The sequence below is a fragment of the Aotus nancymaae genome, unplaced genomic scaffold (genome assembly GCF_030222135.1).
Source record: "Aotus nancymaae isolate 86718 unplaced genomic scaffold, 86718_ANA_hifiasm-v0.15.2.pri h1tg000094l, whole genome shotgun sequence".
In the NCBI taxonomy this organism is placed as follows: domain Eukaryota; kingdom Metazoa; phylum Chordata; class Mammalia; order Primates; family Aotidae; genus Aotus; species Aotus nancymaae.
Genome location: NW_026988509.1, coordinates 6,172 through 150,350, shown reverse-complemented (window position 1 = coordinate 150,350; position 144,179 = coordinate 6,172). Strand labels below are relative to the sequence as shown.

The window sequence follows — 144,179 nt, the reverse complement described above, 5'->3', positions numbered from 1 at the left end:
AGCTTGAGCAACAGAGGGAGACTCCGTCTGATAAAAATATTTATGTTTTAATCAAGTTTAATTCATTCTCAATGGTTTGCTTTTGAACCTTTGCCCTTTCAGAGAAGCATACAGAAATAATTTCTTACCATTGTATTCCTAATGATGTCTGGGAATAGACATCATTATATAATGCACTTACCACTCTTGACTATTTTTTATTACTCAGTTTGGAAATTTATGTCATTTTCTACTGTGTATACTACAGTGCAGTCAGTCCCATGGGTGTTTTAGACAAACCATTAGTGCCTAAGCCGAGAGACCTGCACTTAGACTGTTTGAGGTGTGCGTGTCTGAAGTATTGTATGCAGGAAGTACATGATATTTTACTGGAAATGATAACTTCTATAACTTTCATGGGACTAAGTAATATTTATGGTTTGTGACTTTTGGTAATTACACAGTAAAATTACAGCTGACAAGGTTGAACATTTAAAATAGGCATGCTCTGTAGTACCCTGGAAGTATTTTAAAATAATACTTTTTTACCATAATTAATGTGCAAGTGAAGTAGTGCCTTTTGATGCTTTAGTCATTAGACTTCATTGACATTCCAATACAATCCAGCACATGCCTGCCTCATTAAAATTTGCTTTGAGTATATAATTACTACAAATTGGGTAGAATTTGAATAGATTAATAAACTAACTTTTTGCAAAAGTGTGTGTTCATTACATTTAAGGAGTAAGTGCACAGGTAACAGATGATACTGCTGTTAGAAGCCTGTCACAATACTGTGACATCTTTGGGAACCTAATTTTTAAGTAACTTAATAAAACAAGACCCCTTTTCTCCAACAATCTAATTCTAGCCCTGAGATTACCTTAGTGAGTTGACAGAAGTTGGCAGTGTAAACCTCAGCCTAAGTAGCTGTAACTGAACTACCTAAAGAAGTCTGCATGTGTGCCTTATTATCAGTGGTGACTGTTAAAAAGTTGGAACCCTTTTTAAAATTGTACCTCTTTTCTGTTTGACATTCTTAGGCTTTTTCAAGGATGGGAAAAGACGGAGACGTAGATAGTGCTGCCAAGGACAGGTCTTTGAGTCCTGATGATTTAACTAATCTTGAGTGCGCTTAAGCCGTCCTCTCCTAAAGGAAGAAATGAGGGGTAATGTAACATCTGAACCCCTCATCAAAAAAGACAGGGAAATACCACCTCTCCTGCTACAGAACTAGAAAACTTCATATTTTCAAAAGAAGAAACACCTCAATTCAAGTTAACTCAAGGACAACTAAGACCTTGTCAGGGCAACAACACACTCTTACACTCTTCTGTCTGTTTTAATGTAAACACAGTTACAGGTGCCACTCCAAAGTGATGGCTCCTTCTGCCTATGCACAGAGACTTCCTTAGTGTGTGGGCTGATAGCTGTGAATTATGTAAGGCTTTTAAAACAATAAAAGCTTTTTAAATGTTAAAGTTAACTTTTCTGTTTCTTTCATATTTTTTTCTCCCAATATTGCTGCACATGCATTTGGAATCAATGCAGTATTCCTATTAAAACATGGGACTCAGCTGGACATCGTGGCTCAAGCCTGTAATCCCAGCACTTTGGGAGGCTGAGATGGGTAGATCACGAGGTCAAGAGATGAAGACTATCCTGGCCAGCATGGTAAAACCCTGTCTCTACTAAAAATACAAAAATAAGCTGGGTGTGGTGGCAGGTGCCTGTAGTCCTAGCTACTCAGGAGGCTGAGGCAGGAGAATCGCTTAAATCAGGAAGGCAGAGGTTGCAGTGATTCAAGATCATGCCACTTCATTCCAGCCTGGACAGAGGGAGACTTTCTCTGAAAAAAAACAACATGGGACTCTAACAACTCCCAAAGCCAGTAGGAGCAAATGCAGCATTGTCAGGGATTGAAGGGCTCTTCCTTCCTACTCTCACTTAATATGTCTTAAAGCGTTTTTGTAAGTTGCCTTAACCATTCAGAAGTTGGTTTAATTCATGCCAGTGTTTAAGATATAATACTTGTTTTTGTTTTTGCTTAAGCTCTTTTCAATTTTAAGATAATTTATTACACTTAAAATCACTCTCTGGCCACAATACTTAGTAACATAGTGCATTAGATGGCATCTTTGAATAGTTGATTATTGTGTCTGAAAGGGAAAACACATTAGAACATAAAATTGTGCCAAAGAGAAAGATTTCCAGGAATACCGTAGAATTAGAATGAGGATGTTGGAGGTTTTCAAACAGTTACACAGAAAAAAAAAGTAAGTACAGAAAGTAGAATTAAAGTTTCTTTACAGAGGGTGACTTAAGCTTACATTTTAGTTAAAAATAAATCACTGGTTTTTTTTGGAACTAATCTAGCCACTCATTTTCAGTGATTCTCACTAAATCCTGGTAATATTGGTATACTTTTATCCATTTTAATTTTTCATTTTTAAAAATTTCCTTAGAACTTAAGGTAAAATCTTCAACTTAACATCTTATCTTGATAAACTGCAGACTAGAATCAATGATCTGATGTAACTTAGAAGAAAAAGTCAATGATGAATCCTTATTTATAAGGTGGTTTGCACCTTATTAATATGACATTAACTAGAAGTTGTGACATATATGAGTGGTCAAATATTTAAAAACCAGTTTGGCAAAGGGACATTGGACATAAATCCTTGACTTCAAGAGTCAGAGTAAGACTTCAGAGGGCTGGGTGCAGTGGCTCATGCCTGTAATCCCAGCACTTTGTGAGGCTGAAGCGGACAGATCACTTGAACCCAGCGGTTCAAGACCAGCCTGGCCAACATGGCAAAACCTCTTCTCTACTAAAAACACAAAAATTAGCTGAGCATGGTGGCAGTTGCCTATGGTCCTAGCTCCTTAGGAGACTGAGGCACGAGAATCACTCCAGCCTGGGAAGCAGAGGTTGCAGTGAGGCGTGATCATGCCTGCACTTCAGCCTAGGTGTCAAAAATAGAGTAAATCAATAGAATAGGGACCAGTAATATCGTTCTTTCCTTTGGCTTGAATTCCAGAAGGCAATATAGTCATTTTGATAAATGAAAAATGAGGTCAAGTTAGAATAAGAATATAAATGTCACTGAAAGTGGGTAGGTTCTCTGACAACTGTTATGGGGCATAGAAACTAATTTGGTAGTAGGTGGTAACTATGGCAGATTTCATAGAGTTTGATGCCTGGGAAAGATTAGTTCTCTGACATAAGACTATGAAAAAGATTGACTATCAAAACTCAAATTTACTTTCATTTTTAGGATTATTTTAACATTTGTAATACAGACACCAGTGAAATTTTAACTCTGGTATAGTGTGAACTAAAACGTTTACATCTTCATTACGAAGAAAAGACAAAGATCTGAAATAGGATTTGAAGCAAGTGAAATGACCATTTTTGTAGCATAAAAGCGGTTGCCTATTGGCGGTTCTATATAGTTTATTCTGAGGTGAACTATGTAATGTTAAAGTTCAACATTTCTAGAGAAAATTTATCCTGGTATTTTATTCATATGTTCTCTTTATGTAACCTAGATGCCCATACATTACTGAAATCCAGCAACAGTGTCTGATTTTATTGCAACTCAAAGTTCATTTTTTTGATATAGTTTTCCTACATTTCTAAATACACTATTCCTTGGTTTTAAAAAAACATGCCAAAGCCAATCTTAACCAAAAGCCAAATTATTCTTGATTCTGTATTTAGGTTATGCAGTGTTTCTGGAAACACTTTGCTGTGGTGTGCAGATTCACTAGAATCTTTCATCACCCAGCCCTTTTCCTAACACATTTAAGATTTCTGTGGCTTCATTTTTCCATCGCACAGCGTCCTTGAGTATGGAACTACTTGGAAAATCCTTTGACAGCTGGCAGAGAAATCTCCCAGGTAAGTGCTAGTTTCTATGCAGATTTGTAGAAAACACCCAGAATGTATCAAGTTAAGGATTAAATGACCTTAAGTTTAATGGCCAGACACTTATTTACCTGGTTGGGCCCAACGTTGTGCCAGCGAGCAATGCAAAAGATCTAGGAGGCCTTGAGTAAAGCCTGCCTCCTAGGACACGGGTTGCTAAGGCAATTTCCTTCTTTCTTTCTTTTTTTTCTTTCTTTCTTTTTCTTTCTTTTGTTTTCTTTTTTCTTTCTTTTCTTTTTCTTTCTTCTTTCTTTCTTGCTTTCTTTTTTCTTTCTTTCCTCTCTATTTTTTTTTATTGTACTTTAAGTTCTGGGGTACATGTGCAGAACTTGCAGGATTGTTACATAGGTATACACATGCCACGGTGGTTTGCTGAATCCATCACCCCCGTCACTACATTAGGTATTTCTCCTAATGTTATCCCTCCCCAAACTCCCCACCCCCTGCTATTCTTCCTCTAATTCCCGACCCCACAACAGACCCCAGTGTGTGATGTTCCCCTCCCTGTGTCCATGTGGTCTCATTGTTCAATACCCATTTACGAGTGGGAATATGTGGTGTTTGGTTTTCTGTTATTGTGCCAGTTTGCTGAGAATGATGTTTTCCAGCTTCATCCATGTCGCTGCAAAGGACACAACTCCCCTTTTGTTATGGCTCCATAGTATTCCATAGTGTATATGTGCCATATTTTCTTTATCCAGTCCATCACTGATGGGCATTTGGGTTGGTTCCAAGTCTTTGCTATTGTAAACAGTGCCACAATGAACATACATGTGCATGTGTGTTTATAACAGAATGATTTATAATCCTTTGGGTATATACCCAGTAATGGGATTGATGGATCAAATGGAATTTCTATTTCTAGATCCTTGAGAAATTGCCACACTGCCTTCCACAATGGTTGAACTAATTTACACTCCCACCAACAGTGTAACAGCATTCCTATTTCTCCACATCCTCTCCAGCAATTCCTGTTGAACTTTTTCAAATGCATTTGACAAGTGACAGAACATGTACTTAATGTGAAATTTAAAGAATATCAGCTTGTGGTTTAGGATTTCTAGGGTAAAGAGCAACTTAGTGGGAAAGAAAAGTGGTATAGACATTATAAGAATCTTGAGTCCAGTGAAAAATGGTTAATGTTCTTTGAGAAGGAACAGGTTAGGTGACTCTTACAACTGCTGTAAGGAAGTTGAGCAATTGGACTGTGATTAGGAAAACTCAGTGATAGGCCTAGAACCTAAGGTCTTTAGTAAAATATGGGTGGTATCTCCTTCAAAAAACCTCCATGGATTCCACAAAGAGGCTGCTGGCTTCTTAAAAATATATATTGCTTTATTCTCACCTTCTCAAGTCTACGAACCTTTACCTGTCACCTGAGCTAGGGCCTCCTGTGTCTCCTCAGTGTGACAACTGATCACAGTCAGAGCTTCAAGTGCTTTATCCGCCTCCCCTTCCAGCCCCTGCTTCACCCAAGACCCTTAGAACTCTCCTTAAACAAAATCTTCCCAGCCTCGCCCTTACCCGTTCTGCTACTTTGCACTGTGGCAGTGGTTGATGTTTTCCATTGTGACCCACTGCCGAAGCATTAGCACCAGGTTCCAGAACACGCAGGTTGCATGTATCTTGCAGGCTAATTGACCCCTTGTAATTCCCTTTATGTGAGTCCTCTGTGTGTGTTCTCTGAAACACCTGTTCCCAATTTGCTGCACTTGCTGATTCTGACCTACTCACAGCCTTACTTATGTACTCTCAATCTAGCCTGAGGATGAGGTTGTACCCCTTCCTTCCAAAACCTCTTTTCCCCGGCATTAATGCCTTGTTCTGAAGGTAACTCCCTCTCATGTAGTGGAGAGGATTCCACCTTTAATTCTAAAATCAGTCTGCTATATTCATCTCCTCCACCAATTCTGCTCTTCGAAATTGCATTTCACCTCCCCAACTTGGGAATGCAGCAATTTTGGTTCGGGCCTCTAAATGTCCCAGTGTTTTTGAAGATGAGCTCCCGATCCACCTCCCTCTCAGCAGCTAGAAGAGCTTGTGAAAAATGCAGCTTCTCTAAATGCAGTGTGGTATCCTGGATTTGATCCTGGGACAGATAAAGAGCGTGAGTGGAAAATCTGATGAAGTCTGAAGTTAGGAGTAACGTGCCAACACTGACTTTTTAGTTTTTACAAATGTACGATGTCGATACAAGATGTTCACATTAGTGGGGAAATGGTAAGGGCATACAGAAACGCTGCATAATTTTTGTGACTTTTTGTAAGTTTCTTTTTATAAAACAGCATCTTGGGTCCCAGAACTAATGAATCTCCGTTCCTCGGGCCAAGGCGTAGGAATCTAAAGTTGTAGCAGACACCCTGAATGATTCAAATAGAAATTCTAGTCCTGTCAATTTCCTTTTATTCCTTGTCGGAACAGTTGCCTCTCCCTCGTTTCACTTACCTTAACGTGAGTTAATCCTTTAACGCTTCTGAATCCTAAGATTTAAATCCTGGTATCTACTTTTCCCAGATGAGAAAACTGAATAGTAAGAGGTGGAGTGTCCAGGATCCCAGAGCTCATAAAAGGTGAAGTTGGGACTTAAATTCCCAATCAGGCTCGCTCCCAAGTCTATGCTTATAGCCACGAGCTCAAGAGCTCTGTAACTGAAGGAACAAAAAGCAGCATTCTCACCAATATTATCCTGGGCCCACCTATTTATCCACCTTTCTAAGTCCACCAGCCCCTCTGCTTCAGCATGTGGACTTTGCCCTTTCCCTCCTTTCCACTGGAGGAAAATGAGCAACGAGAAAGCATGGAGAAGATGTGCTGAGGAGAGCCCTGCACGCAGAAGGTAGAAGGTGCAGTTGCTCTTCTCTCAGGACTTAGCTTAACAGCTATATTTTCCAGTCTGCCTCTCCCAGCTGCCTTAACTTACATACTAATGTAACAAAGTTCATAGCGCCTGCTTTGACATGAAATGACATGCTCTCATATATTGCTAATTCACTTCTCACTAGATTTATGTGGTCTCCCTGAAACACTTTAAGCTCCTAATTTCAGAGTCATGTCTCCCACATACTCATGTCTCAGAGTATGATGGAGAATGCTGACATACCAGGCGTTTGGTAGACTGGTGGCTAACCTTTATTTTGCCAAAGCAGCAATCAGCAGAAGGTGGTGTGAAAATGCATCTGAGGCTCACTAAGCATCTGTTTAGATTACTAGGGAGAAGCCAACTCTCAGTTTGTGCCTGAGCTTCCTGATGTGGATTTGGAGCTCAACAGCAAGTTGTGGGTCCAACAGGTGTATAGGGAAGTTTTGGGAGTTTCTGTCCTCCAACCAGACACATAAAAAAGCACTGTTTCTATTCAGATTGTTTCAGCATAAATCGAGCATTTATAAAATGGAAGGCTCTCTTGGGCAATGACTATTTTCCCATGTATCTTCATTTCTTCAAGTGGGTCATGAAACAATAACAGGTTTGCCAGGAGAAACCTAGGAAGCATATTCAATTAAAACATGCTTTAATTCATTCTGCTTCTGTGATTGGAATTTGCTTGACTTTAATGATTAATAAAATTTTTGCTGCTTAAATTTTAGGTACATCCGAAAACTATGATTTTAGAATTAAAATCCACATCTTTCCTTATCGATCCTTAGGAAGCAGCGTATCTCTACATGTAAACATGAAAAGAGACTTCTATGGCATTTCTTTATTTTCTTTGCTATTGCTTTAATGTATTTTAAAATTGATGTACATTAATTGGGAACAAAGAAACAAAAACATTTCATTTTATCATAAATAATATGCATATTTAACAAAAATGTTATATCATTATTTTTCTATAAATAGAATACACACAAAACATTTTTGCAAATAATAAAATTAACAAAAATAGATAGGACTAACATAACCAAATACAACTGCCTTTCTACTGACTGTCAGGAACAAAATAGAAACAAGACATAGCAAGATGACCTGGGTTTCTTTTTGTTAGTGTTAAAACTTCGGTTTTATAATCTCATCAATATTACATAGATTTTAGTCAGGACATAGGCATGGGCAAAGGCTTCATGACAAACACTGAAAGCAATGGCAACAAAAGCCAAAATTGACAAATGGAATCTAATTAAACTAAACTTCTGCACAGCAAAAGAAACATCATCAGAGTGAACAGGCAGCCTACAGAATGGGAGAACATTTTTGCAATCTATCCATCTGACAAAGGGCTAATATCCAGAATCTACAAAGAACTTAAACAAGTTTACAAGAAAAAGACAAGCCCATCAAAATGTGGGCGAACGATATGAATGGACAATTCTCAAAAGAAAACATTTATGCAGCCAACTAACATATGAAAAGAAGCTCATCATCACTGGTCATTAGAGAAATGCAAATCAAAACCATAATGAGATACCACCTCACGCCAGTTAGCATGGCGATCATTAAAAAGTCATGAAACAACAGATCCTGGAGAGGATGCGGAGAAATAAGAATGCTTTTACACTGTTGGTGGGAGTGTAAATTAGTTCAACCTTTGTGGAAGACAGTGTGGTGTTTCCTCAAGGATCTAGAACTGGAAATATCATTGGACCCAGGAATCCCATTGTTGGGTATATACCCAAAGGATTATAAATCATTCTACTATAAAGACACATGCACGTGTATGGTTATTGTGGTACTGTTCACAATAGTGAAGACTTGGAACCACCCCAAATGCCCATCAGTGACAGATTCGGTAAAGAAAATGTGGCACATATACACCATACGCCATGGAATACTATGCAGCATAAAAAAGGATAAGTTCATGTCCTTTTCAGGGACATGGATGAAGCTGGACACCATCATTCTCAGCAAACTAACACAAGAACAGGAAGCCAAACACCATGTGTTCTCTCACTCATAAGTGGGAGTTGAACAATGAGAATACATGGTCACAGGACACACTGGGACCTGTTGGATGGTGGGGGACTAGGGGAGGGCTAGCATTAGGAGAAATACCTAATGTGGATGATAGGTTGATGGGTGCAGCAAACCACTATGGCATGTGCATACCCATGTGCAAACCTGCATGTTCTGCACGTGTACCCCAGAACTTAAAGGGTAAAAAAAAACAAAACTACTCCAACTGCATATTAGGCATGAAGAACTAACCTTTAGGACCACCAAACCATAAAACTGCTGCCAATAGGAAGTGGTAGGATCCTATTGCTTGAATCATTGAAAACCAAATAAATTATAAGGAGTATGTGGGTGAGAAAGCAGGCCAAAGAATTATTAGCTCTGTTGTTTTGTATGTCATACGATGTCATGAACTTCAGTTACAAAAACAAAACCGTTTACAAAGACTATGAAAAGTGTCCAAATTATTAGTCTCTTAAAATAGGAGCAGAGATGTCCTAGAAGTGTTAGGTAAGTCTTCCTCTTCAGTTGACACTCTCAGTAATTACCTATGTAGTATACTACATTGAAAGAAGAGAGACTGATAATTTTTATTACTGATTTCATCATTTCTCTCTTGTTTTCTTCACTTGGAATTTGAAGCAAGGTCCATAAGTCACTTTGTGTCTGTGTTTATGGCAGGCACTACACAGGCCACGTGGGACAGGGCAGGGGGCCAGAGCTTCAGTGCGTAGTGCTCAACTATGATGCAGGAAGAAATGCTTCACTTTTGGTGTATAGAATGAGTGTGCTTTAGTCAATGCGGTGAGAGAAAAAGGATCCTCAGTTGTATGATGTACTTTCACTGCCGGTTGCATTGACACCATGATAGAGTCACGTCTCCCAAGAGACGTGAAAAGGTGGACCTACAAAAACTTGTATGCAAATATTTACAGCAACATTATTTGTAATAGCCAAAAGTGAAAACAACTCAAACGCCTATCAAATAAGAAACCAATGTTACTGTATGTATATTCATATTCAACGTAAAAATAAATTGCTTGTGTACTGATGCATGCTTCCACACTGATTCACCTAAGTGAAAGGAAAAATGCTAAGTGAATAATGCCCTAGCCCCTGGCAGACAGAGCTGCTTCAGTGCCCCCTTTCTCTCTGCTAGATGGATGGTGATGCACTGGAAGCCTTTGAGCTCGCGCTTGCGTGGCACCTGCTGGAGGAGGACAGAGCTTTGCTGGCCTGAGCCACAGCTTCTTGACAGGAGGCCACCAACCCTCTTGGGACCTTGTTCTGACTGAGCTCTGACATGTGCTTGGGCACTGGTGGGCCTGGGCTTCTGAGGTGTCCTCCTGCCCTGATCAGGGACCCTCTCCCTTTCCTGGACCTCTCAGCTATACAAAGCAGCAAAACAAAGGCAGTTTTAACTGAAAGATTAGAAGCCCAGAATGATTAGGCTTTTTCAATAATGTAATTCCCACTGTAATAGCACAAGGATTCTGGCAGCAGCTGCTGGTGGCTCGGGACATCAGTGGGGCCAAGGGTTCTCTGTCCCTGGGTCAACCATGATTTGGCTTTCCCGTATCTTTCCTGGTGATGCCTTGCTCGGGGTTCTGTGGGTTTGGGTGGGAAGGGGGCCATCTGCCTGAATGTGACCTGCTAGCTCTCGGAAGGCCCCGTGGGCCTGGCTTGTGTGAGTGTGTGGACAGTGGTGGCTGCGCTGTGCCTGCTTGTGTTGCCTGCATGTCCCTGGCTGCTGAGGGGCTGCTTCAGTCTGTACCCCACCTCCCGTCTCATAGATGCTCCTTTTGACCTTTCTTTTCAAATTAATGTGGGTGGTGAGCTCCTAGGCCTCTGGCTTCCTGGCAGAGGGCGGCATGCCAAGGGGTCTGCCGGGTGTGGGGTGGGTGCTGCCTTCAGGCCACTTGGGCACCCACGCTTCTGTCCACTTCCGGTTGCCAGGAGACAGCAAGCAAAGCCGGTAGGACATGCAGTTACTAGTAAACAGATTTTGTGATTTTTGTTTTGCACTAAAGTTTCTGTGATTTAATGATAAAATTCTGTTAGCTAGATCTGGTCCTAAGTGTTTCTGTCACTCTTCAGCCAGAAGAGTTTGTCCAACTCTGATTAACTCTGAGCCCACGACACCTTTGGTGCCCAGCACTCCCGTGACCCCTCTTGGCCGAAGAACAAAAGCAAAGTGGATAAAGGAAAATCCCACCTGTTCCTCCCCAAGACTCAGGGCCAGCAGCAGGTCATGTGCACCTGAAGTTTGGCCCTGCCCTTCGCCTGCCCCTGTCCCCACTCCCCAGAGGCCAGAGTCAGGGAGCATTGCCAGTTCCTTGAGAGCTGCCTTGCTTTGTAAACAGACCATTCCAGAAACTCATAGTGAGTACCAGTTAAACAAAACCAAGGGGAAACTACTGAAGGAATAACTTAATTTTAAAAAAGGAATACACATGAACACTCCACATTCAAAACCCCAGGGAACATCAGTCATTTCTCTTGATAAGCTGGGCACATTTGGGAACCAGTGAAATGGAGAGAATGCTTGTTCACTGACATTGACCTTCTTGTCCTCGTGGGGATGCTGCCTCCACCTGGACCTCCAGCAGGGATATGGTGGAAACGCAGGAGGACTTGGACTGAAGTCGGGGGTGTCCAGCCAGCAGGGGATGCCCACGCTGGGCCTCCCTTGTGCCTGGTCAACTGGAGGGGATGATGCTTGCTGGGTGGAGCCGGGAGGGAGGAGGGCCTGCTCGGCCTCTTTCAGCTCAGCCTGAGCCTAGCTGGTCCCCAGACTCCTGGGCCCCAGTGACCCTCCTTACCTTGTCCCTAGATACTTAGCATTTTTGTTTGTTTGTTTTTATAAAAGTAACAGATTGTATGAAGGTAGAGGTCAGATGCTGAGTGAGCGTCTGACAAAAGTGGGATCTGAGCAGCTGATGCGGGCCACCAGGGCCAAGCCAAGGTTGTCCCCGCTGACTGGTGAGAGGGACCCCCTGACCAGCTCTGTCCTTGCCCTTGCTCATACCCTGGGAGGGGGCAGTGGGCAGGCACTGCTCACACTCACAATGCTTCCCTGTCTAGTCACAGCTCCTTGATCTCCAGGGGGACTCTCCATGATCACATCACGAAGTTTGTGCAGGGATATGGATTTGGCGGACTCTGTGCGGGTGTTGCGCTCCAAGGCAGTGGCCTCAGCAGCAGTCAGCATCTCCAGCGAGCGGCCCAGGCCCTTCTGGTCATCCTCGGACAGGCTGTTGAGGTTGGTGGCCAGCAGTGTGCCCGCGTGGCCATGCACCACGTGGATCCCATCGCACCCCTTGAGCTCCTTGGCGGCTTGTGGCAGAAGCACAGGCACCCCTTCCCTGGGCTGTGGTCCCCTGGCTCCTAGTCCAGCTCAGTGTGGATCAGCTGCAGGAAGAGGCTGGTACCCCACATGCTCAGGGCTGTGCCCAAGGGATTAGCATGTGGATAGCCCCAGAGACTGGCGGAACTGTGGGCTCCTACCGCAGCAGGCCTGTCAGACTGTTTCTCAAACTGCGTGCAAAGGGGAACCATGAATGCTTAAGGTGCTGCAAATGGGTTCTCAGGAGGATAGACTTCTTGGGAAAATCCTGTGTGAGTGTGTGTTGTATTTTTTCGAGACAGAGTCTGCCTCTGCCACCTAGGCTGGGGTGCAGTAGCGTGATTTCAGTTCACTACAACCTCTGTCTCCTGAGTTCAAGCCATTCTACTGCCTCAGCCTCCCAAGTAGCTAGGAATACAGGCACACCATGTTGGCCAGGTCTAGCTTAATTAATTACTAGAAGAGGAACACTCCTATAACCATTAACTAGGTTAAGAAATAGAATTGTGCCAGCCACTCTAGAAGCTCTTTCATACATCACTTCCTCCTTCCTCACTCTCAAAGTAGCTGCCATCCTATGTTTTATCAAAATCTTTTTTTTTTTTTTTTTTGAGACAGGCTCTTGCCCCGTCGCCCAGGATGGAGTGCAGTTGAACAATCGTATTTCACTGCAGCCTCAATCTTCTGGGCACAAGTGATCCTTCTGTCTCAGCCTCCTAAGAAGCTGGGACCACAGGTGTGTGCCATTATGGCCAGCTAATTTATTTTATTCTAATTTATTTATCTATTTTATTTTATTTTTTGAGACAGAGTCTCGCTGTCACCCAGGCTGGAGTGCAATAGCGAGATCTCACTGCAACCTCCGCCTCCTGGTTCAAGCCATTATCCTGCCTCAGCCTTTTGAGTAGCTGCGATTACAGGCCTGTCACCACGCCCGACTAATTTTTGTATTTTTCGTAGAAACAGGGTTTCACCATGTTAGTCAGGCTGGTCTCGAACTCCTGGCCTCACAAAGTGTTGCGATTACAGGCATGAGCCATCATGCCAGGCCAATTTTTTTTTTATTTTAGTAGAGATTGAGGTCTTTAACTCCTGAGCTCAAGTGGTCCTCACACCTTGGCCTCCCCAAAGTGTTGGGATTACTGTCATGAACCACTGCCCTGGCTTATAATTTCTTGCTTGCAAATGCCATAATTACTTGCTGTTCATTCTCTTTTTAAATTTTTTTCTCTAATAATTTTTCTTTCTTACAAGTACCCATTATGCCCTAGAAAGTGTTCACTTTCATATGTTTAAAAAAATAGAACATGCTCTTCAATGGCCAGAATATTTGTAGTGTTCCTTGTTCTTTTCGAAGTTGTATTTCTATCCTACTTCCCCTTCAGAATTTTATCCTATTGATTATAGAATTTATGTTTAGACTTTTAGTGGTCACCCTTTTCATAATTCTTGGTACAAAAGTATGTGTATGCATTTAAATTCAAACTTCTAAGAGCTGTGGCTGGGTGAAGTGGCTCATGCTTGTAATCGCGCCATTGCACTCCAGCCTGGGTAACAAGAGCGAAACTCCGTCTCAAAAATAAAAATAAAAATGATTCTGTACTACATCGTGATCACAGTTATCAGTGCAAACTTATATTTTGTTAATCAAATGCTCTCTCTCAGCAGAATATTTGATCAAGCTTGAATGCTATAATCAAACTTGAATTATATATAAATATATGTATATTTATTTTGGAGATGGAATCTCACTCTGTTGCTTAGGCTGGAGTGCAATGGTGTAATCTCACCTCATTGCAGCCTCTCTGCCTCCTGTCTTCAAGCGATTTTCCTGCCTCAGCCTCCTGAGTAACTGGGATTACAGGTGCCCACCACCATGCCTGGCTAAGTTTTGTATTTTTAGTAGAGACAGGGTTTTGCCATGTTGGCCAGGCTGGCCTTGAACTCCTGACTTCAGGTGATTGGCCTGCCTCAGCCTCCCAAAGTGCTGGGATTACAGGCATGAGCCACCGTGCCTGGCCAAATGCTATATATAAAGACAAAATTAGGCTGGGCACGGTGGCTCACGCCTGTAATCCCAGCACTTTGGGAGGCCACGGCGGGTGGATCACGAGGTCAGGAGTTTGATACCATCCTGGCCAACTAGTGAAACCCCATCTTTGTAATCCCAGCTACTCGGGAGACTGAGGCAGGAAACTCACTTGAACCTGGGAGATGGAGGTTGCAGTGACTTGAGTTCACACCACTGAAATCCAGCCTGGTGACAGAGCGAGACTGTTTCAAAAAAAAAAGATAAAATTTATTGGAAATTTACCTTTTAAGAGATGAGTGGGCCTTTTTCAATTAGTTTATATATATCTGAATCCGAATGAATATTGTTGCTAGCATATATAAAGGTTTTGGAAAAAATATTTTTGGCATCAATTTTATTCCTATTTTTTGTTTATTGTTGTTGAGATGGAGCCTCGCTGTTGCTCAGGCTGGTGTGCTACTCACAAGTGTGATCACAACACTGCAGCCTCAGACTCCTGGCCTCAAATGAACTGTTGGCCACAGTGCCCTGGGTAGCTCTGGGTGGGACTACAAGTGTGTACTACTATGTCCCTATTATTCCTATTTCAACTTTTTAATATGTGTGAATGTTGAGAAGCCATAAATTAACAAAATAAAGATAAGAATGGCAAGAGTTTCGTTATAGCGGTTTCTATTATTTGAATTCTGTTTTTTTTTTTTTTTTTTTTTTTTTTGAGATGGAGTTTTGCTCTTTTCACCAAGGCTGGAGTGCAGTGGAACGATCTCAGCTCACTGCAACCTCCACCTTCTGGGTTCAAGCAATTTTCCTACCTCAACCTCCCGAGTAGTTGGGATTATTGATGCCTGCCACCATATTTTTGGTAGAGATGGGATTTCACCATGTTGTCCAGGATGGTCTCGAATTCCTGACCTCAGGTGATCTACCTGCCTTGGCCTCCCGAAGTGCTGGGGTTACAGGATGAACCACCTTGCCCGGCCTATTAGTTGAATTCCTGTGTGCCACAAAGCATGTGGTAATCATAAAAATTCATTGGAATAATGAATCAATTTGTTAGGTCTTTTTGATTTTGTGAGATGCAATTAATTGGAAACCACCTGACATCCAAGGGATTTGTTACCCACACAGGAAAGTTTTACTTATTTATGAAGTACAGAAACCAACAATCTATCACATTATTTCTTTATAGGTCATGTGAAGGGTTGGAGGAATGTACCACATAAGATTAGGGACAGGAGAGCAATATGCTGTTACTGATACTTGTAATAGCATATTGGGAGAAGAGTGATTGGTTAATCCCAGGTGGGTTGGCACATCAGTTTTTGGAATAATATACACCTGGAGGTTGGGGATTTAGAAGTGAATTTCCTTAAAACGCAGTTGTACCTATATTTGGAAGGCCTTTGTATACCTCCGGGGGTATGTGTCTCTAGTTTGAAGAGTTAATTGCCATCCCTAAGGGAGGCCCAAGGTTGAGGAGTGGCTGGGGTGTGTGGTGTCTTTCCTATTGTGCTGCAAGGGTGGGGCAGAGATGGGTAGCTTCAGCAAGAGGCCAGGGAGTAAGCAAACAAGTTCCTTGATGTGCAGATAAGCTGTGGCAGTTGGCTGGGAAGCTCCCCACAGGCTGTGTTGGTGGGGGTTAGGGGAAGGTTGGGATAACATGGATGGTTCTGTGTAGTGGGCCAAACTGCGTAGTACTTTTGAAATTGTTTTTAGTGTTTTATCTTTAAAATTGCATCAAAATTTTATATATTTTTTTATTTTTTATTTTAGAGATGGGGTTTCACCATGTTGGTCAGACTGGTCTTGAACTCCTGACTTCAGGTGATCTGCCCACCTCGGCCTCCCAAGTGCTGGGATTATAGGCGTGAGCCACCACGCCATGCCAAATTTTGAATTTTATAGGTATGCTTTATAAAGTATAAGATGTTTTGGGTTACATTTAACTGTTTTTTGGTTTCCTACCCCCGCCCCCCAGACGGAGTCTCACTCTGTCGCCCAGGCTGAGTGCAGTGGTGTGTTCTTGGCTTACTGCAGCCTCTTCCAGCCGGGTTCAAGTGATTCTCTTGCCACAGCCTCCTGAGTAGCTGGGATAACAGGTGTGTATCATCACTCATGGCTAATTTTTGTATTGTTAGTAGAGAAGGGGTTTCACCATTTTGGCCAGGCTGGTCTCAAATTATTGACCTCAAGTAATCTGCTCGCCCCAGCCTCCCAAAGTGCTGGGATTACAGGCGTGAGCCATAGCACCTGACCTTAACTGTTTTAAAAAAATAATTTTTACCTTTAAATCTTTGAGTAAAGATTTGCTCATTTAAGAAGATGTGCCGTGTTTTTTCTGTGACTTTTTAGGTGCCTCTGATGACTAGCCAATGCCCCTATTAACAGTGAAAAGTAAATTCCCTTACACTGAAACAAACGTTAACAGTTTGTTACACAGTTTTTCTTTTTTTTTTTTTTTTGATGGTCTGTGTTGCAAAAGAAGCCCAGAGCTGAAGTTACACAGTTTTTAATAGGCACAGCATGTATGTCTATGTTTGTATTTTTGTTTTGTTTTGTTTTGTTTTGTTTTGTTTTGTTTTGTTTTGGAGACAAAGTCTTGCTTTTGTCCAGGATCACTACAACCTCTGCCTCCTGGGTTCAAGTGATTCTCCTGCCTCAGCCTCCTGAGTAGCTGGGATTACAGGCACCTGCCACCATGCCTGGCTAATTTTTGTATTTTTAGTAGAGATGTGTTTCACCATGTTGGCCAGGCTGGACTTGAACTCCTGATCTCAGGTGACCCGCCTGCCTCAACCTCCCAAAGTGCTGGGATTACAGGCATGAGCTACCCAGCATTTCAGTTTTTAGCAGCCACCACTAGAGGTAGTGTAATACAGCTTGGTATGGGTCTTTTTATGGAGTCTCTTTTGGCTATTGGTTTAATTGGCCACCTCTGCAGTCATTAGCTTCTCTGGGTCTCTTTTTCTCATCTGTGTAATGATGGGTTTGGTAAGTAGTCAAAGGAAATATCTTCATTTTTTCTTTCTTTCTTTCTTTCGTTCTTTTTTTTTTTTTGTGCATGAGCCACCAGACCTGGTCAGGAGTCTTTAAACTGTTTGGCATGACTTCTTCCCCTGGAATTAAGGATCTAAAAAACATCTTAAGCAATTCTTTTTTTTTTGAGGAAAGAAAGAAAGAAAAAAAAAAGAATTAAGAAGAGGAAGAGAAAGAGAGAGAGAGAATGGGAGTATTGCTTTCTTGCCCAGGCTAGAATGCAGTTTAGTAATGGGCATTGAAAATCTCTTTTATACCAATAATTATACTTAATGATGTAGACAGGAAGGAATAAGGGAAGAAAATAACAAACAAGCAACCAACCAATATTTCATTTAAACCTATGAAATGCTATGCAATTATTGAGGAGTGATTTACTTCCAATTATGTAGTCACTTTTGGAATAGGTGTGATATGGTACTGATAAGAATGTGTGTTTTGTGTATTGGAGAGTTCTATAAATGTTTATTAAGTTTACTTGTTCCAGGTCTGAGTTCAAGTCCTGGATGTCCTTGTTAATTTTCTGTCTCGTTGATCTGTAGAATCGTTAGCTCTTCTTGTTACATTGATCCTTTTGCCATTATGTAATGTCCTTCTTTGCCTCTTTTGATCTTTGTTGCTTTAAAGTCTATTTTATCAGAGGTGAGAATTGCATCTCCTACTTTTTATTTATTTGTTTATTTTTGCTCTCTGTTTGGTTGGTAAATCTTCCTCCATCCCTTTGTTTTGAGTCTTTGTGTATCGTTGCATGTGAGATGGGTCTGGATGCAGCATACCGATGGGTTTTGGCTTTTTATCCAATTTGAATATATATGAGTTTAATACTGCCATTTGATGCTAGCTGGCTGTTTTGCCCATTAGTTAGTGTAAATTTTTCATTGTGTTGATGCTCTTTGCTTTCTGATATATTTTTGGAAAGGCTGATATTGGTTGTTCCTTTATATGTATAGTGTTTCTTTCAGAAGCTCTTGTAAAGCAGGCCTGGTGGTGGTGAAGTCTCTAAGTACTTGCTTGTTCGCAAAAGATTTAATTTTTCCTTCACTTGTAAAGCTTAGTTTGGCTGGATATGAAATTCTGCATTGAAAGTTCTTTTCTTTAAGGATGTTAAATATTGGTCCCCACTCTTTTCTGGCTTGTAGGGTTTCTGCTGAGAGATCTGCTAAAAGTCTGACAGGTTTCCCTTTGTGGGTAACCTGACCTTTCTCTCTGGCTGCCCTTAGTATTTTCTCCTTCATTTCAACCCTAATAAATCTGGCAATTATGCGCCTTGGGGTTGGTCTTCTTGAAGAATATCTTTGTGGTGTTCTCTGTATTTCCTGGACTTGAATGTTACCCTGCCTTGCTAGGTTGGGAAAGTTTTCCTGAATGATATCCTGAAGAGTATTTTCCAACTTGGATTCATTCTCTTCGTCACATTCAGGTACACCTATCAAATGTAAATTAGGTCTTTTCACATAGTCCCATATTTCCTGGAGACTTTGCTCATTCCTTTTTATCCTTTTTTCTCCAATCTTGTCTTCTCGTTTCATTTCACTAAGCTGATCCTCGACATCTGATATCCTTTCTTCTGCTTGATCAATTCGACTGTTTAAACTTGTGCATACTTCGTGACGTTCTCGTGTTGTGTTTTTCAGCTCCATCAATTCACTTATATTCCTCTCTAAATTGTCCATTCTTGTTAGCATTTTGTCAAGCCTTTTTTCAAGGTTCTTAGTTTCTTTGCATTGGGTTTGAACAAGTTCTTTTAATTCACAAAAGTTTCTTATCACCCACCTTTTGAAACCTGCTTCTGATAATGGAACACACTCGTTCTCCATTAAGCCTTGTTCCGTTGCTGATGAGGAACTGCGATCCCCTGTAGAGGGAGAGGCATTCTGATTTTGAGTATTCTCTGCCTTTTTAGGCTGGTTTCTTCCCTTCATTATATATTTATCCCTCTGTCATCTTTGTAATTACCAACTTTCTAACTAGGTCTCTGAGCGGATGTCCAACTTGTTGATTCCCAGTGCTGAAATCTGAGCAATCCACTGTGCCGGCCAAAACAGCGGTGTGAAGATTGATGGTGCTTTTCTGCCCGGGAATCTCTAGACTCTGCACCAAGAACTGCCACGCTGAGGTGCCAGCAAAACTGCCGCACCAGCCACAAGAGTCACCCTGGTGACCTGTGGGGCTCCTCTGCTGGGAATCTCCTGGTCTGTGAGCAACAAAAATTCGTCTGAAAGTGTGGCATCCTCTCATTCTCTGCGCTTTCATTGGGAGCTACGATCCTGAGCTGCTAGTGATCAGCCATCTTGGATCTCTCTCTGGAGAAAGCCACATTTCAAAGCACCTGCTGCCCGGTGCCTAGTGTGGTAGATCTCCTGTGGACACTCACACCCTGGGAGGTGGCGAAACCCGGCTCAGAGAGGCTAGGGACAGTGTCCAGGGTCATAGAGGACGAGGATTGCAGCCAGCAGACTGCTCTGCCTGGGCTTCCTCTCCCGTGTGGGATTCTGGGGGAGGGGAGTGAGGGATGGCTTTGCCAGGGGGATGCTGGCAGAGGATGCCCAGCAGCAGGTTCATCAAGAGGAGAGGCAGCCTCTGCCAGTTTTGCCTGCAGTGGCAGAGCCAGTGCTCTGTGAAGAGCATGGGCTGGGACCTCGAGGAACCCACACGAAGGCTGGGTTCCAGAGAGCTGACAAACCTACTAGAACTAGTTCTTGGCAAGGCTCCCCTCCGAGTGTGCCAGGAGGGCTGAGGGAGTTCACCCAGGAGGGGGCAGGCCCTGCCAGCCTCCCCTGGAGAGACTCTGGTTGGGGGGAGGGGTGGTGGGGCCCTTGATGTGGAGGCCAGGCCCAGAAGCCCCAGGACCTGGTGCCTTCCGCAGGAGGGCTGCAGGGAAGGAAGCCTCTTGGGAGGCCGAGCTGGAATGAGGCCTTTCCCACAGCTCCTGACAGCTCCTTTCCATGGGTTCCCAGTGGCCAGCTGGGAATGTGGGGCCAGTCTGCGGCCTGGTGGTGCCTGAGGGCTGGGCCTCAGGGAAGTCTCACCTTCAAAGCACCCCCTAAAGACAGGTGTGATCATCCCATTTTATAGATTTCATAGATGCAGAGACTGAGCCCCAGGAGAGGGAGGCAACTCCTCAGTGGGTTAGCCAGGATATGCAGCAGACCAATACTGGTGCAGATCCAGAATCTTTGTCTCTGTGACCTTTGGCCTTGAACATCATCTACTTGCCTGTGTCCCTACCCAAGCCCCACCATGCCCGGGGAGGGTGCTGCCAACCATGCCCCCTCACCCCTGCCCTCCCACCCCCATGATCCTCTGTCATGTGCCCTGCAACCCCGCCTGCCTGCCTGCCTCCTGCTCATCTTTAAGACGTTGATTTCAGACATCACCTCCTCCTGAACCTGTTCTCTCTAGAAGTGCCCAGGACCTTGTGGATGCCCCTTTCCTGGCTCTTCCAGCCCTGTTTTGGGAAAGTGGTCAGGAAGGCGCCATGGGGCAGCAGAGAGTTAGTGGTTGTGTTGGGGCTGGGAGCTGCCTGGATGTGCTGGCACTGTGTGAACAGCAGGCTGGCCCAGGCTCTGCACCCCTAGAGGCTGGAGGAGGGAGTGGGGCAGGGCCTTGCCTGCCTGCCAAGTTTAGGCTTTATCCTGAGAATGGTGTTAAAGGCAGCAGGGGAGGCCCCAGGGGGATTTATATGTTTATGGCCCTCGGGGCAGCTCTCTAATTCCTAAAGCAGGGCCAGGCACAAAGTACAGGGTTGATGGAAAGGTGGATAAACAGACCAACAGCAGGGGTCCTAGGGGCAGGAGATGGGACAGCAGGCAGGGCTGGAGTCAAGAGATGGCTAGGTGGAATTACCCATGCTCCACAGGCCTCCAGAGAGAATTTTGGAATTTTTCCCTGGAGTATCTTCCTTGACTGTGGCCTTCAGTCAGCTGTGAGCTGAGGGTGGAGCTGAAAGCTGTGAGTCGGGATGGGAGGCGGCCCTGGAGAGTGTGGTCCCCTCCTTCACTGGTTCTCTTTGGCCTCTGCTGCAAGCCCAGCATGTGACCCTGGGCAGGCCAGCAACCCGGCAGGGGGGAGTGTCCTCATGCTGTCTGGAGTAGCGGCAGTCAGGGCTGTGACAGTGGAGGGAAAGGTGAAGGGAGGGTCTGGGGCAGCTCACATAGGAGGACTTCTGAGTTTTCTTCTGAGGGCTAGTAAGAAATTTGCCCAGACTAAAGAGGAAAGCGGTACTAGGGAGAAGGCCCCGCCCACTCCAGCCCCACGAAGGCAGACGGATTCATGCCACTCAAGCAGTGGGCAGAGCTGGAGAAAAGGTGACGTGTGTGTGTGTGCGGATGGAGGCAGGAGGCAGGCAGCAGGCACCAGGTGCACTGTCAGGCCAGCCCCTCCCTTCACGGGACTGTATGCCTGTGGGCATTTCCTCCCGGGTGCCCTCTGCCTGCCCATTTGAGGTCCCAGCAGAGGCCTCTGGTCCCAAAAGGTGTGACTTCCCATTGCTACCTTTCCTACTTATCCTGGCCCCAGTGTCCTTGGGGCAAGTCTGTGCCCTAGAGGTCAAAGCAGAAGAGCTGAACGAATACCTGGCAAGACCACATGAGTGGAGCATGGGCTAGGTTGGAAGTGATAGGGGATGGTGGGGACTGCGGAGAACTGGCCGTGTGTGCGCTATCACAGATGCCACTGCGCTCTGCAACTGTTGCTTTTATGGAACTCAGGCCTGGTGTCACCACGTCCGGATTTTTTAAGAGAAGCTGGGAATCCAGATTTATGTATAAAATCTCTTGATTGTAAATAACTAATTTAAAAATGGTTCAAACATCATACGAGCTACACAGGCACATCTGTGGACCTATGTGGCCCATTGTTGGGCATCAGTTGTTGAGCCCTGACTGAGGTGAGGGAGAGCAGGGGCTCAGTGTCCCTGGACCAGCCCAGGCCACACTTGGGCTGGTGGAAAGGCCAGGACACTGTCAGTGGTGAGCCCCAGAGCCTCCTCAGACTGGCTTCTCAGAGGTGCCCCAGGCAGCTAGCAGGCCAAGCTTGCAGCAGGGTCACCCCCTGTGCTCAAGGCTCATGAATGGCCCCTTGGGCCCCACTTATGGTCAGGGGCGACTGGTCTCGCCCACCGGGTCCCAGGCGGCAGCAGCTTTCCCTTCGTGTTAGTATTGTGACCTCTGCCTGTTGTCCCTCCACAGGACCCACATTCTCAGGAACGGCTGGTGCTGAGTTGGGGGATGCCTCACATAGGTATCTCCGGACCAGCATGGGTGCCAAGCAGTCACGTGACCAAGTGCATTCTCTGTACCTGGAGCCAGACTGCCTGGGTTGGAACCTTGTCCCTGTCGTGTATGCTGAGTGAACTTGTGTACATTCTTAAGCCCCCATGCCTCTCAGTTCAAACACCCCACAAGCTGAACAGGCAAAAGTCAAGATAATGATGACGATGGTTACAGTGGTAGTGACAGTCCCTGAGTTAGCAAGATGGGAAGGATTAAATGTGCTGATGGGTGTAAAATGCTCGGAACAGCACCTGGCAGCACAGCACCGTGTGTAGCTACATTGGCACTCTCCTCACTCTCACACGCCCCCCACCTGTGCATGCTCGTGCACACACAAGCCCACATGCATACATATGCACATACATTTGCAAGCCCACACCCAGCGCATATGCACACATGTGCACATACAAACCCACACTACATGCACACATGCGCACACACACTTCTCGCTAAAGCATTGCTGGCATCCAGCAGGTGCAGCCCACGTGGGCATGTTTTCTCAAAGGAAGAGTCTTTACCTTTCAGGTTTTATACACTTAGTTTTTGGGTCAAGCAGGGTGAGGAGGAGCATTTACTGTGTCCTGCTCTGTGCCAGGCACTGTATCAGGGACTGATGTATCTTATTCCAAAATAGCCCCTGTGTTGGGGAGCTAAGTAGGACAAATAGAGCCCCACTTTTAGCTGGCTCAGTGCCCACGTCCCTGGGAAGTCCCATGCCTGGACATGGAGCTTTGGCATCTTGCCCCTGGAACAGCCCACAAGCCGCCCTGTTGGGAAGGTCTCTGCACAGGGGGTGTGAATAATGTCAGGCACTCCAAAGAGTCAAGAACTCAGCTTGAAAGCTTAGAGGCTGGCAGAAGTCTGTTTCTCCTGTTACTGTACCATGGTATAGACAGCTTTATGGCTCTCAACTCCTTCCTTTCTTTGCCTGGGCTGCCAGGAACCTCTTAGGCTAGTGACAAATTTAGCTTTCATAGATTTTCTCTGAAGTTCTCTGCCTCCTTCCCCTCTCCCTCTATTCCTCATCTGGTGTCTTGTCATGTATCATTTTAGATCATTCTCTCTCTGATTTCTTTTCTTTCTTTTTGCTAATGTTATTTAAGAGTAGCATGCAGAAAAGTATACAAGTCATAAGTATACAGTTCAGTGAATTTTCTCAAGTGGGACATAACTGGGTAAACCGTGCCGGGGGAGACACAGCGTTACCACAACCCCAGAAGCCTTTGAGCCCCTTCCAGTCACTGACCCACCAAGGTAACCGTGTCCTGGCCTAATAGCACAGATGAGTCTGGCCTATCTTTAACTTTACATAAATGGAGTCATGCAGTGTGCACTCTGGGGTTTGGCTTCTTTTGTTTCTGATGATGTTTTTTGTTTTCTAATTTTTTTAAATTTTCATAAAATACACCTAACATAAAACATCCTAACTTCATCATTTTTAAAACTCACAGTTCAGCAGCATTATGTTCATTCAAATTATTGTGCAGCCACCAGCACTCTCCATCTCCAGAACACTTTCCATCTTGCAAAGCTGAGACTCTGCCCATTCAATTCTAACTTCCATCTCCCCTGCCCCCAGCCCCTTTAGCCGCCATTCTACTTTCTGTCTCTGTGAATTTGACTACTCCAGGCTCCACATGTAAGAGAAATCACACAGTATTTGTCCTTTTGTGAATGATTTACACATGATGTTCTCCAGGTCCACCCATGTCGTAGCATGTGTCTGAATTTCCCTCCTTTTTAAGGCCGAATCAGTTTCCACTGTATGCAAATACCATGTCTTGCTTCTCCATGTATTCACTGACAGACACATGGCTTGCTTCTGTGTTTCAGCTACTGTGAATAATGCCGCTGTGAACCTGAGTGTGCAAGTATCTCTTTGAGACCTTACTTTTAATTATTTTAGGTATATACCCAGGGGAGGGATTACTGGTGATTCTAGTTTTAATTTTTTGAGGAACTGCCATACTGTTTTCCACAGCAACTGCCATCTCATCATCCTTCCAGCAGTGCACAAGGAAGGGTTTCTCCACCTCCTCGCCAACACTTGTGACTATCTGTTCTTTTGACAGTAGCCGTCCTAGTGAGGTGGGAACAGATAGTGGTTTGGATTTGTGTTTTTCTGATGATGATTGATGCTGAGTGATGACTGTGGTTTTCGTATTACTGTGTCTGTCTTGTCCGGTGAGCTGTGCCTCATTTATTCTCATTGCTGCACAGTGTTCCATGGTAAGAACAGAATACAGGAGATATACTGGTTCTGCTGTTGATGGACATTGGATGGCTTCTCATTTGGAATGGTGCAAAACCAATCAATGACATGCATAATGCAGCTCCCTGAGGGCCATTTGCTCCTGGCTTGCGCAAGCTCCAGGGGCCAGGTCATGCCACCAGCCCACTGCTCCCTCCTGCTGTCTGTCCACAGGCAGCCCAGGGCCCAGCCTTCTGGTGTGCGTCCTCCCAGTGTCTAATTTGTTTCCTGGGGAGGAGCCACTTTTAGCCCTAACAGTGCACCTGCCCTCCATCGTCCCAAGCACGAACCACTGAGCTGGGTGGTGGAGGGTGTGACTAGCTCCTCTCTGTGCTCAGGGATCTTTGGGCAGCGCCTGGAGGACACAGTCCACCACGAGCGGAAGTATGGCCCCCGCCTGGCACCCCTGCTGGTGGAGCAGTGTGTGGACTTCATCCGGGAGCGTGGGCTCACTGAGGAGGGGCTGTTCTGCATGCCGGGCCAGGCCAACCTGGTGAGGGACCTGCAGGATTCCTTCGACTGTGGGGAGAAGCCACTGTTTGACAGGTGAGCTCATGATCAGGGGTGATGTAGAGCCACTTGTTCATTCCTCCTGCAGGGGCTCCTGCCCAGGACACCAGCTCTAGTGGCAGGGGTGGGCTGGTGACTGGATGGTGGGCCAGCCCTCCCAGTGGCAGAGTGTAGGGCACACCCTCACTCTGCCAGCCAGGGGTCCCCTCTCAGGATCTGTCTCTTGGCCATGCTTCCTCCGTTGACCTACCGCCAGGCTCCGTTGGTGGCAAGATGGCGTAGCAGCTCGGCTTCCTTCCTCTTGGGTTCCAGGGACAGGGGAGCAAGTCTTCTGCACCTGCCCTGGGACCATGTCCATCCTACCCATCATGGGGGCTTACCCAGGCCCTGGATCACCCTGGGTGGAGTCAACTATCCCCCAGCTCAGGACTGTTTGGGGACTCTGTTTCCCCTGACAGTGCGCCCACCCATCATGGGGCAGTTTTTCATAGAGTTCTTCCTGCATCAAGAAAACCTACCCTCCACGGGCTTCCACCGTGTCTTCTTGGATCTGCCCCAGGACCCACAGGCAGCCCTGGCCTCCCAGGGCTTCTCCTCTGGGGACAGAACACTCAGCCCCTCATCTTCTTCCCAGGCCCGTCACTGCGACCAGGGGAGGTGTCAGCTCCTCTCCTTAGATGGAGAGGACTGACCACTGTTCCCCAGAGATGCTCTGCCCAGGGAGGTACGGGGGATCCTTCATCCAGAGCTTTATGAAGCTCCATCCCAATGCTGAGTTCAGTGAGCTTGTGGTCCATTCTGAACCTCTGCCAGCCAGGCCTCTTCCATCCTGTCTTATGTGGCCTAGTATTAGGGTTGGAGATTGCTTCAAATAATGTCACCTGGGTAGAGCCTGGGAACCGGGACTTTTGGAAGCTCTCCAGGATCAGATGCTCTGCTGCCCTAGTGCCTGATGCTACCTGAGGGGCTTCTGCAGACCTCGACACTCCCCTACTCAAACTCTGCTGGGGCTCCCTGGAGTGGCGTAGGCCATCCGAGCCTCACCCACCCTGCCGGGTTTCCATCTGGGCACACCTGCTCTCCCAAGGTGTGATTCCTGGCGTGCTCAGCCTCCTTTCCCCACTTGGCCTGTCTGCTGAATTCCCCTGGAAAGGTAGCTGGTGCCCGCAGGGTGTGTTCCACGCAGACCTGACTCTCAGCCTCCCAGCAGCCTGGGGCAGCCTTCCCTGTGTCTTGGAGGTCCTCTCTGTCTGCCTTCTCCCTCTCTGTCTGCTTCTATGCTGTTTCTGGAATTGTCTCTGGAGGGCCATCTCCATGGTGGACATGTTAGCCTTGTTCCTCCACCCCCATCTCTGCGTGACCCCATACTGCCATGGTGGCCCTGGGCTTTGGGTCCCTCTCCCTTTAGAGACTCCTCCTTGGGTATCTGAGGCCATCCTTCCTGCTTTCTGCCATTACCATGGCAGCTCCTCTGGCTCTGCATCTGTACCCACGGAGGGCCCCTCCCCACCACGTCCCCCAGCTGGAGGACCCCCTCCCTGCCCCCACCTCTCTGGCAGAGGGCCCCCTTCCCACCCACCCCCAACAGAGGAGCCCCTCCTCACCCACTTCCGACAGAGGCTCTTGGGAGGGAGCTCCCTCCCCCAGGCCATAGCCTGCCTGCTTACTGGGGTGTTGGCTTCTATCCTGCACCTTCTCCACAAAGCCCCCTCCTCACTTTCCTGCTCATCTCTATAAGAAGGTACCCTTTAGCCCCAGGTCCTGGGCTTGTCTCCCGTTAAAGCTTTACCAGGCCTGGAAGCCTCAGTGCCTGGAGCTGCCCCATATCTGTCCCTTCCCTGCCCCATACCTGTCCCTTCCTGCACACTGGGCTGTCCGTCTCGCAGGCTGCCACCTGCTGCTGAGTGCTGAGGACAGCCTCCTCTGTGCCGGAGCCTGGGGCTGCATGGACTCCTGGCTGCCAGGCTCTTCTAACACCCTCAGCTGCTATCCTTTCTGGATGGATGCTGGTGTTAAATGTGGGCAGGAGGGGGTCCCTGAGAAGGGAGAGGTGATAAGGAACCTGCAGATGGAGGGTTGCCTCAGTGCGGACTGCCCTGACCACCAGGACCAGTTTGCCCCCAGGGCACGCACTTCATCTGCTGACCAACTGCTGCCCTCTCTGCCTCACAACCCCCACCTCTGCCTGCAGTAGTGTCAATGTGTGCTGGGAGGGCCGCAGGCTGTGCGGGGGCACCCACAGGGCCACAGGCTGTGCAGAGTTCTCCTTGGGTGCTTGTTAGAGGAGGGAAGGGGACAGCAGTTTACGGAAAAGTCTCAAGAAAAGGCCTGGAAACAGCTGTTAAAAGTACTGCAATGGGGAAGGAGGAAGAGGGGAGGGAGGGAGGGGCATGGAAAGGAAGTAAGAGTGGTGATGATCGGATGGGAGGCTGGACAGGGCTGAACAGCAAGACCTTGCGGGGCAGGGATGCAACTCGGGAGGTCTGCAGAGGAGGGGCAGCCTCTCCACTTGCCCAGGGCAGAAGCTCTCCCATCCCTCCAGTTGCAGAAAAGGGGAAGACGTGGGCTGGCTCCCAGCCACACTTCCCTGCCTCCTGACCCTCTCCCAATCTCTCTTGCTCTACTCAGGCTGCCATTGAAGGCATGGGTCCCCAGTGGAGAAGGGGCTGCTGGGCTCAAGCCTGGGTACCCAGGGCAGTTGGCCAGGAACGTGGCCCGGGAGAAGGCCACCGAGCGTGTGGCAGCAGCAAGCCTGGCTGGAGAGGGAAGCAGGGGTGAAGTGGGGGCTGCCCGGACCCAGCCAGACCAAGAGCCACTGAGCCTCAGGCAACGAGGGGCCCCAGGTGTATTTGGGATGCATATGGACACATGGAACACCAGAATTCCAAATATGAGGGCCAGAAGGCACTTATCTGAGTGAGCCCAGCCTGGGATTCAGCCAGGGCCAGGTGATAGCATAAAGGCACAGCCACAGTCTCCTGGCCCTGGGCTCATCTTTCCTGCTGGAAATACAGTCCAGGGCTTAAGTCCAGGGCCCTAGGCAAGTAGATGAACTACCTGGGGCCTGTATACTGCTTGGAATGCAAGCTCTGAGGAGATACCAAGGCTCTTGTATAGGACCTCGACTGCAGACCCCACATGGGACCCAGGAAAGGACTGTGCCAGGCCTAGTGCCACCACCACCCACAGCTGGTCTACTTCAGCCTTGGCACCTCCGAGCCAGAGCAGGAGACTGAGGCCTGGAGTGGACTCTTGGGGCACTGGAGAGGGGGTAATGAGCTTAGAAGGCTAGGTGTCCCCATTGTGGACAGGAAGAGAGGAAAGGGCCTGACCTCTGACCTGCTCCTGCTGTTGGTCCCTGGATAACTGCTCCCTGACAAGAAGCCAGCAGCCCTGCTTGGTGGGAGCTTTGATGCAGCTCTGCCCACTCCAGCCAAGGTCAAGTACAGCAGGGTGGGCAAGCTTGGGCTGGGGCTGGCAGCACCTACAGAGGGCCTGCAAGACAGCTATTCCTACTGGAGAGCTGGCGGCTCCCAGGCTCCCACATCGTCCTGCAGGAGACCTTGGGATGGCCACCAGGCCTGTAGAAGGGGCCCCCAGCCTGTGTCCCAAGGCCCTCCCCTGTGCAACCTGACCTACATCACACTTGATTCCTCTGGTCCAGGGCAGCTGCTAGGGTGGAGCAGCTGTGCTTTGCAGGGCCCTGTGGCTTTGCAGCCCCTGGAGTCCCATGCAGTCTATGCAGGACAGGAGCAGGTCCTGGACGGACTGACACAGACATGAAACTCAGGGGTTCTGAATGGGTGTCTGGGCATGGTGGGTTGTCCCTGAGCTGGAACTCCTGGCCATGGATCCTTAGTTGCCCCTCCCCCAGCTCTATCTACTGCTCCCAGAAGGAGCATGGGCCTTTCCTTCACCAGGGCAGCTGACCGCAGATGCAGCCTCAGTGTGCCTAAGCATGCACCTGAGACTGAGGCTGCCCCTTGGCAACGAGGGGGTGCCAGTCACTCCTGAGATTTCCTGCCATCTCAGGCCTCACACACCTGTCCTCTTCTTCCCCCCAACTCCCCAGCACAACAGACGTGCACACGGTGGCCTCCCTGCTGAAGCTGTACCTGCGGGAGCTCCCCGAGCCCGTGGTCCCCTTCGCCAGGTACAAGGACTTCCTCAGCTGCGCCCAGCTGCTCACCAAGGACGAGGGGGAGGTCAGTGGCTCCTAGGGATAGGTCCTGGGAGATGGGCTGGCTGGGTGGCAGCCTGTAGAGTCAGGACACAGACTCTAATTTTCATGAATTTTCATGGTCCATGGATCCTGTGGAGGCCTGCTTTGTGTGGGGGGTGTGGTGGGGGCCTGGAGCATCCTGCTTGGGTTGGGGAGGGGCCAGGGCATCCTGCTGTCTGTCTGGAGCCATACCTGTATGCTGCCCAGGTCCCGGGGTGCCCAGCTCTGGCCGCTCACACTCCCCACACTCAGGCCCCTCAGGCCTGTCATGGGCTCAGAAACAGGGAGATCTTTTATTTATGTCTCGTTTCCTTCCCAAAAGAATTTGAACTAGCTCCCAAGACAGATGGGCCAGCCCCCCTGTCCCCGCCCCTGCAGGTGCTAGTCTGCAGCCCCAGGTGGCTCAGGGCCAGCTAAGGACTGTTCACCTCCCCGAGGCCATGTGGGAGATGAGGGCTCATTATCTGGCAAATATTTGTGTCTTGATAAGTGAGCTGAGTGCTGGCCCTGACATTCCTCCACAGCGGCCAGCATAGGCTCACCCCTCACACCAGCTCCTTGGAAGCAAGTTAGCTTCCCAGGAGGTCACAGCTGGGCCCTGGCCACTCCTTGAGGGGAGGGGGAGGTGGTGGAGCCCTCTGGTTCACTGGGGCTGGGTCACCGTAGCCCCCACCTCCCTTCTCCTTGCTTACACCTCCTCGAAGTCAGAGAAGGCCCAGGGCCTCATTCCTGGTGTTTGTTTGAAATTCTGTTCTTCATTCCTAAGGGCACTCTGGAGTTGGCTAAACAAGTGAGCAACCTTCCTCAGGCCAATTACAACCTGCTCAGATACATCTGCAAGTAAGTGGCGTGGCAAGAGGGAACCAGGCTTTCCTGCACTGGCTCTGCGATCATCCCCCAACCCCACTGTGAGACACACAACTCTTCCTTGTTGGGGGGGCCCTCCCCCACCCCCGCTGCAGAGCCACACCTAGTGTGGATGCAGCAGGGAGTGGAAAAGCGCAGACCCTGAGCAGGTGGTTTTAAACAGTCCTGGGTAGATAATTCCAGAAGGGACATACCCTCTGTCCCTCCTGGGTGCCTCTCACCATCCTGTTCCCCCAGCCATCTGCCTCTTGACCCCAACCCTTCATGTATCCCTATCCTGGACCCTGAGAAGGGGCATGTAGGGCTGGTGCTGACTAGGGTCTGGGACTTCCCAGAATCTGCACCCACTGCAGTGTGGAGAGTCACGTGTCCTCCTTCCACACAAATAGCGGTGGGCCCTTGTCCCAGTGACCTTTGCTTCTGATGGCCCTCTCGGGCCCCGGGGGAAACCTGCCCTTATCGAGCCTGGCAGAGAGGCAGGCTGCACCCAGTGGGCAAAAGCCTGCAGGTAGCAAGGCTCAGCAGGGGTGGGGCGGGGCGTCCCGGCTGCTCCCAGGAGACTGGGCGTCAGAACTTGCTTCTTTGATGACTGCTGCTTCCTTACTTTGCAGGTTTCTGGATGAAGTTCAAGCGTACTCAAATGTCAACAAGATGAGTGTCCAGAACCTGGCGACCGTCTTTGGACCTAACATTCTGCAGCCACAGGTTGAGGACCCAATAACCATCATGGAAGGTAAGGGGGAGGTGTACCTGGTGTCCCTGGGTGCTGCTGGGTCTGGGCTCATCTTGGTCTGGGGCAAGTCCTTGGAACCAGGTCAGCCCAGGGCCAGGCCAGCAGGAGGGGTGGCTCAGACAGCACATCTCCATCTCTGGGGACTTGGCAGGAGCCTCTGCAGACCTCACCCCGCCACCCTCATAAGGTCCAGCTGTAAGACAAAAAGGAATTTTGCAGCAGCAGGTCACCGGGTATAATTAGAATGGCCAGGGGTTTCTGTGGATAGAAGAGGCTGGAGGGATGGGACAGGCCAGCATTCTTGCACTTGAACACATACAGACATGTTTGCTTTCCTTTTATAATCACGCAATTGTCATAGGTTCCTAGATGTCGGCTTTGCAAACCCTGGAGAATTTCTCTATGATAAGTAACAATAAGTGATTAAAAATAGCAGCAACAGCAGCTGCTTTCAGTAAGCTTCTACTAAGTGCTTTGTTGGCATCTCCTCATTTCACGCTTTACAACCAGCCTGGGATGTGGTAATCGGCCCCAACTTTACAGATGAGGAAACTGAGGCCAGGAGAGGTGAGGACACTCACCAGAGGCCAGTCAGCTAGACTTAGCAAAGGGCACAGAGGTAGGCTGCCATGGAAAAGAGAGCACACCTCATAGGGCCCATGGAACACTGTCCCCTGTGGAGGATGCAGAGAGACGTGCTGTTCAGACAGGAAGCTCACAGCTGAGGCTGTTCTGGCCCCTATCCCATGTCCAAGGACATGATGGGGTGCTTTTACTAAGTCCTGTCTTTGGCCTGCCCTGGCTGGGTCTCCCACCCTAGGACCCCACCAGGCCAGGAAAACACAAGCTCTCCCCTGCTTGGTGGTAATAGATGCTCAAGGGGGAGGCCTGCCCTGCCTGCTTCATGGAATTCCTGCATCACCTAAGTTCTTGGCCTCAGAATTCTTTCCTTGACTTCTTCCAGGATTCCTAGTCAACTTCAATGGGAGAGTCCACCCTGGCACTCAGCCATTCCTCCCACCCAGGGGACCTCCTAGCATCTGGTCTTTGTGGTGAGGGTGTTGGGAGGGAATGAGGCAGCTGGGTAGATACTATGGTCCTTCCTGCACTGCCCACCTCCACTGCAGGCCCCCACCCCACCACCACAAGAACTGAGTCCCCAGGACTGGGGGCTGCATCGCAGGGGCCTTGGCCTAGAGATGCGGGATTGTGTGTGTGAGAGATTCTATGTGTGTGGGATTCTAGGCGGTGGGCAGGGTGCACTTTGGGGAGGCTAGGGAGGGTGTGTTGTGTATGTGTGTGTGGGATTTTGGGGAGTAGGCATTGTATGTGTGATTGTGTGTTGGGGCATTTGGGGAGGCTGGGTGGGTGCATTGTTTGTGCAATTGTATGTGTGTGTGTGACTTTGGGGGTGGGTGGGGTGCACCGTATGTGTGATTGTTGGGGGAGGGATTTTTGGGGGTGGGTGGGTATACTGTGTGTGCAATGGTATGTGTGCCCCACACAGGAAAGGCTCTATTCCCTGTCCCAGAGCCCTGTGCTCCCAGAGTGTGGACATTCAGGCATGGCGGTTGTCAGCAGTATGGGGGCCCGGGGGCGGGAGTGGTAACATGGGGCAGCCGAGAGAGCTCTGGCATCTCGACTCCCAGTTTCCAGTTCCAACCTGCCACCTGCTCATCCTGAAGCCCTGGGCCCTGCCCCCTCACCCCACCCCAGCTGGAGGGCGTGGGTGCGGGCAGTGTTTCCTCCCTGCTTGCAGCACTGTGCCTGAGGAAGGTGGTTCTGTAGCCCCATCCTGCTGTCCTGCCTGGAGTTGGAGGGTGCGTGGTCCTTTCCTCTGGGCGGATGAAGGCTCCTTTGAGGGGCAGCCTGGCTCTGGGAACAGGACGAGCTCCCACAAAGCTGCAGCTTCCCCATGACTGGCAGAGCGACCCTGGGCCGGGCCGCTGGCAGCAAGGCCTCTCTCCGCCTCTCTTCCCGCAGGCACTTCCCTCATCCAGCACCTGATGACCGTCCTCATCCGCAAACACAGCCAGCTCTTCACGGCGCCCACCCCGGAAGAGCCCACCTCCCCGCGCGGAGGCCAGCAGTGCGCAGTGGGGTGGGGCTCCGAGGAGGTCACCAGGGACAGCCAGGGAGAGCCCGGTGGCCCCGGCCTGCCCACGCACAGGACCTCTTCCCTGGATGGGGCGGCCGTGGCGGTGCTCTCCAGAACCGCCCCCACGGGGCCGGGGAGCCGGTGCAGCCCTGGGAAGAAGGTACAGACCCTGCCCAGTTGGAAGTCCTCATTCCAGCAGCCAGGGTCCCGGTCCGGAAGCCCGAAGGGGGGCGGCTCGTCCCTGGAGGTGCCCATCATCTCCTCTGGCGGGAACTGGCTCATGAACGGGCCGTCCTCCCTGCGCGGCCACCGCTGAGCCTCGTCGGGAGACCGGCTCAAGGACTCGGGCTCTGTGCAGAGACTCTCCACCTACGACAATGTGCCCCCTGCGGGCCTGGTTCCTGGCACGCCCAGCGTGGCCAGCATGACGTGGTCGGGGGCCTCGTCCAGCGAGTCGTCGGCGGGGGGCTCGCTCAGCAGCTGCACGGCCTGCCGCGCCAGCGACTCCTCCCGCAGCTCCTTGCACACCGAATGGGCCCTGGAGCCCTCTCCACTCCCCAGCAGCAGCGAGGACCCCAAGTCCCTGGACCTGGGCCACAGCCTGGACGAGGCGGGGACGGGTGCCAGCAACAGCGAGCCGGGCAGCCCCACTCGGGAGCATGCGCGCCGCTCCGAGGCCCTGCAGGGGCTGATCGCAGAGCTCAGGGCCGAGCTGTGCTGCCAGCGGACTGAGTACGAGAGGAGTGTGAAAAGGTAACTTGCTGCCACGTGGAGCTTCTTCTGACCGGGTGGAGCCTGCCGGAGAGCTGTGTTCTTGGCACGTGGGCGTCAGCCCCTGACCTCCCAGCCGCTGGCCCTGGAAGCCAGCCTCAGAGAGGGGAATCCTAGCTCTGGGAAAGCCCTGGGGCTGGCAGGCTTGGCATGCCGTCAGCTTGGCACGCAGTCAGCGCTGTGGAGACCTGCTGATTTCACGCGAGTGGGAATGCCCGCCCAGCCAGGGGAACTTTGCTGCAGAGGTGGGAGCAGAGTCATTGTGCAGTCCGCAGCCAGGGAGAGGTGGCCCCTGGAGGCAGGTCCCAGTTGTGTCCCAGTACAGGGGCCCATAGCCTGGATGCTGGGCCCTGGAAAGTGCCCAGGCCCCAGGCCAGCTAGGCGGGAAGTGAAGACCCCTTCCTGGATGGGATCAGAATCCAATTTCCCTGCTAAACCAAGCCCTTGTGCCTGCCCTGGTCACGGGATTGTTATGCTGCACCCTGAGGCTTGCAAGCTCATTCATAAAGGGGTGGAGTTCCTGCCTCCCATGATGACTGGGGTTCCCCTCTGCAGTGAGGAACCTCAGCTCTTGGAGGCCGGGTTCTCAGCGCTGGGGGCTTCCCTCAGCATCTCAGATTTCTTGGCCCGTCGGGCTGCAGGTCCCTGTTAGCTGGTTGACCTGTACACCTGGGTCCCACACACTAGCAGGGGCTTCCTTTTTCCATCAGAGGCAGTGGATGGAGGTGGGAGGCAGTCCTGCTGCCCACTGAGCCTGTGATTTCTACTGGGAGCTGCAATGACAGCCCTTGCCCTTTTGCTCTGCTGACAGCTGTCCCCTGGGTGCTGGAGAGTGCCAGGCATGTACAGGCACTGTGTCTGCAACAGGAAGATATGGGAGAGGGACCTTGAGCGCAGAGGCCTCTGCCATGGGGGAGGTCACAGCAGGCAGTGCCTGAGTCAGGGCTGGAAGGACCCATAGGATGGAGCCGAGAAAGAAAATAGCATCAGTAAAACCCACGGGCCTCCAGAAATATAGTGGAAGATGCTGACTGCTTTGGATGAGCTCACAGGCCAAACTACAGGGCACGTGGGAACTCTTCCCATGCAGAAGGCTGGGCTGCACCAGCTGCACCTGTCGTGTGCAGAGTGCCTGGAGCTCTTCTGGCCTGCTCCAAGGTGTGGTTTCTCAAGGGAGATGCAGGACTGTTGGACTCTGGGTCAGACTCCCTGGGTTCTAGTCCCAGCTCCACCAGGGATTGGCTGAGTGTCCCCGGCAGGATCTCTGGGCCCCGGTGTGACCACGCCTGTTTGTCCTGAGTGTTAAGTGACTCACAGTGGATGGGAGCACTCAGGAGCCTTTGCTGCTTGCATTAACTCCTGCCTGCTGGGCTGGAGGTAAGATGAGGTTCCCAGAGGCAGAGGGACAGCAGTGATAGCCCTTGTGCAGTGACTGTCCTCGATAGCAAAGTGGTCTGGGCTGTTCTCTTGGTTAGAGGGAGGGTCTAGAGTGAGGAGGGTCTCTGAGCACAGAAAGGCAGGTAAGGGCATCAGCACCTGTCCCGTCCAGCAGGGGACTGGGAATGTGCATCCTGTTGTCTGCATGTATGGAGCCATCGGGAGGTAGAGTGAGGCTGGCCTTTGTCCTGACTCTGAGGACCCCAGTCGGATCCCTTCCCCAGGGCCCTTCTGGGGAGTCACCTTCCTTCATGCATTCCCAAAAGAGAGTCGGTTGTCTGTGAAGTACCAGATGCTGTGCAGGTGGCCACAGCTGTGGCCAAAACTGATCAAAATTTCTGCCTGCATTCTTATTTGGGTTGCAGGGAGACAAAGACCTGATAGGCATGCTACATTTCGAAAAATGCAAGTTGTGTTAAAAGGGAGATGAAGGAGGAGAACATAGAGCAATGTGGAGGGGAGTGGAGAGGAGCCTCAGGGTAGAGGGTTGGAGGAGGAGACCCCAGAGCTGCAGCCAGCACTGAACCCAAGACCCAGACAAGCGGGGAAGAGTCAGGGGCTGGGAACTGGAGGTGTGTGAGGTGGGCCAATGGGCGGGGTCTTTTGGCCTGGGCAATGCTTTGGTTTTTCCTGAGATGAGAATGAAGTGAGAAGCTGATGGTCTTGGCACTTTGGGCACTTTGACAGGTGCACCTGGGTGCCATGCCGAGCAGAGCTTGCCAGGGGACAAGGACAGAACAGACCAATTAGGAGGCGTGGGGGTCCAGGCCTGATCTGTGGGGTGCATGGCCCTGAGGGGCAACCGGTGGAGGTGGGGGAAGCGGCCAGGTGCTGAGCATATTTTGAAGGTAGAGCCAAAAGGCTTTGCTAACTGATCAGATATGGGGCCCAGAAAAATAATAGGCTTAGGGGAGGATATCATCATTCAGCTGAGCAGCTGGAGGAAGGCGTTCACCAAGAGAGTGCACCAGGGCTACGAGAGAGTGGTCTGGAGATGAGGGTCAGGAGCTCAGTTCTGACCCTTTGAGTTGGAGATGCTGAAGAAATGGTTCAGAGTCATCAGTGTGTAATTGGGGCCTGAAGGCTTGAGCCTGGCAGAGAAGGAAGAGGAGGGCTTCAGGCCTGAGACCAGAAGAAGCAGTGGGGAGGAAGGGGACTTCTCTCTGACAGCTGCCTGTGCTCCTGGCGGGGAGGGCTCAGGCCATGCTTCCAGCTAAGTGATGAGGATGGAGGCCTCATTCTGGTGGGGCGGGGAATCTGTATTTGTTTCTCATGCACCGTGTACCAGCCGCCAGGCTGGGTCCCTGGTGCCTTTCAGTCCATGGTTACTGGTGCTCTGAGGAGCGGTCACCTTCTGCATTTCAGTGTGCCTGTGTCCTTCCCACAGTCATGTGGCTCAGTGGTCACCAGGCTGGGCCCTAAACTCCAGCATGTGTTCTCAGGGGCTGGGCTCAGGTGTCCCTTTGGACAGACATAAGCTGGTCATCTGGTCAAACAGATACCTGTGCCAACCTTGCACACTGCAGGGTGAACCTGCATGGATGTGTGTGGTATTGGCTCTGGTGGCGCAGAGATGCACCACTGTGACCTGCTGGGGAGGACCACAGGAAGCAGCATCGTGGAGGGGGCGCTTGAGCTGAACGTGATGGGTGAGCAGGAATGGAAGTGACCACCCTGCAGGATCTCCTGTGGGTTGCCACGTGTGGATGGACTGTGGGGACGGTGTGGGAGCTGCAGGGAGCTGTGGGAGGGGAGGCCGCAGCACAGGAGCAAAGGCTAGGGGACAGCCTAAGTCCCAACCCTCCCCGTGCAGGGCGTGCTGTTCTGGCCAGCTGGCAGGCCATCCCATACTGCACTGGAGGAGCAAATGCGGACTCAGGGAGGCTCTGAAGGCATGGGTCCTCATGGTGATTTCAGGATCACAGGCCTAAGGGAGCTATGGAAGGGGGCAGTTTGCTCACAGGTGAAATACTGGGGTTCTTGTGAGGAGCAGATGAGTTGGGGTATCCTCCCCCACTGAGCTGCGGTGTCCTCCACTGCCATGGCCTGGTCTGAGCCCCCCTCACCCCACAGTGAGCACAAGCAGGGCTACACCCCTGTGACAGTGAACCCAGCCCACAGAGTCTCAAACAGCGTCTCTCCTTGACTTTTCAGAATGGAAGAAGGGAGTGCGGACCTGAGAAAACGAATGTCCCGGTTAGAAGAAGAACTGGACCAGGAAAAGAAAAAGTACATCATGCTGGAAATAAAGCTGCGGAACTCTGAGCGGGCGCGGGAGGACGCAGAGAGGAGGAACCAGCTGTTGCAGAAGGAGATGGAGGAGTTTTTTTCTACCCTAGGAAACTTGACTGTTGGGGCAAAAGGTGCCAGGGCCCCAAAGTAAAAGGAATGGCAGAGCTCACTTCTGTGCCACATCTGCTGATCTCCAGCCATGCTCGGAGTCAGAAGCCTCTGAGTCTCCGGAGGGGTCAGGTGCTCCAGAGCCAGCTGGAGAGAGAGAGATCCTGATACTCCTGTGGGGACTGTCAGGACCCCACACAGACCAGGTGGGATCTAGATGCTGCTCCAACCGTGCAGCTCCCAGTGAGGGTCAGAAGGGGACGGTACCAAGAGCAGTGCTTAGCCCTTACCCAGGAAATGTCCCTCATGGCCACAGAAATGGAGGGCACCCAGGATCCAGGCAGCTGCCGGCAACAGTTAGCTTTCTTTATTAAATGTGCTCACAAAGCATGGTGCCTTGCTACCTGGCTCATTTCTCATGCCACACAATACAGGGCTTCTCAGGTGACTGCTCCTGTTTCTCCAAGGGCTGGGAGCACCCTGAGGCATGCCCGTGGGTGGAACAGCAAAGGCATCCTGAAATGGATATGAAGCCCCCAAGGGGCAGCAGCCTTGTGCTTTCAGCTCTCTTGTCTGGGCACTGAAGGCAGGACGCCTTTCCTCACTCTCCCTGCCCCCAGCCTTCTGGACCTCTGCAGCTAGTTTCTGTCTTAGGAGGTCCCCTGGGCCTTCCACCATGGCCCCAGCTCTGCTCCAGGGCCACAGCCTGAGTGGGCGCCCAGTGCCAGTGCTGTGCCTGAACGAGGTGTGGGCAAGTGTGGCTACCCTGCAGGAGGGCTGAGCTAAGGCCATGGGAAGCACCTGTTCCTGGTCCTCCAGGTGCCCACGCCTCACCCTGGGCCCCTGCACAGCTCCCTTCCAGATCCCCCTTCCCTGCTGTTCACCTTCCTCCTCTAGTTCGTCCTCAGACTTGAAGGCACCGTTAGGGCAAATCCCTCCAGAAAGCCTTTCCCATCCACAGGGCACCCAGGCCAGGCCCGGCTCGGCTGGAGCTCCCGGGCTGTGCTTCAGGAGGCAGTGCAGCAGTGCCTCTGCACTCAGTCACCTGTTCCCCTCACGGTGTCTGGATGTGTGGCTGGCCCCATGCCGCCCCTCAGAAGTAACCTGTAGGGGTTTGTTCGGGGAGTGGTGGTCACCAAAGCGCCCAGTTTCTGACCACAGGCCCTAGAAACGTCACTCAGGCCCAACCAGCCCCACCCTAGAATCAGGTATAAACTTTGCCCACACAGGCTGATGCTTCAAATGCCAGGGGTTCAGTGCTCCCAGGAAATGCTGGTTTCCCACCGTGCAAGACAGGGTGGCTCCCACAGTGTGGCCAGCTACCCACCGTCTCCGGGCAGCTACCAGGAGGTAGGCATCTGCCTGGGGCCCTCAGCAGCGTCGAGATCTGGGTGCTGGAGCTTGGGAGGGGCTGGGGAGAGCGGCGTCTGTCTTTGCTCAGCTACTGCCATGGCGAGCCAGCTGTCTGGGTGATGAGATTTTCCCCTGGGGTTGAGATGCTGCCCTCCCCTCTATTCAAGTAGAGAGAAGAGAATACGAGGTGACTTTGAGTCCTCACAGCAACCCAGCAAAGTAGGAAATTGGCCCTATTCTCTGTATTTAGAGGAGAAACTGAGGCTTGGAGAAATCAGGTGGGTACAGAGGTGCGTTCTGATGACCCTGTTGAGTTTTCTCGCCCCAGCCCTGGAATTCTGATTTTGACCTGGAGAGAAAATGCCACCAGGCTATCAAAGGAGCAGAGGAGACCGAAATGGGTTTCCCATGATGAAAGGAAGCTTGTCTGGCTCAGCCACTAATCCTGGCAAAGGCTCAGGCTCCTGCCGAGTTTACAGTAGGGATAGGAGCTCATGAACGCCTGAGCCACGTCTGCCACCTGCTGGCCCAGTAGGATCTGCAAATGCAGTTCTTATCTCAAAATGAATTGAAGTGACTCAGTTCTGTTTTCCAATCTCTAGGTAACCAGCACCAGGCACCTTGTCTGCAAAACATCTGACTTGACTGTCAGGCACACTGAGTGACTGAGGCCTTCGGGGCTGGTCGGGGTTGGGGGAGGCTCTAGTATCCCCACCCCTACCCCCTTCTCTCAATTGAGTTACATTTGCTGAATCTGTTCCCAAACTGATAGATTCCCACTGTGCTACTGTAATGATATCATTTAATATGAAGTAGACCCATGAATTATGAACATGAAATGGCAGGGAACTGATTCATTGAAACCCTGGAATGCTTTAGACAGACTCAGTAGAAGCACGCTGCTAAAAAATGTTCTCAAATTAAGTATGGATGAGTGAGACATGTAAAACTTGTGTTCGACTTTAAAGAAATACTGGAAATTGTGAATGTCTCATAACAAAAAAAGAGTTGGCTTTTATTAAAAGAATAACATGAATGTACATGTTCTTTAAAGTTAAAATACAATTTTAAGGGTATGTGTGTGAGAGAAACAGAAATAGGAAGAGAGAAGAGGAAGATTCCTTGTCTTAATTGGCTTTTGAGTGATGGACCAGGACTGAATCATATTCCTGAAATAATTTTGGAATGGAACTCATATATCCATGTTGCCCTGGTCTGTGGGTAAAAATGGGGTCAAGTTACAACAAGGTTTCATGGATTCTCTCCCTCTCCTTTTGATGCAGCACCCCAGGGCCCTGCAGAGCCCGCCTCATATCTTAAGTAGTTCTCTCACGGTGTCCTGAGTTCCCAGCTAAGTAGCTGTGACATTGACACACACTGCTGCTGCCTCTCTGTACTCCTGCCTCTACTAAGAACCCCCACCCATGCCAGGATTGCTGTCCTTTTCTACCAGCCACACTGTTACTACTTCTAGCTCCCACAGCAAGCCCCGCAACACTTTGAGCACAGGGGCCTCACAAAGTGTTGCAGTCTGTGAAGAAGCTGGTAGGACAGGATGGGGTCATGAAAAGCCCAGCAGGAGCCAGATACTCAGGGCCTGTCACCCCTGGTGAGAGGCTATTTTTATTCTAAGGAGATAGGCAAGTATTTGAAAGCTTTACATTAACTCACATGAATTGAGTTCCATTTTAATAGTGGAAGGGGGCAAGGGAGAGCTTTTGAAAGATGGAAACTCTTGAGCATGTCTCTACACTGCTGAGCATGACCCAAAGGATAGGGAGAGAGTTGCGGACAAAACTGCAAACATGCTTACCTTACATGGCGTCCCAGGAGCTTTTGAGCAGGAGATGCTTTTATTCCCATAAAGCTGCTCAAGCAGTAGAGCACAGCAGTTTTCTTTTCTTTTCTTTTCTTTTCTTTTTTTTTTTGAGACAGAGTCTCACTCTGTCACCCAGGCTGGAGTGCAATGGCGCAATCTCGGCTCACTGCAACCCCCGCCTCCCAGGTTCAAGCGATTCTTTTGCCTCAGCCTCCTGACTAGCTGGGATTACAGGCGCATGCCACCGCACCCAGCTAATTTGTTTGTATTTTTAGTAGAGACGGAGTTTCAACATCTTGTCCAGGCTGGTCTCAAACTCCTGATCTCATGATCCACCCGCCTCAGCCTCCCAAAGTGCTGGGATTACAGACATGAGCCACCACACTGGGCTAGTACAGCAGTTTTCAAGCGAAGGCCCTGGGGCCCACCTGCCAAGATGTGGATCCTGCCCCACCACATGCCACAAGCTGGCTTGATGACCCCACTCCAAGACAGCTAAATCTCTGTGCTATCTGGACATTGGGTCTTAAGACAACCCAATGGTTTCATAAATCCCAAGCCCCTGCACTCACCCCACAGCTGGTTAAAAAACTCACCAGGTTTGAAAACTGGCAGCAGCTGGACCAAAATGCCTGGTAGAGACGCATTTTTCTGTAATTATTTCCTTTCCCTTCTTTCAGTGAGCTTTTGATAAATGTCTGTCCTGTGTGGTAAAAGGAGACAAGGGGCAGCATCTGGGCCACGGGGGGCTGAGGAGTAAAGCACGTCCCTGCGCCCAGGCCTGGTGGTGGTAGTAGCCGTGGCCGTAGGGATGGGGAGCCTCAGGGTCAGCACGTGGGTTCATTGGTTCCGCTGTACACTGGAGCCAGGGAGTGAGGCGGCTCCAGGTTCTAGAACATCTTTTCCTTGCAGCACATCAAATGGAAACACAGCCTTTGGTTCACATCACTCTTCTGAGTATGTTTGCCTAGAGACAGAGCTCCATTCAGACACGAGGGACAGCTGCTTGAGGAACCTGCACACCAGGGTGCTGAACTGATTCTGGTGCCAGTCAGGATGACCGCGGCAGCCAGCACTCACTGAGCGCTCGCCAGCCTTGGCCCTGCATGCACATGCTGAATCCTCCCAGCAACACTGCCAGGTGACATTAGGCTTCCCACAGGACAGATGACAGAGCACAGCCCCAGAGCTGAGGCACTTGCGGGCAGTGAAGCAGCCAGTGAGGGCAGGATGCTATCTGGGTATCTGGCACCAGAGTCCATGCCCACATAACTGTAGTATTACAGTGTTGCATGCAGTGTCCTTATGCCACACTTTGAGGGCCATGAATATTGCATTTTCAGAGGACAGAGATGGTGTAAAAGATAGGCTCTAGTGATTAGCTTACCCAGCCCACCATTTATGGAACACCTTCTCACCAGGCATTATCTCCAGTAGGGCAGCCTCTTCCATCCAGGGGACCCCAGAGTGAGGCATCAGAAGATGAGAACACAGGATGCTATCAAGTAACAGTAGAGGCATGGCTCAGCCAGACTGACACTTGTCTGAGGTGACCTAAATTCTGTCTTGACTAAGCTCACCTGGACCTGCATGATCCCGTAGATCGCAACCCTTCCAGGACCCTGTCCCATAAAGATACATGTGCCTTTGGCTTCTCCCTTTAAACTCCTCAGTCTACCCCTCACTTCTCTCAAGACAGTCATGATTTCTTCTTTACATTTCCAACCAAGTTTTCCAGTCCTTTTCACCACCTGCTTTGCCACTCACTCACTTGAATTAGGCCCCACTCGCACCTATCCAGGTCTAACGTCTTCCATGTGGTATATACAAGAGGAATCTTTCCACTATCTTCCTCTGTCCACAAAATGATGCTAACAAATACGGTGCAAGGGCCATACAAGCAAATGACACAGACCTCACAAGGAAAGAAACTACCAGATTGAAGAGGTCTACAGGCAGGTGAGGGAGCACACCCATATTTCCCTTCCTCCCACTCCTGTTAAGTTGGGAGTTGATACCATACCTGACATGCATTCTGTCATGGACACTTCAAACTGAGATATACAAATTGCAAAACACATTGCATATTTTTTTCCTTGCACCATCTCTTGTGTGCTGCCCAATCGCTAGGGCTCACAGCCTTCCCCCAGCTCCAAACCCTAATCTTGGCGACTTCACCTGTGTCACGGCAATACATCTAAATGAGTCCCTCTCCTTCATTTCTGCGGCTCTCACCTGGGTATCTTGGGCTTCAGTCACCAATCTCCACACCTCCAGCCTAACTGGATTTGCTTCTCTTGGCAGTGACGGCCCTAAAACAAGGGTCGGGTCATAATACTCCTTTTCCTCCTCACAAACTACCACGGGTTCCTATCACCGTCAAACTCTTCTGGGTAAAAACATCAGACCATTCCTCATGTTTTCAGGTCGGATCCTCAGCTTGTTTCAATTCCAAACCACAATGTGTCTTTCCTCCATTTCTCCCTGTTCCCACACCAAAGCCAGGCCATTCCTTACTGTTTGCTCATGCACTCACTTAAATCTGCTTGCCTTCCCTTCCCCTTATTTATGCCAAGGCTCAAAATGCAGCTTCTCTGTGAAACCCCTCTCATTTCCTCTAATCAATCCCTGTGGCCAGGTCCTTGTTCCTCCATATGCACCATTTCAAGGCTCTGTCATCCATTTTCTATTTCCTGCTCCCAGCTTCCAGCCCAGGTGTTAGACCTATGCTTCCATTAATTAATGAAATTAGTAAAGTACATGTTAGACAGAAACCTAAACTTTACAAAGCATATTTGAAATTATCTTTTGGTTTCAAATGAAGTCCAGAGAAATACCGGTCTATAACCTATAACAGCTAAAAACCACAAAATCACTACAAATCAATCTTCACTTACATCAAGTTAATATCTTTTTAGGAACAATACTTAAAAAAAAAAGTACCTAAATTAACAAGGATGAATTACTCTGCTATACAACTGGTGAAAATGAAAAAAATAAGTTTATACTCAACACTCTTGACACTTGCTTTTGCCACCCAGTTTCTCCTGGGAGGCGTGTCTATGACAGCGATGAAACAGCTCAGCAGCCACAGGCCGCTAGAGGGCAGCCTCTTCCTCTCCGCTCAGAGAAGGGCAGTGTGAGTTCAGGGGAGGGCAGAGACAGCACGGTACAAGGGTCATCTGGAGCAAGAACTGAGCAAGATGGAGTGGTGTCATCACAGCGGCTGGAAAGCTGGAAACACTCAAAGCTAAAATCTCTTGCTTGTTTTGAAACAGACCCCAATTTTAAGTACTTATTTTTGCCAAGAGGTCATGAGGGTTGTTCTCTCACATGTTTACCAAGAACTAGGTTAAGGGCATTGAAGCGAAGTTTCTTTTTTAGATAAAGTTTATCCAGCAATTTCAAACACCAAAAATGCACAAGACCAGATCAACCAGATAACCAGGGTGATAGTTTAGGCTCTTCACAATCTGTATAAAATCCAAATCTGAGAACCAGCCCTAGCAATACCCCTTTTATCCCAATCCACGGGCAATCCTAAAATTGCCAAGAAAAACTACCACAAACAGATTGTTTTCAATGAAAAAACTCTTAATGTCATAACTTTCATACCACTTTTTTCTTTTTTATTTAAAATATTATAACCAATTGACAAACTAGATAACATTGTTTACATTCCAGTGGTGCATGTTTAATGACTAGGGCATGAATGATGAAAAACCACAATAAGGATCTCAGCATTCCCTACAAAGTGCCCCATTTTGTTTTGTCTAGAGGAGAGGGAACAGAACACGGGGAAGGAGAGGAATGAAGGAGGAATGGCATCGCAGAGGGAGAAAAATCAAATGTCAGTTATCATACTCAGGTTTCCAGGTGTGACACCCTGTTGACCAGGATAAACTGTAATGAGAAAATAGATGTCACAGTCCAGGAAGACACCTAATTCAGTCTAACTTCATTATTCAGTTAAAAGATTAACAGCTTCTCAAAAATATACCAAATATTGGGCCTACAAAAGTAATTTATTTCTTCGTAAAATTTACTAAGATTTACTCCTTTTGTAAAATGTAAAGAATGGACTGATATCACGAGCAGGTTTCTACTTACAAAAACAGTAAGAATGTCAACAAGCACATCTAACACAATTTTCCAAGATACACAGTGAAAGATTTTACACGTGTCTCTTACTGATGTAAGGTATATACTTTACATACTTACTGGTATTGTGTCAACACTGGCTAAAAAGTAACATTTATAATTCACACTCAGTAAAGATCTAACAGTCAGGGCAACAGCTTACTTGGGAAAGCATAGAAAATTAGTGTGAGGTAGTTCAATAAAAACCTAGTTTAATTTGTAAGTCATTGAGAGAATAGAACATTGTGCAAAATTAATCCACAGGTAATGTTTCTCAAAAGTTTCAGTAACTAAGAGAATCGAAACCAGAAATGGCCAGAAAGTGTTACTCTTACTAGACTCTCCTTAAGAGCACTTAATGAAGAGCAGTCGGTTTGAAATTAATTAGGACTTTTGTTTTCCTTACAAGTTTTCTAACCGTACCCCAAACTATACATTTCTGCTTCAATGCCCTTTACCTCTTCATCTTTCTTGCTAGTAAGGAACAATTAGTTTCCTTTGATTCCGGAAAAACCTAAGAGAGATCAGTAGAAACACAATGCACACAAAAATGCAACAGGATACGGAGAGGTAACATTTGAGAGGGCTGCTAATGACAGAATGGTGGTGTTTGGTTTTTCTACTGGTAAGAGAAGTTTACTGGTGTCATGGTTCATGCATCCACTCTACAGCTAATGTGTGACTAATGAACAACACTCACAAACTACTACAGTATTTTTGAAAACATACTATGTTTTAACCTCAAAATGTTGTGCAGGCTAGTGCCTAGGCAACACTAAGAGTTAAGTCTTCATATGTGTAGCAGATACTGGCCAAGAGTGTCAACCAAGTCTTATCTGTAACCAAGGAAAGAGCTTCACTTTCCCGCTGCTGATTTCACTATTAGACACTGATGTCCTCTTCCCTCCATCTTTTAGACAACATAGCAAGATTAGCATAGAACAGAACAATGACAAGGCTGGCAGAGAAGAGAGCTTCTTTGCATACCGTCAAGCTTCTCTGGATTGTTAAGGGGGTTGCGTGTAGGCTTCTCATTTAAGAGGCTGGTGTTTCTCTTCGCAAGTCTGGTATGAACACACTGTGCCTTTACCAACTTGGAAAAGTGTACACCAAGAACAATCAGCAGCCAAAGGTACAGGACACACTGAAAACTGTTCAGCAAACAGTAGGACAGAGTTGAGATGCTCTATTTGCATGAAGTATAACTAAGTGAGCCCAACAACACAATGGTTTTACAAATGGCCAGTATATATTGGAGGCTAAGAGAATAGTAACCAGGAAGACATGGGTAAAGAATTAGCATCGCTTTCTCAATCTATGAGGATGAATAATAAAAATCTTGGTCAAAATAACTGTCTGAAAGTAAGACAGAGAGTATATTAAATATATAAAACTGAAAAACCGAAATTATAGAAGAAAGGTGGCTTTACACAAGTACTACCTGATAGAAATGTTATTTATAATTTCTCTCGGAAAAAAAAAATGTTTAAGATGCTTTAAGGATCCCCAAATAAAAAGAACCAATACATATTTAGCTTTATAAATTTAAGAGGAAAATTGTATTTAGATGTAGTAATTTAAAACCTAGGGCACACATTTAACAGAGAGACCTTGTATTTAGGATATAATTGTTAAGTATCTTAGTTTATGCTAAGTAATATGAGTTTGTTTTCTTTGAATTGAACTGATGGTTGGCAAGCGGCAGCTGGCATTTAAAACAAATGATACAGTCAGACATGTTTTTCCTTCCTTACTTAACCAAAAATCTGTATCAACAGAGATGGCTTCTCAGAAATCAAACATAAAATATGAGACTCTTCTGAAAGCATGTCTGCTGTGAAAGTGCAACCGTGACATAATCTATCTTGCAGAAAATAAAGCTAATTGTCAAATTAATATAAAAACATTCATTCTCAAATTTCTGCTAAAATTGTGAATCCAATCTGTCCTGTCTACAAGAGGTGTTATAGTCTGAACTTTAATTTGCCTCATCAAATTAATTTTCTAATACAACATGGTGCATTAGATTTGCCTAATCTAACGCACCATGTTGTGTTAGAAAAAGAGAATCATGACCCTAGATCATCAAAAGCAAATACCATTTCAAAGTATATAAAAAGGCTAATGTATTTTAATCTTAAATATTGCACATTAACAATTAACAACGATCTAAAGTATCTCATTCAAAAAGAATTTTGCACTAAATATATGAATAAAATGCCAAGCAAACTTTCATGTTGAGCCACACCTGTTCTTTCCTGTTGGTCACGAATTCCAAAGGGCTTTCTGCCTAGAACCTTGCTGCTTATGTGAGAATGCATTCCCTAGTTCACTACATGAAATCCCTCGTTCAAGAGATAATGAAAGGTGCCTGGGTCTATTATAGACAATGTATTTCAGAAATAACGAGACTTCAAAGACATTTTACTTAGGAAAAATTCAGTTATAGAGAAATAATTCTGTAGATATAAAATGTAAACAGTTAACATACCCTTGTCAGGAGCAGCACCATTCTTACACTACTCGACATCCACATCGCGTGTTATGTTGAAAATCAGGTATAAAAAAATGAAAGACTCAGACTTAATAACCACCATTTATGCCTGCTCTGATCAATGTGAAGAAACAGTCCTTAGAAAATGATATCCTATATATGGCTGTGTGCTACTATTTTCAGATGAACGGTATATTGCTCATTTGATACATCACCTACACAAATCTAAGTAGGCTTTGGAACCTCCCAGCAGCTAGTATAAATACGATTATGCTACAAGTAGAATCAAATGGCCAGAAACACCAGAAGAACTGGTGCTCAACTGACTGACACTCCAATAGGAAACTGGAAAGGTCCAAAGGCCCGAGGCTGCAGGAAAGGGAAAGACCAGACTCTAGAACACTGCTGGGACTTACAGCCTGAATAGATTAACTCAGTGTATACAAAAACAGGCTCATCGCTAGTAGAAGTGAACCATCTGTTTATTTGCATTGAAATGTATTATTCATGAAGTATCCTCTTGACTTTATGTGATCATAAACTTTGAGCATGCCACAAATTTGCAGAATACACCATATTCTTTTTACTTGATTTCTGTTGGGTAGGGTGGGGACATAAGGTGGTGGTAGACGCCCAGCATCTTCACAGACATGCTCTGAGTTATTCTGCCACTTAGATGATGGGCTTTTGCCAAAGTTAAGTAGGATTGCCTACCAGTTCTTGTAACTAAATTAGGATTGGCAAGTAGCAAATATTGGAGGTCTCTTAACACGTTCATCATTTACAGTAGTTATTCCTGAATATAACTGGCTACAAGTTATTTTCCCTCACTCCTCTGGGGTTATTTCATTGATAAGCATATAACCCTGAAGGATAGTATCATGAACAAAACATCTGAAATAAAATCTAATAAAAAAACTATAAAAATCTTAAATAATTCATGATATAGGCAAGTCATCACATAATAGTTGCTTTGATAAACAAAATCTTACAAATTCAGTTAAAAAAATCAGCAGCATAAGATAAAGCAAATATGCAAAAAATTTAAACCATGATAAAATAATTAGGTTTACATTATACAGTTAATTACAGCAAAAAAATACAATACAGTTTTGTTGCTGTTTTGAAACACAACTTAGGTTTTAAATCACATCACTTGAAATTAAAAAAAAATAAACTACTTTACTACAAAATGAATTCTACATTTTTTGAAAAATCACTCAAAAATAAGACCACTGAATTGTTTTCAAAGTAGTTCTATCAATGACTAACCGACTCCCCGTCCCTCCCACCCCCCCAAGGCCCAAGTAGTCATCTACAGCAGCCCAGAGGCCCAGCTGATGCTTCTAGACTGCTGTCTGTATCCGAGGTCAAAGTCGGATCTGTTGACATTGAAGATACATCATTGACGGACGACGATGACGATGGATGCTGAGAGCCATTGATCACTGCTGCACCTGTGCTATGAGAAACAAAACAGCAAATCAGTTGCAGACAGTTGCAGATCGAGCTACTTGCACTGCACTGACTGCCTCCAGTGGTAATTTTTCCTCTTGGATTTAGAAGGTTCACTAAAAATAATTGCAAATGATATCCAACACATTAACTTAAAAACACTCTTCATTGACAGCTATGAAGTGAGAATTCTGAAAATGTCTAGAAACGTGGAGTCCTATCCTTTCAATGAATGTGTTTTTCTGTTTAAGACAAGAATTTTACATCTAAGCCACACTTAGAAATTGTCATGCAGCAAGATCCATGAATGGGCTCCAGGGTACGTGTGAATACTGCTGATAATACATGCAAAGCTGTCTGTACTGTCTTTTTTGGACAGAGGATCGTAAAGGACTGTATAACTACAAAAGTTAAAAACTACTTCCCTACAAAAAACGTCTTCACAGCGTCTCACTAAAAGAAAAAAATTCAAATGATTCAAGATGTACTTCTGGCACATCTTGTTTTAAAGCAAATGCCAAGAAAAAGAATAAAATAACTTTAATTGGAAGGAACCTTAGTTCACTACCCCAGTTTACATGAGGTTATGTGACATGCCAGCATCACTCAAGTGGCCTAGTTAAGTAAACTTGGGTCTTCTTATTTCTACTCTAATACTTGATAAACATAAATATGGATTTATTGAACAGATAAAGTAGGAGCAAAGAGTTTCCTTTGCCAAAAGTAATACCTAACAAGCATTTCCTAGATTTTAAAAAGTAATAGGAATACCTGAGCTAGAGACAGAAATCCTCTCAAGAGGGTTGGTTTAGGAAAGGGACAGGAATGACTTACACTGGAGGATGGAGAAGAGTTAAATGTCACTCATGCACTAGGCTGAGTACTTTTGAAACACATGAATACTAAAATAAGGATCATTCCAAATTTGAATAATGTAAGTTACTTAAAAGTTCTCAACAATACATTTATGAAACAAAATCAATGGTCTTCAAACTGAACACTGAACAGAATTTCTGAGGGTGAGGTTCAGGCACCCAATGATGCTGAAACCAAATGGGCTGAAAACCACACTGCTCCTGAACCCAGCACCTGCGTTTGAGATCATCCCTCCATTCTGTCCAGAAGAGCAATAGAGCAATTCAATATGAAAGGTCCTCTGCTAGCTTTTCTTCAACTACAACAATAAAATAGGCAATGTAGTGCGAATAGGAGAATCTTTAGGGAGGGTACTGGGAGACAGAAAGGAATGGAACCACAAGAGACAAAGTAGGTGATGGGAGCTGAAATGGAATAGAAAAGCAGGATGAGCATCTCAAGCCTGAGAGATGAGAGGAAAAAGACGTGGTAACCTCCTAGACCCAAGAAAGGTCCATTAGCTTCCCAGCCAGAGTGAAACTGAGATAGCACATTCTTTTTAGTCTAATCAATACTTGAAATGAGTCTTTTCTGACTGAACAGTATATCTGTGTCCCATACATAGTAGACAATGGCTAGTTTGTAAGACTTATACTGAAACATTCAAACCATAAAAGGGCTCCAACATATACAATTTTTATGTATGCCTCTAGTTCAGGGTCTTATTATTTTATCCAAATGTCTTAATTTGATAAAAATTAACTTTAACTTTTAAATGCACTGTTAACTTTTGAATCTAAAAATCAAGTACCTATGGGGAAAAAAGGCACTTGTTTTCTCTTTAAAGTAAAACAGTAAATTCTCAAATATCTGAATGGTAATAATATGGAAAGTATTTATTCTCAGGTATCTAAGTCATTCTTCTCTCAAGTGAGTCTACACACTCAAGGCAGGCAAACTTACTTTACTATTAGCCAGATCAAAATAAGACAGAAAGGCACTCAGTAGGGAAGAATAATAGAATTCATTTTAAAAATCAAGTGGAAATGGTACTGTGGTTATCTGATATTTTGATTTACCAAACACTATTCCTTCTGTTTTAGTACATAATTAAGAGCTGAATATTTTTTTTTTTTTTTTTTTTTGAGACGGAGTTTCGATCCTGATACCCAGGCTGGAGTGCAATGGCGCGATCTCGGCTCACCGCAACCTCCGCCTCCTGGGTTCAGGCAATTCTCCCGCCTCAGCCTCCTGAGTAGCTGGGATTACAGGCACGCGCCACCGTGCCCAGCTAATTTTTTGTATTAGTAGAGACGGGGTTTCACCATGTTGACCAGGATGGTCTCGATCTCTTGACCTCGTGATCCACCCGCCTCGGCCTCCCAAAGTGCTGGGATTACAGGCTTGAGCCACCGCGCCCGGCCAGAGCTGAATATTTTTATAACAGCTCAATAACACTTGCTAACACTCTTCTTTGCAAACTGTAACTGAGAATACAGAAAAAGTCAAGAAACCTTAACTCCTATCCTTTCCACTGACTTATTTTGCAACCATAAGCTAGTGTTGAACTAGGATTCAAATTATTCACTTATAAATTAAAAACAAATACAACTACTCTAACTCATGAGATTATTACATTTACTCAAACATCTGGCACTTCAGCTATGCCACTCACTTGGATAGTAGTATGCTAAAGTATAAAACTGTCCCACATAAGAAACTTTTCAAATCCCATCCTCCATTATGAACAATTCAGTTATACTACTACTATATAGCAATACAAAGCTAATTAATTACACAAAGCATTTATAATAGAGCTTTAAATTTGTTATAAGTAAACTGTAGAGAAAAGGCCATTTCCAAAATAGGTAAAAGCTGTCAAAACCAACTTATATTTTCAACAGGATCTATACTATAATCTGGAAGTCTGCATTCCTGATCAAAGATTTAAAATATACAACTCTAAAATGTATAACCAAAAATGTCAAAGCAAGCCACAAAAAATGACTTAAACAATTATGTTTAGTATACAACATCACTATGGTTTAAAAAACCTTACCCATATACAAGATGCTAGATACAACCTCTATTTTTTTTCTTTGAAAGTAAAAAGTTTCTGAAGAATTAAAATGGCATAGTTTTACTTCAAATTCAAGACCTATTTTTTGAAATACTACTCACTCTTCAACGCTCAGCTTAAATTTCACCTCCTTCATAAAACTGTCCTAACTTCTGTAGCCAGAGAAGTCTCTGCTGCCAGCCAGACACAAAACGGGAGGCTGAAAAAACCACACACTCTGAAGATACTGTATCAGTTCATCTACATAAAAGATTTGGAATCTTACGTTATTTCAAATTTCTGAACTTCAGTTTCCTCATCCATAACATGTATGCAATAATCATACACCTTGGGGTCCTAGGGGCTGAATGACATAAAGTATATAAACCACTACTGTCTGTCATGTGGTATGTACTTAATATGTACATTACCTGCCATTTAACTTTTCTCTTCTATTCTTTATACTTTTAGTTGTACTAACATTAAATATAAAATCAGCTTATGATTTTAAAAAAGTTTTAACTCTTACAAATCCAGTTTTCTTCTTAGAAAAATAGTACTTTCTAGGGATGGTTTTAGTATTACTGCCTTAGTTCAACAAATCAATAATATTAAAAAGAGAAAGACAGCAAGAGACATCAGGTCCCCGGGCACCTAGCCCTGTCCAGAGGCCCTGGACCCAGGCACCTACCCCTGTCCAGAGACACAGGCCCCCGGTACCTACCCCTGTCCAGAGACGCAGGCGTCCCGGGACCTAACCCTGTCAAGAAACCCAGAACCCCCGGCACCTAACCCTGTCCACAGACACAGGCCCACGGCAACTATCCCGTCCAGAGACGCAGGACGCCGGCACCTAATCCTGTCCAGACACCCAGGCCCCCAGCACCTACCCATGTCCAGAGACCAAGGACCCTGGCAGCTACCCCTGTCCAGAGACCCAGGACAACGGCACCTACCCCTGTCTAGAGACCAGGCCCCCCGGCAACTGCCTCTGTCCAGAGGCCCTAGAGCCCAGCACCTACTAAGTCCCAGGCCCCTCGGCACCTACCCATGTCCAGAGACCCAGGACCCTGGCAGCTACCCCTGTCCAGAAACCCAGGACCCCGGCACCTACCCCTGTCTAGAGACCCAGGCCCCCCGGCAACTGCCTCTGTCCAGAGGCCCTAGAGCCCAGCACCTACTAAGTCCCAGGCCCCTCGGCACCTACCCATGTCCAGAGACCCAGGACCCTGGCAGCTACCCCTGTCCAGAAACCCAGGACCCCGGCACCTACCCCTGTCTAGAGACCCAGGCCCCCCGGCAACTGCCTCTGTCCAGAGGCCCTAGAGCCCAGCACCTACTAAGTCCCAGGCCCCTCGGCACCTACCCCGGGTCAGAGACCCAGGGCCTACGGCACCTAGCCCTGTCCAGAGGCCCTGGACCTCGGCACCTGCCCCTGTCAAGAGACCCAGGCTCCTTGGCACCAGCCCCTGTCCAGAGACCCAGGCCCCTGGCACCTACCCCTGTTCAGAGACCCAGACCCCGGCATCTACCAGTTTCCAGAGACTCAGGCCGCCCGGCACCTACCCCTGTCCAAAGACCCATGCGCCCCGGCACCTGCGCCTGTCCAGAGGCCCAGACCCTCGGCACCTGCCCCTGTCCAGAGGCCCTGGACCCCTGCACCTGCCCCTGTCCAGAGGCCGAGGACCCCTAACACCTACCCCTTTCCAGGACCACGCACCTATCCCTGTCCAGAGACCAAGGCACCCCAGCACCTACCCCTGTCCAGAGAACCAGGCCCCCAGGCACCTACCCCTGTGCAGAGGCCCTGGACCCCGGCAGATACCCGTGTTCAGAGACCCTGGCCCCCGACAGCTGCCCCGTCCAGACACCCTGGACCCCAGCAATTACCCAGGCCAAGGCCCCCTGCACCTACCCCATCCAGAGGCCATGGAGCCCGGCACCTATCCCTGTCCAGAGACCCAGACACCCCGGCACCTACCCCCGCCGTTCAGAAACCCAGGCCCCCCGCACCTGCGCCTGTCCGGAGACCCAGGGCACCCGGCCCCTGCCCCTGTCCAGAGGCCCTGGACCCCGGCACCTACCCAGGCCCAGGCCCCCCGGCACCTACCCCTGTCCAGAGGCCCAGGCCCCCAGGCACTTACCCTTGTCGAGAACCCAGGCCCCCGGCACCTACCCTGTCCAGACACCAAGACCCCTGGCACCTACCCCTGTCCAGAAACCCAGTCCCCCGGGACCTACCCTGTCTAGAGGCCCTGGACTCCAGCAGATATCCCCGTTCAGAGGCCCAGGACCCCGGCACCTGGCCCCGTCCAGAGATCAAGGCCCACCGGCACCTGACCCTGTCCAGACACCCTGGACCCCGGCACCTACCCAGGCCCAGGCCCCCTGGCACCTACTCCCGTACAGAGACCCAGGACTCTTGACACCTACGCCCGTCCAGAGACCCAGGCCCCTGGCACCTACCCTGTCCAGAGACCCTGGACCCCGGCACTAACACCTGTCCAGAGACCCAGGCTCCCCGGCACCTACCCCTGTCCAGAGACCTAGGGCCCCCGGCACCCAGCTCTGTGCAGAGTCCCTGGACCCCGGCACCTACCCGTGTCCTGAGACCCAGGCCCCGGCACCTACCCCCGTCCAGAGACCCAGGCCCCCGGCACCTACCCCTGTCCACAGACCCAGGCCCCGGCACCTACCCCTGTCCAGAGGCCCAGGACCCCAACACCTACCCCGGTCCAGGACCCCACATCTAGCCCTATCCAGAGATGCAGGCCTCGCGACACCTACCCCTGTCAAGAGACCCAGGCTCCCCAGGACCTGCCTCTGTCCAGAGGCACTGGACCCCAGGACCTGCCTCTGTCCAGAGGCACTGGACCCCGGCACCTAATCAGTCCTAGGCCCCTCGGCACCGACAACTATCCAGAGATCCAGGCCCCCCGGCACCAAGTCCTGTCCAGAGACATCAGGTACCCCGGCACCTACCCCTGTCCAGAGACACAGGCCCCCGGTACCTACCCCTGTCGAGAGACGCAGGGCCCCCGGGACCTACCCCTGTCAAGAAACCCAGAACCCCCGGGACCTACCCCTGTCAAGAAGTCCTGGATCCCGGAACCTACCCCTGTCCAGAGACACAGGCCCCCGGTACCTATCCCCATTCAGAGACGCAGGCCCCGCGGGACCTACCCCTGTCAAGAAACCCAGAACCCCCGGCACCTACCCCTGTCCACAAACACAGGCCCCCGGCCCCTATACCATCCAGAGACGCAGGACCCCGGCACCTAACCCTGTCCAGACACCCAGGCCCCCGGCACCTACCCATGTCCAGAGACCCAGGACCCTGGCAGCTACCCCTGTCCAGAGACCCAGGACCCCGGCACCTACCCCTGTCTAGAGACACAGGCCCCCTGGCAACTGCCTCTGTCCAGAGGGCCTAGAGCCCAGCACCTACTAAGTCCCAGGCCCCTCGGCACCTACCCCGGTTCAGAGACCCAGGGACTCTGGCACCTAGCCCTGTCCAGGGGCCCTGGACCTCGGCACCTGCCCCTGTCCAGAGACCCAGGCTCCTCGGCACCAGCCCCTGTCCAGAGACCCAGGCCCCTGGCACCGAACCCTTTTCAGAGACCCAGGGCCCTGGCACCTACCCCTGTTCAGAGACCCAGACCCCGGCACCTACCAGTTTCTAGAGACTCAGGCCCCCGGCACCTACCCCTGTCCAAAGACCCATGCGCCCCGGCACCTGCGCCTGTCCAGAGGCCGAGACCCTCGGCACCTGCCCCTGTCCAGAGGCCCTGGACCCCTGCACCTGCCCCTGTTCAGAGGCCGAGGACCCCTAACACCTACCCCTTTCCAGGACCTTACACCTATCCCTGTCCAGAGATCAAGGCCCCCAGCACCTACCCCTGTCCAGAGAACCAGGCCCCCAGCACCTACCCCTGCCCAGAGGCCGTGGACACCGGCACATACCCATGTCCAGAGACCCAGGACCCTGGCGGCTACCCCTGTCCAGAGACCCAGGACCCCGGCACCTACCCCTGTCTAGAGACCCAGGCCCCCCGGCAACTGCCTCTGTCCAGAGGCCCTAGAGCCCAGCACCTACTAAGTCCCAGGCCCCTCGGCACCTACCCCGGTTCAGAGACCCAGGGCCTCCAGCACCTAGCCCTGTCCAGAGGCCCTGGACCTCGGCACCTGGCCCCGTCCAGAGACCCAGGCTCCTCGGCACCAGCCCCTGTCCAGAGACCCAGGCCCCTGGCACCTACCCCTGTTCAGAGACCCAGGGCCCTGGCACCTACCCCTGTTCAGAGACCCAGACCCCGGCACCTACCAGTTTCTAGAGACTCAGGCCCCCGGCACCTACCCCTGTCCAAAGACCCATGCGCCCCGGCACCTGCGCCTGTCCAGAGGCCCAGACCCTCGGCACCTGCCCCTGTCCAGAGGCCCTGGACGCCTGCACCTGCCCCTGTCCAGAGGCCGAGGACCCCTAACACCTACCCCTTTCCAGGACCGTACACCTATCCCTGTCCAGAGACCAAGGCCCCCAGCACCTACCCCTGTCCAGAGAACCAGGCCCCCAGCACCTACCCCTGCCCAGAGGCCCTGGACCACGGCACATACCCCTGTCCAGAGACCCAGGCCCCCAGGCACCTAACCCTGTCCAGAGACCGACCCAGGCCTTCCGGCACCTGCCCCTGTCCAGAGGCACTGGACCCTAGCACCTACCCAGGCCCAGGGCCCCAGCAACTACCTCTGTCCAGAGACCCTGGGCTCCCGGCACCTAGCCCTGTCCAGATGCCCTGGATCCCGGCACCTAACCTGTGCAGAGAACCAGGCCCCCGGCACATATCCCTGGCCAATGACCAAAAAAAAAAAAACACACGTGATTATCTCAATAGATGCAGAAAAGGTCTTTGATAAAATTCAACACCCTTTCATGCTAAAAACTCTCCGTAAACTAGGTGTTGACAGAACTATCTCTAAATAGTAAGAGCTATTAATGACAAACCCATAGCCAGTACCATAATGAATGGGCAAAAGCTGGAATCATTCCCTTTAAATCCAGCACAAGACAAGGATGCCGGCTTTCACCACTCCTATTCAACATAGTATTGGAAGCTCTGGCCAGAGAAATCAAGCAAAAAAAAAAGAAACAAAGTGTATTCAAACAGGAAGAGAGGACATCAAATTGTCTCTGTTTGCAGACAACATGAGTGTATATTTACAAAACCCCATCATCTCAGGCAAGCAGAGAGCCAAACCTTCAGTGAACTCCTCCCATTCACAATTGTTACAAAGAAAATAAATTACCTAGGAAGACAACTTACAAGGGAAGTGAAGGACCTCTTCAAGGAGAACTACAAGCTACCGCTCAAAGAAATAAGAGAGGACACAAACAAATGGAAAAACATTCCATGCTCGTGGGTCGAAAGAATCATTATCGTGAAAATGGCCATACTGCCCAAAGTAATTTGTAAATTCAATGCTATTCCCCTCAAGCTACCACTGATTTTCTTCACAAAACCAGAAACAACTACTTTAAATTTCATGTGAAACCAAAAAAGAGCCCGTATAGCCAAGACAATCCTAAGTCCAAAGAACAAAGCTGGAGGGATCACACTACCTGACTTGAGACTGTTCTAAAGAGACACAGTAACCAAAACAGCATGGTACCGGTACGAACTAAATATGTAGACCAAAGGAACAGAACAGAGACCTCAGAAATAACACCACGCGTCCACAACCATCTGATCTTCCACAAATCTGTCAAGAACAAGCAATGGGGAAAGGGTTCCCAATTTAATCAATGGTGCTGGGAAAACTGGCTAGCCATATGCAGAAAACAGAAACTAGACCCATTCCTTACATCTTACACAAAAATTAAGATGGACTAAAGACGCAAACATAAAAACTAAAACTATAAATACCCTAGAAGAAAACCTAAGCAATCTCATCCAGGACATAGGCAAGGGCAAAGACTTCATGACTAAAACAGCAAAAGCCATTGCAACAAAAGCCAAAATTGATAAATGGGATCTAACGAAAGAGCTTCTGCTCAGCCAGTCTCTGCCCCTGTCGAGAGACCCAAACCCCCGGCACCTGCCCCTGTCGAGAGGCCCAGGACCCCCAGCACCTAGCCAGTCCCAGGCCCCCCCGGGACTGGACATACCCCTGTCCAGAGACCCAGGCCTCTGGCACGTGTCCCGTCCATAGACCCAGGACCCCGGCACCTGCCCCTGTCCAGAGGCCCTGGACCCTGGCACCTACCCAGGCCCAGGTCTCCCGGCACCTACCCCCGTCCAGAGACCCAGGACCCCCGGCACCTACCCCTGTCCAGAGACCCAGGCCCCCTGGCACCTACCCCCGTTCAGAGACCCAGGCCCCCCAGTACCTGCCCCTGTCCAGAGGCCCTGGACCCCGGAACCTACCCAGGCCCAGGCCCCCCGGCACCTACCATCGTCTAGAGACCCATGCCCCCAGAACCCACCCCCGTTCAGAGACCCAGGCCCCAGCACCTGCCCCTGTCCAGAGACCCAGGCCCCCTGGCACCTACCACTGTCCAAAGACCCAAGACCCCTGGCACGTACCTGTGTCAAGAGACCCAGGCCCCCCGGCACCTGCCTCTGTCCAGAGACCCAGGTCCCCCGGAACCTACCCCTGTCCACAGACCCAGGCCCCCCGGCACATGCCCCTGTCCAGAGGCCCTGGACCGCGACACCTACCCAGGCCCAGGCCCCCCGGCACCTACCCCTGTCCAGAGACCAAGGCCCCCTGGCACCTGCCCCTATCCAGAGGCCGTGGACCCCGGCACCTACACAGGCCCAGGCCCCCCGGCACCTATCCCTGTCCAGAGGACCAGGCTCACCGGCACTTAGCCCTATCCGAAGACTCAGGCCCACAACACTTACCCTGTCCAGAGACCGAGGACCCCTGGCACCTACCCCTGTTCAGAGACCCAGGCCCATGGCACTTACCACGTCCAGAGACCGAGGACGCCCGGCACCTACCCCTGTCCAGAGACCCAGGCCCCCCGGCACCTACCCCTGTCCAGAGACTCAGGCACCCCGGCACCTAGCCCTGTCCAGAGGCCCTGGATCCCGGCATCTACCCCTGTCCACAGACCCAGGCCCCCCGGCACCTACCCTGTCCAGAGACCGAGGCTCCGGGCACCTACCCGTGTCCAGAGATTCAGGACCCCCGGCACCTAGCCCTGTCCAGAGGCCCTGGACCCCGGCATCTACCCCTGTCCACAGACCCAGGCCCCCCGGCACCTACCCCTGTGCAGAGACCCAGGCCCCCCGGCACATACCCCTGTGCAGAGACCCGGGCCCCCCGGCACCTACCCATGTCCAGAGACCCAGGCCCCCCGGCACCTTCCCCTGTCCACAGACACAGGCCCCCGGCACCTGCCCCTGTACAGAGACCTAAACCCCGGCACCTGCCCCTGTTCAGAGGCCCTGGACTCCGGCACCTACCAAGGCCTAGGCCCCTCGGCATCTGCCCCTGTCGAAAGACCCCAACCCCCGGCAGCTGCCTCTGTCCAGAAGCCCAGGACCCCGCACCTACCCCTGTCCAGAGACCAAGGTCCCCCAACACCTACCCCTGTACAGAGGCCGAGGTCCCCCAACACCAAACCCTGTCCAGCACCCCGCACCTACCCATGTCCAGAGACCCAGGCCCCCAGGCACCTACCCCTGTCCAGAGACCCAGGCCCCCGGCACCTACCCTGTCCAGAGACCCAGGTCCCCCGGCACCTAGCCCTGTGCAGAGGCCCTGGACCCCGGCACGTACCCCTGTCCCGAGACCCGGGCCCCCCGGGAACCTACCCCTGTCCCCAGACCCAGGCCAGCCAGCACTTATCCCTGTCCAGAGACCCAGGCGCCCCTGCATTTGCCCCTGTCAAGAGACCCAGGCCCCCCGGAACCTGCCCGTATCCAGAGGCCCTGGATCCCGGGACCTACCCATGTCGAGTCCCAGGCCCCCAGGCACCTGTCCCTGTCCAGAGACCCAGGCCCCAGGCACCTACCCCCGTTGAGAGACCCAGGCCCCCGGCACCAGCCCCTGTCCAGAGACCCAGGCCCCCGGCACCTACCCCTGTTCAGAGACCCAGGCCCCACGGCACGTGCCCCTGTCGAGAGGCCCTGGAACCCGGCACCTGCCCCTGTCCAGAGGCCCAGGACCCCACACCTACCCTTGTCTAAAGACCCACGTCCCCCAATACCTACCCCTGTCCAGAGGCACAGGACCGCAACACCTACCCCTGTTCAGGACCCCGCACCTACCCCTGTTCAGCGACCCAGGACCCCGACACCTAACCCTTTCCAGAGAACCAGGCCCCCAGCCCCTACCCTGTCCAGAGACCCAGGCCCCCGTCACCTACCTCTGTCCAGAGGCCCTGGATCCCGGCACCTATCCCCGTTCAGAGACCCAGGCCCCCGGCACCAGCCCCTGTCCAGAGACCCAATCCCCCCAGCACCTTTCCCTGTCCAGAGGCCCTGGAACCCGGCACCTACCGAGGCCCAGGCCCCCTGACACCTGCCCTCGTCCAGAGACCAAGGACCCCTGGCACCTACCCGTCCAGAGACCCAGGCCCCCTGGCACCAACCACCGTTCAGAGACCTAGGCCCCCGGCACCTGCCCCTTCCAGAGACCCAGGCCCCCCAGCACCTACCCCTATACAGAGACCAAGGCACCTGCCCCTTCCAGAGACCCAGGCCCTGCAGCACCTACCCCTATCCAAAGACCAAGGCGTCCCGGCACCTACACCTGTCCAGAGACCCAGGCCTCCGGCACTTACCCCTGTCCAGAGACTCAGGACCCCGGCACCTACCCCTGTCCTGAGACCCGGGCCCCCGACACCTCCCCAGTCCAGAGACTCAGGACCCCTGGCACCTACACCTGCCCAGAGACACCCGCCCCCAGCAGCTACCCCTGTCCAGAGACACAGGCCCCCTGGCACATGCCCCCGTCCAGAGACCCAGGCCCCCCGGCACCTACCCCCGTCCAGAGACCCCGGCCCCCCGGCACCTACCCCTGTCCGGAGACCAAACACCCCCGGCACGTACCCGTGTCAAGAGACTCAGGCCCCCCGGCACCTGCCTCTGTCCAGAGACCCAGGACCCCCCGGAACCTACCCCTGTCCACAGACCCAGGCCCCCCGGCACATACCCCTGTCCAGAGACCCTGGACCGCGACACGTACCCAGGCCCAGGCACCCCGGCACCTACCCCTGTCCAGAGACCAAGGCCCCTGGCACCTGCCCCTATCCAGAGGCCCTCGCCCCGGCACCTACCCAGGCCAAGGCCCCTCGGCACCTGACCCTGTCCAGAGACCAAGGCCCCTTGGCACCTACAGCTGTGCAGAGACTCAGGACCCCAGCACCTGAACATGTCCAGATGCCCTGACGCCCGGCACCTGCCCCTGTCCAGATACCCAGGCCCCCGGGTCCCTGCACCTGTCCAGAGACCCAAGCACCTAGGCACCTACCCCTGTGTAGCGACGCAGGCCCCTGGCACCTGCCCCTCTCCAGAGACCTAAACCCCCGGCACCTGCCCCTGTTCAGAGGCCCTGGACCCCGGCACCTACCCAGGCCAAGGCCCCTCGGCACCTGACCCTGTCCAGAGACCCAAACACCCGGCACCTGCCTCTTTCGAGAGACCCAGGACCCCGCACCTTCCCCTGTCCAGAGACCAAAATCGCCAAACACCTACCCCTGTCCAGAGACCCAACCCCCAGCACCTACCCTTTCCAGAGACCCAGGATACCGGCGCCTACCCCTGTCCAGAGACCCAGGACCCCGGCACCTACCCCTGTCTAGAGACCCAGGCCCCCCGGCAACTGCCTCTGTCCAGAGGCCCTAGAGCCCAGCACCTACTAAGTCCCAGGCCCCTCGGCACCTACCCCGGGTCAGAGACCCAGGGCCTCCGGCACCAAGCCCTGTCCAGAGGCCCTGGACCTCGGCACTTGCCCCTGTCCAGAGACCCAGGCTCCTCGGCACCAGCCCCTGTCCAGAGACCCAGGCCCCTGGCACCTACCAGTTTCTAGAGACTCAGGCCCCCCGGCACCTACCCCTGTCCAAAGACCCATGCGCCCCGGCACCTGCGCCTGTCCAGAGGCCCAGACCCTCGGCACCTGCCCCTGTCCAGAGGCCCTGGACCCCTGCACCTGCCCCTGTCCAGAGGCCGAGGACCCCTAACACCTACCCCTTTCCAGGACCCCGCACCTATCCCTGTCCAGACACCAAGGCCCCCCAGCACCTACCCCTGTCCAGAGAACAAGGCCCCCACCACCTACCCCGTCCACGGACCCAGGCCCCTGGGCACCTACCTCTGCCCAGAGGCTCTGGACCCCGGCACATACCCCTGTCCAGAGGCCCTGGACCCCGGCACATACCCCTGTCCACAGACCCAGGCCCCCAGGCACCTACCCCTGTGCAGAGGCCCTGGACCCCGGCAGCTACCCGCGTTCAGAGACCCAGGCCCCCGAGAGCTGCCCCGTCCAGACACCCTGGACCCCAGCAATTACCCAGGCCAAGGCCCCGCGGCACCTACACCTGTCCAGACACCCAGGCCCCCTGCACCTACCCCATCCAGAGGCCATGGAGCCCGGCACCTATCCCTGTCCAGAGACCCAGGCACCCCGGCACCTACCCCCGCCGTTCAGAAACCCAGGCCCCCCGCACCTGCCCCTGTCCGGAGACCCAGGGCACCCGGACCCTGCCCCTGTCCAGAGGCCCTGGACCCCGGCACCTACCCAGGCCCAGGCCCCCCCGGCAACTGCCTCTGTCCAGAGGCCCTAGAGCCCAGCACCTACTAAGTCCCAGGCCCCTCGGCACCTACCCCGGGTCAGAGACCCAGGGCCTCCGGCACCTAGCCCTGTCCAGAGGCCCTGGACCTCAGCACCTGCCCCTGTCCAGAGACCCAGGCTCCTCGGCACCAGCCCCTGTCCAGAGACCCAGGCCCCTGGCACCTACCAGTTTCTAGAGACTCAGGCCCCCCGGCACCTACCCCTGTCCAAAGACCCATGCGCCCCGGCACCTGCGCCTGTCCAGAGGCCCAGACCCTCGGCACCTGCCCCTGTCCAGAGGCCCTGGACCCCTGCACCTGCCCCTGTCCAGAGGCCGAGGACCCCTAACACCTACCCCTTTCCAGGACCCCGCACCTATCCCTGTCCAGACACCAAGGTCCCCCAGCACCTACCCCTGTCCAGAGAACAAGGCCCCCACCACCTACCCCGTCCACGGACCCAGGCCCCTGGGCACCTACCTCTGCCCAGAGGCTCTGGACCCCGGCACATACCCCTGTCCAGACGCACTGGACCCCGGCACCTACCCAGTCCCAGGCCCCTCGGCACCGACAACTATCCAGAGATCCAGGCCCCCCGGCACCAAGCCCTGTCCAGAGACATCAGGTCCCCCGGCACCTAGCCCTGTCCAGAGGCCCTGGACCCCGGCACCTACCCCTGTCCAGAGACACAGGCCCCCGGTACCTACCCCTGTCCAGAGACGCAGGCCCCCCGGGACCTACCCCTGTCAAGAAACACAGAACCCCCGGCACCTAACCCTGTCCAAAGACACAGGACCCCGGCACCTATCCCGTCCAGAGACGCAGGACCGCGGCACCTAACCCTGTCCAGACACCCAGGCCCCCGGCACCTACCCCTGTCCAGAGACCCAGGACCCGGGCAGCTACCCCTGTCCAGAGACCCAGGACCCCGGCACCTACCCGTGTCCAGAGACACAGGCCCCCCCGGCAACTGCCTCTGTCCAGAGGCCCTAGAGCCCAGCACCTACTAAGTCCCAGGCCCCTCGGCACCTACCCCGGGTCAGAGACCCAGGGCCTCCGGCACCTAGCCCTGTCCAGAGGCCCTGGACCTCAGCACCTGCCCCTGTCCAGAGACCCAGGCCCCTCGGCACCTACCCCGGGTCAGAGACCCAGGCCCCTGGCACCTACCCCTGTTCAGAGACCCAGACCCCGGCACCTACCAGTTTCTAGAGACTCAGGCGCCCCGGCACCTACCCCTGTCCAAAGACCCATGCGCCCCGGCACCTGCGCCTGTCCAGAGGCCCAGACCCTCGGCACCTGCCCCTGTCCAGAGGCCCTGGACCCCTGCACCTGCCCCTGTCCAGAGGCCGAGGACCCCTAACACCTAACCCTTTCCAGGACCGCGCACCCATCCCTGTCCAGAGACCAAGGCCCCCCAGCACCTACCCCTGTCCAGAGAACCAGTCCCCCAGCACCTACCCCGTCCAGGGACCCAGGCCTCCGAGGGCACCTACCCCTGCCCAGAGGCCCTGGACCCCGGCACATACCCCTGTCCACAGACCCAGGCCCCCAGGCACCTACCCCTGTGCAGAGGCCCTGGACCCCGGCAGCTACCCCTGTGCAGAGGCCCTGGCCCCCGAGAGCTGCCCCGTCCAGACACCCTGGACCCCAGCAATTACCCAGGCCAAGGCCCCGCGGCACCTACACCTGTCCAGACACCCAGGCCCCCTGCACCTACCCCATCCAGAGGCCATGGAGCCCGGCACCTATCCCTGTCCAGAGACCCAGGCACCCCGGCACCTACCCCCGCCGTTCAGAAACCCAGGCCCCCCCGCACCTGCCCCTGTCCGGAGACCCAGGGCACCCGGCCCCTGCCCCTGTCCAGAGGCCCTGGACCCCGGCACCTACCCAGGCCCAGGCCCCCCGGCAACTACCCCTGTCCAGAGGCCCAGGCCCCCAGGCACTTACCCTTGTCGAGAGACCCAGGCCCCCGGCACCTACCCCGTCCAGAGGACCAAGACCCCTGGCACCTACCCCTGTCCAGAAACCCAGTCCCCCGGGACCTACCCCGTCTAGAGGCCCTGGACTCCGGCAGATACCCCCGTTCAGAGGCCCAGGACCCCGGCACCTGGCCCCCGTCCAGAGATCAAGGCCCACCGGCACCTGACCCTGTCCAGACACCCTGGACCCCCGGCACCTACCCAGGCCCAGGCCCCCTGGCACCTACTCCCGTACAGAGACCCAGGACTCTTGACACCTACGCCCGTCCAGAGACCCAGGCCCCTGGCACCTACCCTGTCCAGAGACCCTGGACCCCGGCACCAACACCTGTCCAGAGACCCAGGATCCCCGGCACCTACCCCTGTCCAGAGACCCAGGGCCCCCGGCACCCAGCTCTGTGCAGAGTCCCTGGACCCCGGCACCTACCCCTGTCCTGAGACCCAGGCCCCGGCACCTACCCCCGTCCAGAGACCCAGGCCCCCGGCACCTACCCCTGTCCACAGACCCAGGCCCCGGCACCTACCCCTGTCCAGAGGCCCAGGACCCCAACACCTACCCCGGTCCAGGACCCCACATCTAGCCCTGTCCAGAGATGCAGGCCCCGCGACACCTACCCCTGTCCAGAGACCCAGGCTCCCCAGGACCTGCCTCTGTCCAGAGGCACTGGACCCCGCACCTACCCAGTCCCAGGCCCCTCGGCACCGACAACTATCCAGAGATCCAGGCCCCCCGGCACCAAGCCCTGTCCAGAGACATCAGGTCCCCCGGCACCTAGCCCTGTCCAGAGGCCCTGGACCCCGGCACCTACCCCTGTCCAGACACAGGCCCCCGGTACCTACCCCTGTCCAGAGACGCAGACCCCCCGGGACCTACCCCTGTCAAGAAACCCAGAACCCCCGGCACCTAACCCTGTCCACAGACACAGGCCCCCGGCACCTATCCCATCCAGAGACGCAGGACCCCGGCACCTAACCCTGTCCAGACACCCAGGCCCCCGGCACCTACCCATGTCCAGAGACCCAGGACCCTGGCAGCTACCCCTGTCCAGAGACCCACGACCCCGGCACCTACCCCTGTCTAGAGACCCAGGCCCCCCGGCAACTGCCTCTGTCCAGAGGCCCTAGAGCCCAGCACCTACTAAGTCCCAGGCCCCTCGGCACCTACCCCGGGTCAGAGACCCAGGGCCTCCGGCACCTAGCCCTGTCCAGAGGGCCCTGGACCTCGGCACCTGGCCCCGTCCAGAGACCCAGGCTCCTCGGCACCAGCCCCTGTCCAGAGACCCAGGCCCCTGGCACCTACCCCTGTTCAGAGACCCAGGGCCCTGGCACCTACCCCTGTTCAGAGACCCAGACCCCGGCACCTACCAGTTTCTAGAGACTCAGGCCCCCGGCACCTACCCCTGTCCAAAGACCCATGCGCCCCGGCACCTGCGCCTGTCCAGAGGCCCAGACCCTCGGCACCTGCCCCTGTCCAGAGGCCCTGGACCCCTGCACCTGCCCCTGTCCAGAGGCCGAGGACCCCTAACACCTACCCCTTTCCAGGACCGTACACCTATCCCTGTCCAGAGACCAAGGCCCCCAGCACCTACCCCTGTCCAGAGAACCAGGCCCCCAGCACCTACCCCTGCCCAGTGGCCCTGGACCCCGGCACATACCCCTGTCCAGAGACCCAGGCCCCCAGGCACCTAACCCTGTCCAGAGACCGACCCAGGCCTTCCGGCACCTGCCCCTGTCCAGAGGCACTGGACCCTAGCACCTACCCAGGCCCAGGGCCCCAGCAACTACCTCTGTCCAGAGACCCTGGGCTCCCGGCACCTAGCCCTGTCCAGATGCCCTGGATCCCGGCACCTAACCTGTGCAGAGAACCAGGCCCCCGGCACATATCCCTGGCCAATGACCAAAAAAAAAAAAACACACGTGATTATCTCAATAGATGCAGAAAAGGTCTTTGATAAAATTCAACACCCTTTCATGCTAAAAACTCTCCGTAAACTAGGTGTTGACAGAACTATCTCTAAATAGTAAGAGCTATTAATGACAAACCCATAGCCAGTACCATAATGAATGGGCAAAAGCTGGAATCATTCCCTTTAAATCCAGCACAAGACAAGGATGCCGGCTTTCACCACTCCTATTCAACATAGTATTGGAAGCTCTGGCCAGAGAAATCAAGCAAAAAAAAAAGAAACAAAGTGTATTCAAACAGGAAGAGAGGACATCAAATTGTCTCTGTTTGCAGACAACATGAGTGTATATTTACAAAACCCCATCATCTCAGGCAAGCAGAGAGCCAAACCTTCAGTGAACTCCTCCCATTCACAATTGTTACAAAGAAAATAAATTACCTAGGAAGACAACTTACAAGGGAAGTGAAGGACCTCTTCAAGGAGAACTACAAGCTACCGCTCAAAGAAATAAGAGAGGACACAAACAAATGGAAAAACATTCCATGCTCGTGGGTCGAAAGAATCATTATCGTGAAAATGGCCATACTGCCCAAAGTAATTTGTAAATTCAATGCTATTCCCCTCAAGCTACCACTGATTTTCTTCACAAAACCAGAAACAACTACTTTAAATTTCATGTGAAACCAAAAAAGAGCCCGTATAGCCAAGACAATCCTAAGTCCAAAGAACAAAGCTGGAGGGATCACACTACCTGACTTGAGACTGTTCTAAAGAGACACAGTAACCAAAACAGCATGGTACCGGTACGAACTAAATATGTAGACCAAAGGAACAGAACAGAGACCTCAGAAATAACACCACGCGTCCACAACCATCTGATCTCCCACAAATCTGTCAAGAACAAGCAATGGGGAAAGGGTTCCCAATTTAATCAATGGTGCTGGGAAAACTGGCTAGCCATATGCAGAAAACAGAAACTAGACCCATTCCTTACATCTTACACAAAAATTAAGATGGACTAAAGACGCAAACATAAAAACTAAAACTATAAATACCCTAGAAGAAAACCTAAGCAATCTCATCCAGGACATAGGCAAGGGCAAAGACTTCATGACTAAAACAGCAAAAGCCATTGCAACAAAAGCCAAAATTGATAAATGGGATCTAACGAAAGAGCTTCTGCTCAGCCAGTCTCTGCCCCTGTCGAGAGACCCAAACCCCCGGCACCTGCCCCTGTCGAGAGGCCCAGGAACCCCAGCACCTAGCCAGTCCCAGGCACCCCCGGGACTGGACATACCCCTGTCCAGAGACCCAGGCCTCTGGCACGTGTCCCGTCCATAGACCCAGGACCCCAGCACCTGCCCCTGTCCAGAGGCCCTGGACCCTGGCACCTACCCAGGCCCAGGTCTCCCGGCACCTACCCCCGTCCAGAGACCCAGGACCCCCGGCACCTACCCCTGTCCAGAGACCCAGGCCCCCTGGCACCTACCCCCGTTCAGAGACCCAGGCCCCCCAGTACCTGCCCCTGTCCAGAGGCCCTGGACCCCGGAACCTACCCAGGCCCAGGCCCCCCGGCACCTACCATCGTCTAGAGACCCATGCCCCCAGAACCCACCCCCGTTCAGAGACCCAGGCCCCAGCACCTGCCCCTGTCCAGAGACCCAGGCCCCCCGGCACCTACCACTGTCCAAAGACCCAAGACCCCTGGCACGTACCTGTGTCAAGAGACCCAGGCCCCCCAGCACCTGCCTCTGTCCAGAGACCCAGGTCCCCCGGAACCTACCCCTGTCCACAGACCCAGGCCCCCCGGCACATGCCCCTGTCCAGAGGCCCTGGACCGCGACACCTACCCAGGCCCAGGCCCCCCGGCACCTACCCCTGTCCAGAGACCAAGGCCCCCTGGCACCTGCCCCTATCCAGAGGCCGTGGACCCCGGCACCTACACAGGCCCAGGCCCCCCGGCACCTATCCCTGTCCAGAGGACCAGGCTCACCGGCACCTAGCCCTATCCGAAGACTCAGGCCCACAACACTTACCCTGTCCAGAGACCGAGGACCCCTGGCACCTAACCCTGTCCAGAGACCCAGGCCCATGGCACTTACCACGTCCAGAGACCGAGGACGCCCGGCACCTACCCCTGTCCAGAGACCCAGGCCCCCCGGCACCTACCCCTGTCCAGAGACTCAGGCACCCCGGCACCTAGCCCTGTCCAGAGGCCCTGGATCCCGGCATCTACCCCTGTCCACAGACCCAGGCCCCCCGGCACCTACCCTGTCCAGAGACCGAGGCTCCGGGCACCTACCCGTGTCCAGAGATTCAGGACCCCCGGCACCTATCCCTGTCCAGAGGCCCTGGACCCCGACATCTACCCCTGTCCACAGACCCAGGCCCCCCGGCACCTACCCCTGTGCAGAGACCCAGGCCCCCCGGCACATACCCCTGTGCAGAGACCCGGGCCCCCCGGCACCTACCCATGTCCAGAGACCCAGGCCCCCCGGCACCTACCACTATCCAGACACCCATCCCCTCCGACACCTACCACTGTCCAGACACCCAGCCCCCCCGGCACCTTCCCCTGTCCACAGACACAGGCCCCCGGCACCTGCCCCTGTACAGAGACCTAAACCCCGGCACCTGCCCCTGTTCAGAGGCCCTGGACTCCGGCACCTACCAAGGCCTAGGCCCCTCGGCATCTGCCCCTGTCGAAAGACCCCAACCCCCGGCAGCTGCCTCTGTCCAGAAGCCCAGGACCCCGCACCTACCCCTGTCCAGAGACCAAGGTCCCCCAACACCTACCCCTGTACAGAGGCCGAGGTCCCCCAACACCAACCCCTGTCCAGCACCCCGCACCTACCCATGTCCAGAGACCCAGGCCCCCAGGCACCTGTCCCTGTCCAGAGACCCAGGCCCCAGGCACCTACCCCCGTTGAGAGACCCAGGCCCCCGGCACCAGCCCCTGTCCAGAGACCCAGGCCCCCGGCACCTACCCCTGTTCAGAGACCCAGGCCCCACGGCACGTGCCCCTGTCGAGAGGCCCTGGAACCCGGCACCTGCCCCTGTCCAGAGGCCCAGGACCCCACACCTACCCTTGTCTAAAGACCCACGTCCCCCAATACCTACCCCTGTCCAGAGGCACAGGACCGCAACACCTACCCCTGTTGAGGACCCCGCACCTACCCCTGTTCAGCGACCCAGGACCCCGACACCTAACCCTTTCCAGAGAACCAGGCCCCCAGCCCCTACCCTGTCCAGAGACCCAGGCCCCCGTCACCTACCTCTGTCCAGAGGCCCTGGATCCCGGCACCTATCCCCGTTCAGAGACCCAGGCCCCCGGCACCAGCCCCTGTCCAGAGACCCAGTCCCCCCAGCACCTTTCCCTGTCCAGAGGCCCTGGAACCCGGCACCTACCGAGGCCCAGGCCCCCTGACACCTGCCCTCGTCCAGAGACCAAGGACCCCTGGCACCTACCCGTCCAGAGACCCAGGCCCCCTGGCACCAACCACCGTTCAGAGACCTAGGCCCCCGGCACCTGCCCCTTCCAGAGACCCAGGCCCCCCAGCACCTACCCCTATACAGAGACCAAGGCACCTGCCCCTTCCAGAGACCCAGGCCCCGCAGCACCTACCCCTATCCAAAGACCAAGGCGTCCCGGCACCTACACCTGTCCAGAGACCCAGGCCTCCGGCACTTACCCCTGTCCAGAGACTCAGGACCCCGGCACCTACCCCTGTCCTGAGACCCGGGCCCCCGACACCTCCCCTGTCCAGAGACTCAGGACCCCTGGCACCTACACCTGCCCAGAGACACCCGCCCCCAGCAGCTACCCCTGTCCAGAGACACAGGCCCCCCGGCACATGCCCCCGTCCAGAGACCCAGGACCCCCGGCACCTACCCCTGTCCAGAGACCAAGGCCCCCTGGCACCTGCCCCTATCCAGAGGCCGTGGACCCCGGCACCTACACAGGCCCAGGCCCCCCGGCACCTATCCCTGTCCAGAGAACCAGGCTCCCTGGCACCTACCCCTATCCAGGGACCCAGGCCCACGACACTCACCCCGTCCAGAGACCGAGGACTCCTGACACCTACCCCTGTCCAGAGACCCAGGCCCATGGCACTTACCACGTCCAGAGACCGAGGACCCCCGGCACCTACCCCTGTCCAGAGACCCAGGCCCCCCGGCACCTACCCCTGTCCAGAGACTCAGGCACCCCGGCACCTAGCCCTGTCCAGAGGCCCTGGACCCCGGCACCTGCCCCTGTCAAGGGACCCAGGCTCCCCGGCACCTGCCCCTGTCCAGAGACCAAGGCCCCCCGGCACCTACAGCTGTCCAGAGACTCAGGACCCCGGCACCTGAACATGTCCAGATACCCACGCCCCCCGGTCCCTGCACCTGTCCAGAGACCCAAGCACCTAGGCACCTACCCCTGTGTAGAGACCCAGGCCCCCCAGCACCTACCCCTGTCCGGAGACCCAGGCCCCTGGCACCTGCCCCTCTCCAGAGACCTAAACCCCCGGCACCTGCCCCTGTTCAGAGGCCCTCGCCCCGGCACCTACCCAGGCCAAGGCCCCTCGGCACCTGACCCTGTCCAGAGACCAAGGCCCCTTGGCACCTACAGCTGTGCAGAGACTCAGGACCCCAGCACCTGAACATGTCCAGATGCCCTGACGCCCGGCACCTGCCCCTGTCCAGATACCCAGGCCCCCGGGTCCCTGCACCTGTCCAGAGACCCAAGCACCTAGGCACCTACCCCTGTGTAGCGACGCAGGCCCCTGGCACCTGCCCCTCTCCAGAGACCTAAACCCCCGGCACCTGCCCCTGTTCAGAGGCCCTGGACCCCGGCACCTACCCAGGCCAAGGCCCCTCGGCACCTGACCCTGTCCAGAGACCCAAACACCCGGCACCTGCCTCTTTCGAGAGACCCAGGACCCCGCACCTTCCCCTGTCCAGAGACCAAAATCCCCAAACACCTACCCCTGTCCAGAGACCCAACCCCCAGCACCTACCCTTTCCAGAGACCCAGAATACCGGCGCCTACCCCTGTCCAGAGACCCAGGACCCCGGCACCTACCCCTGTCTAGAGACCCAGGCCCCCCGGCAACTGCCTCCGTCCAGAGGCCCTAGAGCCCAGCACCTACTAAGTCCCAGGCCCCTCGGCACCTACCCCGGGTCAGAGACCCAGGGCCTCCGGCACCTAGCCCTGTCCAGAGGCCCTGGACCTCGGCACCTGCCCCTGTCCAGAGACCCAGGCTCCTCGGCACCAGCCCCTGTCCAGAGACCCAGGCCCCTGGCACCTACCAGTTTCTAGAGACTCAGGCCCCCCGGCACCTACCCCTGTCCAAAGACCCATGCGCCCCGGCACCTGCGCCTGTCCAGAGGCCCAGACCCTCGGCACCTGCCCCTGTCCAGAGGCCCTGGACCCCTGCACCTGCCCCTGTCCAGAGGCCGAGGACCCCTAACACCTACCCCTTTCCAGGACCCCGCACCTATCCCTGTCCAGACACCAAGGTCCCCCAGCACCTACCCCTGTCCAGAGAACAAGGCCCCCACCACCTACCCCGTCCACGGACCCAGGCCCCTGGGCACCTACCTCTGCCCAGAGGCTCTGGACCCCGGCACATACCCCTGTCCAGACGCACTGGACCCCGGCACCTACCCAGTCCCAGGCCCCTCGGCACCGACAACTATCCAGAGATCCAGGCCCCCCGGCACCAAGCCCTGTCCAGAGACATCAGGTCCCCCGGCACCTAGCCCTGTCCAGAGGCCCTGGACCCCGGCACCTACCCCTGTCCAGAGACACAGGCCCCCGGTACCTACCCCTGTCCAGAGACGCAGGCCCCCCGGGACCTACCCCTGTCAAGAAACACAGAACCCCCGGCACCTAACCCTGTCCAAAGACACAGGACCCCGGCACCTATCCCGTCCAGAGACGCAGGACCGCGGCACCTAACCCTGTCCAGACACCCAGGCCCCCGGCACCTACCCCTGTCCAGAGACCCAGGACCCGGGCAGCTACCCCTGTCCAGAGACCCAGGACCCCGGCACCTACCCGTGTCCAGAGACACAGGCCCCCCCGGCAACTGCCTCTGTCCAGAGGCCCTAGAGCCCAGCACCTACTAAGTCCCAGGCCCCTCGGCACCTACCCCGGGTCAGAGACCCAGGGCCTCCGGCACCTAGCCCTGTCCAGAGGCCCTGGACCTCAGCACCTGCCCCTGTCCAGAGACCCAGGCCCCTCGGCACCTACCCCGGGTCAGAGACCCAGGCCCCTGGCACCTACCCCTGTTCAGAGACCCAGACCCCGGCACCTACCAGTTTCTAGAGACTCAGGCGCCCCGGCACCTACCCCTGTCCAAAGACCCATGCGCCCCGGCACCTGCGCCTGTCCAGAGGCCCAGACCCTCGGCACCTGCCCCTGTCCAGAGGCCCTGGACCCCTGCACCTGCCCCTGTCCAGAGGCCGAGGACCCCTAACACCTAACCCTTTCCAGGACCGCGCACCCATCCCTGTCCAGAGACCAAGGCCCCCCAGCACCTACCCCTGTCCAGAGAACCAGTCCCCCAGCACCTACCCCGTCCAGGGACCCAGGCCTCCGAGGGCACCTACCCCTGCCCAGAGGCCCTGGACCCCGGCACATACCCCTGTCCACAGACCCAGGCCCCCAGGCACCTACCCCTGTGCAGAGGCCCTGGACCCCGGCAGCTACCCCTGTGCAGAGGCCCTGGCCCCCGAGAGCTGCCCCGTCCAGACACCCTGGACCCCAGCAATTACCCAGGCCAAGGCCCCGCGGCACCTACACCTGTCCAGACACCCAGGCCCCCTGCACCTACCCCATCCAGAGGCCATGGAGCCCGGCACCTATCCCTGTCCAGAGACCCAGGCACCCCGGCACCTACCCCCGCCGTTCAGAAACCCAGGCCCCCCGCACCTGCCCCTGTCCGGAGACCCAGGGCACCCGGCCCCTGCCCCTGTCCAGAGGCCCTGGACCCCGGCACCTACCCAGGCCCAGGCCCCCCGGCAACTACCCCTGTCCAGAGGCCCAGGCCCCCAGGCACTTACCCTTGTCGAGAGACCCAGGCCCCCGGCACCTACCCCGTCCAGAGGACCAAGACCCCTGGCACCTACCCCTGTCCAGAAACCCAGTCCCCCGGGACCTACCCCGTCTAGAGGCCCTGGACTCCGGCAGATACCCCCGTTCAGAGGCCCAGGACCCCGGCACCTGGCCCCGTCCAGAGATCAAGGCCCACCGGCACCTGACCCTGTCCAGACACCCTGGACCCCGGCACCTACCCAGGCCCAGGCCCCCTGGCACCTACTCCCGTACAGAGACCCAGGACTCTTGACACCTACGCCCGTCCAGAGACCCAGGCCCCTGGCACCTACCCTGTCCAGAGACCCTGGACCCCGGCACCAACACCTGTCCAGAGACCCAGGATCCCCGGCACCTACCCCTGTCCAGAGACCCAAGGGCCCCGGCACCCAGCTCTGTGCAGAGTCCCTGGACCCCGGCACCTACCCCTGTCCTGAGACCCAGGCCCCGGCACCTACCCCCGTCCAGAGACCCAGGCCCCCGGCACCTACCCCTGTCCACAGACCCAGGCCCCGGCACCAACCCCTGTCCAGAGGCCCAGGACCCCAACACCTACCCCGGTCCAGGACCCCACATCTAGCCCTGTCCAGAGATGCAGGCCCCGCGACACCTACCCCTGTCCAGAGACCCAGGCTCCCCAGGACCTGCCTCTGTCCAGAGGCACTGGACCCCGGCACCTACCCAGTCCCAGGCCCCTCGGCACCGACAACTATCCAGAGATCCAGGCCCCCCGGCACCAAGCCCTGTCCAGAGACATCAGGTCCCCCGGCACCTAGCCCTGTCCAGAGGCCCTGGACCCCGGCACCTACCCCTGTCCAGAGACACAGGCCCCCGGTACCTACCCCTGTCCAGAGACGCAGGCCCCCCGGGACCTACCCCTGTCAAGAAACCCAGAACCCCCGGCACCTAACCCTGTCCACAGACACAGGCCCACGGCAACTATCCCGTCCAGAGACGCAGGACGCCGGCACCTAATCCTGTCCAGACACCCAGGCCCCCGGCACCTACCCATGTCCAGAGACCAAGGACCCTGGCAGCTACCCCTGTCCAGAGACCCACGACCCCGGCACCTACCCCTGTCTAGAGACCAGGCCCCCCGGCAACTGCCTCTGTCCAGAGGCCCTAGAGCCCAGCACCTACTAAGTCCCAGGCCCCTCGGCACCTACCCATGTCCAGAGACCCAGGACCCTGGCAGCTACCCCTGTCCAGAAACCCAGGACCCCGGCACCTACCCCTGTCTAGAGACCCAGGCCCCCCGGCAACTGCCTCTGTCCAGAGGCCCTAGAGCCCAGCACCTACTAAGTCCCAGGCCCCTCGGCACCTACCCATGTCCAGAGACCCAGGACCCTGGCAGCTACCCCTGTCCAGAAACCCAGGACCCCGGCACCTACCCCTGTCTAGAGACCCAGGCCCCCCGGCAACTGCCTCTGTCCAGAGGCCCTAGAGCCCAGCACCTACTAAGTCCCAGGCCCCTCGGCACCTACCCCGGGTCAGAGACCCAGGGCCTACGGCACCTAGCCCTGTCCAGAGGCCCTGGACCTCGGCACCTGCCCCTGTCAAGAGACCCAGGCTCCTTGGCACCAGCCCCTGTCCAGAGACCCAGGCCCCTGGCACCTACCCCTGTTCAGAGACCCAGACCCCGGCATCTACCAGTTTCCAGAGACTCAGGCCGCCCGGCACCTACCCCTGTCCAAAGACCCATGCGCCCCGGCACCTGCGCCTGTCCAGAGGCCCAGACCCTCGGCACCTGCCCCTGTCCAGAGGCCCTGGACCCCTGCACCTGCCCCTGTCCAGAGGCCGAGGACCCCTAACACCTACCCCTTTCCAGGACCACGCACCTATCCCTGTCCAGAGACCAAGGCACCCCAGCACCTACCCCTGTCCAGAGAACCAGGCCCCCAGGCACCTACCCCTGTGCAGAGGCCCTGGACCCCGGCAGATACCCGTGTTCAGAGACCCTGGCCCCCGACAGCTGCCCCGTCCAGACACCCTGGACCCCAGCAATTACCCAGGCCAAGGCCCCCTGCACCTACCCCATCCAGAGGCCATGGAGCCCGGCACCTATCCCTGTCCAGAGACCCAGACACCCCGGCACCTACCCCCGCCGTTCAGAAACCCAGGCCCCCCGCACCTGCGCCTGTCCGGAGACCCAGGGCACCCGGCCCCTGCCCCTGTCCAGAGGCCCTGGACCCCGGCACCTACCCAGGCCCAGGCCCCCCGGCACCTACCCCTGTCCAGAGGCCCAGGACCCCAGGCACTTACCCTTGTCGAGAACCCAGGCCCCCGGCACCTACCCCGTCCAGACACTAAGACCCCTGGCACCTACCCCTGTCCAGAAACCCAGTCCCCCGGGACCTACCCTCTCTAGAGGCCCTGGACTCCAGCAGATACCCCCGTTCAGAGGCCCAGGACCCCGGCACCTGGCCCCGTCCAGAGATCAAGGCCCACCGGCACCTGACCCTGTCCAGACACCCTGGACCCCGGCACCTACCCAGGCCCAGGCCCCCTGGCACCTACTCCCGTACAGAGACCCAGGACTCTTGACACCTACGCCCGTCCAGAGACCCAGGCCCCTGGCACCTACCCTGTCCAGAGACCCTGGACCCCGGCACTAACACCTGTCCAGAGACCCAGGCTCCCCGGCACCTACCCCTGTCCAGAGACCTAGGGCCCCCGGCACCCAGCTCTGTGCAGAGTCCCTGGACCCCGGCACCTACCCCTGTCCTGAGACCCAGGCCCCGGCACCTACCCCCGTCCAGAGACCCAGGCCCCCGGCACCTACCCCTGTCCACAGACCCAGGCCCCGGCACCTACCCCTGTCCAGAGGCCCAGGACCCCAACACCTACCCCGGTCCAGGACCCCACATCTAGCCCTATCCAGAGATGCAGGCCTCGCGACACCTACCCCTGTCAAGAGACCCAGGCTCCCCAGGACCTGCCTCTGTCCAGAGGCACTGGACCCCAGGACCTGCCTCTGTCCAGAGGCACTGGACCCCGGCACCTAATCAGTCCTAGGCCCCTCGGCACCGACAACTATCCAGAGATCCAGGCCCCCCGGCACCAAGCCCTGTCCAGAGACATCAGGTCCCCCGGCACCTAGCCCTGTCCAGAGGCCCTGGACCCCGGCACCTACCCCTGTCCAGAGACACAGGCCCCCGGTACCTACCCCTGTCCAGAGACGCAGGCCCCCCGGGACCTACCCCTGTCAAGAAACACAGAACCCCCGGCACCTACCCCTGTCAAGAAGTCCTGGATCCCGGAACCTACCCCTGTCCAGAGACACAGGCCCCCGGTACCTATCCCCGTTCAGAGACGCAGGCCCCGCGGGACCTACCCCTGTCAAGAAACCCAGAACCCCCGGCACCTACCCCTGTCCACAAACACAGGCCCCCGGCCCCTATACCGTCCAGAGACACAGGACCCCGGCACCTAACCCTGTCCAGACACCCAGGCCCCCGGCACCTACCCATGTCCAGAGACCCAGGACCCTGGCAGCTACCCCTGTCCAGAGACCCAGGACCCCGGCACCTACCCCTGTCTAGAGACACAGGCCCCCTGGCAACTGCCTCTGTCCAGAGGCCCTAGAGCCCAGCACCTACTAAGTCCCAGGCCCCTCGGCACCTACCCCGGTTCAGAGACCCAGGGACTCCGGCACCTAGCCCTGTCCAGGGGCCCTGGACCTCGGCACCTGCCCCTGTCCAGAGACCCAGGCTCCTCGGCACCAGCCCCTGTCCAGAGACCCAGGCCCCTGGCACCTACCAGTTTCTAGAGACTCAGGCCCCCGGCACCTACCCCTGTCCAAAGACCCATGCGCCCCGGCACCTGCGCCTGTCCAGAGGCCCAGACCCTCGGCACCTGCCCCTGTCCAGAGGCCCTGGACCCCTGCACCTGCCCCTGTCCAGAGGCCGAGGACCCCTAACACCTACCCCTTTCCAGGACCCCGCACCTATCCCTGTCCAGACACCAAGGCCCCCCAGCACCTACCCCTGTCCAGAGAACAAGGCCCCCACCACCTACCCCGTCCACGGACCCAGGCCCCTGGGCACCTACCTCTGCCCAGAGGCTCTGGACCCCGGCACATACCCCTGTCCAGAGGCCCTGGACCCCGGCACATACCCCTGTCCACAGACCCAGACCCCCAGGCACCTACCCCTGTGCAGAGGCCCTGGACCCCGGCAGCTACCCGCGTTCAGAGACCCTGGCCCCCGAGAGCTGCCCCGTCCAGACACCCTGGACCCCAGCAATTACCCAGGCCAAGGCCCCGCGGCACCTACACCTGTCCAGACACCCAGGCCCCCTGCACCTACCCCATCCAGAGGCCATGGAGCCCGGCACCTATCCCTGTCCAGAGACCCAGGCACCCCGGCACCTACCCCCGCCGTTCAGAAACCCAGGCCCCCCGCACCTGCCCCTGTCCGGAGACCCAGGGCACCCGGCCCCTGCCCCTGTCCAGAGGCCCTGGACCCCGGCACCTACCCAGGCCCAGGCCCCCCGGCAACTGCCTCTGTCCAGAGGCCCTAGAGCCCAGCACCTACTAAGTCCCAGGCCCCTCGGCACCTACCCCGGGTCAGAGACCCAGGGCCTCCGGCACCTAGCCCTGTCCAGAGGCCCTGGACCTCAGCACCTGCCCCTGTCCAGAGACCCAGGCTCCTCGGCACCAGCCCCTGTCCAGAGACCCAGGCCCCTGGCACCTACCCCTGTTCAGAGACCCAGACCCCGGCACCTACCAGTTTCTAGAGACTCAGGCGCCCCGGCACCTACCCCTGTCCAAAGACCCATGCGCCCCGGCACCTGCGCCTGTCCAGAGGCCCAGACCCTCGGCACCTGCCCCTGTCCAGAGGCCCTGGACCCCTGCACCTGCCCCTGTCCAGAGGCCGAGGACCCCTAACACCTAACCCTTTCCAGGACCGCGCACCCATCCCTGTCCAGAGACCAAGGCCCCCCAGCACCTACCCCTGTCCAGAGAACCAGTCCCCCAGCACCTACCCCGTCCAGGGACCCAGGCCTCCGAGGGCACCTACCCCTGCCCAGAGGCCCTGGACCCCGGCACATACCCCTGTCCACAGACCCAGGCCCCCAGGCACCTACCCCTGTGCAGAGGCCCTGGACCCCGGCAGCTACCCCTGTGCAGAGGCCCTGGCCCCCGAGAGCTGCCCCGTCCAGACACCCTGGACCCCAGCAATTACCCAGGCCAAGGCCCCGCGGCACCTACACCTGTCCAGACACCCAGGCCCCCTGCACCTACCCCATCCAGAGGCCATGGAGCCCGGCACCTATCCCTGTCCAGAGACCCAGGCACCCCGGCACCTACCCCCGTCGTTCAGAAACCCAGGCCCCCCGCACCTGCCCCTGTCCGGAGACCCAGGGCACCCGGCCCCTGCCCCTGTCCAGAGGCCCTGTACCCCGGCACCTACCCAGGCCCAGGCCCCCCGGCACCTACCCCTGTCCAGAGGCCCAGGCCCCCAGGCAGTTACCCTTGTCGAGAGACCCAGGCCCCCGGCACCTACCCCGTCCAGAGGACCAAGACCCCTGGCACCTACCCCTGTCCAGAAACCCAGTCCCCCGGGACCTACCCCGTCTAGAGGCCCTGGACTCCGGCAGATACCCCCGTTCAGAGGCCCAGGACCCCGGCACCTGGCCCCGTCCAGAGATCAAGGCCCACCGGCACCTGACCCTGTCCAGACACCCTGGACCCCGGCACCTACCCAGGCCCAGGCCCCCTGGCACCTACTCCCGTACAGAGACCCAGGACTCTTGACACCTACGCCCGTCCAGAGACCCAGGCCCCTGGCACCTACCCTGTCCAGAGACCCTGGACCCTGGCACCAACACCTGTCCAGAGACCCAGGATCCCCGGCACCTACCCCTGTCCAGAGACCCAAGGGCCCCGGCACCCAGCTCTGTGCAGAGTCCCTGGACCCCGGCACCTACCCCTGTCCTGAGACCCAGGCCCCGGCACCTACCCCCGTCCAGAGACCCAGGCCCCCGGCACCTACCCCTGTCCACAGACCCAGGCCCCGGCACCTACCCCTGTCCAGAGGCCCAGGACCCCAACACCTACCCCGGTCCAGGACCCCACATCTAGCCCTGTCCAGAGATGCAGGCCCCGCGACACCTACCCCTGTCCAGAGACCCAGGCTCCCCAGGACCTGCCTCTGTCCAGAGGCACTGGACCCCGGCACCTACCCAGTCCCAGGCCCCTCGGCACCGACAACTATCCAGAGATCCAGGCGCCCCGGCACCAAGCCCTGTCCAGAGACATCAGGTCCCCCGGCACCTAGCCCTGTCCAGAGGCCCTGGACCCCGGCACCTACCCCTGTCCAGAGACACAGGCCCCCGGTACCTACCCCTGTCCAGAGACGCAGGCCCCCCGGGACCTACCCCTGTCAAGAAACCCAGAACCCCCGGCACCTAACCCTGTCCACAGAAACAGGCCCCCGGCACCTATCCCGTCCAGAGACGCAGGACCCCGGCACCTAACCCTGTCCAGACACCCAGGCCCCCGGCACCTACCCATGTCCAGAGACCCAGGACCCTGGCAGCTACCCCTGTCCAGAGACCCAGGACCCCGGCACCTACCCCTGTCTAGAGACACAGGCCCCCCGGCAGCTGCCTCTGTCCAGAGGCCCTAGAGCCCAGCACCTACTAAGTCCCAGGCCCCTCGGAACCTACCCCGGTTCAGAGACCCAGGGCCTCCGGCACCTAGCCCTGTCCAGAGGCCCTGGACCTCGGCACCTGGCCCCGTCCAGAGACCCAGGCTCCTCGGCACCAGCCCCTGTCCAGAGACCCAGGCCCCTGGCACCTACCCCTGTTCAGAGACCCAGGGCCCTGGCACCTACCCCTGTTCAGAGACCCAGACCCCGGCACCTACCAGTTTCTAGAGACTCAGGCCCCCGGCACCTACCCCTGTCCAAAGACCCATGCGCCCCGGCACCTGCGCCTGTCCAGAGGCCCAGACCCTCGGCACCTGCCCCTGTCCAGAGGCCCTGGACCCCTGCACCTGCCCCTGTCCAGAGGCCGAGGACCCCTAACACCTACCCCTTTCCAGGACCGTACACCTATCCCTGTCCAGAGACCAAGGCCCCCAGCACCTACCCCTGTCCAGAGAACCAGGCCCCCAGCACCTACCCCTGCCCAGTGGCCCTGGACCCCGGCACATACCCCTGTCCAGAGACCCAGGCCCCCAGGCACCTAACCCTGTCCAGAGACCGACCCAGGCCTTCCGGCACCTGCCCCTGTCCAGAGGCACTGGACCCTAGCACCTACCCAGGCCCAGGGCCCCAGCAACTACCTCTGTCCAGAGACCCTGGGCTCCCGGCACCTAGCCCTGTCCAGATGCCCTGGATCCCGGCACCTAACCTGTGCAGAGAACCAGGCCCCCGGCACATATCCCTGGCCAATGACCAAAAAAAAAAAAAACACACGTGATTATCTCAATAGATGCAGAAAAGGTCTTTGATAAAATTCAACACCCTTTCATGCTAAAAACTCTCCGTAAACTAGGTGTTGACAGAACTATCTCTAAATAGTAAGAGCTATTAATGACAAACCCATAGCCAGTACCATAATGAATGGGCAAAAGCTGGAATCATTCCCTTTAAATCCAGCACAAGACAAGGATGCCGGCTTTCACCACTCCTATTCAACATAGTATTGGAAGCTCTGGCCAGAGAAATCAAGCAAAAAAAAAGAAACAAAGTGTATTCAAACAGGAAGAGAGGACATCAAATTGTCTCTGTTTGCAGACAACATGAGTGTATATTTACAAAACCCCATCATCTCAGGCAAGCACAGAGCCAAACCTTGAGTGAACTCCTCCCATTCACAATTGTTACAAAGAAAATAAATTACCTAGGAAGACAACTTACAAGGGAAGTGAAGGACCTCTTCAAGGAGAACTACAAGCTACCGCTCAAAGAAATAAGAGAGGACACAAACAAATGGAAAAACATTCCATGCTCGTGGGTCGAAAGAATCATTATCGTGAAAATGGCCATACTGCCCAAAGTAATTTGTAAATTCAATGCTATTCCCCTCAAGCTACCACTGATTTTCTTCACAAAACCAGAAACAACTACTTTAAATTTCACGTGAAACCAAAAAAGAGCCCGTATAGCCAAGACAATCCTAAGTCCAAAGAACAAAGCTGGAGGGATCACACTACCTGACTTGAGACTGTTCTAAAGAGACACAGTAACCAAAACAGCATGGTACCGGTACGAACTAAATATGTAGACCAAAGGAACAGAACAGAGACCTCAGAAATAACACCACGCGTCCACAACCATCTGATCTTCCACAAATCTGTCAAGAACAAGCAATGGGGAAAGGGTTCCCAATTTAATCAATGGTGCTGGGAAAACTGGCTAGCCATATGCAGAAAACAGAAACTAGACCCATTCCTTACATCTTACACAAAAATTAAGATGGACTAAAGACGCAAACATAAAAACTAAAACTATAAATACCCTAGAAGAAAACCTAAGCAATCTCATCCAGGACATAGGCAAGGGCAAAGACTTCATGACTAAAACAGCAAAAGCCATTGCAACAAAAGCCAAAATTGATAAATGGGATCTAACGAAAGAGCTTCTGCTCAGCCAGTCTCTGCCCCTGTCGAGAGACCCAAACCCCCGGCACCTGCCCCTGTCGAGAGGCCCAGGACCCCCAGCACCTAGCCAGTCCCAGGCCCCCCCGGGACTGGACATACCCCTGTCCAGAGACCCAGGCCTCTGGCACGTGTCCCGTCCATAGACCCAGGACCCCGGCACCTGCCCCTGTCCAGAGGCCCTGGACCCTGGCACCTACCCAGGCCCAGGTCTCCCGGCACCTACCCCCGTCCAGAGACCCAGGACCCCCGGCACCTACCCCTGTCCAGAGACCCAGGCCCCCTGGCACCTACCCCCGTTCAGAGACCCAGGCCCCCCAGTACCTGCCCCTGTCCAGAGGCCCTGGACCCCGGAACCTACCCAGGCCCAGGCCCCCCGGCACCTACCATCGTCTAGAGACCCATGCCCCCAGAACCCACCCCCGTTCAGAGACCCAGGCCCCAGCACCTGCCCCTGTCCAGAGACCCAGGCCCCCCGGCACCTACCACTGTCCAAAGACCCAAGACCCCTGGCACGTACCTGTGTCAAGAGACCCAGGCCCCCCGGCACCTGCCTCTGTCCAGAGACCCAGGTCCCCCGGAACCTACCCCTGTCCACAGACCCAGGCCCCCCGGCACATGCCCCTGTCCAGAGGCCCTGGACCGCGACACCTACCCAGGCCCAGGCCCCCCGGCACCTACCCCTGTCCAGAGACCAAGGCCCCCTGGCACCTGCCCCTATCCAGAGGCCGTGGACCCCGGCACCTACACAGGCCCAGGCCCCCCGGCACCTATACCTGTCCAGAGGACCAGGCTCACCGGCACCTAGCCCTATCCGAAGACTCAGGCCCACAACACTTACCCTGTCCAGAGACCGAGGACCCCTGGCACCTACCCCTGTCCAGAGACCCAGGCCCATGGCACTTACCACGTCCAGAGACCGAGGACGCCCGGCACCTACCCCTGTCCAGAGACCCAGGCCCCCCGGCACCTACCCCTGTCCAGAGACTCAGGCACCCCGGCACCTAGCCCTGTCCAGAGGCCCTGGATCCCGGCATCTACCCCTGTCCACAGACCCAGGCCCCCCGGCACCTACCCTGTCCAGAGACCGAGGCTCCGGGCACCTACCCGTGTCCAGAGATTCAGGACCCCCGGCACCTAGCCCTGTCCAGAGGCCCTGGACCCCGGCATCTACCCCTGTCCACAGACCCAGGCCCCCCGGCACCTACCCCTGTGCAGAGACCCAGGCCCCCCGGCACATACCCCTGTGCAGAGACCCGGGCCCCCCGGCACCTACCCATGTCCAGAGACCCAGGCCCCCCGGCACCTTCCCCTGTCCACAGACACAGGCCCCCGGCACCTGCCCCTGTACAGAGACCTAAACCCCGGCACCTGCCCCCGTTCAGAGGCCCTGGACTCCGGCACCTACCAAGGCCTAGGCCCCTCGGCATCTGCCCCTGTCGAAAGACCCCAACCCCCGGCAGCTGCCTCTGTCCAGAAGCCCAGGACCCCGCACCTACCCCTGTCCAGAGACCAAGGTCCCCCAACACCTACCCCTGTACAGAGGCCGAGGTCCCCCAACACCAACCCCTGTCCAGCACCCCGCACCTACCCATGTCCAGAGACCCAGGCCCCCAGGCACCTACCCCTGTCCAGAGACCCAGGCCCCCGGCACCTACCCTGTCCAGAGACCCAGGGCCCCCGGCACCTAGCCCTGTGCAGAGGCCCTGGACCCCGGCACGTACCCCTGTCCCGAGACCCGGGCCCCCCGGGAACCTACCCCTGTCCCCAGACCCAGGCCAGCCAGCACTTATCCCTGTCCAGAGACCCAGGCGCCCCTGCATTTGCCCCTGTCAAGAGACCCAGGCCCCCCGGAACCTGCCCGTATCCAGAGGCCCTGGATCCCGGGACCTACCCATGTCGAGTCCCAGGCCCCCAGGCACCTGTCCCTGTCCAGAGACCCAGGCCCCAGGCACCTACCCCCGTTGAGAGACCCAGGCCCCCGGCACCAGCCCCTGTCCAGAGACCCAGGCCCCCGGCACCTACCCCTGTTCAGAGACCCAGGCCCCACGGCACGTGCCCCTGTCGAGAGGCCCTGGAACCCGGCACCGGCCCAGGTCCAGAGGCCCAGGACCCCACACCTACCCTTGTCTAAAGACCCACGTCCCCCAATACCTACCCCTGTCCAGAGGCACAGGACCGCAACACCTACCCCTGTTCAGGACCCCGCACCTACCCCTGTTCAGCGACCCAGGACCCCGACACCTAACCCTTTCCAGAGAACCAGGCCCCCAGCCCCTACCCTGTCCAGAGACCCAGGCCCCCGTCACCTACCTCTGTCCAGAGGCCCTGGATCCCGGCACCTATCCCCGTTCAGAGACCCAGGCCCCCGGCACCAGCCCCTGTCCAGAGACCCAGTCCCCCCAGCACCTTTCCCTGTCCAGAGGCCCTGGAACCCGGCACCTACCGAGGCCCAGGCCCCCTGACACCTGCCCTCGTCCAGAGACCAAGGACCCCTGGCACCTACCCGTCCAGAGACCCAGGCCCCCTGGCACCAACCACCGTTCAGAGACCTAGGCCCCCGGCACCTGCCCCTTCCAGAGACCCAGGCCCCCCAGCACCTACCCCTATACAGAGACCAAGGCACCTGCCCCTTCCAGAGACCCAGGCCCCGCAGCACCTACCCCTATCCAAAGACCAAGGCGTCCCGGCACCTACACCTGTCCAGAGACCCAGGCCTCCGGCACTTACCCCTGTCCAGAGACTCAGGACCCAGGCACCTAGCCCTGTCCTGAGACCCGGGCCCCCGACACCTCCCCTGTCCAGAGACTCAGGACCCCTGGCACCTACACCTGCCCAGAGACACCCGCCCCCAGCAGCTACCCCTGTCCAGAGACACAGGCCCCCCGGCACATGCCCCCGTCCAGAGACCCAGGCCCCCCGGCACCTACCCCTGTCCAGAGAACCAGGCTCCCTGGCACCTACCCCTATCCAGGGACCCAGGCCCACGACACTTACCCCGTCCAGAGACCGAGGACTCCTGACACCTACCCCTGTCCAGAGACCCAGGCCCCCGGCACCTACCCCTGTCCAGAGACCCAGGTCCCCCGGCACCTACCCCTGTCCAGAGACTCAGGCACCCCGGCACCTAGCCCTGTCCAGAGGCCCTGGATCCCGGCATCTACCCCTGTCCACAGACCCAGGCCCCCCGGCACCTACCCTGTCCAGAGACCGAGGCTCCGGGCACCTACCCGTGTCCAGAGATTCAGGACCCCCGGCACCTAGCCCTGTCCAGGGGCCCTGGACCCCGGCATCTACCCCTGTCCACAGACCCAGGCCCCCCGGCATCTACCCCTGTTCACAGTCCCAGGCCCCCCGGCACCTACCCCTGTCCAGAGACCCAGGCTCCAGGCACCTACCCCTGTCCAGAGATTCAGGACCCCCGGCACCTACACCTGTCCAGAGACCCAGGCACGCCGGCATCTACCCCTGTCCAGAGACCCAGGCCCTCCAGCACCTACCTCTGTCCAGAGACATAGGCGACCCGGCATCTGCCCGTGTGTAAAGACCCATGCCCGCGGCACCTGAACATGACCAGATGCCCTGGACCCTGGCCAGGGTACCCCTGTCCGGATACCCTGGCCCCCCGGCCCCTGTACCTGTCAAGAGACCCGGGCCCCCCGGCACATACCCCTGTGCAGAGAACCAGGCCCCCCGGCACCTACCCCTGTCCAGAGACCCAGGCCCCCCGGCACCTACCACTATCCAGACACCCAGCCCCTCCGACACCTACCACTGTCCAGACACCCAGCCCCCCCGGCACCTTCCCCTGTCCACAGACACAGGCCCCCAGCACCCGCCCCTGTACAGAGACCTAAACCCCGGCACCTGCCCCTGTTCAGAGGCCCTGGACTCCGGCACCTACCAAGGCCTAGGCCCCTCGGCATCTGCCCCTGTCGAAAGACCCCAACCCCCGGCAGCTGCCTCTGTCCAGAAGCCCAGGACCCCGCACCTACCCCTGTCCAGAGACCAAGGTCCCCCAACACCTACCCCTGTACAGAGGCCGAGGTCCCCCAACACCAACCCCTGTCCAGCACCCCGCACCTACCCATGTCCAGAGACCCAGGCCCCCAGGCACCTACCCCTGTCCAGAGACCCAGGCCCCCGGCACCTACCCTGTCCAGAGACCCAGGGCCCCCGGCACCTAGCCCTGTGCAGAGGCCCTGGACCCCGGCACGTACCCCTGTCCCGAGACCCGGGCCCCCCGGGAACCTACCCCTGTCCCCAGACCCAGGCCAGCCAGCACTTATCCCTGTCCAGAGACCCAGGCGCCCCTGCATTTGCCCCTGTCAAGAGACCCAGGCCCCCCGGAACCTGCCCGTATCCAGAGGCCCTGGATCCCGGGACCTACCCATGTCGAGTCCCAGGCCCCCAGGCACCTGTCCCTGTCCAGAGACCCAGGCCCCAGGCACCTACCCCCGTTGAGAGACCCAGGCCCCCGGCACCAGCCCCTGTCCAGAGACCCAGGCCCCCGGCACCTACCCCTGTTCAGAGACCCAGGCCCCACGGCACGTGCCCCTGTCGAGAGGCCCTGGACTCCGGCACCTGCCCCTGTCCAGAGGCCCAGGACCCCACACCTACCCTTGTCTAAAGACCCACGTCCCCCAATACCTACCCCTGTCCAGAGGCACAGGACCGCAACACCTACCCCTGTTCAGGACCCCGCACCTACCCCTGTTCAGCGACCCAGGACCCCGACACCTAACCCTTTCCAGAGAACCAGGCGCCCAGCCCCTACCCTGTCCGGAGACCCAGGCCCCCGTCACCTACCTCTGTCCAGAGGCCCTGGATCCCGGCACCTATCCCCGTTCAGAGACCCAGGCCCCCGGCACCAGCCCCTGTCCAGAGACCCAGTCCCCCCAGCACCTTTCCCTGTCCAGAGGCCCTGGAACCCGGCACCTACCGAGGCCCAGGCCCCCTGGCACCTGCCCCCGTCCAGAGACCAAGGACCCCTGGCACCTACCCGTCCAGAGACCCAGGCCCCCTGGCACCAACCACCGTTCAGAGACCTAGGCCCCCGGCACCTGCCCCTTCCAGAGACCCAGGCCCCCCAGCACCTACCCCTATACAGAGACCAAGGCACCTGCCCCTTCCAGAGACCCAGGCCCCGCAGCACCTACCCCTGTTCAGAGACCCAGACCCCGGCACCTACCAGTTTCTAGAGACTCAGGACCCCGGCACCTACCCCTGTCCAAAGACCCATGCGACCCGGCACCTGCGCCTGTCCAGAGGCCCAGACCCTCGGCACCTGCCCCTGTCCACAGGCCCTGGACCCCTGCACCTGCCCCTGTCCAGAGGCCGAGGACCCCTAACACCTAACCCTTTCCAGGACCACACACCCATCCCTGTCCAGAGACCAAGGCCCCCCAGCACCTACCCCTGTCCAGAGAACCAGGCCCCCAGCACCTACCCCATCCAGGGACCCAGGCCTCCGAGGGCACCTACCCCTGCCCAGAGGCCCTGGACCCCGGCACATACCCCTGTCCACAGACCCAGGCCCCCAGGCACCTACCCCTGTGCAGAGGCCCTGGACCCCGGCAGCTGCCCCGTCCATACACCCTGGACCCCAGCAATTACCCAGTCCAAGGCCCCCCGGCACCTACACCTGTCCAGACACCCAGGCCCCCTGCACCTACCCCATCCAGAGGCCATGGAGCCCGGCACCTATCCCTGTACAGAGACCCAGGCACCCCGGCACCTACCCCCGTCGTTCAGAAACCCAGGCCCCCGCACCTGCCCCTGTCCGGAGACCCAGGGCCCCCGGCCCCTGCCCCTGTGCAGAGGCCCTGGACCCCGGCACCTACCCAGGCCCAGGCCCCCCGGCACCTACTCCTGTCCAGAGGCCCAGGCCCCCAGGCACTTACCCCTGTCGAGAGACCCAGGCCCCCGGCACCTACCCCGTCCAGAGGACCAAGACCCCTGGCACCTACCCCTGTCCAGAAACCCAGTCCCCCGGGACCTACCCCGTCTAGAGGCCCTGGACTCCGGCAGATACCCCCGTTCAGAGGCCCAGGACCCCGGCACCTGGCCCCGTCCAGAGATCAAGGCCCACCGGCACCTGACCCTGTCCAGACACCCTGGACCCCGGCACCTACCCAGGCCCAGGCCCCCTGGCACCTACTCCCGTACAGAGACCCAGGACTCTTGACACCTACGCCTGTCCAGAGACCCAGGCCCCTGGCACCTACCCTGTCCAGAGACCCTGGACCCCCGCACCAACACCTGTCCAGAGACCCAGGCTCCCCGGCACCTACCCCTGTCCAGAGACCCAGGGCCCCTGGCACCCAGCTCTGTGCAGAGTCCCTGGACCCCGGCACCTACCCCTGTCCTGAGACCCAGGCCCCAGCACCTACCCCCGTCCAGAGACCCAGGCCCTCGGCACCTACCCCTGTCCTCAGACACAGGCCCCGGCACCTACCCCTGTCCAGAGGCCCAGGACCCCAACACCTACCCCGGTCCAGGACCCCACATCTAGCCCTGTCCAGAGATGCAGGCCCCGCGACACCTACCCCTGTCCAGAGACCCAGGCTCCCCAGGACCTGCCTCTGTCCAGAGGCACTGGACCCCAGGACCTTCCTCTGTCCAGAGGCACTGGACCCCGGCACCTACCCAGTCCCAGGCCCCTCGGCACCGACAACTATCCAGAGATCCAGGCCCCCCGGCACCAAGCCCTGTCCAGAGACATCAAGCGATTCTCCTGCCTCAGCCTCCTGAATAGCAGGGATTACACATTCCCTGGCTCTATCGCAAGCTAACTTTTTCTTTAACATATTTTTAGTAGAGACGGGGTTTCACCGATGTTTACCAGGCTAGTCTGGAACTCCTAACCTCAGGTGACCTGCCTCGGCCTCTCAAAATGCTGAGGATTACAGGTGTGAGCCACCGAGCCAGGTCAGAATTCCCCAGGGCCTTGAAACAAAGACATCCCGACAATTAACAAGCCTTAACAAAACTACATTTGAGAGGTGAAAGGAAGTAATTATTTAATTTTCTGTCTCTCTCAATATTTCCACTATGTTTATAGACAGACACATGCCAAAAGGGCAGTTACAAAGAGAGTAGTTCTGGGAGGACAGACCAAGAGAGACTCACCTGCCATTTCAGTCTCAAAGAAGCCAATGAGAGACCGCATGAAGGACAGGATCCACTGGTCCATCAATTTTGGGGCTTTTTCTAACTGTGTTCTCATTGGAGAGAAATTCTATTTCTTCTTCCTAGGAATGAACAATCAGTTAAACACTTGCACATTGGGGTAAGTTACTATAAGGAAATCAACTTTTACAATCACTTAAACAAACAAATAACAAAAATCCCAAACACTGCTGGCAGTGTGAATTTCTGATTTTCAGCAATACTTTCAACATAAGCACCAACGTACGACATTAAGTCCTCGATTATGTTTTTGAGTGAACCGAAGAGAGTTTAGGAAAACATTACTTCTCTGCACCAAATAGTAATTAAGAATTGAGAGAGATTCTAAAACCTTGTCAGAAAGTGCAGGGTTTAATTCCTTTAAACCTCAGGAAGGAAGGACAGTAAAACTGTCTAGGACTGAATGATTGTCCACAAACTCAAAATGAGTACTGAGAAGGAACTGCCATGCTAAAGCTGTTCATTTTACCCACAATCTTCTATCCCACTCTGCAAAATCCTCCTTGATCTTAAGTCCCTGCTCCACACACAGAACTCATGTCTTGCTTTGTTTCTCTGGCAGCACCACAACCAGGCTCTAGCATACACATATTAGCTCCAGCATAGATATATCTCACATGGCTCTGTAGGTACAAAATTAAAATAAATGGTGAAAGAGAATTCGAATACCAACAAGACAGGGAACCTAGAAAGGAAGGAAGGCAGAGGCAATCCACATCTAGCCTGGGGAGGACTTGGACAGCTCGACCAACACCCAACAGAGGTCCTCTTCCCCAAACGGACCTCTAGGTTGAAAAATGCCTTTATCATCTAGAGAACTATTTGAGGAGTTGAAGATCAACAAGCACACCAACATAACACCCAAATCATAACAGAGATGTGTTGTTAAAAACCTAAGTATAAACGAAACCTAACAATTCTGACTAATAGTATAGGAGATGCTTACATATAAAACAATAAAGACACACAAGGCAAAGCACCGGTCTGTACCTGCGCGCATCAGCACCATACTTCTGGATGATGGAAACTGGATCTGGATAATTCTTTTTCCGTTTGCTCATTTTTTGGCCGTCACTTGTAAAACAAAAGGGAGATGCCAATTAAGTCAGTCAGTATCACAGATGATCTTGATATATAAGGATACAAAGCATTTGCAAATAGGAATACAAAAATGGAAATGGGAAGGAGTAACTTAGAAGTTAGCGTTAACAGGCCAGGCATAGTGGCTCACGCCTATAATCCCAGCAGTTTGGGAGGCCAAGGCAGGCAGACCACCTGAGGTCAGGAGTTCGAGACCAGCCTGGCTAACATGGTGAAACCCCGTCTCTTACTAAAAACACAAAAATTAGCTGTGTGTGGTGGTGCACACCTGGAATCCCCACTACTGGGGACGTTGTTTTGGTAAGTTTACCATCGTTTTGCTTCAATTGCTCTCCACCAATCTTCTCAGCTAAGATCGAGGTGAGCTGCACGGCAGAAGAGGGCTGCGTGTAAGAAGGCAGCTCTGTCTCAGAGGACAAAAGGCCTGGGAGCACCCGGACAGGCAGGCACTGCGTGGAGGTCGCTCCCCTCCCAGTGGCCACTGTGGAGGCATTTCATAGAAATGCTCAAGGACCATTCACATTCAGAATCGGGATCAAACCGAGAACTCATGAGGGATATCGGACAGGAGTCAGAAAATGAGTTTCTCACACAACCAGAGCAAGGAGGGGAGAACCTGGGCTTCACACTTGCAATCCGCCGCCTTCCCTGCAGTGTGGCCCCGGTTATGTTGTCTTGCAACTCTACCTGCATGAGTCCAATTGTCTTAGGAAGGGGCAAATGCTTCCTAAGTGCCAATGGGAAGTGTCAGAATACTGGAACATATTAATATTAATATATCAACTTTCACCCAAAAAAACCTGAAAGCATTTGCAGACAGCAAAAACAGCTTCATTATCCTTTCGTTTCTATAATATATCTCTGGAAAGATGAAAAAGAATCAGAACACCCGTTTGTTACAGGAAACAAAATGTTGTGGACAGGAAAAAAGTGGGAGGAAGACTGGTCACTGCCTAGTCCACTGTGCACAATTTGAATTTCGAACCATGCAAAAGTATTGCTTGGTTAAATTCAAGCCATTTAAAAGATAAAAAATAAATATTTAATACAAGCACAATATGCTGGGAAACAAAATCAAAGGCTTTCTGGCTGCAGAGCCACTCTTTCCCAGGCTGAGGCTTTCCAGGAAAGGCTTTCTGCCTGAACCAGGCAGAGGATCCAGATGTGGATCGTCTGACAAACACAGGGCTTCTTAGGAAGTGTCCTAAATTGTGTTTAGGAAGTGCAGCCCCTGTTGAGATTCATCAAGAGAGGGTAAGAGCCCAAATGGGAAGGAGCATGGGTTGAGGGGCACAAAAGTAGGTCTGTTGACAAAGAACGGAAGTAAAGGGGACATCAGGTTGAAGCTTTGTGCTGTGAGTCAGAAGGACAATTTAAAAGTTGCCTAAAGAGGCGCACACAGTCCGCGCTGCTGCCCTCCAGCTGGAAGGGAAGCTCAGCTCTTGCCTACTGACTGGAGCCCTGCACAGAATGTCCCCTGCCGCGACCGGTACTTACTGCAGCGCCCCTCCCCCTCTGCAGAATGTCTGGGTCCTATGTTCTAAACTGCCATACTTTCAAATTTTACCTGACCTACCTGAACTCAGGAGAATCTGTTGAGGCAGGTCACTCTCTGGGTCCTGCCCTTGACTTTTCTCACCACAGAAACTGCCAGACAGCGGTGGTCAGCACCCAGCCTGAGGCGATGGCTTCAAATGGAGGTGAGTCTGTAGGGACAAGGGCATTATCCAATTCTCTGCCATGTTTCAAATCCTTGGGAATTCAAATTTCACAGTGCCCCAGGGGACAGCTGATAGGGCTGATGTCCAGGAGGGAGGGAGCACTGGATGTTCCCAAATACATCACACCTGGGGAGGGCCATGGCACCCTGAGTCTGTGGTTAGGGAGGACGGCTCCTTAGAGGTGGACCAAGGTGCCCGGGGGAATACACCATGTAGGGGAAAGGATGGAGTGGATGTATTGATTCTTTCTAGAGGGGGACAGGTCACATCGCTGTGTCTTTGTAGGGAGTGGTGGGATCGTCGTGTTGTGCTGGTGGCCCAGGGAGGATGACAGGCAAGTCTGAGCCCTGTGTTGTGTGTCTTCAGGCACCTGAAAGGTGCCCTTCCATATTGTTCAGAGGGATTTGGACTGGACGTTTCTAGATCTTAGGGAAGAGTGGGGAGAAGTGGGCTCAGCCAGAAAACTGTTGGGTGGGTTGTCTGTGACAGAGCACGCAGTGACCGCCTCTGGGTGGGCGAGGCTGGGGCTACTGTAACTGCCACAGCCTCTCAGCTCCCTCCCCAGAGGTGGCTTCTCCGTCGGTTCAGGTGGCTGTTGGCTCCCATTTAACAGGGGTGGGGGCAGTTGGGGAAGATCAGGCAACACGGCCTGGGCTTCCCAGCTTGTTCTGAATTGTTCGTCCTTTTGTGGAAGCTCAGGTCTTCAGACCCACTTCCTCTTGTCTGCTAGCTCATAGCCTGTCCTCTGCACTTTGTGTTACTGTGGACAGGAAGAATTTGTCTCTTTTCCATGTCTACTACCTCATGAACAGGGGTCAGGTGTGGACTCTTGCTGGTTCTCAGTGGAAGGGTCTGGAAAGACTGGTTTCCTATTCAGTAGAGGAAGGAGAGTAGCGTAGAAATAGGAAGACGGTCCTCTTATTATTCTCCTTCAAGTCAGGATGTGTGTCCTGACTGATGAGGTGCATGTGCTGTATCCCTATTCCCCTTGACTGGAGACTGCATGAGGTCCTAGTGAACAGGGATGAGCTCCAGACAACTTTGCCACACCTGGCCTGTGGACCAAGAACCTCTGGTTCTTGGTTGGTCACTAGATTCAGTTATTGGGAGCTCAAAGGAAAAGGACCAGAGACGGGCTCGTTGTCCCATGACCTATTCTAACATGACCAGCAGCTGTGGAAATCCCTGGACACCTCCCCTGACAGCCCCACTGCTCACTGCTTCCTGGCTGTGCTCTAATCGTGTGCAGCTGTTGCTGGCTGAGCAATCAAAGTATCTCAGGGAACTCCACCACTGCTTCTCAGACCTGCCCCCTGGGAACACACCTTCCTGACTGGCAGCCAGGACCACCGAGCACTGAGGAAAGGGTGGCCCAAATCTGACCCCTGTTTAGCACTTGCCGTGCATGGTGCCAGGACAATCACTTGCACACTGGCCATAACACATATGGGTTATCTTCAGGGTTCACGGGGTGCTGGCTTGGGACAGATTTCTTTCCAATGATTTCCTTCCTTCCTTCTTTCCTTCTTCCTTCCTTCCTCCCTTTCTCTTTTTCTTTCTTTCTTTTTCTTTTTTCTTTTTTTTTTTAACAGAGTCTTGCTCTGTCACCCAGGTCAGAACGCAGTGGTGCAATCTCGGCTCACTGTAGTCTCTGCCTCCTGGGTTCAAGCAATATTCCTGCCTCAGCCTCCTGAGTAGCTGGGATTACAGGCATGCACTACCACACTCAGCTGAGTTTTGTATTTTAGTAGAGACATGGTTTCACCACATTGACCAAGCTGGTCTTCAACTCCTGACCTCAGGTTATCTGCCCACCTCGGCCTCCCAAAGTGCTGGGATTACAGGCATGAATCGCCACACCCACTCTAATCAGTGGTTTTATTTTGTTGTGCTGAGCTAGGAAAGAAAGGGGTTTTCAAGAGCTTCAGGAAAAGGAAGACTGAAGAGGAGACAGGACCGTAATATTAGGAATCTTCTGGCTTCCTATAGGCCTTCTGAGCGCATAGCACCGCCCTGGGGGAGGCCCCTCACCTGCTGCTGAGCATGCTGAGGGCCACCAAGCCGGCGAGAGATTCATCCCTGACCCATGGCTTGGGAGATACCTGTAAGGCTCACAGGGTCTGCCAGGGAGACCCTCAGAGGCAGCGAAGGCTTGGCTGTTGCTTCTTGGCAGACAGGGGTCAGGGAGTCTAGTGGAGCCAGGGCCAGGCTCTCTAGCGAAGCGACCCTCCCGTGGAGGAACAGAGCATGCGATACACACTCACAGACACTTACAAGCTGCAGAGTTTCCTTGTCCCACACCCTCAGCTGTTGGGACACCCCTCTGATTCCCAGTGACTAGTGCGGACCTGGAGACCCCAGCTCATTCACCTCTTTCCTTTGTCTCCACAGCATGCCCAGTGCTGGAGCCAAGTGTGACCAAGAACCCTGGCATCTCCATGCCAGTGTTCACGGCTCTGCCCTTCACCACACCTGCTCCCAGCCCAGCACACGGGCCGACCCTCGTGATTACAGTGGTTCCTCCAGGCAGCTCTCTGGTGCTGTCTGCCTTCCCCAGCACCCCTCTGGTGGCAGGACAGGATGGCCAAGGCCTGATTTGGGCTGGGGCTTCCAACGCCCTTCTCCAGATAAAGACAGAAGCGGGGCCTATGAAGGCCCCTCAGGCACAGACCTTGGTCCTAACTCAGGCACCCCTCGTCTGGCAGGCTCCAGGCACCCTCTGCGCGGGTGTCACCTGTCCACCTCCCCGACCCCTAGCAGCTGCCCCTGCGGTGCCCGCTAGGGCTGCCCACGTCATTGGGGGCACCCGGGCCTGCGAGGGAGGCTGGTCCCAGAGCCTTCCTCCTCCAGCACCACCACCGGCTCCCCAGCCGGCCCCCATCATGGCCCCAGGGAATGCTTGTCCATGGCCACAAGGGGCTCATGGAGAGGGCAGCCAGGCTCCCTCCCAGGCCAAGGCCCAACCAGACGACTCCTGCAAGAGCGTGTATGACAACTTCCGACTCTGGCAGCACTACAAGACCCTGGCCCGGAGGCACATTCCCCAGAGTCCGGACATGGAAGCGCTTTCCTGCTTCTTTATGTGAGTGTCCTCGGGGCACCGGAGTTCATCTCGCAGCTCACCCGTAAAGAGGCTGCTGGATGGACGGGAGGTCACGCCGTTCAGGGAAGCTTGCAGGGTGGTCTTAAAGGTGACAGGTGGAGCTATGGAAGGGCACATTTTCAGCAACATTAATCTGGCTGCCGCTCAGGACAGACTCTCAGGGGCCTCATCTCACCTGCCCCTCACTGTCCTGTGAGTCCGGCCAATCCTTACTTTCAAACATTGTCATGACAACGTTTACAGAAGACCCAGATCAGAGAGGGTTCCCGGTCCAACATGAGCCACGGGTTGGGTTTAGTGCACCCCAGTGCCTCCCCTTGACCTGAGTGGCAAAGGCCAGGGGCACATCACATGGAGCTGGGGGTGGGAGCTGCAGGAAACCGGCACACGCCCACTGTTCTGCTGAGGTCCAGCTGGCACAGTGGTGGTGGAGCCTGCACAAGGGATGGTCTTGGGCCCCGCACTAGGGTCCATGCTGGGCAGGTATTTGCAGCTTCGCCCTCGATCCCTTCTAGAAGAAGGGACAATGATGCTTCATTCAGAGGATGGTGAGGAGGTGACTTGAGCTCACATATGAGGCACATAGCACAGTGCCCGGCACATGCTGGGACACATTACATGATAGCTGTTATGATTACTGTCCCTATTGCTATCACTATCAGAACTAGGCCATCTAGGACAGCGCTCCCCAAAGCCACGGGCTCCAGTGATGGCTCTCAGTGCACCACGAGTCCACGAGCCCACGAGCCCAGCAGTTCAGGGCTGTGGACTGTGGTGACTGAGGCAGCAACGCCTCAGATCTGAGGGTTTGTCGATTCAGTCCCAGTCCTGCCTCTCTCCATCCTGCAGGGCCTCTGTGACCCTGTGTCCCCCGCTGATGAGCAAACCCGTACTCCACGGGAGCTTGAGCACAACCACCAGGCAACACACTGGCCACTCCCTAGGCAAGTCCCCTGCCCAGGCTGTAGGTGTAAGGAGGCCCCATCATTGTTCCCAAAAATCTTGCCGCCCCTACATCCTGGAACTGGTTGCATTCTCCCTTGGAGTTGAGTCCCGGTGCACTGGGGACCCTGATTCTCAGAGTGGAGTCGCCCCAGGCTCACAGGCTTGGCGTGGAGTGGGCTTCGATGCCGCTCTGCTTTGGTTCTGGTTTCTACTACTCTCCAGGACCCTGAGGCTATGTCCCCAGGGGCTACCTTACTCCAGAGTCCCCAGGAAGCTGCTTAAATGCTCAGTCCTGGGGCCCTGGAACCTGCACGTTAACCCTCGCTCCCCGGTCATTCTGTGTGTGCGCTGTCTCAGTCAGTTCGGGCTCTGTCATAACAAATCCTACAGACTGGGTGCTTCATCAGGACACAGTCACGTCTCCCAGTTCCAGAGGCCGGAAGTCCCAGATCAAGGCGACAGCAGATTGGTGTCCTGGCTGGAGAGGGCTGCCTCTGGCCGTGTCCCCTTGTGGCTGAGAGGGACAGCCCTGCTGTCTCCTCCTGCCCTTATTGGGGCTCGGATGCCATGACAGGAACCCACCCTCATGACCTGCTCTAACCCTGACTGACTCCAAGAACCGACACACTGGGGCTCAGGGCTTCAGCACAGGAATGCTGGGGACACACACGTTCCACCCATAGTACTGAGTTCACTTGTCAACACTGAGGACTCGAGGGGCAGTAGGAGAGGCCACCCAGTGGCTTGTGTTGATGTTTGATCTTGGGGGGGTGTCCTAGAGGCTGAGGAGCCCACGTGGGGGAAAACAGGACGGGGACACATGGCAGGACAGGTGTGGGGAGGACAGAGGCTGGGTGTTGGGACCAGGTGGGCTTGGGATGGAGGGTAGGCTTATGGACTGGGACTGACTGCACCGCCTTACAGCCCAGTTCTCAGAACCCTGGCCCGGCGAAAGCCCAGCATGACCCTGGAGGAGCAACTGTGGCGGGCCATGCGGGAATGGCAGCACATCAGCAAGTCTGACAGGATCATCTATTACCAGATGGCGGCAAAGTGAGTCTGGGATGCAGGGGCAGAGCCCGCATGGCAGGGTAAGAGAAGGTGACAGAGGCCCGGTGGCCATGGTGGCTTCTCAGCGTGGAGCATGAGGGTGTGGACAAACACAGGCCCTCCTGGGCCCCTGCCTCCCTCAAGAAACTGCTCCTCCCTCCTAGAGTGCTCTGGGGTCTCTATACTGCCCTGGTGGGAAGCCACGCCCTGCTTGGCCTGGGGCCAACCCCTGCCTTGACACTGGGGGTCATGGAGGGAGCAGCCAGCATCACAGCCCAAAGGAGATCACCGCCAGCTGTGGGGATGGGGAGAAGCGGGGCTGGCGACTATAGACAGAGCGGGATGCACTCTACTCACAGCAGTGGCCACGAGTCGGTTTTCACCCATCCCGGCCTGGCCAGGATTGGAGAAACCTGCGCTGGGTCAGGGGCCACCTGCGTCCAGGACGCCATGAGACCCATCTCTGGCCTCCCTGCCTTTGCTCCTGGGAAGTCCCCTCCGTTAAGACAGAAAGACAGCAGCCTTGGGGGAAAGGGGCCCAGCTTTTGCTTCCTCCTGACCAGGGGTCTCCCAGGCCTCGTGCTCCTGGGTTATACTTCAGGGACCCATAGTCCCAACCTCAGGACTCCTGCATCTGGGCAACATTCCTGACACCTTCTGCCATAAACCCCACCCCTGGCCAGCTGAAGCCAGGAGGAGGGGTCCCCCTGGTGCCCTCCTGGGCCTCGTGGCCCTGACTTGAGTCAGGAAGCCCTGTTGATGCCATGGGCTCTGCGGGGGCCGGGTGAGGGAGGGAGAGCCCAGAACTCTGGGAGCAGCTCCCTCTGGGACTGGGGGACAGGCCCCAGGCAGGGCCTGGACAGCCCGTCCACGGCACGCCTTCCCATCCCTGCCATCGGCTGCTGCCTGGTCCTGGGGGCAGGGGGCCTGGACCCTCTCAACACGGCCTGTAACCTTTTTCACCCCAGGTTCCTGGAGTTTGAGGCTGAGGAGGAGACGCGGTTTCAGAACTCACAGCGGATGAAGGGGCCCCAGTGCCTGCCTCCTCCAGCCCTGCCGAGGCTTGAACCTCAGAAACCGTTGGCCCCTGAGGTGGTCAAGCAGCCAGGTACGGCTTCCCACATTCCCATAGGAGCCACGGCAAAGGCCAGAGGGGCCGAGGGAGGCCACTGTCCCCACACCCCATGCCTTCCTTCAAGAGAGGGATGTGCTCCTCCAATAGGACAGCTCCCAAGGGCATATGTTGGGTACTGACCAGGTCACTTCGTGGGCGGCCCATGGTCACCAAGGAGGGTATTGACCTGGTCAGGTTTCCTAGCTACTCTCCCCTCGCCTGTCCAAAACTCAACATACAATCCACCCAGGAACAGGGACGAGCGGGTCGAGTACACGGCATATCGGTGGCTCCAAACTTCCTCCCAAACGATGCTGTCTCAGATGTGCCCCTCCTGCGGCGTCTCCTCTGGGGCGCTGTGGTTCAGGTGGTCCTGACCCAGCTGGGTCCCACTTCATGTCCCCAAGCCCTGCCCTCCCTCGTGTGGCGCGGGCAGGAGGAGCAGCCCTCACCACACCCATCCTCCTCCCTCCCTGCCTCAGTGTACCTTCCGAGGAAGGCCGGCCCCAAGGCCCCACCTGCCTGCCTGCCGCCACCCAGGCCCCAGCGGCCAGCAGAGACCAAGACCAACCTACTACCGCCCCGGCGGCCAGTGAACACCAAGGCCCCCGAGGAGATCCCCCCTGAACTGGTACAGGAGTATATGGAGATCATGGAGGAGCTGCTGGAGCCTCCCGCTGGGGCCACGGGGGAGCTCGAGGCACAGTGGGAAGACCCAGGCCTCCTGAGCTACATTGAAAAGCTGTGCTCACAGGAAGACTTCCTCAGCAAGGTGGGCTGGCCTGAAGTGCTGGGGTCTGCAGGATTCCGGGGTGGGTAAGGGGGTCACTCGCAGGTCCTTGGAATTAAGCTCTGCTGTATGTTTGTGCCTGTCATTTCTTACTGTGTTTCTTTGTGTGTCTGCGTGGGTGTGAGTGTGGAGTGTGGACGTTACTTGTGTCTGTGTCTTTTCCTGTGTCATATGTGGGTCTGTTTGTGTGTCTCTGTCTGCATGTGTGTATGCTACCAGGTCTGTGGTCTGTGTGTGGAGCTGGTGGTCGCCATGCTATGAGACAGCTCCAGAAGGGTGGGGACAGGGCGCTCGCTGCTTTCTGCATCTCCTCCAGGTGTCCTTGGCTCCACGTTACTCCCTGCCCAGGTAGCTCTCACCGTCTTCCTTCTGTTTCCAGGTGGAGGACATCATTCACCCCCGATTCCTGGAAGAACTGCTTTCCCCAGATCCACAGATGGATCTCTTGGCCCTAAGCCAGGAGCTGGAGCAGGAGGAAGGACTCACCCTTGCCCAGGTAGAGCAGGGAGGGAGGGGAACCCAGGTACCCCGGGGGCAGGAGGGACCCGGCACACAAGCCCCACCTGATTGTCTACCCCACCCTGCGGGGCATGCTCGGCTTCTTGGGGAGCCACTCCGAGGTGGGGAGGTGCAGGTTCAGATGGAGCGGGATGGAGAGGAGCCAGGGAGGGGAGTCAGGATGCAAACTGGAGTGAGGCCCAACGGGATGCCCGGCACAGCCACACCCTCTGTCTTTGACAGGAAGCCCAGCTGCCTCAGGCTTCCCTGCCTGCCACCCAAGGCCACCTCAGCCCAGAAGGACAGGGTCCCCAGGGAGCTCGTCAGTCTCCCTCTGCTCAGAGAGGAGGCCTCAGCCCAGCAGCGGCTCCCACCACCGAGTCCCAGGAGCGAGCTCTCTTCGGAGGCCCATCCTCTGCTCAACAGACGCCCCACCTAGGGCCTGGGCTCAGAGTCTCTGGGGCGCAATCCCTGGCTTGGGGGCTGGCTGGCCCCTCGCGGCCTCAAAAGAGAAAGGGTGACCCCGTGGTCTCCAGGAAGAAGAAGAAGAAGCGGGCTTGCAGCCAGTAGGGGGACACGGCAGGCTCTCTGGTGCCAGTCTCCGAGGTGGGGCTCTGACATCTGATGCCCCAAAGCAGATAAAAGTTTCTCCCCCAGTGCGGATTTGCTGGGCCTTAGCTTGATAGGGAAGGGTGGGGGAGGGAGGGAGGGGAAGGAGAGGGTGGCTGAACCAGAAGGGAGGGCCTGGGGGGAGGGGGAGGGGGTGGGAGCAATGCCTAGGGGGTCTCATATGTAAATAGGAATAAATATAGTGGTGTTGGGAACGCTCTCTGGGCTGCTGTCTCTGTCCTCAGGGCTGTGCTGCTCAGTGGAGGGGGTCTGGGAGAGCAGAGGGACCGGGAGATGCCAGGCACTGGGGACCCATGGGGGCCAGCCCCACTCGTTCCTCCAGGTGTAGGCTGCCCCTTCAGATGCTCCAGGGACTGACAGATGCTGAGGAAACCCTGATCCCTCCCACCACCCACTCACAAGGCCCCGCCTGCTTTAGTTATCAGCATCCCTGGAAAATCCTGGGATGTTGAGAGCTGGCTGGCTCTTGTTCTGCCCCATGGGAGCTGAGGAGAAGGCAACTGCCCGCAACATGGACACGGGGAGAGGCGGCCGCTCCTGCTTAACCCTCATCAGGAAGAGCTCAGGCCCTGGGCTGGGGGGAGATGTCAAGGCATCCATCCACACGGGTGTGTCTGGGATACGACGGTGGGTGGGGAGCAGAGAAAGTCCTTCTGCCGGTTTCTGGGCAGGAAAGAATCTTGTCCAACTGGCGGAAGCAGATGCTCCTTGCCGTGGCCACAGGGACTGGCCTCAGGGGCCCTCGGGGTGCTGCATGGAGCCCCCCACAGCTATGATTCCCTTCCCATATGATAATTCAACTCTTGTGTGGAATTGATGCAGACACAGATTTACACTGGTATCTCAAACAGTTCCCTCCCAATCCACCATCACAAACGGGTACAAGCATGGCCAGTCTGCCAGGCGCAGGGTGGCTATGTCTGCTGGTCCCAGGGCCAGGGAGAGCTGGGACCCAGGCCGAGAGGGGCCGAGGGTCAGCCGCCCTTCTGCCAGGCACAGACCTCAAGGGCAGAGCAGGGGTTGCCTGAGATGTGGCACTGGCTGTCTGGGAAGTGCCCTGGGATTCGGGGGCCAGGTGTTGGCTGAAGGGAGACTTCTGGAGTCTAAGAGTGAGACGACGACTGCATCAGGAGAGGGACTGAGGCTGGGGAGGATGCTCTGCTCTTTCCCACATTGTCCGGTCCTCCTCATCTCTGCTGAACTCCCCTCACCCCATGTGGCTGACCTCTACCCCCTTACCCCTAATCCACCTCTCAGAATCTCAGATCCCAGCACAGACAGGACCTGGCACCCGCCCCGGTTCCCTTCTGGCCAATACCTTCTTCGCTGTCTGACTTCCGATTCCTCCCCAGGGCCCTTGTTGGCTCAGGACCATGGTGACTGCCAGAGCACTGGTCCCAGCACTGCCTGTATGCAGAGCTGTGGTCATGGTGCCAGGGGCTGGCCCGGCAGCAGAAGCTGGTGAGGCACAGCTGTCTGGCACACGGTGGTCTGGCCCCTCTGCCAAGTGACAAAGGGAGCCATGTTTGGGTCCTCTCCGGCCCCATCCTCCCCCAGAATACACCAGTCAGCTGGATGGATGCCCCTCAGCCCCATCACTTCTGCTCCATGTGGGCAGTGTCAGAGGCCTGCCCTCTGTGGCCTTTGGGAAGAAGAGTTTATCTTGGCAAGGCATCCCCAGCTCAGCGCACATCAGCCCATCGGGGAAAATGTGGGGAGTGAAGAGTCACTGGTGGGTGATGTGCGCAGCTCCCGTGACTCCTCTACCTCCAGGACCATCCTCAGGAGACGAGGTAGCACCTCCCCTTTGCAGGGTTGAGGAATGGTAAGTGAGCTGTGTTTGAAGGGAACGTGGTCTGTACTCTGCTGTGTGTGGGTGCTCAGTCAACTTCCTCACCTAAAGATGAAAGTGACACCTCGGCTTAGTGACACCTCGGGACTCCTGCTGGTTACCCCACTGGATGTTGTCTGCCCCACGTCCCTGTCCTTGTTTTGGTTGAACCACTCCCAGGAGGCAGAACGTGTGCTTCCTCCACCTCTGTGTCCCACCTGAGGCCTAAAATCTGCCCCTAAACGGGGACAATAGGGGCGACTGGGGGGCTCTGACAGACTGAACGTTCGTTCCCCTCTCCCGCCCAATTCCTGTGCTGAAGCCCTAATCCAGGATAGATGATGGTATTTCGAGATGGGGCCTTTGGGAGTTCTTCAGGGTTAGAGGAGATCATGAGAGTGGGGACCTAATGTTGGGATTAGGGCCCTGGTAAGAAGCAGAGACCCCAGAGCTCTTTCTCCCTGACACGAGGACACAGTGAGAAGGCAGCCATCTGCAAGCCAGGAAGAGAGCCCTCACCAGAACCTCACCACACTGGGACCCTAACCTTGGACTTCCAGCCCCCAGACTGTGACTAATGCATTTCTGTCTTTAATATGCTCCCCCAAGTCTATGGTCACTTTGTCCTAGCAGCCCTATGGGACTAGCACAAGTTCCATCATCTCAGGAACTTCTTTCCTAACTGGTATCTGGAAACCGTGCATCAGAGCCATGGGAAAGAATGAAGAAAGGCTCAGTCCTTTACGATGGTCAGCACGCAGCTTAAAATTGTTCTTTTAATACAATCAGTAAACTTCACAATCTGCTGATGCTAAAATAATAGAGGAGATTCAAATTAAGAATGCCAGCACTGAAAGAGAACATAGAACCACAGATCCTGTAGTCACTAAACAGGTAATAAAAGAACATACTAACAACTACATGCACACTCATGTTAAAAACTGACATGGGCAGGGCACAGTGGCTCACACCTGTAATCCCAGCACTTTAGGAGGCCGAGGCGGACGGGTAACCTGAGGCCAGGAGTTCGAGACCAGCCTGGCCAACATGGAGAAGCCCCGTCTCTACTAAAAATACAAAAAAAAAAATTAGCCAAGTGTGGTGTCACATGCCTATAATCCCAGCTACTTGGGAGGCTGAAGCAGGAAAATCACTTGAACGCGGGAGGTGGAAGTTGCAGTGAGCCAAGATTGCACCACTGTATTCCAGCCTGGGTGACAGAGGGAGACGCTGTCTAAAAATAAATAAGTAAATAAATAAATAAATAAATAGAAATTTATTAGTCTTTTTTACTAACAAATTCAGATCATTCGTTCCTAGCGAAAGACCATATGAAAAGAGCCCACCACTTACACCTTTTGGGAAGTCAAAGCAGACACCCCAACCTTAAATGCTGTAGCAATGAGCTTCACCGGATTCCGTCCCTTCACCAAGAGCCCAGAGAGCACCAACCCTGCTGAAGGCGGGGACGAGTTTTCAACCTCCAGGCCCTGCCTCCAAGGCCATCCCACTGGCAGGAAAGACAGGCCCCTGCCCTGAGCAGAGCGCAGCTGGCTGGTGGGACACTGGAGAGTGGAAGCTCTGGGGCCATAGACAGGGTAAGGTCTGGACAGGGAGATGAGACAGGCCCAGAGAATGCAGTAACCGAGGGCTCACGGTCAGCAAAGCCGCATCTCCCACAGCCTCCCTCCTTGTGTATGGGTGAGGAGGTCCAACACAGAAGCACACAGCTGTGACAGCTGAGGTTCCTGCAGGGTTGCAAAGAGCTGTGAGAATTGGGGAGAGATACTGCCCCTGCTCAGTGTCCCTTGGGAGGGCTGGGAGTCTCAGACAAATGCCACAAACGAAGGATGAGCAGAGCCTGCAGGGGGAAGAAGAGACCTGAGCCATGAGGGAGTCAGAGAATTCTCAGGCATCCTTCATGAGAGAGAAACGGAGACGCAGCCCAGGAGAAGTGAACCCCAAGTCAAGCGGGATATGTTTTATATCCCGCTTAACTCATGTTTTAGAGAAGCTGGTCCTGGAGCTGCAGTTCCCAAGAGGCACAGTACGTTCCGTAGGCATACGAGCAAGGTGAGCTAGAGTCACCCATGAGAACCTCAGCTCCATTTCTGATAAGTGAAGATGGGAAAGCACCAAAAAGAACACGGGGAACAGCAAAAATCAGAGTTTGAAATACAACACCGAGGAATTCTGGGCCTCAGAACCTATAAGACAATAGGTAAGTTATTTCACCTCCCCGGGTCTCAAGGTTTTTCATCAGACAATGGGGAGAGGGAGCTGGACAGGTCAGTCCCTGGGACCCAGCAGGCCTGTATCCCACTGCACGGCAGCAGCGGCTCTTACGCAGAGAAGAGAAGTGGTCTGAAATGAAGGTTAACTGCCAGATGGAAGTTAATGGTTAGCACTTATTAGTCAGGCCACTGAGCGTCTGTAGATACCCAGCATGAATGTCTAGAGACAGTTTCTGAAGAAGTCATAAACTTTAGGTCCCGTGTTTACCATGGCAGAGGACCAAGTCTTTACCCTAGGCCTGTCTGGTAGAAGTGACAGGGTTCCTGCATCAACTGCAGCCAGGACATGGGGATCCCCGACGGGAGAGGCCAGGAGAGGCCAGCAAAGGCCCCCAGGGTAGCGGACGAGGAGAGCAGCGGTGGGTTCCAATGACTTTCCCGGGACCTCCTGTAGTCTCGGCTTAAAAAGAGCAGCAAGCCTGTCACACAGATCTCTCCCTCAAGCGGCAAGCTGGAGAGTGAGGGAAGGCTCCTGGCTTGGCGCCTGCCCAGATGGAGCACCAGGACAGGGGAAAAAAAGGCCGTCTGCAGGAGCCAAGAGGCTGGAGAGAGCCTGGGACCTCGCTCCTTTTGCTGCATTCCCCTTCTACAGACTCAAGAAGGGCAGGCAGCACCAGCACTCCTGTACTTTATATCCAAGAATGGTGCAAACTGAGATGTGCCCAGAGACAGGAACGGCGAGCCGGATCTTCGCAGCCAGGCTGTGAAAGCTGATGAATGAGCCAGGGCGTCTGAGAGCATGGGAGCCCAGATGGCAGGAGGTTCTGTGTTTTTCCTGGATTAAAGGAGGCACTGCGCATCGGGACCCCCTGCAGGGCGTCTCCTCAACATTACTCCCATGCATGTTTCCCTTGCTAACTCTTGTGTGTGTTCCCTATGTGGGATCTTAAGTTTACAAAAACATTATCTGAAGGTCCATTCCAACTCTGGTGATTCAAGATGACACTCGATACCCTACACAAAGTGCAACTCTTAAGGAGCAGACATGCCGGCAAGTGGGCAGAGGCAGAAGGGGCATCTCACCAGATGCAACGTTTGCAGGTTTCAGGGATGGTATTACCACGCCTCCACCTGCTCGCCCAAGCTCCAAAGAACCTCGCCTTCATTTCCTTTAGGGGGACCCTACCTGCCACCCTTTCCTCCCCCTTCTCCCCTCACCCACATCTGCTTTCCTAAAACGGCTTCATTTCTCCTACTTCCTTTTTCACTCTTGCCATTAAGTCAAGTGATAGCCGAGAAAGAAGCAAGTCATGAATCCCACACAGCTCATGTGGCTCAAATGAATAAGCACAACATTCCAGGAAGCAAAATATTTGAAATCCCAAACTTTCAAGTAACTGTACGTAAATTGTTTGACTTCCGTAAAACTTATATAATAAGTATTATCATTACCAACAGCTAAAAGAAAGTCATTTTTCTGTTTATTATGGAAAACTATTGGCTGGGCTTGGTGGCTCATGCCTGTAATCCCAGCACTTTGGGAAGCTGAGGCGGACAGATCATCTGAGGTAGGGAGTTCGAGACCAGCCTGATCAACATGGAGAAATCCCGTCTCTACCAAAAATAAAAAATTAGCCAGGCATGGTGGCACATGCCTGTAATGCCAGCTACTTGGGAGGCTGAGGCAGGAGAATCGCTTGAACCTGGGAGGCGGAGGTTGCAGTGAGCCAAGATCACACCATTGCACTCCAGCCCGAGCAACAAGAACAAAAAGAAAGAAAACTATTATCCACGTTTTTTATGCAGGAAGAAAGTAAGGCTCAGGGCCTATCTAAGTCCACGTAGGCTGCTATAACAAAATACCGGGAAGGTTATAAACAATAGAAATGCATTTCTCATGGTTCTAGAGCTGGGAATTCTAGAACCAAGATCAAGGCACCAGCAGATTCAGTGTCTGGTGTGGGCCCTTTTCAGGGTTCATAGAGGATGCCTTCTTACCATGTATGCACATGGCAGAAGGCATAAGGGATCTCTCTGGGGTCCCTTTCATAAAGGCACTAATCCCGTTTATGGGTATCCACCTCATTACCTGATCACCTCCCCAAGGGCTTCTACTCCCAACTACCATCACCTTGGGGGTCAGGTTTCAACACGGGAATTTGGGGGAAGACATAAACATCACGACCATAGCAAGGGGGACTAGAACGGCTTCGGGAGAGCAAAAGCCCTGCTGGGATCCAAGCCCAGGTCTCTACCTCCATCCACCCACTGAGCTTCATGGCCTGGCCTGAGAGGACACACTGTCTAACGGCTCAGGAAGAGAGTAACAGCACTCTTTTGGAGTTTCTCAAAACGTTCCAACAATGGCTCTGCTTCCCTGCCTGAGCCCCCAGCTGCTGTCTCAGTCCCCATTTCTGCAGGATGGTTCCTCTACATCTTCAGTGCCACAGAAGGAGCTCCGAGGGCCTGGACCGGAGGAGCCCGTAACCATGTCACTGACAGCAGCAGATCAACGGCTGTGACCTTTAGCACCACACACACCAGCCACATGCTGCAGGGCATGTGCAGAGCCTGTGGACACGGGAACAAGTGCTCCCACACAGAGGGGAGCACCGTCGGGGGGTTTAACACAGCACACGCTATCACCCAGTCTCAGGTCTGGCGTGAGACCCAACCCTATGTGTTGAACCAAGGCTTCGAACTCCCGAGCAATCTGAGCACAGTGTCTAAGGAGCCCATTGGGCGATATATGTAAACACGGTAATCAAAGACTCAAAACCCGAGTGCAATAACGTGGGAGAAGCCACAGCCACATTCAGTTCCTGGAAGACCGAGCCGCTCCCCTGGCCGCGTACCCTGCAGGAGCTGCTGAGGAGCTGTGGCCCTCATATCCCCAACAACGCCAGCATGATTTTTGGAATAAGAAGGTGCCTTGTTATTGCCAGGGGCTTTCTCTCCTGCGGTTCAAAGCTGAATTATCAAAAAAAAAATGAACATGGATATATTTCTCTGCACGGTGATCTGATAGGAATAAGAGCTTATCCATCCCTCAGCAAACTGCCAATTGCTGCCGTTAGAAATTCCATATTCAGTGATACGTAAGGCTTTTGGAATACACTTCAAACCAAAGAATTCAAATCCCTTGAGCAGCCAGCGACAGGCCCCATTTAAGACATGGAAGGAACAACAGCAGGCTCATCTCTGCAGCTACGGCTCAAAAGTGGCTGGGCCCACAACATAGTCAAGACAAGCAGCCCACCACCTCCTCCTCCTACCCCGGAGCCCACACAAGGTGCAAGCCACGCGGACAACAGCCACCACACAACAGGGGCGAGGGACATATTCCAGTCCTCCTCGGGGAGGGGGAACCGCTCCGGGTCTGAAATACTCCCCTAGAGGGGCCATCTTCCCCACTCACCACCGCGTTCAGGAGCACCGCTCCCACACCACTAAAGGGGCACAGCACCTCAGGAAAGGAGCCTACCTGTGCACAAAAAAACCTCAAATACACAGTCGGAAATCAGCTACGCCTAGGAGTGTGTGAACAAGAAACGCCTACCTCCTCTGGAAAAGGGGAAGCCCTCTCCAGAGCAGGCCAGGAAGCAAGAGCAGAAACGCTCCGGCTTCAGGAGGCCGGAGAAGTGCACCCCGCATGACATCTGGCAGAGGCAGCCAGCAAAGAGGTGTGGCCAGGTCACAGAGGCCGCTGGTCTGGAGTTGAGGAAGGGGGCAGCAGGGCCCCTGTGCCAGCCTCTCTGCTCCTGCACGTGCTCAGCATTCTCCATAATGAAGACTTTACAAAGAAAAGTCTCTTGGGAAAAAAGAAATAGAACTGTACTAGTCTAGTTCTTTAACTTTGTGTGTGTGTGTGTGTTTGTGTGTGTGTATGAGCATGTATTTGTGTGCACACATATGCATGTGTGCGTGTTTCTGTGTATGCATGCCTGTGTATTTATGCACGTGTGTGTTTGTATATCCCTGAGATGGGGAGAGTCGAGGAAACCAGCCCCCCTAGTCCTCACATGGAAAACACTCACGTGCAGTGAGCTCATGGTAACGTGAAGTCCGCTTCCAGCACAGCAGAGCCCAAGGCAGGGCTGGAAATGATCAAAACGCTGACCCATGAGGTCTGTAACAGTAGCAAAATCCCAAGACTCTAAAACTCCTCCTCCCTGGACCTACAGCCATGCAGACAACCTGTCAGAACACCTACAGAGCCCCCATAGGCAAGGCCGAACAGTAGATGGGGCAAAACACTGCAGCCCCCACTGCAGACCCAAATCACGACTGGGGATTCTATGGGTACAGCCACCATCCCCAGGAGATCTGAAGGTGCAGGCACCAAGACAAGGTAGAAAACCATGTGCTTCTTCCTTGGGGTGTCTGTCACTTCCCACATGGCACTTCCAGGCCACCTCACTTCCCCACTCACTGAAACCATAAACCTAAAAGGACATAGCCAAGCCTCCTTCGGTCATGGAGGCCATCAGGCTATTTGACCTCTCCAGGGACTCACAAACTCAGCATCAGAGAGGCTGGGAGGGATAACATGGGGAGAGAAATGCCAGTTACAGGTGACGGGGGGATGGAGGATGTAAACCACCTTGCCAACTATGTACCTATGCAACAATCCTGCATGATCAGCACATGTACCCCAGAACCTAAAGTTCAATTAAAAAAAAAAAAAAACTCAGCATCACTAAACCTTACTCCAGGGTTCCCAGGTTTCCCCGGCACCTGAAAACTCCAATCCATCTACTCACAAGCATTTCCAAAATGAGGCCAGAAAAGTCCCCAGGCCAGGAGAATGCCCTGGACCTCCCCACTCCTGCCGTCTCCGCCCTGAGAGGCAGTAAGACAAGGCAGTGAGAAACCAGGGACCGGTACCACTGAAAAAGAGCTGTTGATGTAGCCAGGGGACAAATTATTTAATTCTTATCTGAAATCAAATTCTTAAGACTTATTTTCTATAATTGAAACCATGGATTTCAAAGTTCTTTGATTTATTCTTGAGATGAAAAGTATACACCGTATCGAAAAGCAGCTACCAGCCCCGGCTTTCCTCAAGAGTTTTCTTTCCGTGGCCGAAGTCCAAAGCGGCACCTCCCCCCGCAAACACATATCATTCAATGAAGGCCAACTCAGCTATAAAGAGTCCCACAGGAAGGCAACGGAATGCTTACCTTGGCTTCACATTTCTTGTGGCAGGAAAACTTGCAGGCTGGAAAAAAAAAGAGAGAGAGAAAGAATGTGTGTGGAGCAGTCTCTCTGGCAAGGATTCTTACATTTCCAAACCCTCTCAATCCTTCAGTCTCTGGCTTGAAGATCCCCATGGGTGGCCTCTCTCTGGCACGAGGGAGATTGTTACTTATGACGCATGGCAGTGTGGACAGAAGGCAGTGAGGACGTGGTGTGCAAGAGCTGAGTTACAACTGCTGCCTGTTAGCAACAGTTCGGACGGCTCAGGTGGGAATGTCTCGGGTGGGAATGTCTCGGGTGGGAATATCTCAGGGGGGAATGTCTCGGGAGCAGGATCATGAGCAGATTGGTTTTTCAAGTGGTATGTGCATCCAGCCAAACTGGATTCCTAAAGAAGAATAGTGAACTTCAGCAGCAGAAAGCATTCCTGTGTGCCCAGAAATTACAGCTGATCCCTAAAAAAAGAAAAGAAACTGGAAAATGCCCCTTAAGAATAAGAATTTAAAGTATCCATGAAAGACAGGATTGGAGCCTTTAAATTTGTGAGAAAGTCGTGCATATGATTTCGGAACTGCTTCCACTTCCGGACAACCTGAGAATTGACTGTCAGAATAAATTCATGTCTAAATTCCTACAGGAGAATCCTTCCACAGGGGCCATTGTGTGAATGGATGAGTCCTGTGTCCCTTCGGGGGCCCTAACAATGCCACGCAGAGCTGGAATCAATGTGGATTTCACAGGCCCTCTCGCCCAGAGGCTGCAGCTGTGATGAGGAGGCATAAACCTCCCCACCAACACCAGCATGCTGCAGGCAGGCCTTGCAGGACAGGGAGAAAGAAATGAAGCCACAGCACCGAACAGTCCCAGCACGGTCTCCTGTGCCAGCTCCAAGGAAAGGTCCAGAACATTCCCTCTTTTCCCCCATGTTTGCCAGCCCACAAGGACAGCTGTGGGAGGAGGAAAGAGACCTGGATTGGGGGAACAGTGACTGGGGACGCCAATCCAGGCTCTGCACCTCTAGCTGGGTCTCTTGTTTCCTCCCACAGAGGTATCATGGGTCAAAAGGAATCCTTCGAGGCACCCTGCTTTGAAACTGGAAAGCAACATCCACATGCAGAAGTGTGTGGGACCAGAGACTAAGGCCTCAGAAGTCAGCGAGAGGGACTGCACATCCCGGCTCTGTGTGTCAAGGCCCTGTGAATTCAACCAATGTCTCACTCCCCATCCTGCACTCTGTTTTCTATGACCTACCAAAGTCAAAAACGTTTGTGTAGGGTTGAATGAAGATAAAACAGATAAGGTCACTTGACCACTTCCTGGCTTTTATTCGAACTCCAGTTACAGTTACGTTGTTAATCTATGTATGATCTATTCTTTTGAACTGCTGAACTGTCTTTCTATAGCTCTGAGGTTTGTGAGATTATTCACAAAAACATGTATTTATCCTACACCTTCTAATGGGCAAAACACACAAAAGTGATCAATGATTTTCAAATCAAGAGAGACTCGCCACAAGGGGCTTCCACACAGGATTGAAAGTCCAGACAGACACCATCCCCGGCAGAGGCCAGCAAGAAAGACTGAGATAAAGAAAAGGGCGGTGGGCAGGCCTTTGGCCTCTGGCTAAGAGAGAGTCAGGGGAAGAATTCTGCCCACACATGTCTAGCAGCATGTCAGAGGACCATGCCTGTGCGCAGCCCCCTCCCACAGTGAATTAGCTGGGCTGTGTGACAATACAACCTGGCAGAAGGGACAGTGTGTGACTTTTGTGGCCATAAGGCATCGTGCTTCTGCCCTGGTCTCCAGGATCACTCATTCTGAGGACAGCCAGACGCCATGGTGTGAGGACACTCAAGCAGCCCTGTGGAGAGGCCCCCATGGAGAGGAACTGAGGCTTTCCACCAACAGCCAGAAGTGTGCCACCTCAGAAGCTGGTCTCCAACCCCAGCCAGCCTTCAGATGATGCAGCCTCTCCAGAAACCCTGAGCCAGAACTGCCCAGTCACCTATGTCCCAAATTCCTGATCCAGTGACACAGTGAGAGAAAACAAATGCCTACTGTTACGCTAAGGCACTAACTTTGGGGGTCATTTGTCATGCAACAGGAATATAACGTGCCAACTAAACACAAAAAAGGGCCCTGGTCAGTGCAAGGGCAGCACTGGTATGATAAATCCTACTTGGCCACCAGACAGCTATCGGCATTGTAGAGAAAAATCATTATATTCAATAACCATAGTGAAATCATATCAACTGCCCATGAGCCAAGACTACAATCCTGAGAGGCAGAGCCATTGTTTCTGGTATGTAAGCAAGTAACCCTCAGAGTTTTACAAATGTTTGCACTAGGACTTTACACTCAACTGCCAGCAGCATGGGTGATCCTCAGAGTAGCAAGTCCACTGTCAACCTGTCCGTGGTCCAGCTGTGGTCAGCACTGCACCAGGCAGTGTATGAGATACTTCCCTGTATGTTACTGTACTTGCTCCTCATAAGCACCTCTCAGGGAGAAACTGTAAGAGTGACTCAGCCAAGCAGGCAGCCATGGTCTGTGAAGGTAGGACTCCAGCCCGTCTGTGCAAGTTCAGCGTTTTCAGCCAGTTGTACTCTCCCTGCCTTTCTGACATATTACAAAAAAAAAGAATCAGACAGTGCCCAGGCTCAGCTTCCTATCCTGCCACATACAGAAGATGGCCCCCTGCCTGCCCTAACCCTGCCCATGCCAACCCCAGCTCCTCATTCACGCCATCCTGCACCCACCTCCTGGGCCCAGCTCAGCTGCCTCTGTGCCTGAATTCTCCACACCCTTCTGTGCCACTGACCCATCAGGATGGGTCATCACAGTGGATCATCATAGCTTGTCACATCATGGTGATCTCCCTGTGTCCACCTCTCCTGATGGGCTGCAAGCTCATCAAGGGACGGCGTCTCTGTTGTACATGACCGGGATCTCACAATAGCAGCACTAACAGGAGTGACAAGCAGCTGACGCACTCAATGCCTAAAAGCTTGACTGCAAGGGCATTACCAAATTTCCACCACACCCCGGAAAGAAGCTGCCTGTCTTTGCCTGTTTTATCAATGTGAGACTGCGGTTTACGGATGAGACTGAGGATTCATGTGCTGAGCAACCGTGTGCCAATCCTGACCTGTTCCAGGTCTGCTTTCAGAAGCCCATAGCCAGCAGGCCCATGTGCTGTGGAGACCCCATTACCTGATGAGGTAATGAGGGACTCCGGGCTGTGAAGGTGCTGGCCACAAAGGAGACTCCAAAACAGCCGAGGAACTTCTCACCAAAATCCATCTCCAAAGCACACAGGCCCAAAAGACAAAATGTATGCATTCACTTTGACCCTCAGCCACACAGACTTGCCTCCTTTTTGGAATACCACCTGTTTGAGCTGGCAGCTAAGCAGCCGCCTTCTCAGGGAAGGTCATTTTTATTTGAAAGAACTCCTAGCAGACAAAATGTAGTTATTCAGACTCAAGTGCTTGTCATTTTCTCAAAAATTTAATGAGTCTGTAGTCATAAACCAATGTCAAAATTTGAGATTTCAAGTGAAAATCAGAATTTTAGAAGACTTGTACCCAGGCCTGGCATGGTGGCTTACGCCTGTAATACCAACACTTTAGGAGGCTGAGAAGGGCAGATCACCCGAGGTCAGGAGTTTGAGACCAGCCTGGCCAACATGGTGAAATCCCGTCACTATTAAAAATTCAAAAAATTAGCTGGGCATAGTGGTGCATGTCTGTAATCCCAGCGACTCAGGAGACTGAGGCACAAGAATTGCCTGAACCCAAGAGGCAGAGATTGCAGTGAGCCAAGATCATGCCACTGCACTCCAGCCTGGGTGACAGAGTGAGATTCTGTCTCAAAAAAAAAAAAAAAAAAAAGACTTGTACCCATCACCAGAGCCTAACAACCCCAGGACATTTCTGTTAAAATCAATGATCATATTAACAAATGTGGGGATTTTCCTGAGACTGTATAACAAACATGTCAACATGTAGAAGTTCTGCATCATTGTCAGTGGACCAATAATTTCCAAATGGCCAGTGTGTGGTGTTCCACACTGGGTAAAAGATGCACTCAGAGTGCAAGACAGGTCAGTGGATTTTAATAAAACAGAGTAGGAAAAACTCTACCCATACAGTTTCAGATTCCACGGTGAAACTGAACTTTAAGCAACTGTCACTTGAGTTTTAGTGTAGAATCAAAATGTAATATTCACGATGGCCTGAAAAGCCTATTAAAATGCTTCCTTTTCCAAGTAGGTATGTTTATGGGGCTAGATAGTCTTCAACACTTCAAACCAAGCATTATGCAGAAAGACTGCATGCAGGAGGAGTCCACAGGAGGAGTCAGCCTATTGATTAAGGCTGCATAACAGGATCACAAGAAGAATGCCCCTCCTCTCATTTTGTTGTTTTGACACGTACAGTCATTTTTTTATTAAGCATATGTTCACTTTAACATATAATGAGTTCATTACTGTTGCCTTTAGCTGGCTTAAATATTTTAAACATTCATCAGTTTCCCTTATCTAACAGGGTAAATGGTGATGAATATAAATCACACTGACAGGAACCCTTTAGGGTCTTCCAGCAGCCCCGCAATGGGTGCCTGAGACACGCAGTGCGAGGGCAACCCCGTTCATTCTCCTTGCCTGAGGCTCTCAGAAAGGGGTAAGGACTCAATTTTGACCAACAGAAAGGTAAGCGAACTCTCTCAGGGGCTTCTGGCGAAGGCCTCCCCACTCCTATGAATGAAGCAAGAGAAGGAATATGCCTCAGCCTCTGGACCCTGCCCCTCTGAGCACGGAGCTGGACCCACAGGAGGAACCTGGAGAACTTGGGCTGCTGAACCAGGGCCCAGGTGCACTGCCCGGAGCCCACCAGCCACCACACCTGCCCCCAGCAGAAGACCCATGCCCTGCTGGCTGAAAGAGGCTCCATCTGTGCAGCCCCGTGACTGGCTGCCATGGTGCCTCCCACGCAGCTCCATATGCTTTGCATGGCTTATTCCACCCGTTCCCACAGGGACCAGAGAGAAAGGCACATTCTCGCTCCATTGTACGAACAGCAAACTGAAGCACAGAGCGGAAGCTGCCTGCCCTGAGTGGCAGAGCAGGTCAAGTAGTGACATCAGCTGCCAGCCTGGCTCTACGTGGGCAGAGCCCACCTGCTAGAGCTGGACTGGAACACCCAGAGAGCTGGTGTGCAAAGGCACTCTGCCTGGTGCAAGAACTGGGGCTCCACATGCATGAGGCCACTAAAGCAAACAACTACACCAGCTACACCAGGACCAGGATCCGGTGTCCATGGAGCAGAGGAGCTGAAAGGACGATGCTCACCCCATCCTCTCACCAAGTATCCGTGCCAGTCATGTTCCCTCTGACACCCATTTCCCCTTTTGTACTTAGGAGTAGAACAGGGTGATAGCCAAGATTCCTCTCTGCCGTGAAAAAAAAATCTTACCTAAGCAATAAAAAGATAAAATTATATATACTTCTACAAATAAAATATTAGATAGCTATTGAAAAATTATAATGTCAAGCTATTTCACATGGGAAAGTTCTTATAAAAGGCAAGGCTGACAGACACACAGCACTCTGTATTGTATGTGGTAAACTTTGGGAAAGACAGACACATGCGGTGGCCTCATCCGTAAGAGAGAACCAACACTGGAGAGAGACAGGGCAATGCAGACCAGAAAGGAGGAGCCAGACAATAAAACTGGGAAAACCGGTTATCCCATGAAAATAATAATAATGGCAGAAATAACATGAATTTTAGATGCATCAATCACAGAACTGAATTCGGAATCGGAAAAGCAGAAACGAATATTAGAATAAAATGTCAGAGAACATCTTTGTGGTCTTGGAGAAGGGCAGGCGTTCTAAAACAAGGAGCAAGAACGGGAACTCAATGAAAAGATGGGTAGATCTGAACGAACCAAACATCACAACTTCTGCATGACAAACAGGGCACAAACAAACTTAGACAAGCAACTGACTAGAATGTCTGCAATGTGCAAAGTGGAAAGATAAGAAACTAACCTGTTCTGAGGACGAAAGTCATTAGAAATTGGCAAAAGTTCTGCCCAATATCACAGATAAGATTTAGTATACATCATACAGTGAATTCATAGAAATTAAAACACTTGATTTTTACATTTTTTAAATTTTAGTTGTTTATTTATTTACAGATGAGGTCTCACTCTGTCACCCAGGCTGGAGTGTAGTGGCATGATCATAGCTCACTGCAGCCTCGAATTCCCAGGCTCAAGCAATCCTCCTGCCTCAGCCTCTAGAGTAGCTGGGACCACTGGCACATGCCACTGTGTAGGTCAATTTTTAAATTTTTTGCAGAGATGGGGTCTTGCTTTATTGCCCAGGCTGGTCCCTAACTCCTGGCTTCAATCCATTCTCCCGCCTCAGCCTCCCAAAGTGCTGGGATTACAAGCATAAGCTACCTTTGCCACGCCCTAAAATAATCTAACTGTAAAATAAGCAATGAGCAAAGGATTTGAAAGGCTACTTTGTTAAGTAAACAGAAATGCTACAGGCAGCTTTTGTGTATCTTTTTAGATGTTCAACCTCATGCAATCACCAGATGAATGAAAAACACAATAAAAAGGAGACATCACTTTTCATCCAACAACTTGCAAAACTGAAAAGCTGAAAAATCTCAAGTGAGAGAGTCGGTAACATTCCATGCAAGCAGGCTCCACCAAGAGCATCTCCCTGTGAGGAGCCTGTCCCTTCTCCTGCCCCGCTTACTCTCCGGCGTCTGAGCAGGTGTGTGGCAGGCCCCTTCTGGTGGCTTTGCCTGAACACTCCGCTCCACAGCTGACGATCTGCAAACTGCACATCAGTTCCCCTGTCAGACAAGGTTTCCAGACTCATGTTTAAGAATCCTGGCTCCCGCTGCAGCAGTTATAGCCCAGAGCTGTCTGGCTTGCAAACGCCCAACATTTTTATATGTTGTCTTGGAACTGCTATTCTTCACAACGTCTCCACGAGCCTTGGGAATCCAGGCCACTGTCTTACAGGGTTGTCAGAATCTTTTATACAACACTCTACACATATTGACCAAGTTATCAACAAGCCTGTGAGTCACCCTGTGCTTCTCCTCACATCTACTGTCAAGTTTGCCAGCCTCTCTGTGTCCCAGTAACAAGCTCCACAAGGCAGGAGGGGAGTGACCAACCCACAGGGGGGGACCGCCAGACAGGGCCTGCCCAATGCCCACCTTCACTCCTTGGCCCCGTGACCCCATTGTTGCCTTGTTAGTCTTAAAAAACTATCATGCTCTCTGGAATCCTAATACTGCACCTGGCTCAAAGCAAGTGCTAAAAAACACACACCTACCAACTTGCCCTCCTATTTCCAAACCTTCATCTGCAATCACTTAGTGTATTGCTGACTGTGATGGACTGAGAGACAGGACACGACACTTTCATCTTTCTCTCCCAGCAGGTGCTTAATAATGTTGGGTTAATTGAGTGGAATAGCCCATTACCAAATCTTCTTACAAAACTCCCTTCATCCCATTTTCCCTCTGGTCTCCCTTCTCAGCTTTCTCCTTGCTTCCTTTCTCAACTCTCATCTCCTTTGGGCTCTTCCCTGCAGCTGTCTCTCTTGTGTGGCGCTTCTTTATTCTGTGCCATCCTATCCCACTCATTCCATGCTAGTCTCACTGATTCCACCATTAGATCCAGGAAAACCATCTCTCACAAAGGGAGCATTTCTGCATGGTCTGACTCTGGATCCTCCCTGCATCTACCTTCCTCCAGGGACCAAGTCCCACAAAACTTGTAACTCTTGGGGCTCAATCTACTCGATACCCGAATGCCAAGACTCACACTTACCAGTGCCTTCCTCTCTCCTCTGTGAAATACAGCCAGTTTGGGATATCAGTGGCAACTGAACCATGTTAGGCCACCCAAGGGAATTCAGTGACATGTAGTGAGAACAGGCTACCTCAGAGTCCTAACTGATGGTACGGGCACACCAGCAAGGTTTTCAGCAGTATAAGAAAAACCGTAACTGGACACTTAAGCCCATTGTTCCATGTCATTTCTAGCTTTTCTTTCCCTTACTTCAAGTTCCAACAGTAGAGATAGCAGGGCCCTTACATGTTAACATAACAGTTTTTAAAACATGAAACGTCTTCTTCCAACTTAGCCACATATGAAATTTGCATTTAAATAGGAGGTTAAAATGTGAAAAGTCAGGGGCCTGAAGGTCCAAGAATAAGCAGAAAAGGAAGGGTAAAAATACTGGCCTGCATCACAGAATATGCCCCTAACTCTTCTCCATCTATCACCAACATCAGTATCACCACAATCAACATCTTTGTCACAACCATTACCACTGCCACTGTTACCCTCACCATCGACTACACCATCACTGTCACCATCACCAGTCACATCACCGTCATCACCATCATCACCACCACTGTCACCATTCCTCAACATCATCACCATCACCATCATCCCTATCACCATAATCACCAGTGCCACTGTCACCATCAACCACACCATCACCATCATATTGTTACCATCATCACTATCAATTACACCATCACGATCATGATCACAGCCATCACCATCTTCACCATCATACCGTCATCACCAACCCCATCAACACCATCATCACTGACATAGCATCACTGCGCCATCATCATCATCGTCGTCCCCATCATCGTTGTTACCACCATCACCGTCGGTTACAACATCATCATTGTCAGTGTCACCACTGTCACCCTCATCACCATCACATCAGCGTTGTCATTAGTGACACCACTGAACACTTTCTTGAGCTCCTCAGTGTTCTCTGTGTTTCATGTGTATTTACCCTGCTATTCCTCACAATGACTCTAAGCAGAAAGAGGCAGAGCAGAAACGCCGGCAGGTTGTCTTCACCATCCACCTCACTTCCACCATGCTCTGCTGCTTCCCCAGAAATAAGCCAAAGAAAGGATACGTCTACCAAAATGTCACATCACTGTGATGCATGGTTACTTACATAATCTATGTAAGGCACATACCTTGTTGTCTCTAGGTAGCATGTACACAAAGGGTTCGAAACGCAAATGTATACGACATATGTTAATTATAAGTAGAGGACACTATGAAATCATCTATTTTGGGAGATGATTTCCCCAGAATCTCCCATGTAGATTTCTATGTAGTGTTTTGAGAAAGAGAAGATCCTGGAGATTAACTACTCTAACATACAAATTGTTAAAATTGCAGCACCGAGGAGCAGAAATACGGTGCAACTATCCAGGGCTACAGCCTCCTGTACAGCAGTCCATGCCAGACTCTGATAGGCTCCCATCTACACTTGCAGTGCCTGCCAGGACCCCATCTCAACTCCATGAGCAGCATCCTCACATCCAGCCTCTACCTCGTCTACACTTGCAGTGACTACCAGGACCCTATCTCAACTCAGTGAGCAGCAGCGTCCCCACATCCTGCCTCTGCCTCGTCTACACTCCCAGTGACTATGCCCCGCTCCAACTCAGTAAGCAGCACCCCCCACCCTGCTAATGCCCCATCTACACATGTGGCAGCATGGAAGGAAATGGGCAAGGTCCGTCCTCCTTCTAATACGCTGACAAGAGCAAAAATTTCCTGTGAAGATACACAGACATACACAAATAAAAATCTAGCTCATGTGTGCCAGGAGCAGTGGCTCACACCTGTAATCTCAGCATTTTGGGAGGCCCAGGCGGGTGGATCACCTGAGGTCAGGAGTTTGCGACCAGCCTGGCCAACATGGGGAAACCCTGTCTCTACTAATAATACAAAAATTAGCCAGGCGTGGTGGCACACACCTGTAATCCCAGCTACTCGGGAGGCTGAAGCAGGAGAATCACTTGAACCCGGGAGGTGGAGGTTGTAGTGAGCCAAGACCACACCACTGCACTCCAACCTGGGCAACAAGAGCAAAACTCTATCTAAAAGAAAAAAATATATATAGTTCATGTGTTCTATACCAATTTAGCCTGGTACAGTTACACAGGCTCTTTTTCCTTCACAATGTCATGGGGTGTGCCAATTCTATGGGTCCTACTGGAGCCTGGCCAATGTCACCTGAAGACAAGAATCCTCAACCTTGCAACAGAAGCCCTGCTGAGCTGTCTTCCTGGATGGTCTCCACAAGCCCCTCTTCAAATTACACTCATCTCACCATGGCCACAGCCGCAGCACCCTGCAGTCTCACTCTTGACAAAAGAAACCTACAGAAAACGTGTCATTACCAATCTTCACCAGTGAAAGCCACCCACGGGGCAAGTCTCAGATAAGTCTTGTCAGGGAGGGGCAGGGGAAGAGCTCACCCGAGGGGACCTTCACCACCTCCAACAAACCAGATGTCTGTAAAGAAGCAAAGCTAACCACCAGTTAAAACTCACCACACTAAATACTTCTACCCTTTATTCCCTCATTAATTCCGCAGGTATTCATTAACATCCACAACGGAAACATTTTGTAAGCCTATAAATATGTCCTGGGTACCTACAGAAACTGGTCTGGAACTGGATACGACTGGGAACACAGAAAACGTTCATGAATCTACACTGCAGAGCAAGAGGAAAGGGAAATCAGTAGGAAACCTGGATTCGATCAGATTACCCGAGGACCAGGAAGTAATGCCAGGAAAGTGGAGCAGGAGCCTGAAGGCAGAGGGAGGGGTCAACACTCACGTTCTGTATCGGGTCAAGAAAACTGAAGGGACAAGAAGAAAAATGGCAGCAAATGGGTAAGAAAGTGACAGGGAGCTGGGTCACACAGCCTTAGGGAGGTAAGCACCCAAAAAGCGCTAGAAAAATGAATTGTTGAGAGCATTAACCAATCAATAATCAATCAATCAAGAATCAGTCAACCAAGATGGTCACTCACAAACTCCAGTACTTGCACAGGCCTTTGTGGCAGGTTGACTGGCAGTGCAGAGACCCCAAGGTTCTTGCTACGCCCAGCCTGCTTTCCCACAGCACCACTTCCTCAGCCAGGTGCCTCCCAAGAGGGAGGTTAAAGCCCCCAGACCACACTCTGTTGGACACCTGCTCAGGGATGGGGACAAGGCCCAAGATGCTCCCATTCCAGCCAGGGCAGCCCTTGCTGTGTGCCTGCTCTGCACCGGCAGCACTCGATGTCCACGGGGTCCCCCGTCCGATGTCACAGGGCGGCCGTCTCCATGCTCTTATCTATTTGCTGTTCTCACTCTCTCCACAGATCCTCACCTCCCCACATCACATCTGCCCAAGAACACTGAGCTGCCCTTCAAGATGACCGCTCCTAAAACTCTTCAAGTTTTTATCCCCAGTATTCAGTTTTATTCTTTCTCTCTCATTCTATCCACATTAACGCTTTTCTTTTCTCAAAAAATCATCACTGGGGCCGGGCACAGTGGTCGACGTCTGTAATCCTAGCACTTTGGGAGGGGAAGCTGGCAGGATCATTTGAGGTTATGAGCTGGAAAACAGCCTGGGCAACATCAAGATCCCATCTCTACAAGAAAGACAATCAATCAATCAATCAATAGTAATACTTGCTAACCCCCTCAAGGGGTTCTTAACGTATGAGCACGGTTCACGTGCTCAGGCATGAATGTGATCCTCACACAACCCTTGATGAGTTTCAGTTATTGTCCTCATGCGGCAGACAAGGAAACTGAGGCACAGAGCAGGAGTGGAGCTGAGGTCTGAACTCTCATCTGTATGGCTCTGGAGACCACAGCCTTAACCTTTGAGTCACTCAAAGACCAATCAATCAACCAATAGAGGTGGCCTTAATCTTCACAAACAGGACACTGAATCAGCTGTGGCAATGAGTAGTATTGGTGAAGCACTCAAGGGCTGACAGAGTCCTTTTACATCCCTTGACTCACACGTTCCTCCTAACAGCTTGTGAGCAGGGCCGGCCAGGCTTCACTGACCACTTCACAGTCCAGAGAATCAAGCCCAGAGACAGTGAGACCCACTGGGGCCCGGCCTGCTGCTCTGCCCCAGGTGCCAGCTCCCATCCTTAACATAATTACTTACATCATCTATGTAGGGGACGTACCTTCTTGTCTCTACCTTGTTGTCAACCTGCTCCCCATTTAAGATATCCTCCAACACAAGGCACGGGTGCAAAGGAGACCATCTCTGCATTTCCATCAGATATTCAAAGGGATCATATTATAGAACATTGCAAAATGAAAGGAAAGAAAGAAGATGGTACCAATCCCTCAAAAACATCTGATGTCTAACTCAGGAAATCCTGTTAGTACTTGTCTACTTCAAATATGTTTTTTGAAGGAAACAAGCCCCCACTGGACTCTGTAAGCAGACCCCGGCAGTGGGACCACTCATCGCCGTGTAAACCAGGAGCACCCTCCCGAGAACCCCAGTCCCCCCACACACATGCCTGTGACTGTCCAGGACTTGTCTGTTCCTCACTGGCCCAGCAGCCTGGTGACAGATGTCCATGTGTGTGTGGGTGCCCAGCACCTAACACAGCAGGCATCTGACCCATGCTAGCCACAGTGAGCCGGCTGGAGGGGCGAGGGTGATAGGGGAGCCTGCCCATCCACGCTCACCCTAGGCCAGGGCACACCTGGCCGAGTCCCGCAAAGGCCAGGCTTCGACCCCATCCTCTGGAACAGAGCTCCTCACATGTCTTAACACTTCAGGCCTACTAGGGTCCCAGGATTGCCGATACTCACGCAGACTCAGTGAAGCACAGCACTGCCCCTTCCCCGGCTTCGAGGACATGGAATCAGAAGTTGCCACTTGTCCTCGCCTCCTCCCCCCGCCATGCCAACGCAGACCGTGAGCACCCAGAGAGCAGCATTACATCCATCTGAATAAACCGACAGAGAACAACCCCACAACTTAACATAAAATTCCAGATCACAGTTACTGTAAAACAAATACTTGGATTTATGAGTTTGGCTACAGTACTCAGGGAGTTTTATAAATCAAAATCCACCAGCACAATCAACTAACACAACCCAGACGTCCCTGGCATGCAAAAACCTCAAATCCTGACAAGCCAGACAGTGGAGAAACATCTGGGAGGGGGCCAGACCTTCTTCCCAGCCACAGAGTTAGAAAACAGGAAGGATTTCAGTTAAAATCCACGCGTAAATTCCACGTGGAAGCAGCTGAGAAAGGAGTTGTCTTGTGACAGGGGAGCAGAATTTAGAGGCAGCGAAAGGCTGCTTCCCATCTGATAACCACCACCAACCAGAAATTATTCAGATGAAATTTGGCCTGGGCGCCTCTTCCCGCTTTGGGAGCTTCTGGAAGATTCTGTCATATTGCCACCTCTCTGGATGGGGCAAGTCCGACGGGAGGGCTGAGCTCAGTGCCCGGATGGGAGTCAGCCCCAGGGTAGGGCTGGGTTTGGCCTTAGGGTGGAGGACTCATCACCTCCAACTGCTCTCGAAAAAACTTTGGAAATAACAGCTGGAGCCATTTTACATGGATTTGCCAGGGAAGAACAGAACAGATCAATGAGCCAGGTCACAAATTCGTCTGGACTGTCATACAACTTACATTCCCTGTGCACCTACTGGACTCTAGGCCCTTTGCTGAGACTCAGGATGCCCAAGAGACAGCAGTGCACTGCATCCTAGTAGGGACAGTCAGCCCAGGGGAGCAGAGAGATTCATAAACAAATGATCAGAACACAGTCCTTGAGTTCCTCATCATCCTGACAATGTCATCCTGACAACGTCCCCACTCCCTGCCCCACCCACCTCCAGAGAATTGCCTGTCCCTCCTCTGTGCCCCCAAGGAGCCTGTAAATACCTCTGATAAAGCACTCCTCACACAGGATTCTGTTCCCGCTCACTACTCCACCCTACTAGACTCTGAGCCCTTTGAAGCCTTGGTCACCATGGGCATCGCAATGCACCAGCCACCGCACCTGCTCAGTAAAAGCGTGCTGGTGAGGGTTCACCCTGCAAGACAAAAGAGCCCTCCACTTTAGGACAGGGGTGTCCGCCCTGTGTACAGGCACCTGGCAAACAACACAGAGCCAGCCCCTTGTGCCTCCTGGGCTCCAGCTGAGGGCGGAGAATCACTGCCCCAGTGGACGTCCAGATGGCTGGCTGGTCATTGGCAGTAGACAGTTCTGGAGGAAGGGCAGATGCTAGAGAACGCGGCGACAGGGCAGGGAGGTGCCTTCCTGAGAACCTGGTACTCGAACTGAAACCTGAAGGATGAGGGAAACGGGCAAAGCAACACGGTCCAGCAAAAGGTCAAAAAAGAGCCGTGTGCAGCCAGCCTCTCAAAGCACCTGGGGAGAGACCAAACAGGGTGGGCACAGCCTCAAAAGGGCCACCATGAGGATGCAGGCACAGGTTCTTCCCACTGGATGGTTTACGGCTTCCCAGAGCCATTCTCTGAGTCAAACAAGAGAGTGGATCTCAAGGACATCCCAGCCTGGGCAGGCAAAGGGTCACACTCAGGGAAGCTGGGTTAGGAAGGAGGAATGGGAAGTCTGCAGGGCAATGGAGACAGCGGCCAGGGAAGTGGGGACAGGAGGGTGGCGGCCATGTTGGCGGGGGGCGGCGGAGATGCGGCGACGGAGGAGTACGGGCCGGCGAAAAAGGAGCGCGCGCCCGCTCCGAAGCCCAGGCCCGCCCCACCCGGGTCCCCGCCACGGCCCGGCCGGCAGTGGCCGCGGTGCGGACGCCGCCGGAAAGAAAATGCTCTGCCGGGCCCCGCGCGGGCCGCGCTCACCTGCGCCCCCGACCAGGCCGCCGCACCCCTGGCCCGCTCGCAACCCGCACCCCCTCACGGGCCCGCACGACCCATGCTCGCCCCGCGCGGACCTTACCTGCTGGCCACTGAGGCCGCCGTCCAAAGGCCCACGGTTGCCGCCGTCGCTCGTTCGGGCTTTCGCCGGCCCCAGCCCGAGCCAGAAGGCGCCTCCCCGACCCCACTCCCTCGCCGCGAACACCGCCGGCTCCCCAGACGCCAGCGAACCCGCGCACTGCGCCCGACAGACTGCAACTGCAGCCTCGGCGCCCGCTACGCCGGCGCCGGGGAGCGGGGCGCAGGCGCGGTGGAGCGGGGCGGGGCGGTGGAGCGGGGCGCAGGCGCGGTGGAGCGGGGCGGGGCGTTGGAGCGGGGCGTTGGAGCGGGGCGCAGGCGCGGTGGAGCGGGGCGCAGTCGCGGTGGAGCGGGGCGCAGGCGCGGTGGAGCGGGGCGCAGGCGCGGTGGAGTGGGGCGGGGCGATGGAGGGGGCGGCTAAGGCGGGGCCCGAACTCGGGACTTCCAGCTGCGCGCCGGGAATGGGCGGCGGCAGGCGGCCAGAGCCCTGGAGCCTGAGGGGGCGCAGCTTCTCCCCGAGGGCAGGCAGCCAGAGCAGGACTTCGTTTTCGTTTTCAAGAAGTAGGATTTTTTTTTCTTTGGTATTAAAACGGGGTTTCACCATGTTAGTCAGGCTGGTCTTGAACTCCCGACCTCAGGTGATCCACCCGCCTTGGCCTCCAAAGTGCTTGGATTACAGGCGTGAGCCACTGCGCCCGGCCAAGACTTTCAAGAAAGGACATGCCCCCTTTGTCCTGGGACTTAAGCCGTAAGTCGTCCTGAGTGGTGCACACCGCGAATACTGAGGAAGCTGGATCTCAGGGCTGGGCTTTGAGCCTTCCCCTGTGAGGAGGGCTCAGAGGCTGTCCCAAGCCCCACTGTGCGGGGGGCGCACCCAGAGACGGCCCTCCACAGCCAGGTCTCGACGGCCACCCCCCAGGACGAGGCCGATAGCGATGTGGGTGAAGACCCTGACCCTGAGACCACCCCACAGAAGGCTGACGAGGACACCGGCCTGCCCCAGGTAGGCCTCCCCTTCTCTGTCCCAGCTGTGTGCTGCAGGCCTTTCCTCCGGAGAGGTTTGGGGTTTTCAGTGGGCGTCACCCCATACCTTGTTTCCAGGAATGTGGCACACAGGCTGGCTCCCTCCCCACCCCTCATTGTCTCTCCTAGCACTTTGGGAGGCCGAAGTGGGTAGATCACCTGAGGTCAGTAGTTAAAGATCAGCCTGGCCATCATGGTGAAACCCCATTTTATTAAAAATAAAAAAAAAAATCTACAGGGCGCGGATGCTCACGCATGTAATCCCATCACTCTTGGAGGATAAGGTGGGTGGATGAAGAGTTTAAGAGATTGAGAACATCCTGGTCAACATGGTGAAACCCCGTCTGAACTAAAAATAAAAAAAATTAGCTGGGCATGGTGGCGCGTGTCTGTAATCCCAGATACTCAGGAGGCTGAGGCAGGAGAATTGCCTGAACCCAGGAGGCGGAGGTTGCGGTGAGCCTAGATCGTGCCATTGCACTCCAGCCTGGGTAACAAGAGCGAAACTCCGTCTCAAAAAAAAAAAAAAAAAAAAAAAAAAATCTTCTGGTCGCGGTGGCTCACGCCTGTAATTCCAGCTACTCGGGAGGCTGAGGCAGGAGAATTGATTGAACCCAGGAGGCCGGAGTTGCGGTGAGCCGAAATCGCGCCATTGCACTCCAGCCTGGGTAACGTGCGAAACTCCGTCTCAAAAAAAAAAAAAAAAAAAAAAAATCTTACAGGCACTGTGGCTCATGCCTGTAATCCCAGCACTTTTGGAGGCTGAGGCGGATGGATCACGAGTTTAAGAGATCAAGAACATCGTGGTCAACATGGTGAAACCCTGTCTCTACTAAAAATACAAAAAATTAGTTGGGCATGGTGGCTCGTGCCTGTAATCCCTGCTACTCAGGAGGCTGAGGCAGGAGAATTTTCTGAACCCAGGAGGTGGAGGTTGCGGTGGGTGGAGGTTGCGGTGAGTCGAGATCGCGCCATTGCACTCAAAAAAAAAAAAAAAACGGAGAGATCAGTGTCTACAATTGCAAAAACGAGGTGCTGGATAAATCCCCCCTGACCCGCCTTTTTATGAGATAGAGTTTCCCTCTTGTCACCCAGGCTGGACTGCAATGGTGCGATCTTGGCTCCTTGCAACCTCTGCCTCCTTGGTTCAAGCGATTCTCCTGCCTCAGCCTCCCAGGTAGTTGGGTTTACAGGTGTCCCCCACCGTGCCCAGCTAATTTTCTTTGCTTTTTAACTTTAACTTTAAACTTATTTTTATTTGATTTTTAAAAACAGGAAAAAAAATATGGACTGCTTCATGAATTTGCATGTCATCCTTGCGCAGGGGCCATGCTAATCTTCTCTGTATCATTCCAATTTTAGTGTATGTGCTGCCGAAGCGAGCACATGCCCAGGTAATTTTTTAATTAATTTTATTTATTTATTTTTTTACAGAGAATGGGTTTCACTATGTTGGTCAGGCTAGTCTGGAACCTCTGGCCTCATGATCCGCCTACCTCAGACTTCCAAAGTTCCAGGGTTACAGGTGTGGGCCGCCGTGTCCAACTTAATTTTTGTGTTTTTTGTTTTTTTTTTAAAGACGAGGTTTCACCATGTTGGTCAGGCTGGTCTTGAACTCCTGACCTCAGGTGATCCGCTTACCTTGGCCTCCAAAGGGGTTGGATGACAGGCATGAGTCTCTATGCCTGGCCAATTTTTGTATTTGTATTAGAGACCAGGTTTTACCACGTTGGCCGGCTGGTCTTGAACTCCTGACTTCAGGTGATCCACCCGCCTGTGCCTCACAAAGTGCTGGGATTATAGGCAAGAGCCTCCATGCCCAGCCCTGTAAATCTTTTAATCTAAAAACCTTCTGAAAAATTCAGATTATGGCCCGGTGCAGTGGGTCACGCCTGTAATCCCAACACTTTGGGAGGCAGAGACATGTGGATCACGAGGTCAGCAGTTCAAGGCCAGCCTGACCAACATAGTGAAAGCCTCTCTCTACTAAAATACAAAAATTTGGCAGATATGGTGGTGTGCGTCTGTAATCCCAGCTACTCAGGAGGGTGAGGCAGGAGGATCACTTGAACCCGGATGGCGGAGGTTGCAGTGAGCCGAGATCGCGCCACTGCACTCCAGCCTGGGTGACAGAGCAAGAGTCTGTCTCAAAAAAAAGAAGCTTATATTTGTTTAGTTTTTTTTTTTTTTACAGAAATGATCTTGCTCTGTCCCTCAGGCTGGAGTGCATTGGTGCAATCGTAGCTTACTGCAGCCTCCCACTTCTAGGTCTTAAGCAATCCTCCCACCTCAGCTTCCTGAGTAGCTAGGACTACAGGTGCACAGCACCACGCCCAGCTAAATTTTTGTTGAGATAGGAACTTGTTCTGTCACCCTGGCTGGTTTCAAACTGCTAGCCTCAAACAATCTTCCTTTCTCAGTCTCCCAAAATGCTGAGATTACAGGGGTGAATCACTGTGCCCAGTCTGGATTTTATTATTTAATTATTTATTTTTTATTTATTTTTGAGACAGAGTTTTCTTCTTGTTGCATAGGCTGCAGTACGGTTTCAGGATCTTGGCTCACTGCAACCTCTGCCCCCCAGGTTCAAGTGATCCTCTTCTCTCAGCCTCCAGAGTAGCTGAGATTACAGGTCCTGGCCACCGTGCTCAACTAATTTTTTGTATTTTTCGAAGAGACCGGGTTTCATCATGTTGGCCAGGCTGCTTTCGAACTGCTCACCTCAGGTGTTCCACTCACCTCAGTCTCCCAAAGTGCATGTATTGTGGCCGTGAGCCTCACACCCAGCCTTAACTTTATTTATTTTTTAATTTATTTATTATTTTTTTTAAAAGACGGGGTTTCACTGCGTTGGTGAGGCTGGTCTTGAACCCACAACCTCAGGTGATCCGCCCACCTTGGTCTCCAAAGTGCTTGGATTACAGGCATCAGCCACCATGCCCTGCCAACTTTATTTTTAAAAATCAGAGAGATTGGGCCGGGCGCTGTGGCTCACGTCAGTAATCCTAGCACTTTGGGAGGCCGAAGTGGGTAGATCACCTCAGGTCAATAGTTAAAGATCAGCCTGGCCATCATGGTGAAACCCCATCTTATTAAAAAAAGAAACCCAAAATCTGCGGGGCGCGGTGGCTCACGCCTGTAATCCCAGCACTTTGGGAGGCTGAGGCGGGTGGATCACGAGGTCAAGAGATCGAGACCATCCTGGTCAACATGAGGAAAGCCCGTCTGAACTAAAATTACAAGAAATTAGCTGGGCATGGTGGCGCGTGCCTGTAATCCCAGCTACTCAGGAGGCTGAGGCAGGAGAATTGCCTGAACCCAGGAGGCGGAGGTTGCGGTGAGCCGAGATCGTGCCATTGCACTCCAGCCTGGGTAACAAAGAACGAAACTCCGTCTCAAAAAAAAAAAAAAATCTCCAGGTAATTAGAATGTACAGCTGGGATTGAGTATCACCGCTGTAATCAAAGGGGATTCTAAAAACTACTTCATTCTCCTGGTTGTATACTTTATGCTAAGGTTCTTCCTTTCTCCTGAAAGATCTTTTCTCTCTCCTCCCTTTTCACCTCCTCTGGCCAACTATACCTTTTAAATTCTTTTCATCTTGTAAACCGTTTATCCAGTGCCTTGAAGTTTTTCTTAATTCCTCCCCGCCCCCCCACCGCCTTTTTAGTTGAACACAGTATCTCTTTCACTTAAACTTAAAAAATGTTTTCACCCCTCTTATAGCATTTATATCTCCTGTCATTACTTCCTATCACCCTTCTCTATGAGCAAGGACTGGGTTTTGCAGACTATTTTATATACTAAAGGCTCAATAAAAAATTAAATACATATATTTCAAACGTTACAAAAAAATCTTTATACAGATCTTTGGGAAAAAGAGTTAATAACCTTAATTTCTGATGATGTTTGACTTGAGTTCAAGACTGGGCCCAAGGTCTGTCCTATAACAGTGAGAATGCTTATATGAGGGCCTGCAAGCCCCCTCGTATTGTATTTAGAATGGTATGTATGGGCTTGGGTGCATTATTTTCAGGAGAGGTTCCATAGCTTTAATCAGATTGTCAGAGTTACCCATCTATGATTCATTAACATGTTAAAGCTACTATCCTACAAGATGAATCTTCAGAGGCTCATTATTCAGTGATGACAGTGGTCTTGATTTGACACTGTTTACTGGTCACTAGCCTTCCATTTCTCTTTCTGCCATAATTTTAGACCACCTCACCTCCATTTAGGTTGAATGCCTTCATGAAAATGTTAGTATTCTAAAGACTAATCAAGCATAATACCTATCATTTGGATGATTAAATATTTTTTAATGAAAAATAAAATTAGGCCAGCAGTGGTGGCTTACACCTGTTATCCAAACACTTCAGGGGGTCAGATGGGCAGATTGCTTGAGCCAGGAGTTCAAGACAAGCCTGGCCAACATGGCAAAACCCCATCTCCACAAAAAATACAAAAAACCAGCTGAACATGGTGGTGCTAGCATGTAGCTGCAGCTACTTGGGAAGCTGAGGTGGGAAGATTGCTTGAGCCCAGGAGGTTGTGGCTATACTGAGCCATGATCATGCCATTGCAGTCCAGCCTGGGCAACAGAGTGAGACTTAGCCTTTAGAAAAATAATAATAATAAATAAGGAAAAATAAAATTAAAGGTACTTTTGTTACTGGCTCAGAAAAAGTGTGAATTCCCATTTTGATTAGATGACAAATGCATAGTGTCCTCGCCACCATTGTCCTCCACAGAGAAAAGTGCTCACATGCATGTGTGTGTGTGTATGTGTGTGTGTGTGTGTTTTGTATGAGTGTTTTACCAAAATGTGATTTTCATAGACAAAAAAATGCCAAAGGTCTGGTTGTCTGCGAAAGGAATAAAATTCATTTCGGCAAGCCACCTCTGAGCTTCTTATGTTTAATTATCTGCTGCTGAAATATTTGGGACTAAAACAACAACAATCAAAACAAGACTTAGTAGCTGTTAGAAGTAATTTTTCTACCTCTGGGCACAAAATAGCCAGAAAAGCATCTGTCTTTTCAATTGAACTGATTTGTAATTCTAGAATGTAAGAGGAAAAAACTGGAAGGACCTCTACTTAAATCTGTAATTTTGGTAGTTCTGAAGTAGTGTGACACAAGGAATTTTGATCAGTGCTCAGTTCAGCCTGGGGGATCTCCTTTCAAGGAAGGAAAAATGCTTGGGACAAGTCATTGGAGGAAGCTGCAATTGGGGTTTGACCTGAATAAATTGAAATAGAACATGAGAGATATTAACTAGTAAGCCTAGTGGAAATTAGCAAGATAAAGATAAGAGTTAGCAATATATATATTCACATATATATGACTGTATACTCAAAATCGTTGCAAAGTGTGAACATCAGACTTAATCAAATGACATGCTGATATGCCTACTTATAAAAAAAGGGTTAGCAGTAAAATTCAGAATTTTCAGAATACAAAAATTAGAAGGTGATTACTCACATTTTTAAAAGAATTCTTTGCCTTAAAAAAGAACCTACCACATTATTCCATTCAAAATACTCTTTCTAGAAAGGACTCCCCAGTCAATAAATGGTGTTGGGAGAACTGGCTAGACGTATGCAGAAGACTGAAATTGGACTCCTATTTTATACCATACACAAAAATCAACTTAAGATGGATTAAATACTTAAATGTAAATTCCAAAACTATAAAAATTCTGAAAGAAAAGCCTAAGCAGTACCATTCAGCACATAGAAACTGGCAAAGACTTCATTTTCATACCAAAAGCAATTGTGACAAAAGCAAAAATTGACAAATTGGATTAAACTTAAGAGCTTCTTCACAGCAAAAGAAACCATTAGCAGAACAAACAGACAACCTACAGAATGGGAGAAAATATTTGCAAACTACACATCTGACAAAGGTCTAATATCCAGCATCTATAAGAAACTTTGACAAATTTCAACAACAACAAAAACAAAACAAAACAAAAACCATTAAAAGGTAAGCGAAGGACATGAATAGACACTTTGCAAAAGAAGACATACATGTGGCCAATAAGCATATGAAAAAAGCTCAATATCACTGATCATTAGAGAAATGCAAATCAAAACCACAATGAGATACCATCTCACACCAGTCAGAATGTCTATTATTAAAAAGTCAAAAACTAACAGATGCTGGCAAGGTTGTGGAGAAAAGAGAATGCTTATACACTATTGGCGGGAGTGTAAATTAGTTCAACCATTGTGGAAAGCAGTGTGGTGATTCCTCAAAGAGCTAAAACAGAGCTGCCATTCAATCCCATTACTGATACACCCCGTGTAATGAATCATTCTACCATAAAGGCACACGCATGCATATGTTCATTGCAGCACCTTTCACAGTTGCAAATACATGGAATCAACCTCAATGCCCATCAGTAGCAAAGTGGATAAAGAAAATGTGGTACGTATATACCACGGAATACTATGCAGCCATAAAAAGAATGAGATTATGCCTTTTGCAGGAACATGGATGAAGCTGGAGGCCATTATCCTTAGCAAACTAATGCAGGAACAGAAAACCAAATACTACATGCTCTCACTTTAAGTGGGACTTAAATGATGAAAATACATGGACACATAGAGGGGAACAGCAGACAATGGGGCCTCCTTGAGGGTGGAGGGCGAGAGGAGGAGGAAGGGAGAGGATCAGAAAAAATAACTATTGGGAACTAGGCTTAGTACTTGTGTGAGAAAATAATCTGTGCAACAAGCCCCTGTGACACATATTTACCTATATAACAGACCTTCAGATGGTTTGTTATACCTAAAACAAAAGTTTAAAGAATAAAGTTAAATTAACAAAATGCTCTTTAAAGTATGTTAAAATTACCATTTATTAATTTCAGAGGTTCTCACACTTTAGTGTGCATTGCAGTCACCAGAAAGATATGTTAAAAATTAGGCTGCTCAGCCCCCACCCTCGGAATTTCTGATTCAGAAGGTTTGGGATGGGTCCCTAAAATTTGCATTTCAAACGAGTTCTCTGTTAAAAACTGTTGGTTTATTAAATTCTACCTGAACATAGTTTATTAGAAAAAATCTATGATGTAACAGAAAGTAAACCTACAAGAGATTTTTAGTGGATGCGATGTGCTAAATTGTGTATCCCCCAAATTTCATATGCTGACGTCCTAATCCCCAGTACTTCAGAATGTGAATGTGTTTAAAGATAGGGTCCTTAAAGAAGTAATTAAGTTAAAAAGAGGTCATCAGGGTGGGCCTTCATCCAGCATATGACTAGTGTCCTTATAGGAAGAGGAAATTAGGACCCAGGCACAGAGGAAAGCCCATGTGAAGACACAGGGAGAAGGTGGTCATCTACAAGTCAAGGAAAGAGGACTCAGAAGAAACCAGCTCTGCTGACACCTTCACTTGGATTTCCATCCTCCAGACTACAAAGAAATATATTTCTGATGTTTGATCTCGCTAGTCTGTGGTCCTCTGTTACGGGTCTAACAAACTAATAAAGATTGTGGACTTCAAAATAAAACAGCTATTTAGAAAACATATTCAGTGGTTTTGTATTTGGTCTAAGGGTAAAAATCAAAACTGGTGGTAAAGTAAGAGAAGCAAGCAGAGAAAAATGCAGTCTTAACCTCTACTTCATGTCCACTTTTGCCTTTGTAGATGTCTCTGGGCATCTGGGCTTGGAGGAGATACCCGATTTTATGTTTAATCAGGGGACACTCATGATGTCAGATTGCTTCACAGTGTGGGAGAATAAGAAAGCTACATGGAAAAGAGGAGGCCATAAGAAGAGAATGAAGTATGTGGCCTAGGGAGTATTTTCATGTTCTTGCGTATTCAGTGTCTTTAAGAATGGTATACCAAATATACAGGGGTTATAAACTGGGGGAAAGGAGGCATGATGCAGAGTGGGGGTAAAGAGTGTGCTTTATTTGGTCTGCTCACTGTTTGCACAATTTGAAGTTAAGTGACTTGGTGTGTGTACTCCATCCTCACTCTTCCTTTGGTCACATATCCACCTTCTTCACTCATTTGTCCTGCCTGGTCTCTAGATGCCTTTCAGTGAGTGACCCCAGTCTCAAGTGTCTTGTAGTGGTTATTGTCCCCTACATGGTACATCTTAGTTATAAGTTCTGGTAAATTTTGTTTTTGTAACTTTTTTTTTGCGGCAGTCTCACTCTTTCTCCCAGGCTGGAGTGCAGTGGCAAGATCTCGGCTCACTGCAACCTCCACCTCCCACGTTCAAGCTATTCTCCTACCTCAGCCTCCCAAAGAGCTGGGATTACAGGCACACACCACCATGCCTGACTAATTTTATTTATTTATTTATTTTGAGATAGAGTCTCGCTCTGTCACACAGTCTAGAGTGCAGTGGTGTAATCTTGGCTCACTGCAACCTCCACTTCTGGGTTCAAGCAATTCTCCTGCCTAGCCTCCTGAGTAGCTGGGATTACAGGCATGTACCACCACACCTGGCTAATTTTTGTATTTTTAGTAGAGACATGTTTCACCACGTTGGCCAGGCTGGTCTCAAACTCTTAACCTCAGGTGATCTGCCCACTTTGCCCTACCAAAGTGCTGGGATTACAGGTGTGAGCCACCGCACCTAGCCCTGTAACTATTTTTATTATAAGAATTTTCTCCAGGCAGTAGCGATGGGAATAACATTAGCAATACAAATGCTATCTTATCGAGGAAGAAAATGAAGAGGCCCAATACCATTTTCATGAGTGAGTCAGAAGGTGAAATCCACAACTACTTGCATAATTTTATGCGTTGCTCAAAGTGGCATGTTCCATGGCCTCTTGAAAAAATTACCATCTTTTTATTATAAAGAAATAAATAAATTACAAATTCTGCCACAAGCTTTTCCTTGTGACCTTTCTTAATTTTTTTTCTTTTTTCTTCTTTTCTTAATAAGTCTTTATATATTTTGGCACAGTAAGCTTTGAAAAGGGAGGGTTAAAAATAGCTTCTAAACACAAGCATGTTTTGGAGCTCTCCCATAACAGGCTGATTTCCAAAGAGACACACATTTATTCATCCTGAAGGGCTGTGATGTTGAGTAGTCAGATGAAAATTCAGCTATTATGTGAAGACAATTTGAGAAATATAAATAAGGAGTGTTTTCACTAGCACTTGCAGTATAGATTTGTGACTCAAGAAAGTCCTGTTCATGTATTTCTTCATTTTTTCCCTTGGTTTCCATAGAAGGGAAGGACAGGGAAGCACACGATATTTATATAGCAGAAATGATACTATATGAAGGGGTTTCTTTGGGTGTTAAACAGTTTGGCTTGCAAATGTCTAGACCTTTTTATTGAAAATCTAGAAATGACATATCTTAAACATCACTGCCAGTAACTTTCTTAAAATTTGATGTAACAAGAAATGTTGCCTGGGCTTTATAGTCACATAAATTGCTTGGCTGAGAACATGTGCCTTACTCCTGTTCCTATCCAGGGTCCATCTTCTTGCTGGCACTCCATGAATGTCAACTACCAAGTGAACAGATTTAGGTATCACAGACTGCTGATGGTGTAAAACCTTGAGATCTAGAAAATACTGAGGATAGCCCAGCCAGACTCAAAAGGTTTGTTTCTTTGAGCTGCCAAAGATAGTAATGTAAGTGGAAAATGTAGTTAATATAGACAGATGTCAAACAAAGCCAACTGGAAAGAACAGGAAACAAAAATATTAAATGAAAAACCAGAGTGTGCTTACTGGTTTGGGACTTGAGAATTGGTTTTGGAATCTCTTCGCAGTCTGCCCTGTGAAAGACTGAAAGAAAAATTTTGAAGTGATGTGAAAATTTATTTGGTTCCTCAGTGGATAACCATTTCCCAAATAATGTAGAATTTCTGAAGAAGCCTTGGGTTTTGTCCTCTGCTATTACTTACAAAGAAATTTGCTAACTATTTGACATGCTTATATTATACTACTATCAAGTGATATTGTAAATACCTGCCCCTCCCTCATCCACCCATGCACAGCATCCTTGAGCATCCAAGATTATTTGTTGCTTTAGTTGATCTAGACTGCTATAATGAGACACCATGAACTGGGTAGCTTATAAATAATAGAAATTTATGTCTCACAATTCTGAAGGCTGGAAAGTCCAAGATGAAGATTCCAGTAGATTTGGCGTCTGGTGAAGGCTGGCATTCTGGTTTATAGAAGGCATCTCCTCTGTCTCTTGATATGTTAGAAGGGGCAAGGGATCTCTCTAGGGTCTCCTTATGAGAGCACTGATCCCCAGTTGTCTCCTAAAGGACCCACGTCTAATACCCTCACCTTGGTGGTTAGGATTTCAATACCTGAACTTTGGGGTGATGTAAACATTTAGTCTATTGTATTAACACTGCAAGCATAGGGTGTAAGAGTTTGTATCTTCTTTCCAAACTTAGGAATTAGCCATTTCTTCATAGATTCCTCTAGTTAGTAATAGGTTGGTGCAAAAGTAATCACAGTTGCAGTTTTAAATCATTATAACTAGGCTCAAACACATCTTTATTAATTAAAATAGAAACTCTTACAATCAACACATTTTTGCCAAATAAGTTTGTTTATTTCTGCAGCGTAAAAATCTGTGCTTCGAGATTCAGTGAACTCTTGGAAAGTATTTTCTGCATCCTGCTGGTTGTGGCAGTGTTTTCCCTGTAAAAACGTTGTTGAGATGCTTGAAGAAGTGGTAGTCAGTTGGCAAGAGGTCAGGTGAATATGGTGTATGACGCAAAACTTCGTAGCCCAGTTTGTTCAACTTTTGAAGCATTGGTTGTGTGTTGTGCAATGTGCAGACAGGCGTTGTCATGGAGAATAATTGGGCCCTTTCTGTTGACCCAGGTCGGCTGCATTTGCAGTTTTTGGTGCATGTCATGGATTTGCTGAGCATACTTCTCAAATGTAATGGTTTCACTGGGATTCAAAAAGCTGCAGTGGATCAAACTGCCAGCAGAACACCAAACACTGACCATGACCTTTTTTTGGTGCAAGTTTGGCTTTGGGAAGTGCTTTGGAACTTCATCTTCATCCAATCACTGAGCTGGTCATCATAGGTTGTTGTATAAAATCTGTTTATCATCATATGTCACAATCCGATGGAGAAATAGTTCATTGTTGTTGAGTAGAATAAGAGAAGATGACACTTCAAAATGATGATATTTTCAATATTTGCTCAGCTCATGAGGCACCCACTTACCAAGCTTTTTCACTTTTCCAATTTGTTTCAAATGCCAAACAACCATAGAAGGGCCCATGTTGAATTCTTTGGCCGTTTCTCATGTAGTTGTAAGAGGATCAGCTTCGACGATTGTCAACTTCCGATGGCTAGCCACTATATTCCTCATCTTCAAGTCTCTTTTCTACTTTGCGAAACTTCTTGAACCACCACCTCACTGTACGTTCATTAGCAGTTCCTGGGTCAAATGCGTTGTGGATGTTGCGAGTTGTCTCCACCGCTTTACGACCCATTTTGAACTTGAATAAGAAAATTGTCCGAATTTGCTTTTTGTCTAACATCATTTCCATAGTCTAAAATAAATATAAAATAAATAGCAGATAATAAGTCGCTAGCAAAAAGAAAGTGAGAAGTGCCCATTAAGATGATGTATAACATAACCACATTTATTTAAGAATGTATTCCAATATCAAATGGCAAATTTTGACAGTGCAAAAACCGCAATTGTGTTTGCACCAATCGAATAGTGTCCTGTCTTATACCACTAATTAACCGAGGGCTGAGTGAAAGAAGGGCCCCCTGGCAATGATGATGGACCCTCAGTTCAGAGTCAGCTTGAGGGAGGCAAGAGAAACCACCTTCTCCACCCTTCCCCTCCTAGGGCAGTTATCTGAAAGAAGAGCCAGCAGAAGGCACTTAGCCTTCAGTCTATGAAGTCTTGGTGCTGGACTAATTGTAGCAGAAGTTGGGCTGCTGCAGAGTAACTAGGGTTGGCAATAGCTTGCTTGCTGATAGTCACTTTCTTAGGCAAGTCCAGACACAATATACAGTGGCTTCAGATGAGACTAGAACATTCCTGCAGCACCATCTGCTCAGGCTTACCAGGGTGAAGAGCCCTGAGCCCTAAATGTTAAGCTGGTGTCAGTTTAGCCTAAAGGAAGGTGGTCTTCATGAAGAAATGTGCCAAGCTTGAGAGTGTCTTAAACATCATGGCAAAGTATGAGGCAAAAGGGTAAACTGACGAGGATTATTAACACCAACATTACTAATAATGTGTGCTTAAATTGTTTGATGTTTCTATTTGCTAGATATCAAGTCATACTGACTACTTTAAATTCAGTGTTTCATTTAATACTCTCAGCAACTTTATGGTTAAGTATTACTACTATCCCCATTTTCAGAGAAGATAGCTGACAAAAAGAGAGTAAGAAATTTGCCTAAAGTTACAGTTATTAAACACATTTAGTGCTTGTTTCATACACAGCTCAGTCCGAATCAGAATCCCACACTCGTTTCCCTAGACTATGCCACCTGTAAACAAACACAGGAAGGCCCAGTGAGAAATCAGAAAGAAAGCTGCTGCTTACTTCATGGTGTTGCTGTGTGTTGTGGGAACTACAAATGACTCTAAAATATTACTTTTACCCTCCAGGAGCCTAGAATGTCAATCCGTGATCTTTCTCATCAATTCTGTTTATGTTTTATTTATCCCCATATGAAAGCTAAAAAGTAAAATTTATTCTGTATCCAACTGAAGGGCATGTTTTTAAATTTATAAAACCCATAATATGTCAAATGTTAGTTCACACTGCTAGACTGAAAACAGTGAAAATCATGTAGAAATTGTACTCTTAAATATTTGTTCATTACCATTACCTATAACTTGTAAGACCAACATAGAAAATTTATCTCTAGTTTATCAATGAAAGTTGATAAACCAGGATTTTATCAGCTGAGAGAGGAGGAATATGCCAGGGCCTGTGGAATTTTAGGAAAAAGGGAAACCTTTAATTGGGTGAGGAAAAGTCAAATTTGAGTTATAACCTCTTCCACGGCCCGTTTATGAGCACGCGGTCATTAACATCTATCCCCAGGTTCCTAAGCAGGAAGCAGGAAAAACAACAAACCAGAGAAAGTTCTGAGCTCCCTTTGAACTTTATAGAAAGGCACTTTATAAATCCTAGGAAAATGAATTTATGTTATAATTTGTCTAGAGTGACTCTGAGTTAAAACTCTTTTGAAAGTAGGGCCTGTTCGATACACCATGTCGAAAGTCATCTCTCTCCCTCTCCCCCAGACAGTGTAGCGCGTCCTGTATTGACTTGTCCTCTATGGCCCATGATTTTTTTTAGTCATTCTTTCCTGTGGACCTAGATTAAAAGTATTAAGAAATACACTTAAGGAGAAGAAGCCTATTCAATAGGAGGCCTAGAAGGCAAAAGAAGAATCTAGCCCTTTGTCATGAAGTGGAATGAGTAGTCATCCCTGAATGTTGATTAAACAAGATTTTAATCAGCCATGTATGGTTGCAACTTAATTGGCAGGCAGATCTGCTTGCTGTGCAGAGCAGTATATTCGTATGTGCTCATTTTTAAAAATGTGTTCCAAACCCTTATAGTTGAGTTGATTTTTTTTTTTTTTTTTGCAATAATGATATGCTTTCAGTAGTGTGTCATTTTCTTTACCCTTGTAGAGAGATAACATGCAATTAGGGAGTGAAGTCAGCCTGTAACATTTTGGTGTAAAATTTTGGTCACACCAAAATACTGGGCTCCTTAACAAAGCTGGCAGACATATCTTTTGACAGCAGCTGCTCGCCATGTGATTTAAAACTTCCTGTCACTATAATTGATGTGATTTTATTCTTTCCATTTCCTGAAGCCTGATCAGAATTAAAATTGCTGTTGGAATTTCCTGTCAAAGCAACTCATTTATTCACTGAGTTCTGCACTTTGATTGGACATTGCCTTCAGCAATAGTCAGGTGGAAATTTCTGGGAATTATTCTCTCCACACAGGTTAGATGGCCACGCACAGCACATCTGCAAATATACACAGATTGTCCATCATGTGGTAAACTTGTTCTAATGGAAAGTCCACATGCCAAATGATAATGATTGGAATATCCAACCAGCCTCTGGGTTTCATGTTAATTTAGGAAGTTTCATAGAGTTTTCAACCAATTGTCTCACCATTGAATTTAGATCGTTGTTCCAAAGCTCACTAGTGAAGAATCTTAAAACAAGACTCTGATCTGTTTAGATAACATGACTAAAAATGTTTAATTTCTTAAGCCCATTTCTCCATCCCTTCTGTCCCCTGTATGCTATTTACATATAACATCTTGGGGTGATTGAGGATATAAAAGACGAATGGTTCTGAAATATGCCCTTAGCAGATACTTGCTCCCGGATGTGTGGACCAAGACAGCTACAGAAATTCAAGTTGTGGGTAAAATAGTAGGCAGTGGAAAGATCAAAATTCTACTTTGTTGTTTTATATCTGAAAGTAATCCGTAAAGTTACTTCTTGTTGCAAAGGAAAGAATCACTACCTTTCCTCAGTCTAGCCATTGCACAGATAATTTATTTATTTACTTTTAGATTGTGAGTTCATCTTCTTTAAAAATGACTTTTTTCTGTTTGAGGCAGGTAAAAGAAAAACTTTCATGAGTTTAAAGAAGAGGTTGATTAAGTTTAATGCCCTGGACAATAAAGACTATCTTTACTTATCCTGGTGATTAGACTCTAAGATTTCATTATGGGAATGGGAATCTCTTTTTTAAAACAAACAAAAAACAAACAAAAAACCTATCCTATAAACCACACCACAAAGATATTTTTAAAAATGATTCTTTATCGCAAACTCAATCTGGCATTTAAAGTAAATTTTGTTCTGTCACCAAGTGAAGGTAGGCTTTTTTAATTTGAGGTTTTCCAAGTACTGGTAAAATATTGTTTTTAATATTTCAAAAATGTGAAATCTACAAGTCTCAGACTTTGTTTTGAGACTTTGCTTACCCTCACCATCTAGGACAGTGCCTTACAAATTATAGATACTCAATCGATATTTATTAAGTGAATAAAGGAAGCCCTCTAGACTTGTAAAATATCAAAGCAATGGGGAAGGGACCATGTTACATCTGGAGACAGAGAGTTTCCAAGCACAGTAATCTTGCTCTGAATAAGGGATTTTGACCCTTCTTATATGTTGGAATCACCAGAGGGCCTTTAAAAAACAACCGCGAGAAAACTGATGTCAAGACGCCTCCATGGGCCATGAAATCTCAATCTTCTGTTGGCCACTCTTGGGCTGAAATGATGTTCAAGTCAGAGGTCAGCCTTTCCCCATACTAGTCACCCTTGAGATTGAATCCCAGGCACATCCCACTGCAGATGGCCGTGTCTGGTGTGTTGGTCCCACCAAGTCAGAATCATCCTGGATATTTTTTATTTATTAGCTTGAGACAGTCAAGGAATCCTTGAAAAATGGAAATGGAGAACAGCAGTTAGTGGAGAGAGCACACCACCCCTTTAGGCACATTGTGAGCTGAACTAGTTTAAAATCACAGGTAAGGATAACCCTATATGTGGAGTGTGTTAGAAACCACCACTTTCATTCAGTGCTTCCTGCATGTTAGGATATTTAAAGCTTGGGGGGTAAGAAAAATTACATCACTAGATTTTTTTTCTGCTCTTAGAGTAAGTTTTGAATATTTGATTCTTTTCTATGAATATTCTCCAGGAACTTCTAACGTTGTTATCTGACTTCCATTCTACCTCTGTATGTTTCTTTTTGCCTTCTTATTCCCCAAAGCCTCTGATTTTAGAGCAGCTTGTAGAAATAGCTGGTGAATAATATGCTTATTACCATGTTGGTGCTCACCTGTATTTTGTATGCAAGGAGGTATCTGTTCCATGGGGCACATGAGTTTGCCCTGATGATGACCTAGAAGGGGTCTGCATGTGTATTTCTGCTGCCTTCTCTGGCAACAGCTTGGGGAGCTCTTCTGTAGGGGGCATCCGAGGCTCTATGGTTAATAAGGTCCATCCTACTGCATTTTCAGCACTGCTAGATATTGCTCAGTGTGTCACTGGAAAGGAATCCTAGCTGTATTTGTCTTCAAATTTCTCTTCCCCTTTAATTCTTGCTTCCTTCTCGTGACATTCTGCTGTTCTTTTCCACAAACCATTGCAAAACAACCCATACAAGAATTTTTGCCTCCTTCTTGGCTAGGGTAGAAGGCTCTTTGGAAACCACAAAGCCACATCTCCAGGGAACAGTAGCTTTATTAATATAATAATCAACATCATCATGGCCTGGATACAATACACACATTGCTTTAGAAAGAAAAATAAGGACATTCTGGAGTTTGCTGGAGAAGCTGCACTTGAGGTTAGATGTGTATGGTTAAATTTGGAGTCAAGCTGAGGTCATTCCTAAGGAGATTTGAAATTGGAAATCCATGCGGAAAATGGTCACCCCATGGAAGCTATCCTCTCACCATTAAAACTCATTTTGAGTAATATCAGTTAGACAAAATACAAGGGTTTGATCCCATAACAGATATGGGCTCTTCTTGATGTCCTGGTTTATTTGGAAAAGGGGTTCTATGGTATTTAATCTTTGCCATCCATCATCTCTTTCTCAAAGAAATCTAAGTAAAAATGGAATTAGAAAGTTTTATTGGGAGGAAGCATATCATGTATGTCCCATGAGATTTTCATTCTAAAAAACGTATAGGGAATGAGTTGTACAATACCAAATTATTTAGACTTTGTTCCTTCTAAATAAGCTGAGTGTATTTAATGAAAGATTTTCTCCAATTGAAATGGAATAAGAAGAAAATATTGAAAGATCCTTTAATTTCTTATTTGGTTGTCTCTTGGATATAGAGGAGGAAGAAGAAGAAATAAAGTGTGACAAATGAACAAACATGGCATCGTCTTTTTTAAGCAACCACGTCAACTTGGATGGAAATAACTGGTGATAAAGGATCCCAACTAAGTGTGCTGGAGCCTCCAGGACAGAGAGGCTGCTGACATGGCAGCTGTATGTTTCCAGCTGATTTTAGGCCTAGATAACTATCCCTTTCAGTTTAAATGATGCTCTGCAGTCATTGACCAGTGCCCAGTTAGGTTGGAGCACAATTATTTTGGAACCGGTTCAGACCAACTTGGACAGCCTGTGAGAGCTGGACCAAGATCAGACTGGTTTCCTGGAGCCTGAGGTGTAGTACAGGCTGTAGTAAAAGGGGCAGAGTTCTCTGAGTGTCTAGTAGAATGTATCATTGCATCTGTTTAAAGAATAATTAATAACAAATGAGTGAGAGCTAAACGGTAATCTTCAGACTGAAGCAGAGTGTACACCAACATCATTTCCAATAACCTATAAATTCAACAGGTTATTTTTCTTTTCTGTTTTAAGAATAACTTGTACTTATCCCCCTCCCCTCCAACCTAAGTGTTGCTTTTGAACTACTTTCAATATGTTGCCTTTTTAGGGTCCCGATTGCTCCTTTTAATGTGAAACTTGCTTTAATTGACCAAAAATGCCGTTTTCAAAATGTTCAATTCTCTGTAGCAGCATTGCTTACTGACAGTGCTTATTGATGAAGGCTATGGAATCTGAAGGATGTGAACAGATGAATTAAGCCTAGTATGGTTAGATGAGGGCCACCATCTGCTTAAGGGTTGGCCAAACACCTGGATAATTAAGGCTAAAAACCAGCCATTTCTTCATTCTGAATATATACCAGAAATCACTGCTTTTTAGATTTGGCCTCAGTCAACAACAAGAACTGATTTCCCTGGTGATGCTGAACAAATATTTAAGAGAGTAAGTAAGAGCTGAAACTGATTCTCCAGCTTTAGTGTGCCAGTGCATACAATGATCCAAGTTTTCTGAATCCACATGAGCTGCCAGATGAGTTGTTTAGTATAAGCAGTGCAATCTTTGTTTCTTTAGCTGCTGTCTGCAAATATTGGTATTTAAGGGTGGCTTTAAAGTGACCAAAGAAAGTTTGTGAAATTCAAGAGGCTGTCTTTTTCCTTTCCCAAAAAATAATTGTGTATAGTATATAAGCCCAGGAGATATTGCATGCTGACTTCTTGTTCTCCAGTGGAGTCTTTTTTTCTCTGCTATTGAGCAGAACTGAAATAGTTAGCATGTAGAAAAAATACATGGAATATTAAACTAAAATATGTCTGTCTAGGGATTCGTTTAGTTCCCTCCAATAGCTCCTTTCTTTGTGAATGCCAGTGTGTTTATATATATTTAAATGCCCCATTTGCTACACTGGTTTTAGCTTCTTGTTAGCATCACTTCTTGTTAGTATGATGTTCTACAGTGCAAGGCAGCTGAAGAAGTGAAACATGTGTTGAAGAATTTATGCAGTGTCCTTAGATTCTTTCATTAAGAGAACCAAGAATAGTAGGTGTATATTATAAGTTTGCTGCGTTAAGCAATATGTTATTGCTATGCTTGGCAGACATCTTGTTTGCATTCGTGTTATATATTGGGGAAACCATCGCATTTTAAGAACATGGCATTTTTTAGAGTATTATTTATACTGTGCCTCGTATGCATGGGAAACATAGTTATCTAAAAACATGGTATGTTTTAAATCCACTTGTCTCCTCCTCCTAATGAAATATTCTAAGTGCATTCTCTTCAAAGCAGGGAGTTCAATGTGTTCTTTATTCAGGCCATTCTAATT

The 144,179-nt window shown here is 52.2% G+C and overlaps 1 long non-coding RNA gene, 1 other non-coding gene and 1 pseudogene across 5 annotated transcripts; 1 reads left to right on the top strand and 2 right to left on the bottom strand.

Annotated features, from left to right (window-relative positions):
• The first annotated feature begins 24,959 nt into the window (after positions 1 to 24,959).
• LOC135271859 (rho GTPase-activating protein 22-like) lies at positions 24,960 to 38,257 on the top strand (annotated as a pseudogene).
• Positions 38,258 to 48,898: 10,641 nt separating this feature from the next.
• Positions 48,899 to 124,563, bottom strand: LOC135271852 (uncharacterized). 4 transcript variants are annotated; one of them, XR_010339985.1, is made up of 6 exons: positions 124,491 to 124,563; positions 109,634 to 109,671; positions 92,111 to 92,240; positions 90,424 to 90,507; positions 89,374 to 89,495; positions 48,899 to 48,977 (listed from the first exon to the last, which is right to left on the bottom strand). It is a non-coding gene; the product is annotated as an uncharacterized LOC135271852 (long non-coding RNA). The 4 variants fall into 4 exon arrangements; XR_010339984.1 differs by lacking the exon at positions 124,491 to 124,563 and adding an exon at positions 122,368 to 122,445; XR_010339983.1 differs by lacking the exons at positions 109,634 to 109,671; positions 124,491 to 124,563 and having other exon boundaries at positions 92,111 to 92,538.
• A 2,225-nt stretch (positions 124,564 to 126,788) lies between these two features.
• LOC135271876 (U6 spliceosomal RNA) lies at positions 126,789 to 126,895 on the bottom strand. Its single transcript, XR_010339992.1, has one exon. It is a non-coding gene; the product is annotated as a U6 spliceosomal RNA (small nuclear RNA).
• Positions 126,896 to 144,179: the final 17,284 nt, after the last annotated feature.